This window comes from Dipodomys merriami, unplaced genomic scaffold, assembly GCF_024711535.1.
Source record: "Dipodomys merriami isolate MVZ:Mamm:240054 unplaced genomic scaffold, mDipMer1.0.p SCAF_23, whole genome shotgun sequence".
Lineage (NCBI taxonomy): Eukaryota > Metazoa > Chordata > Mammalia > Rodentia > Heteromyidae > Dipodomys > Dipodomys merriami.
In genome coordinates this window covers 4641500-4785678 of record NW_027203715.1, presented here as the reverse complement: position 1 = coordinate 4785678, position 144179 = coordinate 4641500, and the positions used below count along the sequence as shown (strand labels likewise).

Genomic DNA, 144179 nt, shown 5'->3' with positions numbered 1-144179 from the left:
AGGCTTCTTGAATCCACTGCATCCACCAGCAGTCTCAGGACCCAGGCCATGTTCATTTCTTTCCTCCCCCAACTGGTGCTGCACCTGTTGCTGTGATGTGAATCCTAGGGTATCTTCAGCCTGACTGCATGCATCTCCATCCTCATAGTCGTGTGACTGCGGCATGTGTGTGATGCCCTCCTGGGCTCGGGCTAGTTCAATGTAAGTGGGCCACTTCACACACATGTGTACGCACACACGTGCGCACAGGCACAAAGACACACACACACACATACACACACACACACACACACACACACACACACACACACACACACACACACACACACTCATAGGACCGGAAGTGCAGGTCAAGGTACTGTAAGTGTGTGTCAAAGGACCTGAAGCTGGGTGAGGGGATTGGGAACGCACTTGCAGAGCTATATAGACATGGACTAAGGCGCCCTAGATCCCCAGGGAGAATGAAGGGTGGGGCTGTCTCAGAGACCTCCTTGCTACCCCCAGTATGGCCCCAGGGTTGGTCAGTTCTGCCAGGATCTCTGGTGGTCATGGAGCTGGAGCCATATTCATTGCCACCTTTCCCGAACTGGCACTGCATCTGCTACAGTGATGTCTCTTTGCCTGTGGACCTCCGTCTTCCTGGTCTATATGTGCCTTGTTGCAGTGCCATCAAGAGGACACCCTCATTGCCAGGAAGTGCCCCTCCTCTTGATCCCCCTCCCCACCAGGGACTGGAAGCCATGGTAAGAGGAGATCTGTTACTCCTGTTGATACAAGAAAAGATGGAGATTTGGAGAAAGGAGTTGACAGTGGGGATGAAGTCCTGCTTTGTATACAATAGATGTCCACTAAGAGATTCACAGTGTACAATGGCATACTGATAATTCAGAGAAGCCTAGGAGTAGAAAAAGGATGTCATTTTCGCTCACATGAGTCTTTAGCACTTCCTGTGAAACTTGCACCAACAACCTCATTTTCTCTATCTTTTCACAGGAGCATAGGACATCTGGTTTTGAGCAGAGTTGACACCAGAATGACAAGGGACCATTATCATTGCATGGCCACCACCACCTGGATTTTGTCCACAGGGGACCTGTCCCCTTTCCTACTGGTGCTTCAGTTGCATCATCTGCAGAATGCAAGGTCAGAAACATTGAATGTCCCTATGATTTTCTTTGACCAAACTGGTTTATGGGAGCATGTGTTTCTGTCCATCCTTGAGAGGTGGATGCTTTAGATGACATTGCCAACTTACTTTAAATGATAGCTTTATAATACAACCTACCTTTTATCTATCTTAGTCAATCATAGTTTGCTCTCTCATACCCTGTGAGCATTTTTAAAACATTTTTTGCACTTGCAAAGCAGGCAGTTAATAATTGGATCAGAAATGTAACTTTAAATCTTGTTTTTCACTTGTAAAAATGGTAATTAATTACTGTATTGTATACGTTACTGGGCAATTTTCCACTGTGGGTTGGAAGGAATATTGACACTTAGAAGATGCCATACATGGTCATTTGCTTCAAATCTCTAGGGTTTCATTTCTTTTTAGCAAAATGTTTTAAAAGGTTGAGAAAGCATTCTCTTACTTTTCAAAACAACTGTGGGACCCATGAAAACACAAGCCATGTTTCTGCATGCTAAGTACAATATTAATTGTATTGAAGAAACCAGGGTTCCAAAGGCCTTGGAATCAAGGCCTTCATTTGTTGAGGTGACAGAAGGGGGCTCTAGTGTCAGGATGATCCCCTGTCTCTATGATGTGTGAAATCTTCTGCATCCATTCGTGCTTCCTTTCTCTCATACATTTGCTAAAATGTGTTCAAATCCAGGGTGAACCTTCAGGAGAACAGAGAACAAAATCAGTCAGTCAATCTTGGGACCCCAACTCCTGTGACCAGAGAGATACATTTTTCTCATTTTTGTCCTGAGTTGTGGCTCCTGTGGTTGCTTGGGGAATGGAGCATAAGGAACAGAGAGACTGAGAGGATAACTGGGAGCTATGCCTTGCCCTTCCTGCTCTCTTCTCCCACTCCTTGAGATCTATCAAGAGGCCTACCTTGGAGTCTTTCTGCAACTCCCATGTTTTAGGTTGAGTTGAATTTAGGCATAAGGATATTGCAGAATATTCCACAAATATGCCAATTCCAACCACAGGTCAGATGGTCTTTTCCATTTTGAAGCAGACTTACTTGCTCAGCTTACCTGCTGTTGTTTGACAATCTTCCATAGTGCTGGGGTGACAGCTATATGTAGAGGGAGAGCCAGGGCCCAGAGTATGGCTACTGTGTGATTCAGACCCAGATCTCTCACTCACTCATGATGTTTTCTTTCTTGAGGTACATAAAATATGTTTTCAAACCTTATGAACACTGACATGTATGAGTCATCTCCATCACTGACTGTGTCAACATGATCACGGGATACAATCATTATCTGGTCTTCTGTGACCACTTAGGAGAATGCTCTGTGTATCAATCTTTGTTTCATTCAACAGCCCACTAAAATTCATGAACTTCAGCTCTGGATGAGCTCCATAAAATCAGTCTTGGGGGAAAACTGGATATCTTGAATGCTAAGACTAAGATAAAAATGAGCATCACTGGAAGTGATGCTGTGGCTCAAGTGGTAGAGTACTTCAGCTCACCTTCAGCTTAAGAGCTGAGAGATAGTTCCCAGGCCCAGAGTTCAAGCCCCACCACCGACAAAAATAAGACTATCCAACTACAAATGAGCATCATTCAATTGTCTTTTTCACTAGAAATGCAGGAAGCGATTCTTACCTTGGTCAGTTTCTAGTCCTGTGTGTGTGTGTGTGTGTGTGTGTGTGTGTGTGTGTGTGTATGTGTGTGTTGGGGAGGTGGGGAACTCCTGGTGAGCTGGCATTTAATGTCACCAAAAATGAGATTTAAGTTACATTCAAAACATTACATTCAAAAAATATTAAATGAAGTCAATGCCTGTTTCCCCTTCTACGTGGAAGCTAAATTTAGCTTATAAACTCATCAGTAAATATATTTGAGCCTGAATTCCAGGCCTGGGAGCTGTGTCTGAGCATGGCTTTTTTGACATTGTTGTTTTAATTGTTACTTTAAATGAGCACTGTACCACTTGCCACATCTGGCCTTTTGGTGATTAATTGGCCATACGAGGCTTAATGGTCTTTCCTGACTGTGTTCACTTCAAAGTGTGATCTTCAGATCTCAGCCTCTTGAGTAGCTAGGATTATAGGAGTGTGTTACTGGCACCCAGAACAAACTCTTTTTAAAGATGATTCTTATCATGTAATTGGTTGTCTAAAGAAAGATCTCAGGATATTTGCATACATGCATACACTGCATCTCAGTTAAACTCACTCCTCCATCACTTTCTTTTGTTCCATCCTTGAAACAAATGTAGGCAGGCATTGGTGGTTCATACCTGCAACCCTAGATACTCAGAAGGCTGAAATCCAAGGATCTTGATTCAAAGCCAACTGGGACAGAAAATTTTGTGAGACACTTATCTCCAATTAATTATCAAGAAGCCAGAAGTGGAGCTGTGGATCAAGGGATAGAACAATATCTTTGAGCAGAATAGCAAAGGAACAGTGCCTGCTGGATCCTGAGTTTCCATATCCCTCTACCACCTCATTCAGTAGCTTTAAATGTGTCTCCTTATACCATTTTCTTACCTAGTCACAATGTATTTTAATCTTATTTATACCCTATCATTCTCCCTCCCTTTTATCCCTATAGTTCCACCTTTAAATCATGTTCTCTAGTCATGTCTGTAAAAATGTTCATATCTAGATATGCATATTTTTCTAAGTCTAAATGGGTGAAAAAAGTGATACTTGGCTCTTGGAGCTTGGCTAACAAATCAGATGCATCCTCCCTCCCCCGCCCCCATCCTCTTTTATAGCTATAAATTTATTTGGGTTTTCAGGGAAAGCAAAGCACCTAAAGCAGAGCTTCTCAGGAGGCTGAGATCTGAAGATCACAGTTGGAAGTGAACCCAGGTAGGAAAGATCTTTAAGACTATTATTGACAATTGATCACCAAAAGGCCAGAAGTGGAGCTGTTATTCAAGTGGTACAGCAAAATTAAACAAAAACATCATCAAGTAATTGCTTGCTTGCGTTTCTCTTCATCGAGTTGTGGACATGAGTGTGGTTGGAGCTGGGTTCCAATTCTAGATTCCACACTTAAATGCCTGACTTGTAATTTTAAGCTGCAGTCTTGTGTGTGTGTGTGGGGGGGTTTGAATAATAATAAATAAAACACAATTCTTAGGATGATTCTTAAGAATAAAATGAACTGGTGAAGATAGATTTGGATGATCCTTACATAATAGAAAATCAAGATTTGGAGATTTCAAACATGTGTAATTATTCTCTGCAACAACAGGTATCATTTTTTGCATTCAAAAAACATTACTGATGTGTTCTTACAGATTTTCTTTTCTTTTCTTTTCTTTTTTCTGGTGGTCATGGGGCTTGAACTCTGGGCCTGAGCACTCTCCCTCAGCTCTTCAGCTCAAGGCTAGCATTCTACCACTTGAGTTACAGGTCCACTTCTGGTTTTCTGGTGGTTTATTGGAGATGACTTTCATGAACTTTCCTTCCCGGGCTGGCTTTGAAACTCGATCCTCAGATCTCAGCCTCCTGAGTAGCTAGGATAGGTGTGAGCCACCACCGGCTACTTACAGATTTTCTATATGGGAAAAACAACATGTAAGAATTGATTCATAGGCACTTCTTTTTTTTTCTCAGTCATAGTACTTGAACTCTGGGCCTGGGAGCTGTCCCTCAGCTCTTCAGCTCAAGGCAAGCACTCTACCATTTGAGCAGCCATGACACTTCTAGCTTTCTGAGTGATTTTTGGAGAAAAGTCTGTCACAGCCTTTCCTATCCAGACTGACTTTAAACCACCATCCTCAGCCTACTGAGTAGCTAGGATTACAGACATGAGCTACCAGCACCTGGCACATAGGCACTTTTATATAAACACTGAAATACTTGAAGTGTTGAATCAGGTCAATTGACTTGGAATGGACAAGCTTGACCTATAACCTGCTCTGTGGGAGTTTTTGTTTGTGTGTATCATTTATTTCTATGGTTTAGAAAGCCTGTGCTTATACATCTTCAGACACACTTAGCAGAGATGGTTAATCAAGCCAGAAGCCAGGGGCCATCCCAAGATGCTAGTCAGCACTACTTTGAAACTCACTCATTCTCTCTGAGCTGACTTCCATCCATCACTCTTCTTTGGGGACAGGTTTCTGCAGAGATATAGTACCTGTGACTCTTGGCCTCATCTGGTATCAAACTGCTCTGTCATGAGAAACCTAGCCAAGGACCTTCCTTTTCTTTGCCCATCTTTCTAGATGGAAGTCAAGATTTCTGTCTCACAAAGCCAAAGGGCATGCTATTTGGAACCACAGTATCTGGTCCTACGTGCAGTAAAGAGACTTCAGAATGTAACATCCTTGTTACAGCTGGATGCATTTTACCAAGGTGGTCTCATCCTCTTTCTGGCCATTGTTTAAATCACTGCAGGGCACTCATCTACAGTGGAAAGATGCAGCAGCCTGGTTCTGTTGCATGATAGGAATGAGAGACTTCGCTGGAGGAGACTGTCTGCCAAGGCATGAAAGACTTGGAAAAAAGTCTACTTTTTGCCATTCCGGACATGGTTTCTGCATAGTCTGTAGGAATGGCCACCTGCCACCTTTGGGTATTATTTTCTCATTGGGGAAGTTGTGCCCAGCTGATTATTATTCAGAAACCAAAAGAGATAGATTCAAAACCTGGACTTAAGTCAGAGTCACTTCCAGGCTTGACTGCTTCCCACTCATGTCTTCCAGCTGTCATCTTGAGCTGCAGCTCCTTGTCATGGAGCCTTCTCCGTAGACTGCTCACACATGCATTTGTTTCACCCAGGGCAAAGAGTATAGGAGAAGGAGAGAGAGAAGGAGAGAGCAAGAGAGAGCAAGAGAAAGAGATCCTACTGTGAGAACAACGGCTATTTATATTGCAATCTGAACAATGATATCTCTCATTTCTGCCATGTTCTATTCACTAGAAATAACTAAACATGGCAATATCAGAAAAATGTGAGATTGCAAGGGATTGTCGAGATTGGTATGGTTTTGATCTGGAACTTCCTTTCAGAGTGTGTTCCCTTAAGGGGATCTGCTCAGCTAATAGGCTCATGGGTCCTGAAAGGAAGGGACTATGTACACTTCACCTATGCTCTGTCATATTTAGTGCCTGAATGAGCCTGTGCCCAAGATACTTGGTCCCAGGGAGGGTTGGGTATGCCTGGCATTGGTTGGAACCACCCCAAGGCTAAGGGCCACTGAATGGGACAGGAAACAAAAAAGGAAATTCAGAAAAGAGCCTAAGAGACATATAAGACATGAAACAGCCTCATGTCTGTGAAGAGTCTAGGGAATCTAGGGAGAACTTTATGGAAAAAAGATAATGGTCCAGTATTCTCTACCATTTGGAATTTTCTGGTCATGCCAGTGTACTCCTGTATTTCTGTCAGTCAGAACACTGAGGCAGCGAGAACATAAATTCCAGAATAGTTTGCGCTATATCACCCAATTCTATCTCAGGAAGGAAGGAAGGGACAGACACAAGGGAGGAATTATTACAACAAGCACATGAAGAGAAAAGGAGGAACTAGTAAAGAAAAGGAAGGGTAAACAGAGGAAAGGAAGGGGGGAGAGAATTCAAAGAATCAAGAATAGGGAAAAAGTATATGTTGGGATGTCTAAATAACCCTCATGTATGACCCAACAATGATAACTGTCAGCAACTACTTATGGAGACTTTTTGAAAAAGAAAGAATGAAGTAGTAGGTGACAATATTTGACAAAATGAAATAGGGTTATGGAGGAACAGCTCTCTGAGATTCATCTGTAAGTGAACTTCCTGCATGTTTTAGGGGGAAGAGGGTTTTTTGTAGAACTAAATCTTGCTATGTAGTCCAGGTTGAAGTGTAACTCACTATAAAGGCCAAGATGGCCTCAATCTCTGAACCTCCTGCCTCTACCTTCTGCATTCTGTGTTTGTGAATAAGGCTTTATTACACCCAGCTCCTTTTTAATGCTGCTGTTGTTGCCAGTCCTGGGACTGGAACATAGGCGCTGGGTGCTGTCCCTGAGATTTTTTTTTGCTTAAGGCTAGCTCTCATCCACTTTGAGGCATAGGGACACTTGAGGTTATCTTGTCATTTTCAAGAAGAGTCTCATGGACTTTTCTGCCCAGGCTGGATTCAAACCGAGATCCTCAGGTCTCAGCCTCCTGAGTAGCTAGAATTACAGGTGGGAGCCACCAATGCCTGACAAATCATTAATTATTTTCCCTTAAAAAGAACTCTCAAGTTGCTGGGTAGTGGTGGTTCATGCGTAAAATCCTAGCTAAAGAGGCTTCGATGTGTGGATAGCAGTTGAAAGCCTGCCCAGCCAGGAAAGACCATGATACTGTTATCTCCAATAAACCACCATAAAACCAGAAGTGGCACTGTGGCTCAAGTGGTAGAGTGTTAGGCTTTAGCTGAAGAATTGAGGGACAGCACCCAGGTCTATCCAGAGTTCAAGCTCCATGGCCAAAAATAAATGAATAAATAAATGAAATAAAGAATAAAAGACCTCTCAAATGAAATAAACTTCAGGTCCATGGTCCATAAAATAGGAGTCTGCCTCTGAGATAAGACATATTTTGTGTATGGTTTTTATTAGAACAATTATAGATATATTAAAATCTGAGACAATGGTACTAAAAAATATAAAAGCAAGATACTTTATTTCTAACCTGTGAGGGATAAATAAAGATTGAAAAAATTGATTAAGCGAATCAAAAACAGTAAAAAAGAGGTACAAAGCAGCACAGGAACCAATTCAAACTGGAATCAGAAATGAGAATGGCAGATGTGGACAAAACTATGACTTCATCTTGGATGTCTGGTCTCTCTTCTCAAGTGGAAAGACATTTTTGAGTTGAATCGTTACAAAATCTCCATATCTCAGGCTCCCTTGCAATTAGATGTAGACCATGCTATGTGAAAAGGACAGTGTTATAATTTCTGTACAAGGATAGTCTCTGTAATAACCCGTGGTGCCCTGAAAATCAGCGGGGCCCAATAGTGTTGTCCCATGGTCCAGCCTGCTGGAAGGGGAGCGGCATCAAGATTCAAGCCTCACAACTCCACAGACCCAGCCCCTGGATAGAGCAGGGTATTGAGAGACTGATGTCACCACCCCAAGGGGCACTGGAGGGGCGTGCCATGGCTGGGACATGCCACTGAAAGGGGCGGAGCATGCCACCAAAAGGGGGAGGGGCATGCTCCTGGAGACATGCACATAGTGAGCTGCCTATTGGAATTGGACTTGGGCAGCTTGGGGGATGAGCATAATGTCAGTTTGAAACCTGACAGTGGGACAGGGCTGCAGCCTATCTGGGTGTATATAGGCTGCATGCGCCAAGGCCAGGGAGGACGTTAGGGGGAAAACACATTGGGAGGGAGAAGGGAAGAGTCCGGAGGACAACTGGACTCCTGTGTAGAGGGGAGTCCAGAGGAGACCAGGTGTCCTGAAGAGAGGAGAGAAGGGAAAGACCAGGAGTCCTGAGGCAGGAACTGAGTGTGGAGGAAGGAGAGGAGTGGGAGTGGAGGGAGAGAGATGGCAGGAGGGGAAAGCCTGCTGCAGTAGGGCAGGGCAGGCTTGTGGAGGACAGGGCAAGCCTTGAGAGGCCATTTGGGGCTTCTCGAGGGGCCACTTGGGACCTCCTTGAGAGGTCCTTTGGGGATTCTCAAGGAGCTATTCAGGGACTGTTTTTTTTGTAGTCCTGTTGTGGGCCTGAACTCTGGGCCTGGGCACTGTCCCTCAGCTCTTCAGCTCAAGGCTAGTGCTCTACCACTTGAGCCACAGTGCCACTTCCGGCTTTTTTCTTTTTGTGTATGTGGTGCTGAGGAATCGAACCCAGGGCCTCATGCATGGAAGGCAAGCACTCTACCACTGAGCGACCTTCCCAGCCCCCCAGCTTTTCTTCTTTTTGCTTATATGGAGCTACAGAATCGAACCCGGGTCTCAAGTATGCAAGGCAAGCGCTCTACCACTGAGCCACCTTCCCAGCCCTTCAGGGATTTCTTGAGGGGACATTTGGAACATCCTCCGGAGGTCACTCAGGGCCTCCTGGAGGGACCTGTTGGGACCTCCTATGGAGGTCATTCGGGGCCTCCTCTGGAGGCCATTTGGGACCATCCTCTAGAGAGGCCTGTGGACAGTGGAGAGGTCTGCATGTGGGGGAAGAAGGGAAGAAAGGGAAAAGCCTTCCCCTTTGGAGGTTTGGAGCTGTGGAGCTTTGGAGATCTGAGGTTTGTAGGTTTGTGGACCGACTAATTGGTGGTTTGCAGACCAACCAGTAAAGGTTGGAGTGTCTGGACTGCCTATTGGAGGTTTGGTGGTTGAGGCTGCTCTTGGTTCTGGGTTTCTAACCCAGGACAAGGTAGTCTCAAGACACCTTTCTGGTGTAAATAGTGTAAATAAACTTCTTTTGTTCACTTCTCACTGTGCCTCCATGGATTGTCTCACTCTCTGGGGTTCATCAATACCCCACTGGGTGATGTCCTCACAGGGGTCTTCCTAGGATGCCCAACCCCGAAGATGAGGGCCACTGGCCAATGTCCTCATGGTTCCCACATGGCTGTCATGGTAGCAGTAAGAGCATCCTCCCATGTGCCCAGTGTTGTTGGCAACAGACTTCCTGGCCCAAGTACCTAACTGCCAGAGGGTGTGCACTGGGCTCTGATTGGTTCACTTCCTCACTGATGTCAATGGCCTGACTTGTGATTGGTCCATTTCCCCCTGACATCACAGGGCATTGTGAGGCGTGCCCAGCAGGGTACATATGAGGCAGCTTCTCTCCAGCTTTTTCAGTTACAGCACTGGGAGCTTTTACTTGGTGACCCGCTGGACTAACTCAGAGCTACTTGGTTACTTTCATTGGGTGTGGGGGGGTGGTGGTTGTGTTGTTTGGGTTTGGGGAATTTATTTACTCATCTGGGGGTTGTGTTTACTTTGTTAGTAGTTTACCTTCCGTTTCTTAAGAATTATTAGTTGTCAACTTCATTGAGATCATCTTAGGTAATTCTTAAGCTTGATCACTTGCCATCCCAGGGGCAAGATGTTAATGTACAACTTTAGTTCCTCCCCAAAGGAGGAGGAGATCACTGTCATTGGACAGTACAATTTGACAGAGATAATCGGTTATTGCAGCTGTGGCTATGTGAAGCTGGCCCATCACTGCATCACAGACACCACAGTGGCAGTCAAAGTTCTCCCAAAGAACGATCTAAAAAGCCATGAGATAGAAAATGAAGTAGCCATTGTGAAGAGTGTATATCACCCACACATCATACTATTGTTCCAGGTGATAGAGGATGAAGACTGTGTGTACCTTGTCACTGAGCTGGATACTTGGGGCTATCTCTTGGGGTGGGGCAATAAATCCCCTTGCAGTCACCTATTAGAGTATGAAGCCAAGAGATTGTTCAAGCAGATCACAAGTGATGTTCACTACATTCATGAGAACAGAATTGCACACTAGACCTGAAGGCCGACAACGTCCTGTTGGATACCAATTGCAATGTCAAGGTCAGTGATTTTGGCATTAGCATCAGGGTGACAGGGAAGTTGCTAAAGGGGGGTTTGTGGAGCCTTGCTATTCCACCCCCTGAAATGTTCCTACAGAACATGTTCAATGGGTACAAGGTGGACATTTGGGAACTTAGGCGTGCTTTTGTATATGATGACAATGGGAAAGTTCCCATTTGAGGGGAATAAAATGATTCAGATACGGAAACAAATCCTAGAGCCCAGGTACACCGGTCCCCTTTACCAACTGCAATGGGACATGATCTCCTTCCTAAACTGCTGACTGTGGGCTTCAATCTGAGGCCTGCTATTGAGGAGATAATGGAGCACTGATGGCTGACTCTAGGTGTGGGATTTGGCCTGCTTCCTGATGAGCCACTTTCCAGCAAGCTGGACCCCATTATTGTCACAGTCATGGGCAACATGGGGTACACCCTAGCTGGTATTGAAAGGACATTCCAGGACAGAGCATTCAATGAAGCCATGGGCACCTACCTGCTCATCCAAGAAAACTTGAAGGAGAATACCAGAAGTGTGGAATAAAAAACGATGCCTTTGGCTAGTCCACCATGCACACCTCCTGATGACAATCCCACCAGCCCTCTCCACGAAAAAGAGCCACCTTTTCTTCAGGATATAACACCTTCAGCTTGTCCTCAAAATTTCAGTTACCTCTTGAGAGCCCGAAGTGCCAGTCTGCCTGTCCTTCCACTCTACACCCTGCAGAGCTCCAGTTCCAGCTTCATTTGGGGCCTAGATTCTTTTAGCTGGTCGGGCACACTAGACATTTTCCACCCAGTGAAGACAGTGGTTGGGAAAGAATTAACTGTTGATTTGTAAGATTTCTCAATTGCTATTCTTTTATTTTTTTTCCTTTTGTTTCTTGTGTGTATGTGTTTGTGAGTGTGTGCTGCTACACCTCAGTGCTTTTTTTCTTATGCTCTATTTCCTTTGCCTTCTCTGTTCTCTCTCCACTTTTCTCACCTTCTCCCTGCCCCTGCCCACCATTTTTCTTCCTTTGTTTTCATTCCTCCCATAACTACTCCTATTCTACTTCTCCTGTTCCTCTTCTTGATGTTCTACTACTACCCTCTACCATTCCCTCTCACTCTCTTCCTGCCCTTGAATCTGTCTCTCTCTCCATCCACCTCCCTCACTCCTCTTCTCTCTGTGCACTTCTCCCTTTTTTCCCTCTTTCCCTTTCTCCCTCTCTGTCTTCCTCTTTTCTTCTTTCTCAGTTTTCATGGCTATGTCTGGTTCTCTCCTGCTTGAGTTACAGTTCAGGCTTGCATTTCTCTATTTCCTTGAAGATGGAGATTTCCCAGACTTGCTGTAAATGCAGTCTTCAAGGTGTCACCTTGGGAGATAGGTAGGATTACAGACAAGAGCCTACAGCATCAGGGAATGCAATTGGCTTTGTTAATCTGGTGTGGCAAAGGTTAGTTTCTCTATTTTGAAAGGGGATTTGTGTATTTATGTGAGGGACAGCTGTGTAAGAGTCACCTTACAATTGTTTGTGGAACCTGTTGCAACAATGAGAAGTACAAGTTGTCATGTCCAAAACGAGCTTTACAACGTCGGTGTGGGGGGGGGAGGGGGAAGGAGAAGGATTGGGATTGGGGGAGGCTGGGAAGGGATGTGAAGGGTAAACAAAGGAGGAGGCTGCAATGCTTGGTAAGAAATGTACGCATTATCCTGCCCATGTAATTGTAACTCCTCTGTACAGTATGTTCACAAATAAAATTAAATTAAATTAAAAAAAATTGTTTGTGGAAGGAAGGGGTGATGGGTTGGTGTAAATGGACAGGGAAGGATGACATGTGCACTGTACAAGTACACTGAGAGGTGTCAGATTCTTAGTGGAGACTCTATGAGTCCCCAGAGAGGCCCCCTTTCCCAGAGCAGCCAGCTTGTACATGGTGCTTCTGTTTCCCAGTAAAGACTTTAGGCCTCATGGAAGAATAGCAGAGCCCAATTTTTCTCCTTGGGGAATAAAGAATGCTATCAGAGCCAAGTTTAAATATTTGAACATTCTGAACATCAAGAGGCCATTTTTGGAATCACAAAGGGTATGAATTAAAATACATTCCCTTCTTTTCAGCTAGAGGTGATCAAGGAACAGGAGACCTGAGGAATCATGGAGATAAACTGGGATCTGTTTAAGGACATAGCCTGGATGGACTTCGGTTGTATATGGACCACACCCGTGGTTGGGTGGCCTGGGATGACTGCTTTCCCACAAGAACAAAATTCGGTAAGATGTGAGCCTTCACACTAGAATATTTGTATTGGTTCACCCAGGGCATTAGAATTGCACACAGAGGCAGTGCTGAGGATTGATATTGCCTTTGGGTGCCAAGTGTGTGATGGGGAGGAGTTGGGCAAACCTGGCCTTTTCTATGTGTACACTGGGTCAGGCGGCTGAACCCGCAGAGTAGACTAATGAGATTAGCAGTAAGAAGAGGGCTGGGGCTCCTGGTAGATCAGGGGTATTTGGGAAGCAATGCTATTCTCAAAGAATGAGATTGATTTCCGGTGAGAGAAGCAATAAGGGTCCAAATAGGCAAAGGATGCATAACTGGTTTAAGACAGGGTTGATACTGATGCTGAAAGAGACCTGAGGAGGAATGTAAGGAATGCTGAACTCATGGAACAGTGTTCAGTGAATAGGGTGGGTGGGGAAGGAAGTACTATTAATTTCCATGATTTCTCAATGCTTTTTCTTGTCTTTTTGTTTGTTGTGTGTATGCATTTGGGAGTGTGCTGGCTTGAACTTTGTTCTTTTTCTCTTTCTCAGTCTCCTTTTCCCTCTGTGGCCTTTCCTTGGGCCCTCCTCCCCTCTAATGTCTTTAATCTCTCCTTTTTTACACCCTCTCCTTTTCTCCTCCCTCTAATCTTTCTCTTCTCCCTATCCCATTTCTTCTCACTCAATCCTTTCTCCTGAATTTGTCTCTTTGTCACTCTGTCTTTAGGTATGTATGCATGTCCCTCTGTTTTTCTCCCTGTCCATTTTCCTTCTCCCCCTCTTTCCCTTTCTCTCTCTTGAGTGTGAATGTGTTTCTGGCTGATGTTCTACCAGTGGAGTCACTCTTCTAGTCCTGATTTTCTACTGAGTTGGACATGGAGTCTGCTCAAGCTGGCTTTATCTACAGTCTTCTCAGTGTCAGCGTGTGCAGTAGTTAGGATTATACAGGTGAGCCTCCAGCACCTAGAATTTGTGAATCTGGTACAGCACAGGTTGGTTTCTCTGTAATTACAAAAGGAATTTGTATACTTGTATGAGGGACAACTTAGAAATGTTTGGGGGAAGGAAAGGGTGTTGGGTTGGGCTGCTGTGGAAAATGGACAGAGAATTACATTTCCATAATACAAGGGTTTCAGCACTGAGACATGTCAGATTCTTAGGAGAGACCCTTTGAGTCCCCAAAGATGCTTCCAGTTGACACCCCCCTTCCCCAGAGCACCAGGCTTTGTGCATGGTGTTTCCTTTTCCCTGGCAGTTCTCAGGGGAAGCCTCTAGGTCTTATGGAAGAAGAGTAGGGCCTGATTATTGTCCTAGGGCACATAGTGTGGAGGAAGCTGTTTCAAATATTGCCACACTATAAACCTCCAGAGCCCATTTTTGAACCAAAAAATGTAGGAAATATAATACTTTTCCTTCCTATCAACTAGAGGTGGAGAAACCTTTGAATGAGCAAGAGACCTAAGAAAGAATGAAAATATAGGAGCATGTGGATGGAGATGAGTACATGCAGACATGAGGAGAACTTCAGTAAGATTAGATATGAACCTCCACCACTGGGATATTTGTTCAGCAGGGCATTAGATTTCTACACAGAGGAAGTACTGAGGGTGATTCTGCCTTTGGGTGACAGGTGTGTGATGAGGAGGAATTGGACACATTGGACCTCTGCTGTATGTTCACTGGAGTCAAGAGGCTGAGCATGTAGGGCAGACTGATGAGATTTGCAGCAGGAGAAGACTGAGGCTCCCAGTGAAACAGGGTATACCTCTGGGTTATTTAGGGAACAGAGCTCTTCCCAGAGAATAAGATAGGATTTTTGTGACAAAAGCACTGAGAGCCAAAAGTATACAAGAAATGGGCACCTTGCTGATAGTCAGGGCTGACCCTAATGCTGAAGGAGAGCTGAGAGGAGGAAACTAGGGACACCTGAATTCCACATGGATCATTGTTCAGTGAAGTGGGTGGGTCGGGAGGGAAGAACTGTGAATTTCCATGGTTTCTAAGTTCTTTTTCTTTGTCTCAGGTGTCCTGAAATGAGGGAGTAGACTTCAGTTCATGTCAGTGGGTTTGTCTTGAGGCTAGTTTATAGTAGTCCCAGAGCAGTAGAGAGGGTGCCTAATCACTGCTGCACTGGGTAGGATTTCAGTATTGGGTTGCATTAAGGAGATGTGGAAGAGGGGCATTGTGGACCCTTGAGGCTGTGGCCAGGGCCTTGTGCCAAGCAGGAGGCAAGTCATTTTATGATTTCATGCCAGTCTTGTCTTAAGGGGCCAGATGAGCTCACTCTCTAAAACTCAGGTCTCACTTTGACTTTTCAATTGACATTATAATGCATGTGCATGCTAGAACACTCCTAAACCTTTGTGGAACAGATGGAGTGCATTTGGCTCAGCACTTGGAGAGAAGACGAAAAGTTGGCCTAAGGATGAGGATTCCACAGGTTAGCTACAATGTCACACAGACCATTACCTAGGACGGGTTCATGGCTTGCAGAGAGACTTGGAAGAACTCGAGTGAGGAGTTGAGGTGGTATGGAAAGGCTTCCCAGAGGAGGAACAGGTTATTTGGTGTGTGTACACCATCTCCATATGTAAGATTGAGGGGCAGAAACTTCAGGCAAAGGGCTTGGAAACACAGGTGGGGAGACCACGAGGCAAGGGTGACAGGGGCTGTGGAGAGGAGTCATGGGAAAACAGTGGGAAAGAGCTTTGACCATGTATGGCAGTATACTTGTTGAATAAGTGTGTGAGGGAATAGGTAGGCTTTCATTCAATGGACATTTACTGAGTGCCCACAGGATCAGTCACATCATGCTGAAGACTGACAGAATGCTGGGAACAGCATAAAAATACCTCTCTTTGTGAGTTTACACTCAAGCATGGAGAATGAGAATACCCAAACTTTACAAAAGTACCACATAGTATATATGAAAAGGAAGATTAAGGCAGAAAAATTCAGGATGAGTGTTGGAAATACTCTATGTTTTTGTGTGTTTGCAGATGTGTGTTGTGTACACATGTGCACAAGGTTTTATTTTTAAGTATCAGAGGAGACCTGTTTGGCAAGGGGGTTTTGGGGAAGGATAGGGGATTGAGCAGCTGGGTGTTGGGAAAAGCATTCCAGGCAGTTGGAATAGCAGTGGCCCCCAGCTGGTACAGTGCAAATGCCAGTGTGGCTGCAGCAAGGAAGCCTGGGCTCAGTGGAGAGAGACAGGATCAGAGAAGCTTCCTTCACCAAAGGAGGCTGTGGGCAGAGGGGTGACCCATCATGCTTCAACAATGTCCTGTAGTTCTCCTGTCTATTCTAAAGCCACATTTCTTCCAATATGAAAGGGTATGTTTGATATTGGTGTTCCTCTGCCTGTATTACTTCATGAAACTGAGTGTCCTCCAGTTCCATCCATAGTGTCTGAGTGTTGGTTTCTTTTTTCTGGTTCCTTTTTGGTGCTTGAATTAGGGCCAGTAAGTGGTCCCTGAGCATTTAGCTCAAGGCTAACACTTTACCTCTTTGAGGCACAGCTCCATTCCTGGTTTTCTGATGGATATTTGAAGTAAGAGTCTCATGGACTTTCCTGCCTGGGCTGGCTTTGACTTCAATCCTCCTATCTCATGTATAGTTAGGATGACAAGCAGCAGCCACCAGAGCCAGGAAAATTTATTGTTTATTTTTTTAGGCTGAATAATGTACTACAATATGTATGTACTGTCTTTTTATTGGTCCAGTGATTGACACTTGAATGATTCCCTATATTATTGTGAATGGTGCTATAGTAAAAACAACATGCATGCAGATAAAAAAAGTATTCTATGGCTGGCTGCTGCCAGGTCATTATTAAAATCTTTCCTGTGTAGGAAAGTGCATGACCCCAGAAAACTTGGAAGTGGAGCTGTGGCTTAAGGAGTAGAGCACTCACCTTGAACATGGATTTCAAGCCCACGTATTGGCCTGTGCTTGCACCCACCCACACTCATAAACAGACAGAGAATAGTATGCTGTGGGTTGTGTTTACAAGGATGATTTTGGGAGGGACAGGGAAGGGGGAATGGGAAGACCAGCTAGGGACAGGGGCAGGGGCCTAGGCTGCAGTGGTGTCATCTAGGCAGAGAGAAATGGTTCTCTTCTGGAAATGGAAGATGACTATCTTAATATTGATGCTTTTTATAAGCAAGTAGTAATCGTACACAGGACATGACACACACTGATCAAACAAACCTCACCTTCCCCCTTTTCATCCCTCCTTCCCAATCTCTGGCCAGCACTAGTCCATGGTCAACATTATTCTCTACATATCTGAGCGATCCTGGGCCATTTGTCTCGATAACCTTACTTAATCTTTGCTTCCATTTGTCACGAAATGATAGCTTTCCAATCACTGTTATGCTTGGAAAATTCTCCTTTGTGTGTGTTTGTGTGTGTGTGTGTATGTGTGTGTGTATGTGTGTGTGAGTATGTATGTGTGTGTGCATGTGTATATGTGTGTGAAAGAGAGAGACCATTACCAATTTCTCCATTGATAGACATTTAGACTGAATCTATACCTGAGCTGCTATAAATAATCTAGAAATAGACATATTATAATTGTACTTGAGTTCATGTATTTATTTAGAGACCTTCAAACTGTTTGCCATAATGCTTGTATCAATTTACAATCTGTCTGACAGGAGTTCTCTCTTCATCCTGGCCAGCATGTGTTATCTTTCTATCATTTTGATTTTTTAAAAGTTTTCCAGCATGGCTATAGACACTGGACATTTTTTCATATATTTTTGCCTATTTGCATTTCTTCTTTTTGGAAATTTCTATTCAGATCATTTACCCCTGTCTCTTTTTTTTTTTTTGCCAGTCCTGGGTCTTGAACTTGGCCTTGGCACTGTCTCTGAGCTTCTTTTGCTTGAGGCACTCTCCCACTTGAGCCACAGCTCCATTTCTGGCTTTTCTATGTATGTGGAACTGAGGAAGCAAAAGCAGAGCTTTGTGCATGCTAGGTGAGCACTCTACCACTAACGCACATTCTGAGTCCTGTACAATTACTTATAGAATATAAAAACCTAATTAGGAAAGATTCTATCTTCCTTCAAGAGCCATTAAGAGTTCCATCCTGCATCATAATAGTTAGTAATGACTTATTAAAAATAACACCTTGGGAACTTTTCCACTTCCGGCAATTGACAATGGTGGCTGTTCCATAAACATATTTGGAAAATAATGTCAATGAAACCTTTTAAAAATGAAATAAAATACAAAATAAAAACATTGCTATGGGCAAACTCAGATAAACAGAGAGTCCTTTACAGAGCAATGGCAGACAAGAACTTGAACTACTCAGCAACAGTTATGGTAAGGTCTCAGCCCTTCGGACCTCATGGTCTTATCCTAAGGTTAAACTTGGCATCTTTTTAAAATCCTATTTGTGTCAGGTACTGGTGGCTCACACCTGTAATCCTAGTTCCTTGGGGGACTGAGATCTGAGGTTCTAGGTTCAAAGCCACCCTGAGTAGAAAGCCCATGAGACACTTATCTTCAGTTAACCACCAGGAAACTGTAAGTGGCATTGTGGCTCAAAGTGGTTGAGCATTAGAGCTCAGGAATAGTGCCCAGGCCCTGAGTTCAAGCCCGCACATGACCAAAAAACATACGAACATCAATTTGTTTGGTTTTGAAACAATGTAAATAATTTCAAATTGATGACATTTTAATTTCAAAGCAAATGAATAACCCTTCAAGAGACAAGAGGCAGGAACTCCACCCAACCTGACTCAAAAGGCCTTGAAAGTGAGTTGTGACAAAATGTAGTAACAACAGCCAGTACAGGATAGGGTTGACTGGCAAATCCTCCTGCCACCACCTAGTCAATTATGAAGCCAGGAGGCTGTTCAAGCAGATGGTGAGTGCTATGCAATACCTTCACAAGAACGAAATCACACACAGATACCTGAAGCCCAGGAACATCATGTTGGATGGCAAATGCAATGCCAAAGTCAGTGATTTTGGGCTGAGCATCACGGTGTTGCTGGGGCAGTTGCTAAAGGAGTTTTGTGGAGCCTTGAAATTCAGACCTCGTGAAATGTTCCTTTACAAAATGTATGATGTCTATAAACAGGACATTTAGATCCCAGGTATGCTTCTGTATGTGAGGACAACAGGAAAGTTCCCATTTGAAGGGAGGAAGATGGCAGACATGGCTACACATCCTTGAGGCCATGTACAAAGCTCCCTTTTATCTATCTGCGAAGAGACACAATCTACTTTCCAAACTGCTGACTGTGGATGTCACTGAGAAACCCATGGCTGGCTGTAGATGTGGGGTTTGGCCTGCTTCCTGATGAGCCACTGCCCAGCAAGCTGGACTCCATTAGTGTCACAGTTCTGTGTGACATGGGGTACAATATAGCTGACATTGAAAAGGCAATCCAGGACAGGGCATTCAATGAAGCCATGAGTACCTATCTGGTCATCCAAGAAAACTAAAAAGAGAGTGCCAGAAGTGTGGAGTGGAAAATGATGACTTTAGCTATTCCACTGTGTACAACTCCTCAGGAACTTTGCACTAGCCCTCTCTCAATGAAGGGGAGTCAGCTTCGCTGCACAACTTAACACCTTCAGTTTGCCCTCAGAATTTCAATTGCCAGATGATAACAAACAGTTGCCTCTGAAGAGAGGCCAAGGTCCTAGTCTGCCTGTCCTTCCACTCTGCTCCCCACAAAGCTCCAGTACTAGCTTAATCTGGGGCCAGGATTCTTTTAGCTGGCTGAGCAGACTAGAGAGTTGACACTTGGTTGAGAATGCCCTTCCGTCTTGGCAGCCACACGGGGAATCCATAGCCTCCAGATGGAATAAGTGATGGGGCTGGAAGAGTGTGGCTCACAGGATAGTCACCATTTTTCACAAACTCTGGTACTGTGTGAAGCCCCCAAACTAATGTCCACAGTTTAAGAACAAAGCTGTTCCAGAGAAAGATGTGCAGAACTCTGCCACAGCACTAGGGTGTGGAAAATCAGAGAGGTGTGGAATTGAAGAGCTGCAGGAGGGGAGGGAGTCATACAGGAAGTTCACACTGCTGTGTGCCCAGTATCCTCAGCAAAGGTCTCAATCCAGCATAGCCAGGCATAGTCCTAGCATAGCTAGGGGGTTCTCCAGCTAGCATTCTTTCTAGTGAAAGGACAGCTGACAAGGAGCTGACTTTTAAATTTTGAAAAGTAGGCTGAAATGTGGCCTCAAGCTGTCTGTACCTTCTGAGCTTGGTGAATACACCTCAATCCCTTACTTTCAAGTAATGTCACTTTATTAAACAACTTTTCCCATTTGTCTCCGAACACTAAGGTGTTTGTGTCCCAAATGCTGCAGTAGGTCATCATCTCACCTTCCAGATATGTTGCATATTTTGTTGCATATTTTCCTACTTACTTACCTAGTTTGTTTACTTAGGTTTAAAGTGAGGCCCTTGGGCTTCAGGGGGATCTTAGGGGAAGGTGGCATCCTGGACTCGTTTCTCCTTTGGCAGTCTCTAGGTGACTGTGTACAACTCCTGAGAACACTATTTTCTCTGGCTGGGTCGAAACTCAAGGGCACATCTTCATTGGGAAAATAGAGAGAACTGTCTCCATGGACCATGAGAGTAGTTTCTGCCCCAACTTTCCTCCATTTTAATGCAGTTTCTTGTGTGTTCTGTCTACACCTAATCACCATTCTAACATTATGCCATCATCCAAAAGTCCCTTATTTCAGACTTATTTACTCACAGTAAAAAAAAAATAGTAAATTTTAAAGACCCGATTTCCTACACAGGTTACTTACAATTGCAACTGCCCTGGGAGTCCAAATTTCTCTAATGGGAATCAGAGTGCTGAGGGAGCTGAGTTTCAAATTTGAGAACATTCTGAGCAAACAGAGTCCCTGGTTACACTGGAAAAGTGTATGAATTAAGCTAATTTTCTTTCCTTTCAGGTAGAGGTGTATAAACATGTTAAAAAACAAGAGACCTGAAAAAGCATGGATATATAGTGATATCTGTGGATGGACCAGGCCTGGGATGACTGTGTCTACACATGAGCAGATATTTGAATGAATCTGTCTCTCTGCCTCTGTCTCTGTCTCTATCTCTCCTCTCTTTCTCTTTCAGTTTGCATGTACATCACAGGTGCTCTACCACTTGATTCCAACCTCCAAGCCTGCATTTTTTTGTGTGAAAATACTGTACAGAGGGGTTAAAATTACGTGGGCAAGATAATGAGTACATTTCTTATCAAACATTGTAGTCTCCTCCTTTGTCTCCCCTTCACATCCCTTCCCATCCTTCCCCCGCCCCCCCCAGTCAATCCTCCCTCCTGCAATCCTCCTCTCCCCTCACCCCTACTCTGCCAAAGTTGTAAAGTTTGTTTTCAACATAACGACTTGTACATCTCATTGTTGCAATAAGTCCACCTGTATTCCCTATTTAAAAGATTTGTTTTTTCCCTTCCCCTCCACAAATTATACCAACATCAAATACAGTGAAAGCAGGGGTTATACTGTTGGGGAGGGACATACAAAGCAACAAAGAAATAATCTTATGTGTTAGAAACAATCCCATGAAAGAAAAAAAAAACATTTGAATACATATCTTAGGGTTCATTTCCCCATTACATCAACTTATCTGACTGTTTCTGCTTGACTCAGATATATACTAGTTATTGCAAATAAAGGAAACCATGGGACCTATGTTTCTTTGGACCTAGCTTACTTCACTTAATATAATCTTTTCCAAGTCTTTCCATATCCTAACAAATGGGGCAATGTCATTCTTTCTGATGGAGACATAGAATTCCATTGTGTATATATACCACATTTTCTTGATCCATTCATCTGCTGAGGGGCATCTGGGTTGGTTCCATATCTTAGCTATGGTAAATAATGCTACAGTAAACATAGTTTCGCTAGTAGCTTTAGTGTGGTATTGTTTGTGAGCATTTGGGTAAATGCCCAAAAGTGGGAATGCTGGGTTATAGGAGAGGTCTATGTGGAGTCTTTTGAGGAACCTCCATACTACTATCCAAAGTGGTTGGACAAGTTTACACTCCCAAAAACAATGCAGTAAAGTTCCACTCCAGCATCTGTTGTTATTAGAGTTCTTGATTTTAGCCATCCTAACTGGGGTGAGGTGGTATCTCAATGTTGTTTTGATTTGCATTTCATTTATGGCTAGGGAGGTGTGTCTATTGGTCATGTGTCTATTGGCCATGTGTCTATTGGCCATACTTCTTTCCTCTTCAGAGAAGTTTCTCTTTAAGTTATTAGCCGACTTAATTGTTGGGCAGTTGTTTCCTTGAAGATTTGTTGTTGGGGGATTTAATTTTTTGATTTCCAGGTATATTTTAGTTATGTGACCCTTGTCCGTTGTATGAAGACCTTCTCCCAATCCGTGGGCTTTCTATTGATCTTGCTAGCTATGTCCTTTGCCATGCAGAAGCTCTGCAATTTCATGCACTCCCATTTGTCCAACCTTTCTTTGATTTGTTGAGTTTCTGGGTCTCTATTAAAAAAATTTGGACCCGTGCCAAGGAGACCTAGGGTTTCTCCTATTCTATCCTGTAATGTTTTCAGAGTGTCTGCTTTGACTCTGAGGTCTTTGATGCATTTGGAGTTGATTCTGTGCAGCATGATATATAAGGATCTAGCTTTAGTTTTCTACAAGTAGTTAACCAATTTTGCCAGCACCATTTACTGAAGAGGCTGTCTTTCTTCGATTCTATCTTTTTAGCTCCATTATTGAAGATTAGATGCCAAGCCTACATTTCTATGCTGTGTTTTTGCTGGCTTTAAGTACTCTGTTCTGGGTGTGAAGTTCTGAAATAGTTAGGATTTCCGTCTAGAACCATACATACATGGCAGTACTTTTGACGTTGTTCATCTGGTGAGACACAGGTTGGCTTTTCTAATGTGGAAAAAGGGATTTGTGTACTTGTCTGGGGGACAGCTGTGTGAGGGACAAGTTACAAATGGATGTTGAAGGGGGTTGTGGGATAGTGTGTACAATCAATAGAGAGGCAAGGCATGTATACTGTTCAAGAGTGTCTGCACTGAGAATTGGGATATCTTGATAGAGATTCTGGGAGTCCCCTCAGAGGCCCCCAGGTGTCACCCCTTCTCCAGGGCACCATGCTTCAGCACAGTGCTTTCTTTCTCTTGGCTTTTCTCTGTTGAAGTCTCTAGGCCTCATGAGAAATAGCAAAGTACATTTTGTTCCCTTAGGGAAACAAGATTACTGGGAGACCTGAGTCTAAAGTATTAGAACCTTCTGAACATCCAGAGCCCAGTTTTAGCTCCACAAACTTTATGAATTAAAACATTACCCTTCCTTTCAGCACAAGGTGGAGAATCCTAGGAAGGAGCAGCAAGATACATGAGAGAGCATGGAGATATATTGGTGCCTGTGGATGGACGGGGCCTGGATGGACTTTGCCTATGGATAGGCCCTGCTTGATATGACTGTATTGGGACATGAGCAGAAATTCAGTATGTTTGGATATGATCCATCACTGGGTTATTTGTGTTCGCTTCTCCAGCGGCATTAGATTTCCACATAGCAAGTGCTTTTGTCTGATGCTGCCTCAGCTGACAAGCATGTAATAGGGAGGATTTCGGCACACCTGATTTTGCTATGTGTGCACAAGGGTCAGGAGGCTGAGCCTGCAAAGCAGCTGATGAGATTTGCAGCAGAAGGTGGGCTGTGACTTCTGTTGGATCAATGATCCAGCTCAGGATTATTTGGGGAATAGAGCACAGCTAACAGCTTGAGAATGTATTCCATTGAGAAGAAGCAATGCAGAACAAAAGAGGGCAAAGGATGGGCACCTTCCTGATAGGCAAGGTTGACACTGATGCTGAAAGACAGCTGAGAAGATGAAGCTAAGGACTCCTGAATTCCACATGGACCAGTCTCCAGTGAAGAGGGTGGATGGGAAGGGAAATAGTGTTAATTTCCTTATTTTCTCAGTCCTTTCCGTTCCTTTCTTTTTGTTGTGGGTATGTATTTGTGAGTGTGTGCTGGTACTGGCACTTGAACTGGGTGATTTTCTCTGTGTCTCCTTTTCTCTCTCTTCTTTCTCCCCATTTCCTCTCTCCCCTTTTCCAGGTAACTTCACTCCAGACTATTCATCTCTTCCTCTTCTTCCTCTTTTCCTATTCTCTTTCTTCTTCTCTTCATCTTCTCTTCCCTTCTCCCTTCCTCTGTCCTCATAAATCTGTCTTTTTCTTTCCTGCCTCTCTAGATCTTCTCTTTGAGTTTGAATGTTCATAACCGGTGCTGTACCACTTGAGTCACACCTCCAAGCCAGGATTTTTCTAGTTAATTGAAGATGAAGTCTGCCCAGGTTGGCTTTAACTGTGATCTTCGGGGTGTTAGCTTCTGGAAGAGTTAGGATTACAGGCATGATCCACCACCATCAGCAATGCTTTTGATCTTGTTAAACTGGTGTAGCACAGGATGGCTTCTCTGATGTGTAGTTATCTGAGGGACAGGTGTGTGAGGAACACCTTGAAAATGGTTGGGGGAAGGACAGGTGTGGTAGGCTGCTATGCCAAATGCACAGGTTGAGAAGTAGGTGCAAAATTGAAGGGTTTGAACACTGAGTGATGTCATATCTGGGTAGAGATTCTGTGAGTTCCCAGAGTCCCCCAGCTAACACCCAGAATTTGGGCATTGTTCTTCCTCTCCCCTTCAGTTCCCATGAGAAGGCTCTAAGCCTCATGGAAGAATAGCAGAGCCCTGTTTTTGTTCTTAGGGTATCAGAGTGCGGGTGAGCAGAATTCTGAACATCCAGAGCTCATTTTTTTGTTTTTATTTATTTATTTTTAAAATTTTTATTGGGAAAATACTGTACAGAGGGTTTACAATTACATGGGCAAGATGAGTACATTTCTTATCAAGCATTGTAGCCTCCTCCTTTGTTTCCCCTCCCCATCCCTTCCATCCTCCCCCCACCCTCATTCCCAATCCTCCCCCCCACCAAATTTGAATCATATAAATGTATGAATTAAAATACTTTTCCTTCCTCTCAGCTAGAGGTGGAGAAATCTGTGAAGGAGCAAGAAGCCTAAGAAAGCATGAAGATATTGGATGGACCCTGCCTGGGATGAGTGCATCTGTACATGAGCAGAAGTTGGGTAAGATTGGATGTGATCCTCCACCCCTGGGCTATTAGTGTTGATTCAGCCAGGGACATTAGATCTGCACACAGAGGCAGTTGCTGAGGCTGATGCTGCCTTTGGTGACAAGTGTGTAATGGAGGAGTTAGGCCTTTGCTATGTGTGCACTGGGATCCGGAGGCTGAGCCTGAAGAGAAGACTTGAGATTTGCAGCTAGAGCTGGGCTTGGGCCTCCTGGTGGATGAGGAGTCCAGGTCAGGGCTATTTGGGGTGCAGAATGAGATGGGATTCTGGTAAGAGAAGCACTGAGGGCCACAAGAGGACAAAGATGAGTACCTGGTAAATGACAGGATGCACACTAAACCTAAATGAGAAATGACAGGAGCTAGGTTATGAAAGGAGCTGAGGAATACTGAATTCCACATGGACCAGTGGTCAGTGAAGAGGGTAGGTGGAAGGAAGTAATTTTGATTTCCATGATTCCTCCATGCTTTTTTTCCCCTTTTTCTTTTTGTGTGTATGCTTATGCTGGTACTTGGACGCTTGACCTCAGTGCTGTTTTCTTATTCTGTTTCCTTTTTTTCTCCTTCCTATCTTCCCTTTTCCCACATTCCCTCCTCTACCATCTTCTTCCCTTTTCTTTCTCCCCATAACTTCTACTATTCTATTTCCCCTATCCCACTTCTTGTTCCTTTCATGCACACTTCCATTCTCTCTCCTTCACTTCCTGCTCATGAATTTGACTCTGACTCTCTCTGGTTTTTCCTCCCTCTTTCACGCTTTCTCCTTTTCAGCTGGCATGGTCATGTCTTGTTTACTATCACTTGAGTTACACCTCCAGACTTGCAAACCTCCAAATAGTCTGCAAACCTCCAAAGGGGAAGGCTTTTCCTTTTGCTTCCTTCCTCCTCTGCTTGCCTCTCCAGTGGCCTATCCTCAGGCCTCAGAGCTCTTCACAGGGTGTCCCTGCTCTGTTCTGCTCTGCTCTGCTCTGCTCTGCTCTGGATGGAGCCTCTTGCTGTCTGTCTCTCCCCAGCCCCTACTCCTCAGAACAGACAGCCTATATATAGGCTGGGCCCCTCCCCCACTCCAACAGCTATAAAAGTTTCAACCTCCACTAATTGCCCTGCCCCCACGAAGCCCACTGTTCCATCCCTTCTTGACCCCCCCCCATACAGCTAGGCCCAGGGGAACAATGAGCTCAGCATGTGGGGGGGGAGGAGGATGCCTTTGGCCATGCTGTTTATTACACTACCATTACATGATAGCTCCCGGGCTGCATTTTTCTAGTTAAGTGAAGATGGAGTGTTCCCAGACAGGCTGCTGGGATAGTTAGGATGACAGGCAGCTCCTCCAGCATCAGGCAGTGCATTTGACTTTGTTAGTCTGCTGTGGCATACCTTGTTTTCTGTGTTGTTATGAAAGGGATTTGTGTGCTTATATGAGGCACAGCTGTGTGAGTGAGACCTCAGAAATGGTTGTGGGAGAAAGGGCGTGGTGGGCTGGTAGACAAATTGACAGGGAGGGAGGGACATGTGCACTGTACAAGTGGATCAGCACTGAGTGTTAGCTTATCTTGGTAGAGACACAATGAGTCCCCAGAGTGGCCGCCAGCTGACACCCTTTCCCCAGAGCACCAGGCTTTGGGTATGGTGCTTTCCCTTGGCAGTTCCAAGGGAAAGACCATTGGCCTCATGGAAGAGTATACCCTAATTTTTATGCTGGGTGAACCACTGTGCTGGGGGAGCTGATGTTCAATAGTCAATCATTCTGAACACCAAGAGTGCATTTTGGGAATCACAAAGTGTATACGTTAAAATATAACCCCTTTGTTTCAGCTAAACATGGTGAAATATATGAAGGAAAAGGAGACCTGAGAAGGCATGGAGATATAGTGGTACTTGTGGATGGACGGGGCCTGGATGGACTCTGCCTGTAGACACATCCTGCCTGGGCTAACTGTATTCCCACATGAACAGAAATTCAGGAAGATTAGATATGAGCCTTCACCACTGCGATATTTGTGGTGCGATATTTGGTTTAGGCAGGACATTAGCTTTGCCCAGAGAGGCTATGTGGAGACTGATGCTGCCTTTAGGTGACAAGCATATGAGGGGGAGGAATTGGGCAGACCTGGCCTTTGCTATGTGTACACTGGGAATAGCAGGCTGAGACTGTAGAGCAGACTGATGCGATTTTCAGCATGAGGAAGGCTGGGCTGTCATTGATCCAGCTCAGGGAAATTTGAGTAGCAGTGATTCCCTCAAAGAATGGATGGGATTCTAGTGAATGAAGCAATGAGGGCCACAAGAGGGCAAAGATGGGTACATGGTGAATGATAGGGTAGACAGCAATAATAAAGGAGAAATGATGAGATCCAGGTTATGAAGAGAGCTGAAGAATCTTAAATTCCATGTGGACCAGTGTTCAGTGAAGAGGATGGGTGGAAGAGAAGTACTCTTGATTTCACTATTTTCCCTTTTTCTTTGTTTGTGTGTGTGTACGTGAGTACGTGCTAGAGCTGGGGCTTGACGTCTGTGTAATTTTTCTTATTCTCTTTCTGTTTCTTTCACTTCACTCTCTCCCCTTTTTCCTCCTTTCCCCCCATCATCTCTCTTCCCTCCTCTTCTAACCTATACCATCTCCTCCTCTACTTCCCCTTCTTCTCATCTTCCTCTCCTCTCTCCTTTCCATTACCTCTCTTTCTCTCTTCCTGTTCATGAATCTCTCTAAGACTGTTTGTTCACAAAAGGCTAGAACTCCACTACTTAGAGCCACAGTTCCACTTGGTTTTCTGATGGTTAATTAGAGATGTCTCACTTTCCTGCCAGGGCTGGCTTTGAACCAGGTCCTCAGAGCTCATCCTCCTGAGTCGCTAAGATTTCAGATGTGGGCCACCAGAACCCAGCCAGAGGTGAACTTTTGGTTTAATCCTGACCTCCTGCACATGAACTGCAACACAGGAGTGCTTTTCCGTCACACTTCCATTCAACATTCCACATTCCTCTTTCTCTCATGCAACATTCTCCTCTTCTTTTTTGTACCTTTCTTCAAAGTCACCTAAATCTAATTATTAGGTCCTCTCTCAATTTTCCAAAGCACTAGCTAGCATTCCCATTCATTAGCATCCCCTTTCTTGTAGCTATTTGCTAGAATGTAAAAGCTTTGACCCTAAGTGGCTTTGGTATTTCTTGAGAAAATTTCTAGCAATTTGTAGTTATCCTAAACACTGTATTGAATGAATGAAAACATTATTCTATTGGTGGTAGAAAGTTTGAGTTTTAAGCGCAATTTTTCTAGAATCTGATCACAGCCTAAACTGCCACTGGAAACATCCCTGAAAATTTCTTAGAGGTGGTATTTTCCTTTCCAGGCATTCCATCAGAAATCTCACTTTATTCTGAATATACAAGTCTGCCAATGCCATGAAAAACCTACTCAGTGAGAGGGGGCAGGGTGGGGGAACGAGTTTTATTACCACCCTCCTCCTCCTCATCCTCGTCCTCCTCGACCTCCTCGTCCTCCTCGTCCTCCTCCTCGTCCTCTTCCTCGTCCTCCTCCTCCTCCTCCTCCTTCTTCTTCTTCCTGGGGTTTGAACTCATGGCTTGAGCAATGTCACTGAGCTTCTTTGGCTTAAGGCTAGCACTCTACCTCTTGAGCCACAGTGCCACTTCCAGCTTTTACTGTTGATGTGGTACTGAAGAGTTGAATCCAGAGCTTCATGCAGGCTAGGCAAGCACTCTACCACTAAGCCACATTCCTAGCCCATCACTACTTCTATTCTACCATATCTATGCTGTTTTCCTGCACCAGGATTTTCTGTGTGTGTGTTTGTCAGTGTTGTGGTTTGAACTCAAAGTGTGAACTCTGTCCCTTCACTTATTTTTTTTAACTTTTATTGTAAAGAGGCTATACAGAGGAGTTAGAGTTACATGAGTAAGGTAATGAGTTCATTTCTTTTTTTTTTTAAATTTTTTAAATTACTTTTTGGTCCGTTCGTGGGGCCTGAACTCTGGGCCTCGACGCTGTCCCTCAGCTCTTCAGCTCAAGGCTAGTGCTCTACCACTTGAGCCACAGCGCCACTTCCAGCTTTTTTCTTTCTGCTTATGTGGTGCTGAGGAGTCGAACCCAGGGCCTTGAGCATGCAGGGCAAGCGCTCTACCACTGAGCCACTTTCCCAGCCCATAAGGTCATTATTTGTCAAACATTTTAACACCTTTTTTTCAAGTTTTTAATTTTTTAATTGAGATTAAGTGATTACATACATTTCATAAAATTCACAGTTTTGTGGGATAGAGATACTTAAAGTCACAAACACTTTTTAACCTTCATGAGGCACATTGTCATTATCATGGTCTATAAGGCTTATGGTCTCTACAAACTTGACTTAAATTTTATTGAGTAGCTTTGTATATGTGGTCATCAAAGAGATTAGTTTGTAGTTCTCTTTTTTTGTTGGATCGTTGCCTAGTTTGGAGATGAGTGTGATACTGGCTGTTTATTGAGTGGTAAGAACTTTCCTGTCCAGGCTGTCTTTGAACTATGATCCTCAGATCTCAGTCTCCTGAGTAGCCCAGCTCAAATTATGGGGTTTTGTTTGTTTGTTTGTTTACTTGTCAGTTGTATACCCTAGCCTCTGTCCCTGAACTCTTTTTCCTCAAGGCGAGGGCTCTCCACTTGAGCCATGGTACCACTTCTGGTTCTCTGGTAGTTTATTAAAGATAAGATTCTCATGGACATTCCTGCCTGTGCTGGCTTTGAACCATGATCCTCAGATCTCTGCTTTATGAGTAGCTAGGATTACCGGCGTGAACCACCAATGCCTGGCTCATGATATAGTTTTGATAGTGAAAAGATCCTGTCCAGAATTCAAGATGGCCTTCACTGGTCCTGGCTCTGCCGTCTTCTTCAATCTTGAAAATTTTTCAAGATTTTCTTGACTGTTTTCAAAATTATATGCCACTTCTATTTTATTGATTGTTTTTCTACTTAGTCTTGTCTGAAGTTTGATCATGAGTTGACTTGGGTCTTGCATGGTTGGAAGGCTGTCGTGAAGTGACACTGTGTGCCTCCCACTGCATCCCACCAGGTGGCTGGGGACATCAGTTTGTCCCAGCAGTGAAGTAGGTAATTTTTTTGGGGGGGGTCCAGTCATGGAGCCTGAACTCTGGGCCTGGGTGCTGTCACTCAGCTCTTCAGCTTAAGGCTAGCACTCTACCACTTGAGCCACAGTGCCACTTCCGGCTTTTTCTTATGTGGTGCTGAGGAATCGAACCCAGGGCCTTGAGCATGCAAGGCAAGCACTCTACCACTGAGCCACCTTCCCAGCCACTGAAGTCGGTAATTTTGATCACTTGAAGATAGCCAAATTTGCCTGTTTTTCTAATGTAAAAATTCTCCTCTCCCTTTGTGACTGAGTGATGTGTAAGAAAACACATAAGGCTGTGGAAATATACCATTCCTCACACCACTGACAGTTTACTTATGTATTTACATATTTATTCATATCTGAACTGGCTAAGGGATTCCTGTTGAATGCATTGGGTTGTAATTCCACTCCTGTCATGGTTTTGATGTGCAAATGGTTCCAGACTTGGCCAGTGGGAGCTCCTTCTAAAAGACTTTTATTAGTGCTTTAATTTAATTTAATTTAATTTTTTTTGCCAATCCTGGGGCTTGAACTCAGGGCCTGGGGGCACTATCCTTGAGCTTCTTTTGCTTAAGGCTAGCACTTTACCTCTTGAGCCACAGTGCCACTTCCAGCTTTTCCTCTTTATGTGGCATTGAAGAACCCAGGGCTTCATGGATGCTAGGCAAGCACTCTACCCCTAAGCCCTCATAAGTTCTTTTGTTCTTCACTAATACTCAAGATTGATGTTTATTTAGTACCTTCCATGCTCTGGCCTTTGAATAAACTATTATCCCAGGAGCTGTGGCTGGTTGGCATTTAGAAACCAACATCTTTTCTTTTGAGATATTATTGTTCCTAGGCCCTTTTGGAGAAGACAACTGGAAAATATATAAAATTAATATACAAAATACATGTATGCATGTATCTGGGTGTGCATTGATATATACAACTACATACATGTATATTTACACATACACACATTTAAATTTATATTAATTTCTTTTAGTAGTACAGAAATGTAAACTTAGAGCCTCTTGCTTGCTTCGCTTGTTTCCTAGTAATTGAGCCACCCTTTAAGCCCTGCTTTTTGCTGGTTGGTTTGGAGGTGAAGTCTAATAAACTTTCCTGCCTGGACTAGTCTCAAACTTCAGTGTTCAAGCTCTTAACCTCCTGAGTTTCTCAACTTCTTATTGGTACACCAATATATGTATATATATCCATCTATATATACTCAAAATCATGAGTTCACACTGACACCTCCAATTGCAATCTCACTCCAAATATTCTTCCAGGATGTTTTTTCTTTTCCATATTTGTAACTACCAAGAAACCCATTACCCTTGATAGGATGACTTACTGAGTCATTTATTCTGTTTGTAAACAATCTCCTGTGATTGCCTGTGATGTTGTAAAATAATGTATTTGGCATTTTTCCATGGTTCCTGACATAGAAATCCAAAAACACTCATGCTTTCCGGAGTAACAGGGGTGGTAGTACGATCTTTTGTTCTACTACTTGGTCATTGACCCTGGGTGCTCAATCAGAGCTCCTAAGACCTTAGTAATTTCCTGAGTTGTAGTAGCATCTGACCCAGAGCTATGAATCCTTTGGAATTTCCTGTCACAAAAGCATGTTCTAAGAGGTGCAACCCTTGATGTACACCTGGATAGGCTCAGGATGGGAGATGATCTTTTTATGATGGACTGTTAGTGTAAACCTTTAATCCCAGCATTTAGAAGGATAATGCAGAAGGGTCTTGAGTTCAAGGCAGGCTTGGGCTACAGTAAAACCATCTTTTAAAAAATCAGATTTAATAGGTACATTATTTGGGGATTAGCTCCAAATTTTGTTTTTTGGTTTCATGAAATTTTGTTATGTCTGTTAAATTTATACTTGCCAAGAGATTCAAACTTGCCTGATCAGCCCATTCTCTCTCTATTGCTCTGTCTATATCTGTCTGTCTCTCTGTCTGTGTCTTTCTGTCTCTCTGTCCCCCTGTCTCTGTGTCTGTCTGTCTGTCTCTCTCTCCCTGTCTCTGGTCGATGTCCTCATGGTTACCACATGGTTGCCAAGGTAGCAGTAGCAGCATCCTCCCATGTGCCCAGTGTCCTTGGCAATGGTCCGCTAGGCCTCATGGAAGAGTAGTAGTAGAGTCCCCCAAGCTCTCACAGAGACTTGATTGTTGTGACTATTTACCAGTCCCTTACACACTAGTTCATTCATTTCAGGAGGCATGACTAGTGCTGTGAGCCCAGCATACCTGGCACAGTCTCCGTGTAACACACTCAGGCCAAGTGCCTGGTGCTACAGGATTCTGCAGCCGAATTTCTGGTCAAAGTAAATCTGACACTGAGCTGGCCTTCCCAGGCTGAAAGACAAGTGGAAAAGTAGCCTGAAGGTATCTTTACCTTCAGAGGTGGTAGGGGTTGCAGCTTGATCACATGGTGACTTCATCCGACAACCTTTTACCTTTGTCCTTTGAGGTGTTTTTGTTCCAAATGCTATAGCAGGTAATCACCTTACCTTCCATGTATGTTTCTTGTCTGTTTATATACTTATTTGTTTTTTTTACATTTGAGCTGAAGCCCATAGATCTGAGGGTCAGGAGGCATCCTGGACTCTGCTCCTCCTACTGTGGCCTCTAGATGACTGGGTCCAACTTTTCTTGAGCACACTCGTTATACTGGTTAGGTTGGAGCATAAGTGCAAGTCTTCATTGGGAAAGAGGAGGGACCTGTCTCCATGTACCATGTCAGTGGTTTTCTGCCCCACTTTCCTCCATTTCAATGCAGTTTCTTCTGTGTTTGTTTTCGCTATAATCCTCCACTCATCAGTATCCCAACATTCATCATCCAGGAGGACCCGATTTCACACTTATTGGCTCACAGTGGTAAAAGATAAAACATATATTTGAAAGACCCTAATGCATACACCCTGAAGTCATTATTGCAACTTCCTCTGTTAGCCCAATTTTTCTCCTCAAGTAAACAGAGTGATGTGAGTGCTGATTTTCACATATGAGACCATTGTGAACATGTACAGCCTATTTTTGGAATCACAAAGTATATTAATTAAAATATTTCCTCTTCCTTTCAGTGAGAGCTGGAGAAACCTCTGAAAGAGCAGGAGACCTAAGAGAACATGGAGGTATAGTGGTGCCTGTGGATGGAACAGGCCTCTGTGGACTTGGTCTGAGGATGGACCCTGCCTGGGATTACTACTTCTGGACATGAGTGGCGATTCAGTAAGATAGGATGTGACCCTCCACCTCTGGCTTATTTGTGTTGGTTCATCCAGGGCCATTAGATTTTCACACAGAGGAAGTGCTGAGGGCTGATGCTGTCTTGGGTGACAAGTGTGTGATGGGAAGGACTTGGGCACAGCTGGATTTTGCTCTGTGGACACTGGGGTCAGGAGGCTGAGCCTGCAGAGCTGACTGATGAGATTTGTAGCAAGAGGAGGGCTGGGTCTCCTGGTGGACAAGTGCAGTTCAGGATTATTTGGGGAGCTCCTCAAAGAATGTGGTGGGATTCTGATGATAGAAGCAGTGATGCCTAAAGAGGGTAAAGGATAGGCACCTGGTGAATGACAGGGTTAACATTGATGCTGGAGGAGAACTGAGAGGCGGAAGGTCATGAAGGGAACTGAGGAATCCTGAACTACTCATGGTCCAGTGTTCAGTGAAGAGGGTACGTGGGGAGGGAAGTAATGTTAAATTCCATGATGTTTCCATGCCTTATATTTTTTTCCTTTTGTTTCTTGGTTGTGTGTATGTGTTTGTGAGTGTGTGCTGGTACCAAGGCTTTATCTCAGTGCTTTTATCCTTAATTCTCTTTCTGTTTCCTTTTCCCTCAATTTTCTCTTTCATCTTTCCCCACCTTTCCCCCTCTCTACCATCTCTCATTCCTCCTCTTCCTCTACCTCATACTGTCTCTTAGTCTACTTTTCCTTCCCCTCATCTTCCTCTTTTCTTACCTCTCTTTTTTCTTCCTGTTCTTAAATCTGTCTCTAACTCTGTCCATTTCTCTGTCTCAGGCTTTCTTTTTCTTTCTCTCTTTCAATTTGCATGTTCATGCCTGGTGATCTTCACTTGAGTCACACCTCCATGTCTGTATTTTTCTAGTTAATTGAAGATGGAGTCTTCTCAGACTGGCTGTAACTGCAATCCAGGTATCAGCTTCTAGGATAGTTAGGATTACAGAGCCTCCAGCATCAGGCAATGCACTTGACTTTGCTCATCTCTTGTGGCACAGGTTGGTGTCTCTGTTGTTATGAAAGGGATTTGTGTACTTATCTGTCACTGACACACAGCTTTGTCAGTGACACATTAAAAATGGGTGTGGAAGTTAGGTGGTGTTAGTCTGCTGTGCAGAATGGACAGGGAAAGGACATGTATAGTGTAAGTGTATCAACTATCAACACCCTTAGAATATCAGAACATGTGCACACTCAAGGACATGTGCACCCCCATTTCCTAGTGAAACAGCATGATTGAATAGCAGCTTCCTTCTATCTTTACCAAGATGTCTCAGAAGCACACAAGCAGATGGCTGCTCAGGAATTCCTCTGGAAATCAGCCTCCTTCAAACCCAACCTGATGTGCACGTCGAGAGGGAATTAGGAAGGAAAATGTGCTCTTTTCTTCCTTCAAGTTCAGCTCTCAATGCAGAGCTAGATGTGTCAGAAATGATCTCCTCTTAGTGATGTAGAGACTTCCAGGAGACAAGGCCTTGCTGCCCCAAGAAATGCAGCTGAGGCTCAGAGTGAGGGAGTGGACTTCAATTCACATCTGTGGGTTTGGCTTATGAGGCTAGTGTCTTGTATTCCTAGTGCAGTAGAGAGTGTGCCTCATTGCCGCTGTGATTTCAGTGTTGGGTTGCATTGTGGAGATTGGGGAGAGGGGCAGTATGCCAAGAAGGAGGCAAGTCATTTTATGATTCCATGCCAGCCTTGTCTTAAGGGGCAAGATGAGTTTTCTGTCCAAAACTCAGGTCTACCTTTGACTTTTCAATGGATGGTCTGATGCACAGGCATGCTAGAACACCTTTATGGAACAGCTGCAGTGCATTTGGCTCAGCAGGTGAAGGAGACAGGACCAAAAGTTGGCCCAGAGAATGAGGCTACCACCGCTTAGCCAGAATATCACACAGACCATTATGAAGGCTTCTAGCCAGCAGGACTGGATCAGGGCTGGAGGAAAGACTTGGAAGAACTGAAGAGGGAGGAGCCAATGTGGGATGGAAAGGCTTCCCAGAGGAGGAGCATTGGAGCTGGTGTGTGCATTCCATCTCCATGTGTGAGATTGAGGCACAAAAGGCTTCAGGCAAAGGGTATGGAAACACAGGTGAGGAGACCATGAGGCAAGGGTGAGAAGGGCTGTGGAGGGGAATCTTGAGAAAGTAGTGGGAAAGAGCTTTGACCATGTGCAGCAAGATACTTGTCAAATAAGTGTGTGAGGGAATCAGTAGGCCTTCATTCAATGGATATTTACTGAGTGACCACAGGGTGAGAGACATCATGCTGAAGACTTACACAATGCTGGGAATAGCACAAAAGTATCTCTCCTTGTGAGTTTTAACTCAAGCATGGAGAATGACATTACCCAGATTTACAAAAGTAATAAACAGAATACATCAGAAGGAAGATGTAAGGAAGAAAGAATGAGTAGGATGAGTAGTGGGAATGCTGTGTGTTTGTATGCTTGTGTGTGTGTGCATGCATGTGCATAAGGTTGTATTTTTGAGCAGGGTATCATAAAGTAGACCTTTTTGGTGGGGGGGTGGGGATGGGACAGGATGTGGGAGTGAGCAGCTGGGTGTCTGGGGAAGAGCATTCTAGGCAGTAGAAATAGCAGCTACTTGAGAGAATGAGTTAGGAATGTCATTTGTGTCCAGGATTTGGAGATTAGCCAAAGTAAAAAAATGAAAGAATGAAAAGAAAGGAATGAAGAAAAGAAGGGAGAAAGGAAGCCTGGCATAGGTGGCTCCAACCTTTAATTCTAACTAGTCAGGAAGCTATGTCCTGAACATCGTGGTTCTCAGCCAACTCAGGCAGGAAAGTTCATGAGACTCTTATCTCCAACAAGTTACTTAGAAAAAGCCAGAAATTGCCCTGTGGCTCAAATGGTATAGAGCATTAGTCTTGAGCACAAAGAGTCTCAGGGACAGTGCCCTGGTCCTGAATTCAAGCTCCAGGACTGGCAAAGAAAAAAGAAAGGGAAAAGAGAAGAGAGAAAGTAAAAAAGATTGGTGAAAAAAAAGTTTTAGAATCAAAGGAACTTTTCAGTCTGATCCAATCTGATCATACATTACTGTAGTTTTAAAGAGAAGTAGTGTTTGCCCAGAGTTTTGTAGTCAGTGACGATCAGCGTTCAGGATTATAGAGTACACTTTTAACTTTTAATCCACTATTTTCTCTGAGAATATTTCTCAGTTTAATGCTTCCATTGGTCCCAAAATAGATGACATTTATATTGCTCTGCTTATGCATTATAGTTTTGTGCTCAGCTTTATTTATTTATTTTTTGTAGATCATGAACTCTGGGCCTGAGCGCTGTCCCTCAGCTCTTCAGCTCAAGGCTCTACCACTTGAGCTAAGGGCACCACTTCTGGTTTTCTGGTGATTTGTTGGAGATAAGAGTTTGACGGACTTTCCTACCCAGGCTGGCTTTGAATCACAATCCTCAGATCACAGCCTCCTAAGTACTAGGATTACAGGCGTGAGCCACCGGCGCCCGGCCTCAGTTTTATCTTTGAAGTGAACATTTAAATAGAAAAAAAAATCCTTTTCAAGTTGTTCTACCTTACTAAAGAATAAGTTTACCTTATTAAAGGATAAATTTAGTTAATGGAAGCCAATTTGGAAATAAGGAAGAACCGGTTGTTGAACAGGATAATGAAGAAACTTAGCTCCCAATTTGACCTCTAGGTTTTGGATACTTTTTATTGTATGGCAAAATTTTGATCTTGACTATTTTATTACTGTCTCCTTTGTAACCCCATTTGAAACTTGAAAATGATCTTTTGCAATACCAATCTCTTTCTATGAGAATATCTAGAACATAAAAGTTGGTCATTTTTCAAATTATTTTTTTAAGCTGGTCATTTTAAAAGAACCATAGTTGGAAAGCCTCCTTGCTTCATGAAATACCTCAATTCTGAAGATTACATTTTGAAAAGGTTTGGAATATTTAGTTGGGTGCAAGTGGCTTATGTTTGTAATTCCAGCTACTATAATTATGGCTACAAAGCCAGAAGTGGAGATATGGCTCAAATGGTGGAGCGTTAGCCTTGAACAAAAAGGTTCGCAAGAATGGGGGTGGCTCTGAGTTCAAGTCCTAGAACTGGCAAACCAAAAAGTTTGTAAATTACACTACTGGCAGTTTAAAAAGCCTTACATATTGTGAAGTGGCCAGTTTATTAGATTTATCAGATCTAACAATACATTGTCTTTCTGTGTCCTGGGAGTCTCCAAGAATTGTATTAATAACTATTATGGAGTTAACAGAGCCTTTTGGAACCAGAAAAGCCTAGAGACAAGCTCTTCTTTTGGATACAGATTCCATGTTCTAATTAGAGCCAATGGGCTAGGATTTCTGTTCTCTTGGACAATGTTTAGGGTACTTCCAAGACAGATAGCTAAGCCTCACTCTACTTTATTCAGTGGCATTCATGCAATGTATTTCCTCATTACTGAATTTATGGAATGCATATATTATAATCTAATGTTTGTGTATACTATCATCTTTATAAATTACAACTGATATTTGTAGGTTGGACACTCGTGGCTCACACATGTAATTCTAGCTACTCAGGAGGCTGAGAGCTAAGGATAGGTGTTCAAAGCCAGCCCATTCAGGAAAGTTCAGAAGACTCTTATTGCCAATAAGCTACTCAGAAAAAGCTGGAAGTTGCACTGTGGCTCAAGTGGTAGAGTGCTAGGCTTGAGCACAAAGAGGCTCAGGGACAGCACCAAGCCCAGAGTTTAAGCCCAGGGTTGGGAAAAAAAAGCTAAAGGATAGTGTGTAGGCCATAAGTTCAAGCCCTGGTAACACACACACACACACACACACACACACACACACACACACACAAACACACATGAGGTTCCAGGTAGAGAAGGCTGTTTAAACTACACACACACACACAAACACACACACACACACACACACACACACACACACACACACACACACACACACAAGAGGTCCCAGGTAGAGAAGGCTGTTTAAACTACACACACACACACACACACACACACACACACACACACACACACACACAAGAGGTCCCAGGTAAAGAAGGCTGTTTAAACTAAGATTGACCACAGTATATGAAGAGCCATAAATGGAATACTTTGTTATTGCATATTTGTTTTTGTTTTCAAATAATTATTTAATTAGAAATATTCAGGCCAAGTGGGTAGCATGGAGAGCTGATACAGATATTTGGATATTACAAGATCCAATGCAGGTCTAAATTCGACCTGGATTTTTTAGGCCGATTAACTGTCTACATTAATTTAATTTATTAAATAGTGTCGTGTTCTGCTTTGAAGTGTATAAGCACAACTACAAGAGTGTTTCTGCTGTATTCTGAGTAGATATTTTCACAAAGTGTAGTTTTTAATTTCTTTAACATTTGACAGTGTTTGTGGCAACCACTTTTCCAATAATAACTACAGTGAACACATCTTTACTACTTTTCAGGCTGGGAACCACACAAACGAAAAGGTTATACTTTCAAAAAAAAATAATACATTTTGACCTGATGTAAAGTTTTCCCTAGTCCTGTCCTATTCTACATACACCAAGCAATTATTCTCTAGCTCCCATCATCTAGGAATCCCACATTCAATGCAATACTGATCATATGATTGCTCAGGAACAATTAGATTAAAGGGATAGGGAAGGGCATGGAATGGTGTTGTTTTCTACTCTCCATTTCCTGGAGGTTGGTGGGTAAAGGCTAAAGATTTCAATCCCCCAATGTTTTTTTAATCACATAGCTATCTAGGGTTTCTACTCTAAGCAATTGCACTAGCATAAATTCAGGTGTTGTTGAAATAAATTCATTATAAATAAATAGACATTCATATCACTCAGGAAATTCTGAGATTTTTAGGAACTCTGTTCCAGGAATCAAGGACTAAGATCAAATATATTTCTTCTCATACTAATACATATCGCTCTGAGCACTAATTTTACCTATGACTCCATAAAAAGCATACTGTTGCTATACACATTTGATATCAGAAGCAGTAAGTGATTTGCGCATAACCATAAAATTCATAGGTAGTAAGATTTTTAATTTAATTAATCTACCTTTGAAAAAAAGGGTAAAAATCTCTCTCTCTCTCTCTCTCACTCTTTCTCTCAAATCTTCCCCCCTCCATGAGTGGCATGGCCCCTCCTGTTCCTTCACAAGGTATTCTTTTCCTCATCCTCTAGCCCACAGAGCAAACAGGAATGTTGCTCTGGCTGACATGTCCAGCGGTGGTATAACATATTCATTCAAAATCACTTCCAGCAGACATTTCTGTTTTCTACAAACAAATGAGTGAGTATTTGCAAGTTTGATTTTTGTCCCTCTACTTTGTCACAGAATGACAACTTCTTCATATCTGGTATGTCTAGATGGACTAAATGTGGTCTTTGAAAAGGTTTGGAGAACTTGAGAGAAGGCTTTTCATATCAAATCCACAGTGAATCTTCAGGGGATTCTGGTGGGCATATGTGGCTGTCACTCTAGTATTCCTTGGATGGCACCAGCACTACTGTCTTGGCCATGAAATATTGCACAGGCTGTCATCCAGGACTTCTAGTTTCACCCCAGTTGTCTAGGGCCAGCAGTTCTCACTGCACCTCAGTCTTTCTCTCTTTTTCTCTACCTTCCTTCCTTCCTTCCTTCCTTTCTTCCATCCCTCCTTCTCTTCCTCTCTTCCTCCCTTCTACCCCCTCCTCCTCTTCCCCCTCCTCCTCCTTTCTTTTTTTTTTTTTGGTGCCAATCCTGGGTGCTCTCTCTGGGCTTCATTTTGCCCAAGGTTAGCACTCTACCACTTGAGCTACAGTTCCACTTCTGACTTTTTCCACATAGTTCATTAAAGTTAAGAATCTTAAGGACTCTCTTGCCCTGACTAGCGTGCAATTGTGATCCTCAAATCTTAGTCTCCCGAATAGCTAGGATCAAAGCCTGATTCACTAGTCCCAGCTCCATCCAGAGTTTAGTGTTGCACCCAGTGTAAGAAAAAGTCTTTTCTATACAAGTACAGTAGTTTGTTTCCTTTGTTAATCTTAGGAGAATTTTTTTGTTTTTGAAGGGTTCTGATTTTGCCTAGGTGGCTTGGGTCTTGTTAATCATATTTTAGTTTTCCTGAGCACTTTAAGACATCCTGTTTAAAGCTCCTTGAAGTGTAATTACATCCTGTTAATTAGGCCACATGCTTTTGCAGATTGTGAACCTGAACTCAGCCAATGTGAGCAGAGGGGCAGGGCTTGCTTGGTTAGCTCTGTGTGCTTGCTTGCCAGATGCCTGTCTATGACTTACCCTTTTGCAGAAGTAAACTTTGTTTTGCAGATTTCCTTTCTTTCCTATGCGACACTCTGACATCCAGAGCTATTTCTAACACTAGTTATCTGGGACTTCGAGTTGTTCTGCTGTCATCAAGGGCTTCTCATTGAACTCCAGTTATCTGGAGCTTTGTGGTATATTCCCTACCTCTTGCATCAGACAGGCATCATCCATCAACGGGGATCTCATGGTTGCACCTGCCAACATCGGGCTTGTTGTTGCAACTGCCATCCTCTAGGGCTTCTCACTGCACCCTAGTCATCCGGGTCTTTGTGATGCATCCACCATCATCCGGGGCTTCTCCTTGTACCCACCACCATCAGGGCCTTCTTATGATGCCCGGGTTTTGTGGTGTATCTGCCATCATCAGGGATTTCTTTTCTGCCACCATCAGGGCCTCATGTGGCACTTGACATCATCTGGGACTTGGCTGACCTTCCAGGACTGTTAAGACCTTCATCTGCCCTTGTTATGGGCTGAAATCTTCCTCTCTGGGAAAAGGAGAACCCAGGCAATGCATCAGCGAGCTCCCAAGCCAAGAATGCCGGTGAGTTTTCTAGGTCATCCGCCTTCTCTGTCCTCCATCTCCGGAAGGCCTCTGCTGTTCTTCTCTCCTTGCCAGCCCTCGGCAGCCCATGGACGCCATGTTGTCAGCAGTCTGGCGGGGCTCTCCCCTGGGCTAGGCAAGGAATAGAGGGCTCCAGGATAGAGGTTGAGGTCTGTCCCTGTGTCTCCAGTCACCCTACAAAGGCCTGTCCATGGGTTATCCTGTGGAGGGCCTGACCAAGGATCCCTGGGGAGCTCTGCTGAATGCTTGTCCTTAGTCACTCTGCTGTGGCCTTTCCCAGGGTCCATAGCTCACATCCCAGGATCGCTGGTTCACCGCTGCAAGCCTTTGTTCCTGTTCCTGTATTTATCCTGCATTCCCAGGCTTATCCAGAGGCCAGAGAAACCTGCTGCCAAGGGCCCCATGGGAGCAGGTCTGGCACAGTCCCTCTGTCCTGATCCAACTCACCCTGCTCTTCCTTGGTACATAAAGAAGCTATTGACTTTTTGAGTGCTGGTGTTATATCCTGCTATGGTTGCCAAAAATAGTTATAAGATGTAGGGGAATATTGGTGGAATATTTATGGCCTTTTAAATATAGGCTATTACTTGCTAATAGAGATAATTTGAGTTCTTCATTTCCTATTTGAGTTATTTTTTTTTTTAATTTCTCTTGTTTTATTGCTTCATCTAGGAATTCCAACACTGTATTGAATAAGAGTACTTAGAGAAGTTGCCTTTTCTCATCTGATTTTTAGGGGAAATGATTTGTTTTCCTCATTTAGTATGATCTTGGCTTCAGCTTTGTTGTATTTAGCTTTTGTTAAGGTAAATTCTTTTTGTGTTATTTCAGATGTGCTTTACACAGAATAAGCCTCAATTGCTTTCTATTCCCTGGCTTTCTCAATCTCCTAGTGATGAACAGCTTTCATTGAAGTTCTTTATGTCGTTATTATAAACAGTTGTACTTTTTCCATCTTTCCATTTTCTTATGAAAAATTATACTAAGCAAAGTAACAAACTAACCCAAAGTTAACAGGTTGCATGTGGTAATTAGAATGTGCCTATAAATCTACAAGTAATCCCAATGCATAGTAAAAGACTGGTAATTGCACTTGGACATTCACAAAGGAGGATATTATTAGGAGAGGATTGCAAAAGCTCAATGGCTATGTGTGATTATATAAAATGATACTTATAGAAATGAACTCCAAGAAATGGAAGCAAGAGATTTTTATTGTACTGTTTGGTGTTCTATTTTTTCTTTTTGTCCTTTTTTTCCCCTGTTGGTTTATTCCCTTCTGCTGCTGTTTTTGATTTCTGTACCCTTTTTCTTATGTAAAGTTTACCTGACTTGGTGAAGGGAAGGGGAAAGACAGAAATGATGGGACATAAGATGAACCAATTCAGCAGTGAAACCCAGTAGATGCTATATTGGAATGAACTATACAACTTGGAGAGGGGGAATAAACATAACCAAAAATTATTCGCCATCATTTTTTTTCTTTTACCTCCCTTTCCCCTTATCCTTCTACATAATTAGAATCATGTATGTGTATGTATATATATATATATATATATATATGTATATATATATACATATATATATATGGGAATATAGACATATGTATATAGACAAAAACACACAATGCTGTCTTTTTTCGCTTGACTTGCCTGGCTCAAAATGATGTTTTCAAATTCCATTCATTTTCCCTTCCAAAGGGCATTTCATATTTTTTATGGATGTATAATATTTGATGGTATATGTACAATATCTGTTGTATTAATTCAGAGGATTTAGTCATTTGGCTATTGCAAATAGGACTATAATAAACAGTATCTGGCATGCAGATGGTTTTCTTGATTCACACTAATTTGGATATATGCCTAGTAGTGGGTTGGCAGAGTTAGGAGATAGTTCTAGTTTTACTTTCTTGAGGAAGCTTCATAATAATTTTGGTTACACTAGTTTACATTCCCACCATCAATGTTTGAGGGTCTTTTCCCCCTGAATTCTTACCAGCATTTGTCGTTTGCTTTTTTGATGATTGTCATTGTGACTGTGGTGAGATGGAACCTTTGAGGTTTCCTTAGGACTTTTAACTCATGTTTCCTTTATAGCTAAGGATGTTAAAATACTTTTTAGATTTCTTAATCTGGAAACTGTTCAGTTTTCTTACCCATTAATTCGTTGAATTATTTATTCATTTTCTGTTTATTTTTTTCAGAGCTTTGTATATTCTGGACATTTACTCATTTACCTGAATAGCTAGTGAATATTTTCTCTCATTCAGTGGATTGTTTGTTTTCAGTGGATTGTTGCTTCTACTGTACTTAAACTTTTTAATTTGGTGCAGTCCCACTTGTTACTGTTATTGTTTTCTGGGTAAGTGGAATCTTACTCAGAAAATAATTAGATGTGCCGCTTATCTTCTGGGGAAATCTCTAGACTTTGCTGTAGTAGATTGAGAGTTTTAGATCATATTTTTGAGATTTTCAGACTATGTGGAATTAATTTTTGGAGAAAGTGAGAGATGTCAACTTTCAGTGTCCTTCAAGTGGATAACCAGTTTTCTTAGCACTATTTCTTGAGGATGCTATTGCTTTCTACTGCACGTTTTTAGTTTCCTTGTTGAAAATTAGGTGATTGTAGCTGTGTGGTTTTGTTCCTGGTCTTCTTATTAAGGTTTATTAGTATTTGGGTATATTTTTGTGCCAGTACCAATCTGGTTGTATACTGTGTTTCTGTAGCATAATTTGAAGTGTGTTTTCCTGATACCTGTAACATTCTTCTTAAAAATTTAGGCTTACTTTTGCTATTTTTTAAAAAATGTTTTCATTTTTTTAAACATTTATGATTTTGCAAGCTAGCAGTAAAATATTGCTTTCAGTATTTTACTAATTGGCACCATATGCCTTTTAAAGCTAACTGGAACATTGTTTCACTGTAAATGAGTGTAAAATAAAGATGATTATTTCTAATATCCAATCATGTGATCAGTTATGAATTAAATCACTATTTTTGGCTCTATGTAAGATGTGTAGGGCCGTGCAGGTGCTGTGGGCGGGAGTGCAGGGAAGGCGAAGAAGGGGCCAAGCAGGCCAAGGGATGGGCTCCCACTCCCAAGGCCACCAGCACTGCGCCTGCTGGGTTTGGCTGCCTCCTGCTGCAGTGCTCAATACCCAGGCTCAATTGCTCGCCCACTCCCTGGCTCTTAGGCTCCCTCAACCTGGACCTGGCTGCCTGTTGCAGAGCTGCGAGGCAGCCGGTGCCCTGGCTGGAGCTGCTACCTGCAAGAGAAGGCAGCAGAGGCCGGCTTGGCAGGCAGCTTGCTCTCCCACTAGCCCTCAGTTCTGCGCTCTGTGCTCAGCTTTCACGCTGCTGTTCTCTCTTCTGGCCTGGCATAGCCACTACAGCCCATGGCTGCCTCCCTCCTCTTCCCTTCCCTGCCTCTCTTCCCCCTCCTCTCCTCCATCTATCCTGCTCCACCCCCTGTCCCTCCCCTGCTTCCTGTCCTCATTTCATCCCCTTCCCCCTCTTCTCCTGAAAGGCTAATGAAGTCTTCTTATTCATAATAATGTCAGTTTCTGTCACCTATCTATCTTATGTCTGTCTGTCAATTTTCTTTGTGCCCGACTTCACTGGATTTGGACCCTTTGTTTTGGGAAGTCCCGTGCAAAACCTGCCTTCTATGGACAGAGCTGAAAGTTCCAGATGTTCTTCATCTTGCTTTATAGTCCTACCCAAAGTCCGGTGTGCATGGTTTACAGTGCTGGGGTGCCCACCTATTGCTCTATGACCTCATTTCTGTTTTGGCCTTAGAAGCTGCCTAGCTTCCTTTATAATGGGTATTTTGCTAGCAATTATCTTCATATTTATACTTCACAGTCAGTATCCTGTTATTTTGGAAGCTACCAAATAATCCTTCAAAATGTTCCTTTCTTTTTTAAACTGACTGGGATCATCCCCCTCCGCCCCCCCTCACACACACACTAAGAAACTACAAAGGCTAGGAAACTTCTCAGCTCATTTCTTTAGAAAATGGAATATCTAATTTCTCTCAGGACAGTGAGTATTTCCAAGGAGCCTAGGATTTTAGTCAAAAAAGAATTTTTTTGGGGGTGGTCCGGTCTTGGGGCCTGAACTCTGGGCCTGGGCGCTGTCCCTCACCTCTTCAGCTCAATGCTAGTGCTCTACCACTTGAGTCACAGTGCCACTTCCGGCTTTTTTTCTTTTTGCCTATGTGGTGCTGAGGAATCGAACCCAGGACCTTATGTATGCAAGGCAAGCACTCTACTACTGAGCCACCTTCCCAGCCCCGAAAGAATTTTGACGATAACCTTGTCAACTGCATATATTGATCTATTATGCTTATAGTAGCAATAGCCTTGGGATATATAGCTATGGAATATTGGGAAATTCAGTTAATTAGTTGGAGGGTGGTGTGTATATGTGTATATGTAGATATTTGTTTGCATAAATGTGTATATAGAAACATAGATGGCCTCTAATGTGAAAGAGTTGAATTTACTCATATCCAGAATTTTTGGACTTCAGTTCCTAATTATGAATTCTCAGTTTCAGTAGTTACAAAATGCTGAATAAATATAAATAATAATTAAACCTTCATAGAATCATAAAAGAAGTGAATTTATAGTTTTCTTCTGAGAGTTTAAGTTGATAGGATGTTTTGATAGATCAGTAGCAACAGATATCCAGTTGTAATTTTATATATGAAGGGACATTGGTTGCTCAGGTTCATACCTTATCACAAATTAGCTTTTACCAATATTATAACTTTCTAAGTCCCTTTGTTATAGTTTCTTAATTCAAGAAAGAAATAACTTAACCCCTATTAATAGAGAATGTATGTTTGTGATAACATTTTCTATAGCTTTTCAAAAACTTATATTAGGTAAAACTGTTTGTAAGGTCACTGTAAGTCATAAAGTCAGTAAACTTTAGATATTTATGTTTGAATACTTTTTTTGCACTTCACAGGAAGTTGCAGAAACATAACTGTACAGAGTATTTTAGTGTTATATAGGGCTGTATCCAATTTATATATTTTAGAGATGAGAAATTAGAGATAGATAAGAGGCCTAAGGCCCTGTGACTGGCCTTCAGTGTAGATCTGACACTAGAACCTTGTGCTTATCATGGTTAAGATGATGGTTCTGTTGATTATTGTGGTGATCCAGAATGTTCAATGATGCCATTTTGACTATCTCTTGTTCAGTGTAATTTTTGCTTTGGTAAGCGTATTTAGGATTCCAGAAAAAAAAAATTAGAGAGGGGTTTTGTTTTGTTTTTTATTTTTGTGAGTCATGAGGCATGAATTTAGGGCCTGGGCAATGTCTCTGACCTTCTTTGCTCCAGGCTAGCACTCTAAACTTTGAGCACAGCTCCACTTCCGTTTTTCTGGTGTTTAATTGGAGAAAAGAGTCTCATGGCTGCCCTGGCTGGCTTTGAACTGGGATCCTAGATCCTGAGTAGTTAGAATTTGTGAGCCACCCATGCCTGGCTCAAGAGAGGTTTGTTTTGTTTTGTTTTTCAATTTATTAGTATCCATTAGTTACACAAGAAGAATTTTGTTGTGTCATGTCTGTACATGTATACAATGTGTCCCAATCACAATCTCACCCTAAGAGAAATAGTTTTCAAAAAACAGAACTGAGTACTTTAATGCTGGAAGCTATGATTTATTCTGGTATATAGGTTTAGATTTAGGCTTTGAGTTTCTACATTTTGTGTCTATTAATATTATATGGAAATGTAGGACTGACTTAAGGTCTTCTCTTCTTAAAAAGTTGATCAAAACATTAATGTCATAGAGTGGGTGGTGAGACCATTTAACCGGTGTTCTGATTAAGAGTCTGTTATTACCCAGACACTAGGGTTTATGCTTTAATCCTAGCTACTCAGGTGGCTGAAATCTGAAGACCACAGTTCAAAGCTAGCATGGACAGGAAGATCCATGAAACTCTTATCTCCAATTAACTATGAAAAAGTTGAAAGTGGAGCTCTGGCTCAAGTGGGAGAGCATTAGGTTTGAGCAAAAAAGCTGAGAGGCAGTTCCCAGGCCCTGATTTTAAGCCTCATTAATGGCACATGCACACGTTTGTACATAAACACACACACACTAAACACACACACACACACACACACAGAGCCATTATTGATTTTGCAAATGCAGTGCAGTCCTCTCTTCTTGACTGGCAGATTTTTGACATAATATTTTATGGTATATTTAATAATCCTGACATTTATTTAAAGCAGAAAAGCAAATCTTCAACTTTATAATGGCTTACTAAGAGTTATGAGATCACAGTGATATGTTCTGAAAATAATACCAGATGGAGATCAAATCAAGGAAGCAGAGATAAGACTCCCACTGACAATGAGTACTGAAATGCTTGTGTGGATATACTTGTAACTAAGATTCAGCTGATCTGGTTTCTTAGATATTCTCTACCTCTTTCTGTATTTCACTATGATCTCTTCCCAATTTTTGTCTTCTTTTTCATTTTCTGCCTTGATATGTTAATACTTTGTTTTTCTTCAGTGAAAAGCTATTGGATCTCCTTTTAAACAAAAAAATACATGGTTTTATGTAGGTTTTACATTTGACATCTTAAAGTTTCTAGTTCTCTGGAGTTAGAATAATAATAATTCAAACGCTGAAATAGTTTTGAATAATAAAAAATACTGTTCATCCTTACAGATACTGAATTCCCAGTACTGTTTTGGGGTATATTTCACAGCAGAAGAATGGTTTTCAATATTCAACAGAATCAGCTTTGCTCTGAGAACTTTTTCTCTGTGTTATTAATTTCACGTAGTTTGGATATGTCAGAAGCACTGCCTAATTACAGACTGTGAACACGATTTATGTATTTGTGTTAATTAGAATACAGAATAACAAGAATATTAAAGAAGGTAAAATAAGTGGGCATTTTTGATTGTCAGAAAACTTTACATTATATAAAAATATTTTTAACAAATGTTTTTTTTTTTTTTTGGTCGGTTGTGGGGCCTGAAAGCTGGGCCTGGGCGCTGTCCCTTAGTTCTTCAGGTGAAGGTTAGCACTCTACTACTTGAGCATCAGCCCCACTTTCGGCTTTTTCTGCTTATGTGGTGTTGAGGAATTGAACCCAGGGCCTCATGCATGTAAGGCAAGCACTCCACCACTGAGCCACCTTCCCAGCCCCAAATGTTTTGTTCTTTAATATGCTAGTTACCCCATTGCTCTGTTATAGTTCTATACAGTTATGGGGAAGAAAAATTTATAATAATGATACTCTGAAATAAGGTTGCTAACTCCTTTTTTTTGGGGGGGGCTGGTCCTGTGGCTTAAGCTCAGGCCCAGAGGCACTGTCCCTTAGATTCTTTTGCTCAAGGCTATCATTCTACCACTTGAGAGTCACAGCTTCACTTTCAGCTTTTTTGGTAGTTTATTGGAGGTAAGAGGCTCATGGACTTTCCTCCCTGGACTGGCTTCAAACCAAGATTCTCAGATCTCAGCCTCCTGAGTAGCTATGATTATAGGTATGAGCCACCAGTACCCTGCTCAGGGTTTCTAACTTCTTTGAAAACAAATGGTTTTTTAAAAAATCTTTTTAAAATAAGGAAACTTTTAAAAATTGACACCATTATATGAAACTATGATAATAATATAGGTGGAAAAAGTAAAGTTGTTTGCTGTGGTATGTATCATGGTAGTGGAGAGGTCAGGCCTGACTTGCTTGGGCTGCCTATAATGACTCTCCCCCAATCCTGGATTCCCTGGCTTCATTTTAGTACAACATATTTAAAACACTGAAAAAATATATATGTAAAATGTATGTTGAGAGTCTCTACTAACTGCAGTAAAATTCTTCACTTTTAGACCTTGCTAAAAATAGATTACCTGAGTAATGCATATGTTATATGAGTTCATTCATTTATGATTACATTTGGTGGGAATCAAGGTCTCCGGTAGAATTATCACTGGGTAACAATATTTCCTATACAGGTTTAGAGCTCACATCTGAAAGAGAATTTCAAAAGGATTTTTCGTTGAAGCAGCTAATATATTAGCAGGTTTTTCAACATAATTCAACATAAATGTATTGTATGTCCATGGTATACAAGGCATTGAATTATCTCTCAAGAATACAGAAAAGGAAGAAAACAGATTTTGTACTCACAGAGTTTATGGTTTGATAGCAGAAGAGGAAATTTTATCCTTGTATGACTTTCCCAGATCACAAAGTCATAGAAGAAATTTAGTTCTTAGTTTCCTTTTTATTCTACATATGAAAAAAATTTGAAGTGATTTTTTTTCTCTCATTTATTGTCTTTGGCGGTGCTGGAGATTCAACATAGGGCCTTACCCATGCTAAGCAAGAGCTATGTCAGTGAATTGCAAGTTTTTATGAAAAAGTTAAACATTCATACAAAAGTAAACAGAATTCTTTAGTGACCTCTCTATATCTATCTTCAATCAAATGAGGGAAATTCTGTTCTGTCCTCTACCTTTCACACTAATTGATACTGAATCAAATCTCAGACATATGACTTTACCTGGAAACCTTCATGGTGCAACCAAAAATGACAGGACTCTACAAAAAACAGAATAGTTATTACTCTTAGCAGCTAACAGCAGCATCTTAATGCCATTTAACATGCTGACATTTTTCTTATAAATGACATAAATACACCCCAATAATTGTTTGACACCGTTTAATCTTTGTAGGTTCACCCCCTGCATCTTTTTTCTTCCTAGTTTTTGTTTGCCCTTTAGAATTTTCCATGCCCAGATTTTCTCTATGATTGTTCTCTTAGTGTTTCATGGTATAGTTTAATAAATTCTTCTGCCTTGTTTATTTTCTGGAAATTGATAATTAAGTTTTCAAGGTTTTATCCAATTATGGTTAGACTATTTTGGTTATATCTACCTCATAGGTTAGGAGGTGGCCCTCCATCCTCAGTATAAGAAAGATACAGACTTACAAGGTCTGGTTCTGCCTCTGCCTTTCTGACTCTCTCTCTCTGTGTCTTTCTAACATGAGAAAAATGGTGGTCAGTACATAGATACATTAAATCATTAAGGGCTGCCCAATGGTGATGTTATAATTCTATGATCTCTTTCATTTGCTGAGTGTCCAGAATACATTTATAAAGAGAAACATGCACTGTTTGCTTAAAAACACGGTTGTAATTTGTGTAGTTAAAGAAAGACCAAGCTAGGCACTGGTGCCTCAAGCCTGTAATGCTAGCTACTCAGGAGGCTGAGATCTGATGATCGCGGTTTAAAGCCAGCCTGGGAAGAAAAGTCTGTCAGACTCTAATCTCTAATAAACCACCAGAAAACTGAAGTGGAGCTGTGGCTTATGTGGGTAGAGCACTAGCCTTGAGCTGAAGAGCTCAGGGACAGTTTCCAGGCCCAACAGACCATGACCAACAGAAAAAAAAGGGAGGACAGATATTTTATTTTTGACTTTTATTGGCAAGTTTTCAAAATGATGTACTTCTCTATTATTCTTCAAAAGGAAAAAAAAGAAAAGGCTCACCACATCTCCTTAATTATGATGGCTAATTGTATGCATCAAGTTGAGTGGGCTAAAGATTTCCAGATAGCTGACAAAGCTATTTTTGGGTGAATATGAGGATGTTCACATGAGAGATTAGTATTTTGATATGTAGATTGAGTAAAGATCACCTTTTTTTTATTGTGAAAATACCGTACAGAGGGGTTACAATTACATGGGCAAGGTACATTTCTTTTCTTTTCTTTTCTTTTTCATGGGCAAAAATGAAAGACTTTATCTAGAAAAATAACTAAAGCAGAACAGGCTGTGGGTGCTGGTGGCTCATATATTGGAATACTTGTCTAGAAAACACAAACAGGATTTTGTTATCCTGTTTGTGTTCTCTAGACAAATAACAAAATGTTGAAACAAGGATACGGGTTGACCCATTGTAACAATGAGATGTACAAGATATTATGTTGAAAATGAACTTTACAACTAGAGGGGGAAAAAGGGGAATTTGGGGAGGTGAGGAAGGAAGGGATGGTAGGGCAAAAACAAAAGAGGAGGTAACAATGCTCAACAGGAAATGTACTCATTATATTACTCGTGTAACTGTGACCACTCTGTACACTATTTTTACAATAAAAAATTATAAAAAAGAAAACACAAACAGGGTCTTGCATTCAAACACCAATCTTATCATATCCCTCCTCTTTTTTTTTATTGGGTATAGAGCTTGAACTCAAGGCTTAAGCATTGTCTCTGAGATTTTTTGCTCAAGATTAGCACTCTACCAGTTGAACCACAGTGCCACTTCCAGATTGTTCTATGATTAATTGCAGTTAAGAGTCTCACGAAACATTAGCAAGAAAGAAAAATAAAAACATTTGTGTCCCTACCTTGGAGTTCATTTTGCTTAACATCATCTTATCTGGTCATATGTACATAGCTTTGGAACTTTTCTGCTTGTCCCAGACATATACTAGTTACTGCAAATAAGGGAAACCATAGGACCTATGTTTCTTTGGGCCTGGCTTACTTCACTTAATATAATTTTTTCAAAGTCTTTCCATTTCCTAACAAATGGGGTGATGTCATTCTTTCTGATGGAGGCACATTTTCTTGATCCATTCATCTAATGAGGGGCATCTGGGTTGGTTCCATATCTTAGCTATGGGAAATAATGCTGTAATAAACATAGTTGTGCTGGTAGCTTTAATATGGTCTTGTTTGTGATCATTTGGGTAAATGCCCAAAAGTGGGACTACTGGGTCATAGGGAAGCTTATGTGGAGTCTTTTGAGCAATCTCCATACTACTTCCAAAGTGGTTGAACAAGTTTACACTCCTACCAACAATGCAGTAGGATTCCCTTCTGGCCTCATCCCCTCTGTACATATGACCAGATAAGATGATGTTAAATGAAATGAACCCCAAGATTGGGACAAAAGTGGTTTTTTATTTCTTGCTATTGTTTCTAACATATTTATAATGTACCATATGATCTTTTTGTTTCTTTGTATGTTCCTCCCCCACAGTATTTGTTGTCCGTGCTCTGCATCTTGATTATACACTTCTCTAGCTTGGGCAGGGGAAGGGGAAAAACAAAATGCTTAAGTAGGGATACAGGTAGACCCATTGTAACAATGAGATGCACAAGACACTTTGTTGAATAGTGAACTTTACAATTTAGGTAGGGAGTGGGGGGAGGAGAGAAGGGGAGAGTGTAGTTGTAGAGGTGGGGAGGGAAGAGAGTATAGGGGAAAGACAAAGGAGGAGGTAACAATGCTTGATAGGAAATGTACTCATTACCTTTCTCATGTAACTGTAACCCTTCTGTGCAGTATTTTTAAAATAAAAAAGTATTTTTAAAAAAAGAGTCTCATGAGTTGAAGAGCTGAGGGACAGGGCCCAGGCCCAGAGTTTAGGGCCCCATGACTGACAAAAAATATATCAAAACAAAGAAAGACTAGGAAAAACAATATTTTTTGTTATTTGTTATTTTGCTGGTATTATGGTTTGAACTCAGGGCTTGCATGCTGGCTTGGCTCTTTCTCTCAAGGCTAGACATCTACCTGGAGCCACAGTTCTACTTCCTGCTTTCTTTTTTTTATTTTATTTTATTTTATTTGTGGCAAGGTACATTTCTTATCAAGCATTGTATCCTCCTCCTTTGTTTCCCCTTCCCATCCCTTCCCAGCCTCCCCCTGCCCTCCCCCACCCAATCCTTCCTCCCCACCAAAGTTGTAAAGTTCGTTTTCGACATGACAACTTGTACTTCTTATTGTGGCAACGGGTTCACCTGTATCCTTATTTAAACGACTTGTTTTTCCCCTTCCCCTCCACAAATTATATCGACATCAAATACAGTAAAAGCAGGGGTTATACTGTGGGGGAGGGACATAAAAACAACATAGAAATAATCTTATAAATGCGTTTGAAACAAAAGCATGAAAGAAAAAAACATTTAAATACATATCTTAGGTTTCATTTTCCTAAGATTCCATGATTATCTGAACTTTTATAGTAATTTTTAAATTCTATCTATCTATCTATCTGTCTGTCTGTCTGTCTGTCTATCTAATTATCTAGCTATCTATGTATCATCTATCACTTGTTTCTGCAGAGACCCTTAGCTATAATAACTTTGAATATCACAGGATCTCTTGAGATTTAAATGAATTTGATGTATCTTAATCCATTTATATTTATTGATGTGCTTATTTTGTAGCTTTGCACACTTCACGTCCTTTACTTGCTCCTGAATCTCCATGACACAATGTTAGTACTTTTTTACTTCTTGAGCTGGTCCGAGGGCGTGAACTCAGGGCCTGAGCATTGTCCTTGAGCATTTTTGCTCAAGGCTAGCACTCTACCACTTGAGCCACAGCACCATTTCTTGTTTTTTGGTGATGTTAATTCTAGGTAAGTGTGACATGGATTTTTCTGGTGTGTGTGTGTGTGTGAGTGTGTGTGTGTGTGTGTGTGTGTGTGTGTGTGTGTGTGTGTGTGTGTGTGTATGTAATGGATATTTTCTGTCTGGGTGGACTAGCTTATAACCATGATCCTTGGATCTCAACTTGATGAGTAGTAAGGGTTACAGACATGAGCTACTTCAGTCAGGTTTGATGTCAGTAATCTTTGATAACTTCTTTGCTATTTGGCAAGAAAATATCTTCCAGGTTTAGTTTTTATGTTTCCTTCTCGTCACCAGACTTAAGGGGAAAATAAAAATACTGATATTTTTTTTAGGTTAGAATGTGAACTTGAGTTTCTTCATTATTATTAACTACAGGACTTCAAAAAGCACTGGTTCTGGATCCCAGTCTGTACTACACAGGAACATATCTACCTTGGGCCATATCCACCTTCACTAGCAATATTTAAGGAGCTGGTTTAAGCCACTTGACCAACCTTAAGTGTTATAATTTTTATTGTAATACATTGTAGTGCAACTCTACTCTCTGCAAGAGATAAACTCAGTACATAGATTCTGTCCTATAAATGCCACTTTGACAAATGACATTACTTTTCTTTTTATGTTTATGTTTATTTTATATTTTATTTTTAGTGTATTTTTAGTATGTTAAAGTAGTTGTGTTAAGGAATTGCCGTTCAACAAAGCAATATATGAGTACAATGCATCTTGATTAATATCATCCATTTCATCATTTCCCCCATCCCTCCCAATTTCACCCCTTTCTCAGTTTTGTAAGATAAACATTGAATTTTATGACTGCATTCTTCCCTGTTCTTCATTTGTCTAGCTCCCTTTCTTTGATCCTTTTCACTTTTGAATACTCGTTTCCTGTTGTTTATTTTGTTGGACTGTGAGTCAGCCTTTCTTAGCAATTACACTCTGAGTTCATTCCTGATTCTACCAGATTTTGGCTGATACATTTGTGTATATTTGCATAACATTGAAGATGTTTACTTATATTTATAAATGAATTCTAGCTTTCATATATGAGAGAAAACATACATCTTTGACTCCCTGAGCCTGATTTCTTTTAGTATGATATTTTCTAGGTCTTTCCATTTTTTTGCAAATGATACAATATTATTCTTTCTAAAGGATGAGTAAAATTTAGTTATATAAATTTCTTTACCCATTCATCTATTGAGGGCCACCTGGGCTGATTCCATACCTTGGCTGTGGTGAACAGTGCTGCAATAAACATGGTTGTGCAAGTGACTTTACTGTATCCTAGTTTGTAATCTTTAAGAATAGAATTGCTGGATTTTAAGGTAGTTCTTTGAGGATCTTCCATATTGTTTTCCAGTGTAGTTGAACAAGATTACACTCTTACTAACATTGTACTAGAGTTACTTTTCACTCACATCCATACTAGAATCTGTTATTATCTGTATTATTGATGATGTCCAACTACTAATAACAGGCTGGTCTATGGGTCTTCATCTTCCTGCCTCTACCTCCAGAGTTGGGATTTCAGGTGAGTGCCATCATGCCCAAATTGTTTCCTATTTTAGAACTGTCAGGTTTCTTTTTTCTTCTTTTTTTTATTGTGAAAATATTGTACAGAAGGGTTACAATTAATGAGTACATTTCTTATCAAGCATTGTAGCCTCCTCCTTTGTTTCCCCTTCCCAGCCCTTCCCATCCTCCTCCCGCCCCCCCAATCCTCCCCACGCTGCCCCCCCACCAAAGTTGTATAGTTCGTTTTCGACATAACGACTTGTACATCTCATTGTTGCAATGGGTCCACCTGTATCCCTATTTAAATGATTTGTTTTTCCCCTTCCCCTCCACTAATTATACCAACAGCAAATACAGTGAAAGCAGGGGTTATACTGTGGGGGAGGGACATACAAAGCAACAAAGAAATAATCTTATGAATGTGTTAGTAACAATCACATGAAAGAAAAAAATTTGAATACATATCTTAGGGTTCATTTTCCTAACATCACCTTATCTGACCTTTTCTGCTTGACTCATACATATACTAGATATTGGAAATAAGGGAAACCATGGGACCTATGTTTCTTTGGGCTTGGCTTACTTCACTTAATATAATTTTTTCCAAGTCTTTCCATTTCCTAACAAATTGGGCAATGTCATTCATTCCATTGTGTATATATACACCGCATTTTCTTGATCTATTCATCTACTGAGAGGCATCTGGGTTTGTTCCATATGTCAGCTATGGTAAATAATGCTGCAATAAACATAGTCGTGCTGGTAGCTTTAGTGTGGTCTTGTTTGTAAACATTTGGGTAAATGCCCAAAAGTGGGATTGCTGGGTCATAGGGGAGCACTATGTGGAGTCTTTTGAGGAACCTCCATACTGCTTTCCAAAGTGGTTGAACAAGTTTACACCCCCACCAACAATGTAGTAAGGTTCCCTTCTGTCCACATCCCCTCCAGCCTCTGTTGTTATTAGAGTAGATCTGTCAGGTTTCTCTGCACATGTATTTTCCCATAATCAGTGATAGGTATCATCATTAGTTTTGCTGGTCTTGGGCTTTAACGTAGGACCTGGGTGCTTTCCCTGAGATTTTTTTACTTGAGGCTAGCACTACATCATTTGGACCCATAGCTGTTGGGAGCCGACAGTAAAACTCCAAGGTCATCTTGACCCTTGTGCTCACTTAAAGGCACATACAAGGACCTGGCTTTCATGAATAACACCAGGTGTCCGGGTTTGCCTTGCTAGTCTGTAGAATTTTCTTTACTTTCTATCAGTTGACCTTGTCTTGTTTCTTTCTGCACCCTTGTTTTTATTAAAGACTTTTCTTGCTTTTCTGCGCTATGGTGACCTTAGGTTACCTCTTGACTTCTAATAGTATAAATAAGGAGAGTTAAAAATAAACGGGGCTGCAGTCTTGAGCTGCAGACCTCCCAACCCCATCCTTTATCTTATGTCTTTATTTTTCTGTCCTTGCCCCCTAAATCAGGAGTTACTTTTGTTGCCGGCTAGTTCCGGCACATAGCACCAATTCCGGTAGTTAATTGGAAATTAAAATCTCACAGGCTTTCCTGCTCATGCTGGCTTTGAACCATGATCCTCAGATATCAGCCCCTTGAGTAGCCAGGATTACAGATGTGAGCCACCAGTGCCTGCCTGATATCATCATTTTTAAATGTATGCTTCTCAAAAGTATGATAAAGTGCTAACCTAGTATCTCAGACTATGTCCTTCTTTGGAAGTAGTATTACTTAAAATTAACATGAGAGTAGAGTGGTACATTTATCAGAAATGATCAGCATCCTTAAAAGGAAAGAGAAAAATAAAGTGATACATGCAGAGAGAAGATACTAGAAGAAGATATCAGAGTGGTAAAGTGCAAGACAAGGAATGTGAAAAGTTCATGGCCACCACAAAAGCTAGAAATAAGCAGGAGGAGCAAAGTTCTGCTGACACCTTTGACTTCAGCCTTCTAATCTCCAAAACTGTGAGAGTGTTCATTTTTCTGTGTGTGTGCTGCAAGCTGCTCACTTTGTTATCCTTTGTTACAGTGACATTCAAAACCAAATATAACCATCTTTACCAGTGATGTGTTCTATGAACCAGTTTAATTATATAATAATAGAGGATTTTTTTTTTTGGTCATGAGTCTTGAACTCTGGGCTTGGATGCTGTCCTTGAGCTTTTCAGCTCAAGGCTAGTGCTCTATCAGTTGAACCACAGCACCACTTTGCTTCTCTGGTGGTTAATTGGAGATAGGAGTATCACAGACTTTCCTGTCTGGACTGGTTTTGAACCATGAATCTCAGATCTCAGCCTCCTGAGTAGCTAGGATTACAGACGTAGCTAGGATTACAGACAAGAGCCACCAGCACCTGGCTAATAGAGGATTTTTAAAAGGTAAATTTAATGTAGATTTCTTTTTGATTTTGTTGTTGCTTTTCAAATTGGAAAATAGTTATTTGTTTTTGTTTTTTTTGGTCAGTCGTGGGGCTTAAAATCTGGGCCTGGGTGCTGTCCCTCAGCTCTTCAGCTCAAGGTGAGCGCTCTACCACTTGAGCTACAGCACCTTTTCCAGTTTTCTGGTGGTTATTGGAGATAGGAGTCTCACGGTCTTTCCTGCCTGGGCTGGCTTGAATCGGTACATACATTTCAATTGTTTGCAAAGTTGGGCATTTTCAGTTGTTGCAAAGTCTTTTTTGGTCTAGATTATTTCTCTTTGCCTCTGTCTTTTTGTCTTTGCAGTGAAATTTTAATAACTTGCAATGCTGTATATTTAATGGAGTATTACATATAGTTCAGTTTATTGTGCTTACTTGTGACAAAATATAAACCCATTTTACTCATGTTGATGTTGTTGAGATGCATTTTTATTTTACTCCAGCATATTTATAATCTTGTGTCTCTAGCGGTCAGTGTGGCTTAAAGAAATTTTGTTCTGCTTCATTTCAGACTACATTGAATTAACATTTAGTTCAAAGCACCTTAATCACTGTGATGATAAAAATAATGGCCAAGGGAACAGAAGTCAATTAAAATGACAACTTCTACAAACATTAACTTATACAATGATATTGATTTTGGTACATAGAAATTTTGACTGAGCCCATGGACTTTAATATTCTTGGAAATATTTGAAGTATTTTTCCCTTTATCATGGAAATTGTTACCACTTTTGTTTAAAAAATACATGAATTATTCTTCTAGTTTCCTTTTAGAAATAGATTTGTGCCTCTATTCAATGCTATTCAGATAGACACCTCTGACAAGCCATATTATTTCTTCATGAAGTTGATTTGATGCAATTATATGTATGTTTTCATATTTATGTTGTGTTTAAAGAAGAGGCATTATGAAATTCTTTGGATGTATAGACTTGTCATGGTTTAACTAGGATGCTATTGAAAAGTCTATCATAGCTCTGTCACAACTATCTGCTTTAATATCCACCACACTTTTAAGACTTCTTTAGCTCTCTAATTTCTTCTTCTTCATCTCTTTCTGTCTTGATTTATTGGGATAATATAAAGGTGAATTGCTGATAAAATTGTAGATTTGGTTAGAATTCTTAGATGACTTCATTTATTAAATACTCTTCAATGAACACATGGTAATGGTAGGAAGAGAGGAAAGAAGACAAGTTTATATTATTTTAGGGATGGGCATCTGCAAAGTGAACAAGTGCTCCCAGGGGCCACAGCATGAACAATTTCGCATTTATTTATTCTCTTGTAAACTATAATCAAATATATGTTAGTAATTACATTAATATATAACAATGTAATATATAATATGGAATAATTACATTCGTTAGAGATTGTATTTATTTGATTGTATATGTTGTAGAATCCATTGCTGCATATTGTAGAAACAGTAAAGAAGGGCTGGCTAGAGCATCAACATGCTGAAGGCAATAGAAAGCAATATCAACTACTTGCTACAGCAACATATACTGTATACTAAGATCAAAATGATGCAGAGATTAGCATGTCTCCTGTATAAGGATGACAAACAAATTGCTAAAGCATTTCATATTTTAAAATATTGCAAGTGTATATCTATATGGCAAGGAAAGGAATAATAAAATGTGTAGAGCCAAACTCTCTATTTCTAGAAGTCTGGGACCACTTAAAATATGAAGAAATGCCTATATATACTTTAATAGCTCCTAAGAGATTATTGTTTGTCTCCTTAGTCCATATGTAAGGAACTCATTTAGTGTGCAGAGCAGCTTTGTAGTTGTAGGAGATATTGTGAGATATTTAACAGAGTCCAGTTCAGAGTTTGATGCAGCATATCAGGAAGATTCTAGAAAATACTAGAAATATGCAGAGGAGGAAGGAGCTGGAGTGATAGGAAAACAGTTAAAGGAAAGCTATTTTTCAGATCCAGTATCCTTTGAGTTCACACCCTACTTTGATTTTTATGTGTAGCCATGTAAAAGAGTTCTAGCCATGTAATATTGTCAGTCCCATGATATGTGCTATTTTCAGGCCTCATCTACAAAACTCTCCTAATCATTATCCTTTCTCTTCTTGCACTAGTGACACTGGAAGCCAAATATCAAAGTTAAGCAGAATCCGTGGCAGAATCTGTATTCCTACATCAAGAGAAGAGCTGCTTGACTATCATGAATACCTAATTTGGACTTTAGGAGAGAAGAAACAAACTTCTGTCAAGCCACTGATTTTTTAGTTTTGTTCTTCAAATCACTGTTATTATCATTATTACCTTTTTATTAATTTTGGTTTATTAGTCAAAACAATATACCTTTCTAAAATAAAACTCAGTATATCATGTTAACTGTCATGAGAAGATGAAAAGAATAAACGTCCCCACCCTCATTTCCCCACCCTATCCAAGCTGATGTCATAGTTGAGAATAGAATTGTAGTTACTAGAAGTTGGGGAGAATAAGGAGAATGTGACCATAGAGGAAGGCTCAACAGTAAGTACCAACTTACAGTTAGGATCAAGAAATTCTGATGTGCCATTATGGAGATAGGTGATTTAGATGATGAGAATTTATTGGTTATTCCCTGAAACTAGAAGCAAATAGTCTGAAAATTTTCAGCAGAATAAAATGTTTGTTTTTCTGCCACAGAAGCATATGTTTAAGTAATAGAGAACAAGAGTCTGGAAAGTAGGGTGCAGCAAAATATAGACAGTAAAGACATCCTGGAGTTAGAATATAATACAACTGGTTAAACTATAATATTGAGCAAAAGGATCAAAAAGTTAGTTGTCTCAGTTTATAGAGCCTGAAGTAAACCTACTGAAGTGTAAAGGTAAGGAGAGTGGTAATATGTCTTAGGATAAGAAAGATTTGTTATTGTTTCTGCATTGGTGGAAGTGACAATGGATGGGGTGGGAAAATTGTGGTTGAGGTCAGAGTGGAGGCAGAGATTTCTTTCCAGGAGAGGCTAGTTGAACACGTGAGCTGGTGGTGCTGGTGATAAAGGAATAGGCTGAAAAAAATGAGCCACGGGAATGTTGATGACTGTGGGAGCACTGAGGAAAAGGAGAAGCTGGAGATAACTTTTAGGTCTATACTTTAGAGCAGTGAGTGTTCCTTTGCCACATGAGTTTGAGGCATACAGAAAAGGAAAGAAATTACCATAGTATCTAATATGTTCTACAAAGATAAAAAGAACAGTTAACATCAAACTACAGCAGCATTCCTCATGTTCACAAATCCATTTTTTCTTCCTAGGTACATAAAATATATTTTCAATCCTTTCTTGGAGCAAGGTAAAATAATATGGTTAAATTCTAGACAACAGCACATAGTTGTAAATGGTATATGCAATTTCCAGCTCAATCCATAAAATCCTGTATTTTATTCCCCAGCATCTGTTCTGTGGCAACCTTGGAAACTACATATTCCAAATGTTAAACTGCAATATGGAAGAATCCTGTCTCTGTAAGTCACCATTTAGATGAATGAGAGCTTTCCTGAATAGCTATGCAACCAACTGAACTATGACTTAAAGTACAAATTAATATTTATTGTTTTAACCATAATGAACATAGTGTGTATTTAACCAGAATAGCCAATGACACAAATACTTTGTTATTAAGCAACTTTACGTTTAATGTAGCATCTGTTTAATGGATGGGCTAGCCCTAAAATCAAACTTCATTCATACTCTGGTGGAATAACCCGTTATATCACAGGTTATTGTTCCAATAGGATTTTAGAACCTTTTCCTGTTTATTCTCCTATTTTTCAATCTTAGTTGGTAAATTCTGGTGGTTAGATTTTAAAATAGAAAACTTGATGGTGTATTTTGTCTATTACTTTCTTATTTGAAAAAAATCCTTTAACTGGTAAAAGAGGCTTAAAGTATAGATCTTATTTTACAATATCTTGTCTGATATACTGCTGGGTGTGTTAACAAATATAGTTTAGAGCCTCTCTTATTTTTTCTTTATTTGACAGCCAGTAAGATTTCTGGTACTGTTACATTTATGACTTCATAAATTGGAAATGTGGTCAGAAAGAGAAAACCATTATCACTGAGGAACTCATTCTGCAACAAGATTTTTACCCAAGATTTCATTGGAATTATGGTCTATATGTAGAATCTACCTTGATGGTTTAATGTTGAAATCTGAAGTGAAAGAATTAACTCTGAATGTACTTTTGAAACCTCATTATTTTCATCATAGATTGAGTAATAACAGGCAACATTCTAATTATAGAAACTAGGTAGAAATGATCTCTGTAAACTAAATTGCTAACCTTAGTTTATTTCACTTTGTGTATCCATTGAATGAAATTTTGGTGTGCTGGAAAGTGGCAGTTAAGATACAGCTTAAACATTTTCCCAATATGAATCTGTATTACATTTGTGATTTTTGTGCTAGTGGATATTGAACCTGGTATCTTAAGCATGCTAGATAAGCACTGTCATTAAGCTATATCTCTAATCCTATATATATATATATATATATATATATATATATATAATCATTTATATATATATATATATACACAAAGATATATGAACATTTAAAACAGAAGCAACACAGAAGTGTATAGAAGTGAAGTGCATCTCAAAACCTATCAATAATAAAGAACTGTTAAAATTCTGAAGCAGATTTTTATGCCTTCTTTATTTCCATACACAAAAGAGTCCTCAGACATATATACAAACACACACATAAATAGAATCAAAATACAGATGTTTGTAATTTACAATTTTACTCACAAGCCTGAAATGTGGTTGTCTCATGTCTGTAAAGAAGAATCACTTTAAAAACACTATGAAATAATCTTTTATAGAAAATACAATAATATAACTAGTGTGGAACACTGAGGTTTCTAGTTTTTCACCATTGTGAGAAATACTGCCATTAACTAATGTGTATATATTTGGGTTTTTGTGAGTAGTGTAAATTGCTATGGTGAATTTGCTTGGAGGGAGGAAAACACATTTAATATTTCTAAATTTAATAATATTGGAAAGAGTGTATCTATTATGACCAATGCATAGGAAAGGCAGTAGAGAGGATAATGCCTACTATTATAGATACTGAAATAAAGAAGTCCATGAATGAATTTGTGCTGTTTCTAAAAGCTATTCTGACTCCTGTATTCCAATGTTAGAGTCTGTATTCCAATGTTAGTCTCTGTATTCCAATGTTAGACAAGATTTCCTGATACACAGGAAATGAAACTAATATGTAAATGTAGTATAGGTAGAAAGACTAGAAAAGATTTTTGTTGGAGTAAGACAACTGCATAACTTGTTTGCATTCAGTCCTCTTCTCTTACTCTGAGATGATCTTGTGGAATCTGAGATTACACCTGAGGTACTATAGGATTTGTGAGGTTCTCCATGAGTTCCTCACATATTCTATCTGATTGCTTCACTGTTGTTTTATTTCCATGTGAAGAAGCTAGTAGCCTTTACTGTATTCATTTCCTTCTCTTCTTTCTTCTGCCTGTGTTAGCTGAAAAATACTCTGAAATGTTGAATGAGAAGTTGGAGCAGAGTTAGAGTTGAGAAACTAGGTTTGAGAGTCTCTATTATAGCAGCATTGACAACAAGAAAAACAAATTAGAGAACTAAGGGATCATCGCTGGTTTGTCTTTTGCTTTCTGAAGGTCTGATGTAAAACACATCTGCATTGTGTAATGTGTTTATTAGATCCAGGCTCTCTCTTTTGTGGTTTCCAGGGTTGTACTCTGAAATGCCTCAGCTCAGAAGAGAGACTCATTTTCTACTGATTATAATTTGTTCTGCTTTCAGTCCATGTTCACATGATATTAGCCTTATTACATGGAGACAAGAAAAGTGAGTCAGCACACAGTAAGTATAACTGTATGTAGAAATCAGGCCTGCAGTCACTTCACATCTCTACGGCTAACTGCTGTGTCAACTTGACAAGATTGTCAATAATTTAGTATCTTAGTTTTCTTGTTTATAAAATAAGGATAAGAATATGACTTTTCAGGCCTGGGAAGGTGGCTCAGTGGTAGAGCGCTTGCCTTGCATGCTTGAGGCCTTGGGCTCAATTCCTCAGCACCACATAAGCAAAAAGAAAAAGGCTGGAAGTGGAGCTGTGGCTCAAGTGGTAGAGCACTAGCCTTGACCTGAAGAGCTAAGGGACAGCATCCAGGCCCAGAGTTCAGTCCCATGACCGGACCCCCCCCCCAAAAAAAAATGAATATGTCTTTTCAGCAAAAGATTATTTCATAGTTTTTCAAAGTTATTCTTATTTACTGACATGAAACAACAACTGCATTTCAGGTTGCTGAATAAGTGACTATATGTAAAGGCACATAGCACATTCTTTTTTTAGGGGGGATGGGGGGTGTTCTGATTGTGGGGCCTGAACTTGGGGCCTGGATTGCTGTCCCTCAGCTCTTCAGCTCAAGTCTAGTGCTCTACCATTTGAGCCACAGCACCACTTCCAGCTTTTTTCTTTTTGCTTATGTGGTGCTTAGGAGTCGAATCCAGCGCCTCATGCATGGAAGGCAAGCGCTCTACCACTGAGCCACCGTCCCAGCCCCCATAGCATATTCTTAAGAAGTGAACCCAGGTTCTGGGGGCTCACATGTATAAGCTTAGCTGCTCAAGAGGCTCAGTTTAAGAATCATGGGGTTTGGAGTAGGAAAATCAGTGAGATTCTTACCTTCAACTAATCAGAAAAATGTTGGAAGTGAAGGTATTGTCAACTGAGAACTTGAGAATTCCAAGCCATGAGTTGAAACTCAGTTCTAGCACAGGAAAAAAAGAGATAGATTCTAGTATTAGTGGTAGTTGCACTGGGAATAGAATCATCAATCATGGCTATTGACATAAAAAATACAGAGAATACCTTTAATTGGTACAAAGAATGTGTATAGGAATTTGAGAGAATCAACTTACTTTCAGTAAAGTTGAAAAAGTAACAATTCATGAAGAAAAATGCATTTGAGTAGGGTCCTAAAAAATGTGCTCCTTTTCCACTAAATCTGTGAAGAAAAATGCAATTTGCAGAATAGGGTGCCAGAGGGAACAAGGATATTGCTGAAGAAATTTGGTGAAATTTGACCTGAAATGCAGTGCCAATTAAGACAAATAGCAAGCTGATAAAAGTTATAAATGAGGGCTAGGGACTTGGCTCAGTATTGAGTGCTTGTTTAGCGATTACAAGAGGTTAATCCCAGCATCATGCACAGAAAACTTAAAATTGAGTAGTCTATGATTTATAAACAAATGACTGTGGTTCTTGTTTTGCTGTATGGGGAATGTGCTGTTCAGATGGGAGAGAACCTTGCCCAGGCCAGTGAGGAGCTGTTCAAAATTTGACCTCCTCTATCCTGAACAGGGAAGTGAAGAAGCTTTGAAGGGGGAGTTTATAATTTTCTGACACTTTGAAGCACATGGATAGATTTATTTCTACTTCCTCTAAGGGAGAACTTCTCCTAACTCATTTTTCAGGACATAAGGAGTTAGAAATTACCCTGCTTATGGAACCAGACTTATTCTCACTTTTTATTTATTTCAGAGCCCAGTTTCTGACATTTGTATTTGCTTTTTATTTGAGGGCTTGTGAAATCTTATCTCTTTGGTTTGCTTGACTTAATCGCCCATTTTAGAACATGGATCTGCTTTTTTCCCCCTGATTTTGAGGCTTCCTATGGAAGTAGACTCCTGCCTCATGGAACCTCTAGTCAAACAAAGCCCTGGATTCTCTTTTTAGCTTGATCCCAGGAGAACCTCAAGCGATGGAACTGTGGGATAATCTTTAAATGGGACAGACCAACTGTATCCAAATTTGTGTTTGTCAGCGAATGCTTGAATGACCTCATCTAGAACACTCAGTGTCTGTATATCTCAGACTGTCTTATTTGAAAATTGGTGATAATAATCATAGTACCAGCCTCATGAGGTTATGGTTAGGATTTAATTGAGTAAAACTATGTCTAGAAAATCATTTCTTAATAATGTTAATGTGTTAGAATTTATTATCTATTGTAGGGGGTTCCTGTGGGTACAAGAAGATCAACATTAATTTGACCTAGGGGAGCAAAGAAGACCTCTAAAGAGATAATGATCTTTGAACATAAATTTGATCAACAGATCATTTCCTAAGGGATGCAATGAAGGGAAGGCAATCCAAGAAGAGAGAAAGCTGATGAAATGGTTCAGGTATGAAAAAATTAAGAAGTATATTATGTGTGGAGCTCTGGATAAATTGTGGAAATGGGGTGAGGATGGAGAAGTTAGGGCAAATGATGTAGCTGAAGAGGATGGGACAAAGGGAATCTGGGAAGGATTTTCAGGTTAAACCAGTGATTTGTAGTTTAGTTCTGGAGAACCAGGATGCTAGTGACATTATTTAGGTAGGGAAATAACCATGATGAGGTTTGTAAGGTTCCTCTGGTTACAGTGTGAAAGATCGATTGCATTGAGCTTGAATGTTGAGCAGGAGTCACATTTAAGAAGTTATTTCATTTACTCATGGAGATAAATTAATGTGAGTTCTATACAGTGGGTCATTAATATCACCTATGCTTTCTTTCCTTTGTTGTGGTGATAATTGCAATTCTCATACATTGCTTTTGTTCCACGTAGTCATTAGTCATTAGTTGACTTGAAAACCTTTATGCAAGCAAAGGATTTTAAAGTGTTGAAATGTATTTGACATGGTACTGAAGCTTTAATTGTGGCTATGATTCAAATCACCCCAGAATTAAGTCCATCCTTTGCTTTACTTGTCCCACCATTAGTAGTATCCCCAGGTGAGTGACCTCTTGGCATTTTTCTGCATGTGTTGGTTGGATTTAGACAGATTTCATTAAACATTTCGTTTTACTTGGCTTGCTTCAGGGTAAAGTCCAAAAGAACTCTCGATATTTGTTCCTTCCCTCCCTCTTCAGCTAACCTATGATTATTTTCTCAAATGGATCCTTTCACACATAGAGTCATTTAAAGAATTTTACCATCTTTTGATTCTATCAGTCTATCAAAAACTTTGTACAAGCTCTAAACAAGTCTGGAATTTGAAGTCACATGTCCTGTCAAAACATTTTTTTTTATTTATAAACTCATTCTTCTTTGCTGTGTACTTCTGAAAAAATAGCATTAGCTCTCTATGGTTTTAGAAATTCCTTTTCTTTCAGAACAGCTAGGAAAAAACTACAAATAATAAAACAAAATAATCTGTATCAGACTGTTTTTTTTTAATAAAAAGGGGGGGGGGAAACCCTCATTTCAGAGAGGTAAGGTTGGTCAAGCATTTTAGGTAATGAGAAAGGGAATTTTTCTTAGCCAAACAGAAATGAGGGTTTTAGTGCTTTTAAGGGACTTCCAGAAAGTATTGGTGACTCCTCTTTGTTTTGATGTCTTTTCTGAGTCTCTCTGAATATGTTAGAAAGATCCAAGTAATTAAAGATCTTCAGTGTCTCAGATGATAAGGATTATCACTAAACTTTCTTTTTCCCACCTATATTGCCAACTTCTTTTAGAAAAGAAATAGTATGTGCATCTAACCTTTAGAGGGTCTTAAAGGAAGAGGAGGGATTTCTTCACAAATCTGGACAAATTTAAAATACGAAATACAAAGCTCTATGGAATAGTACTGGGATAAATGTATAACTAAAGAAAAGAAGTAAAAATTTCCCCACGTGTTCTGTAGGTCAGTGAAATGTTAATAAATGTTGAGGGTAGCCTGTGGAAAGTTAATATGGTTAGGTGAGTTAAGGAATGTTCTACCCATCTTAAACAGAAAGCTAATGAGGATTATAGACAAAGAGGATTATAGATACCCAAAAGGAATAGATTTTCTGCTTATTTGACCACACAATGTTTTTCATGGGGTAGGTCAGAGGACCAGAACTCCTCATTTGGAGCACTAAGAAAATGTTTGGGTACATAAAACTAAAATGTTTTAACATTAGAAGTTAAGAGTTTTCAGGCATAAATTCTAGTTGAAATCAAATACAGTGGGATACTGCAAAGCCATTGAAATTCAGGTTATTTTTAAGACATAAAAAATGAATATTCTTGGGCTGGGAAGGTGGCTCAGTGGTAGAGCACTTGCCTTGCATGCATGAGGCCCTGGGTTCGATTCCTCAGCACTACATAAGCAAAAAGAAAAAAGCCAGAAGTGGCGCTGTGGCTCAAGTGGTAGAGTGCTAGCCTTGAGCTGAAGAGCTGAGGGACAGTGCCCAGGCCTAGAGTTCAGGCCCCATGACCGGATTCCCCCCACCAAAAAAAATGAATAATCTTGGGGGACTTACTGGCTCTGAATTGCTGTGGATGGCTTCAGGATATATTGTACTCTGACTCTTCCCATCACACTTTAACTAGACCTTACTTGCTTGGCACAGAGCATGAAGACTTTATGCTGGTTGTTGAGTATTTATCAACGACTTCTAGAATCTTACCAAAAATCATATGTGTCTTCTGAAATTGCACATGACATTGTAATCATTAGTATGATTTACATGATGAAGTTAATAATAGAACTAATTTTATTTCTATATATGTTGACATACTCTGCTAATTCATAGATTAATTCCAAAGAAGGTGTAAATAGTTTTGTTTGATTAACAATAAGTGACTAAATTTAGAATTTCAAAGGCTAATAGAGTCTTAATGTTAAGATCCATAGCAGTTGAAAGCTACTTATTATTGTATTTTTAAAAATAGTATTTTTAGACATATACAATGGACTTTTAGAAAAGGCAAAAACCACAGAAAACCAATGTTTTCTAAAACACACACACACACACACACACACACACACACACATGAAAGTTTTACCTATTTATGCAAATCTAACTCCGTAAGTTTAAATAGTGACTTACTTATATTTTTAATGCTGGATTACGGAATTTGAATTTCAAGAAATTTGAACAGGATGAAATGACTAAATTTTGTAGAGGTAAATGTTATATTCTCTATTTAGAACTGTTAACTATCTCACTCACTGTGGAGCAGAATAATTTTACTTAGCACCAAGTATTAAAAATATCCTGGGCTTACCCATACAGTAAATGTGCACTCAAGTTACAAAAATGAGTCTAATAGGTGAAAGGGATGGCATCAGGTTCAACCCAACAATAGCTTTTAGTGAAGAAGTATAAGGTTGTCTCAGAATATTCAGAGTAATTAAATCAAGATAGGAAGAAATTTCCTATTGTGCTATAGGAAACGAAGCTAAAATTTTATGTTTTCTGAAACTCTAGGAAAACAAAGTTATAGAACACGATATCTGCTTCAAATGGCAAGATTCAATCAGTAGGTAGAAGCTCTCAGGGAATGGATTATATAGCTCTTTCAAAATAGTCTGACACTAGAACATTGAGGAAGTAATTAGGTTGGCAAAAGATTGGAGATTTCCCTGATATTATTGCTTCCATAGTGTGTAGTTCAATTTTAGGAAAATGTATTGAACATCTATAACATCTCTTCTAAATTTATGATTATAGGCTCGTAAACGTAGAATTAGGTGCATTAACTAATAGTTTTAATTAGGTGACAATCAAAGGAAAAGGGAAAATTTTGGAAGGAACTTGGAAATAGTACTGAGGAGAAATGAAACAAAATATTATGAAAATGAGTTTTAAGAGTTTTCTTGAGCATAGTCTGACTTTGCTGTGGAATTTTCTTGAGAGCTATTTGCCTACTTTATGGATATCCACCAATGTGCAGCCATGGGTAAGGTTTTGAGGATAGATGTGTTTGAAATGGGATACATGAAGAAAAGTCTAACTACAGGACTATTAACACCATCTCTTATTTGTATACGCGTCCTATGTGCCTTCTATATGTAACACCTAGGATATTATAGTAGTGAAATAATTCAGTGAGACTGTAAGAATTTGTTGTATGCCAGAAAAGTTCTACACGGAAATTGGCTTTGTCTTCTAGAGTAGTGTAGACAATAGTTTTCACTCATAATTTCTTTTTGGGGGGAGGAGAGGGTCCGGTCATGGGACCTGAACTCTGGGCCTGGACGCTGTCCCTCAACTCTTCAGCTCAAGGCTACTGCTCTACCACTTGAGCCACAGTGCCACTTCCGGCTTTTTTTCTTTTTGCTTATGTGGTGCTGAGGAATCGAACACAGGGCCTCATGAATGCAAGGCAAGTGCTCTACCACTGAGCCACCTTCCCAGCCCCTTCACTCATAATTTCTTTGAGGTTGATTTTAATTCAAGTTTCATTAATCAGGCATTCTAAAAGGATGGATTTTCTTTCTTCAATTGAGATATGTCACAGTGCTCTAATTTACTTGGTTTTTTATTAACTTGTGAAGAAAGAGGGCAAACAAATGTTTCAATATTAGTTTCAATAGTTAAACATTATTAAACTGGTTGCATTAATTTACATTCATTAATAGCAAATGCTTTTATTGCAAGCCATGCATTTTCTAATTAGGAATCTGAGGTTAATATGTTACTTAGGACTTAGGTAGGGATTTTAAATTTTATTAACTGCTTAATTCATCCTATTCTCTGGCTACAGTTGCCTTTCAAAGGTTTAGAACCAGAAGCTGTGACTGTTTTCTATGGAGGGACACTAGTCACTCACCTACTTAGAACGTCGAATAGAACTGTTTTCTATTGTGGTTGGAACAGTGTTGGCCTTTGATGCTGACATTACTGTGACCTTTGGAAATCATGTTAAGTGAGGTAAGGCAAGAACAAAAAAGCAAATGCTGCATAATCTCACTCGTGGTAGGACTTAAATGTTCAGAAATTGAGAATAGAACAGTGATTTTATAAGAAATAGAAGTTAGGAATGGGAATGGAGAGATGGAAAAATATTGCTCCGTATGTAGAGACTTATAATTCAGTAGAAGTAACTTGTAGTGTTCATGGTAGACTGACTACGGAAATATATACTACATGTTTCCAAAAGAGCAATGAGAGGAGTTTGATTGCTTTATCAGAAAGAAAGTATAACTATTTGAGGATATAGGGTTACTCTCATTGTTGGCATACAGAAAAGCCACGGAATTTTGAGGTTTAATTTATATACCTTTCCATTTTGCCAAAGTTTCAGATCAGCTCGAATAACTTGAGGGTGGAGTCTAGGGGATTCTTTAAATACAAGATCATGTCATCTATTAAGAGGAAGAGTTTTTCTATTTAGATCCCCTTAAAGTTTGCATCTTGTTTTATTGTTCTAGCTAGGTATTCTAATATTATACTGAAGAGGAATGGAGAGAGTGGACAATCTGTCTCCTTCCTGAAATTTGAGGAAATGGCTTTACTTTTGCCATTAAGTATAATACTAGTTATAGTATAAGTTATAATGTAAGTTTGTCATACACAGCTTTTCTTATATTGAGGAATGTTCATTCCATGGATTCCTAGTTTCTGCAGAGCTTTCTTTTTTTTTTTTTTTTTTTTTTTGTCGGTCGTGGGCTTGAACTCTGGGCCTGAGTGCTGTCCCTCAGCTCTTTAGCTCAAGGCTAGCGCTCTACCACTTGAGCTACAGTGCCACTTCCGGTTTTCTGGTGGTTTATTGGAGATAGGAGTTTCACGGTCTCTCCTGCCCGGGCTGGCTTTGAACCGCGATCCTCAGATCTCAGCCTCCTGAGTAGCTTGGATTACAGGCGTGAGCCACCAGCGCCCGGCTTGCAGAGCTTTCTTAATAAAGTGGTGGTGGATCTTGTCAAATCTTTTTTCTGCATCTATTGAGATTACTATGTAATTCTTATCCTTGCTCCTGTTGATGTGATGTATTACATTTATTGTTTTGTGTATATTGAACCAACTTTGCATCCATGGAATGAATCCTGTTTGATCATAGTGTATGATTTTTTTGATGAATTGTTGAAGTTGATTGGCCAGGATTTTGTAGTTTTGCATTAATGGTCATCTGAGAAATGGGTCTATAGTTCTGTTTCTTTGATGATTCCCTGTCTGTTTTGAGGATGAGGGTTGTGCCGGCTTCCTAGAATGAGTTTAGTAGTGAACTTTCATTTGCAATGAAGAGTTGGAGTAGTATCAATTGAGTTCTGCTTCAAAGGCCTTGTAGAATTCAGCTGTGAATGCATCTGGTCCTGGACTTTTCTCTTACTCTCCAGTTTTGAATTTATTTATTTTTAACATCCTGCAGCATGGAGAGCTGCTGCTGCCATGCCTCAGAGGGTGGGGCCAACTCTGGCTCTGTTTACTCTGTCAAGAAAGTTGCCCTGCCTTGGATGGTCCTTCCTCCATCTGGAAAGGTCAACTTTCCCCAGTATGGAGCTGAGTGCCAGTGGTTGGGTTGCTTTGCACTGTTGAATGGCTCATCAGTGTCTAATTCTAAGGCCTGAGGTATCTACTGGCTGCCCTGGCTCCGTCTTTGCCAATATGAAAGATGACATTCTTCTGGGATGATAGGGGAAGAGCTACCTTCCAAACTCTGTTTTGTGAGAAGGAATGGGAATGCCTTTTTGGGTACTTACCTTCCCTTGGTTTTTCAGGCTATCTGTGATCTGCGTCCATCTGTGGTCAGCAGGATGAAGATTTTTGCTCCTGGTAAATTCACACTGGTAGTGAATAGAAGCTGCTTGCACTCTGTTTCTGTCACCTTTTTCTCAGGCTTGGTCTACTGTTATGTCGGCAGCCACAGCCACTGCCACCTCGATCACTGGTGTATGCTCAAATCTGCCTCCTTAAAGAGGCTGCCTGAAATTTTCCTCTCTGGCCAAACTCTCTGTACTATGATGGCTCACTTGGGTGACTCTCCAGCCTTGGATTTTTCACTGGAACACTAAAACTGGTTTCTTCATGATATCTCAGTTAGCTCCTAGGTGCGCCTCTGCAATCTTTGAAGTCCAATTTTTTTTTAATTTTTTTATTGTGAAAATACTGTACAGAGGGGTTACAATTACATGGGTAAGATAGTGAGTACATTTCTTATCAATCATTGTAGCCTCCTCCTTTGTTTACCTTTCCCATCCATACCCATCCTCTCTCTACCCCCAATTCTCCCCCCCCCAAGCTGTAAAGTTCGTTTTCTACATGACAACTTGTACTTCTCATTGTTGCAACAGGTCCACCTGTATCCTTATTTAAACAACTTGTTTTTCCCCTTCCCCTCCACAAACTATACCGACATCAAATACAGTGAAAGCAGGGTTTATACTGTGGGGGAGGGACATACAAAGCAACAGACAAATAATCTTATATATGCATTAGAAACAAATGGATGAAAGAAAAAAACATATCTAAGGGTTTATTTTCCTCACATCATATTATCTGACCTTTTCTGCTTCACTCATACATATACTAGATATTACAAATAAGGGAAACCATGGGACCTATGTTTTTTTGGGCTTGGCTTACTTCACTTAATATAAGTTTTTTCCAAGTCTTTCCATTTCCTAACAAATGGGGCAATGCCATTCTTTCTGATGGAGGCATAGAATTCCATTGTGTATATATACCACATTTTCTTGATCCATTCCTCTGCTGAGGGGCATCTGGGTTGGTTCCATATCTTAGCTATGGTAAATAATGTTGCAATAAACATAGTTGTGCTGGTAGCTTTAGTGAGGTCTTGTTTGTGAGCATTTGGGTAAATGCCCAAATGTGGGATTGCTGGGTCATAGGGGAGCTCTATGTGAAGTCTTTTGAGGAACCTCCATACTGCTTTTCAAAGTGGTTGAATAAGCTTACACTCCCACCAACAATGCAGTATGGTTCGCTTCTGTCCACATCCCCTCCAGCATCTGTTGTTGTTAGAGTTCTTGATTTTTGCCATTTTAACTGGAGTGAGGAGAAAACCAGCAAGACCACAAAAAAGGCCAAGACACTGCACCCAAACTGAGAATCCAAGAACCATAGGAAGAACCCAGTTTTTGCAGCCCCCAAGAAGGTGGATAACATGGCAGGAACTCCCAAATACCTCTCAGTCCTATCTATCAACATTAACGGACTTAACGATCCAATTAAGCGACATAGACTGTCTAGTTGGATTAAAAAACAAGATCCTTCTATCTGCTGCCTTCAGGAGTCACATCCTGCCCATAAAAACAAACACATTTTCAATGTTAAAGGCTGGAGAAAAATGTACCAAGCAAACGGCCCCCATAAACAGGCGGGAGTTGCAATCCTAATATCAGATAAAATAGACTTTAAATTAAAATTTGTGAGAAGAGATAAAGAAGGTTGCCACATACTAATTAAGGGATCTCTCCTTCAGGAGGATATTACAATTTTAAATATCTATATGCCAAACAACGGAGCACCCAAATTTATCCAAGAAACACTACTTTCCCTCAAATCCCACATAGGTCCAAAGACATTAATTGTTGGGGATTTTAACACACCACTCTCCTCACTAGATAGATCAACTTGGCAAACACTCAGCAGAGAAACCACAGATCTAAACAACTGCATAGATCAACTAGATTTAACAGACATCTACCAAATATTTCACCAAACCCCATCAGAATACACGTTTTTCTTAGCAGCACATGGAACGTTTTCTAAAATAGACCACATTTTAGGCTACAAAGCAAACTTGTCTAAATTCAGAAACATTGAAGTTATACCTTGCATTCTCTCAGACCACAAGGGAATAAAATTAGAAGTCAACACCAAAAGCCACCAAAGAAAGTCCGGTAACACATGGATGCTGAACAACACACTGCTGAATCACGAGTGGGTCATGGAAGAGATTAGAAAGGAAATTCACAGGTTAATGCTATTCAACAAAAATGAGCACACAAATTGCCAGCTCTTCTGGGACACAGGAAAGGCAGTACTCAGAGGCAAGTTTATAGCTCTGAGTTCCTACATCAACAAATTGGAGAGATCTGAAACCAACAATTTAATGAGACATCTGAACCTCCTTGAAAAAGAGCAGCAAGATAATCCCCAATCCAGTAGACAGAAAGAAATAATTAAAATTAAATTAGAATTAAATGAATTAGAATCCAAAAAAACTATAGAAAGAATCAACAAAACAAAGAGTTGGTTCTTCAAAAAAATTAACAAAATTGAAGTCTAAACATTTTTGTTGATTAAAAAGCAACTTCAGGAGAAGATATAGATGTATGTATATATGTATATGTATATATGTGTGTATACATGTATATATGTATATATACACACGTGCTTATGTATATATGCACATACACACACGTTTATGCATACATGTATATATGTATATAACATATATACATGTATGTATAACATATATACATGTATATAACACATGCAACATATATAAAACATAACATATATGTAGATATACATACATAATATATAACATGTATATACATGCATATGTTATATATGTATACATGTATATATATATGGAAGTGGTGCTGTAGCTCAAGTGGTAGAGTGCTAGCCTTGAGCTGAAGAGCTGAGGGTCAATGCCCAGGCCCAGAGTTCAAGCCCCACGACCGACCAAAAAAAAAAGAAAGAAAGTAAAAATGACTTGTACATTTACAGGACACTCACAGTCTGCAGTTTATGTTTATATATATCCAAATCCCCTTCTGAGAATATAGTGAAAGAACCAAGATATGGGAATTTAGTTTTCTTCTTTCTTCTGTTAGATAATATAGTAGCTTTCAAGTCTCTTACAGTTCAGAATACTCTGAATAAGTGAGAGAACATCTAAACATAAAAATTACTAGAATGAAAGCAACTGGTTTTTCAATGTGTGTGCGTGTAAGTGTGTGTACTTGTGCACATAGTGGTGTTTATCATGCATTAAGCATGTTAGAAAGTACAGACATAGCTGGTGCTTGGACAGCAAGTCTTCTGACCTCTGAAATAACAGTGTTGCTGTGTTCGTTCACCTGTCAAACTTCCTTCTGTTTGGTTTAAGAATAAGCACCTTGCTAGATTCGTTTAGGTCTTTCCATGTCACCTAGCTGTTTCATTTGTATCACTGGCTAAATGTCACGCTGAGCTGCTGAAACCTGCCTGTGTTGCATTATATTCTGTACCCTTTCATTCCATATACCTAGTTTTTAAGTGGTTAGTAAATTTCAGGTACTACTGATTCATTCTGTGCAGCCAGAGGTGAAAAGTTTAAACTCTGGAATCTTTGTGAAATAGATGGTCATTCAAAAGGCAGTTTTAAATCTTTTATGCAAAGCTAAAAGATTAAGCCATTACTAAAATAGAATAAAATTGATAAAGGACCTCCCCAAACTGTAGTAAATAGCTTTTTCACTGTTTTATGATATAGGCTACTCTGAGTTCCTGTGTGTAGCCTGTGCTGACCTGGTAGATAGGTAAACATTTATTACTGGGTTTTTTTCAGTTCCAATTAGGATGAAGAGACATTGATCTGTTAAGTTTATCTTAACCTGTCAAGTCTCCAGCTGACAAAGATATATCTTGATGGAAACTCTTTCCTCTGTTTATGTGAAGTTCTCACTTTGCATATTCTATAAACCAATACAGTCAACCCTATGTCACTTAGTTCCTGTTTCTTCTCTTAATCTTCCTTCCCATCATCATTTAGTTACATGCTTTTTAATTCCTAGTTTACAGATTAACATTTTGCAGAATATTATTTCTTTCTGGGAATCTTTGGATCCTTGAAAGTGAACAAATCTCTGTTACACATTTCGCAAAAATTCTTGTATTTTTTAGAGCATATATCACAATGGGAAATTGTCTACTATTTTTCTTTTTATAGTTTAAAATGTTTTGTTTTTAGTATCTTAACTCATTTATGAATAATGTAAATGTAATGAAATGAACATGTAATCCAAAGTGGTGTAAAGCTTTCACCTGGTTTCATCAAGTTTCAACCAGTTATGAAATACACACACACACACACACACACACACACACACACACACACACACACACACACACACACACACACAAACACACACACACATACTGTGGTACTGCAGAATCTTGTGTGTTAGGCAATGACTACCACTGAGCTATGGCACCACCTTAACATCAACTCTTTATTTATTTATATTATTATTATTATCTAACTTTATTCTTCAAGATAAACTATCCCAGGTCCACAAGTACATATGAATCTTAACCCAGATTCCTCATAACAATCCTCCCCTTTTTATTTTATTGTGAAAATACTGTACAGAGGGGTTACAATTACGTGGGCAAGATAATAAGTATATTTCTTATCAAGCATTGTAGCCTTCTCATCCTCATCCTGACTGCCACCCAATCCTCCTCCCCCCCACCAAAGTTGTAAAGTTTGTTTTCGACATAATGACTTGTACATCTCATTGTTGCAATGGGTCCACCTGTATCCCTATTTAAATGATTTGTTTTTATCCCTTCCCCTCCACAAATTATACCGACATCAAATACAGTGAAAGTAGGGGTTATAAAATGGGGGAGGGACATAAAGAACAACAAAGACATAATCTTATAAATTTGTTAGAAACAATCGCATGAAAGAAAAAAAAATTTGAATACATATCTTAGGGTTCATTTCCCTAACATCACCTAGTCTGACCTTTTCTGCTTGAATCAAGACATACACTGGTTATTGTAATAAGGGAAACCTTGGGACCTATGTTTCTTTGGGCCTGGCTTACTTCACTTAATATAATTTTTTCCAAGTCTTTCCATTTCCCAACAAATGGAACAATGTCATTCCTTCTAATGGATGCACAAAATTCCATTGTGTTTATATACTACATTTTCTTGATCCATTCATCTACTGAGGGGCATCTGGGTTCGTTCCATATCTTAGCTATGGTAAATAATGCGTAATAAACATAGTCATGCTGGTAGCTTTAGTGTTTGTGAACAATTGGGTAAATGCCCAAAAGTGGCATTGCTGGGTAATAGGGGAGCTCTATGTGCAGTCTATTGAGGAACCTCCATACTACTTTCCAAAGTGGTTGAACAAGTTTACACTCCCACCAACATTGTAGTAAGGTGCCCTTTTGTCCACATCCCCTCCAGCATCTGTTGTTATTAGAATTCTTGATTATAGTCATTCTAACTGGGGTGAGGTGGTATCTCAATGTTGTTTTGATTTGCATTTCTTTTATGGCTAGGGAGGTTGAGCATTTCTTCATGTGTCTTTCCACTTCAGAGAAGTTTCTCTTTAAATCTTTAGCCCACTTATTTATTGGACAGTTGTTTCTTTGAAGATTTTTTGTTGGGGGACAATCCCCCTTTTAAAAATCTTTTACTTGAAAAAATCTGTGAAATGTTGGTAGAATTTGCAACTTTCTAATATAGGCTGATAATGGTTTTGATCATAAACAAAATGGGGTGATTATAATTTTGTACTATATTGTAATATGCTGTATATAATATGGTTATGTCAGTGTGTTTTACAAAGCCAAAATTAAGGTATTAACAGAAGTAGTGAAGTAGTATAATGAACCACATCTCTCAGCTAACATGAAGACTTAACTCTTTATCTATTAGGACTTAACTCTTGGCTAACCTTCCTCTCTACCCTATCACTTCCCTTCACCTGGCTTCTGCCATGTAACAAATTACCCAAATCCGAGCAGTTTAAAACAACTATTTGCTCATAATTTTATGAATCAGAAATTCAAGACAGGTATTATTTAATACTTTAGTGAGTTTCTAGACAATGGCTATCAGATATTTTCTGGGCTACATCATCTGAAAGCTTTGTCAGCATAGATGTACATAATGGAGCGTTTGAGGTTCTGGGTCACTAATGCTGGCTGATACACACTGTGATGACTGAAAGCCCTATGTGTAATCATCTAAAGACTTATTTACTCACAGTGTAGTATCTGTGCTGAACTAGACAGAGATCATTCTTTTATCTAAACTATTACCATAGGGGCCCTCCAGCTGAGGTGGGGAACAACTATTGCCTTTTGTTTGCTGTTCAGTTTAGTACACGTTCTCAATTATTTCTAGTTTCTCAGCTTTTTGTGCACCTGGGACTATAGGAACACCCCTACCATGTTAGGCTCAATCCAGTTTTTTGGTGTGTGTGTGTGTTTATGTGTTTGTGTGTGTGTGTGCGTGTGTGGGGGGGGTATGTTGGTCTTAGAGATTAATCTCAAACCTTGGGCACTGTCCCTCAACTATTTTGGTCAAGACTAGTGCTCTACCACTTGAATCACAGCTCTACATCCAGCCATTTGGTGGTTAATTGGAGATCAGGTTCTTACAGACTGGGCTGGTTTAGAATCTTGATCCTTAGATTTCAGTCTCCTAAGTAGCTAAGATTACAAGTTTGAGCTACTGGTGCCTGGTTCCCTTTGGCATGTTTGTGTGGGGCATTAGTGGAAGGGGGTGTAGAGTGGGATGAGGCAGGGGAGTAGGAGGGCAAGGATGGTAAGGGGAAACAAAGGAGGAGGCAACAATGCTTGATAAGAAACGTACTCATTACCTTTACCTTGCTCATGTAATTGTAACCCCTCTGTACAGTATTTTCAGAAAAAAAAACTTATTAATAGCCGGGTGCTGGTGGCTCACAACTGTAATCCTAGCTACTCAGGAGGCTGAGATCTGAGGATCGCGGTTCAAAGCCAGCCCTGGCAAGAGGGACCGTGAGACTCCTATCTCCAATAAACCACCAGAAAACCAGAAGTGGCTCTGTAGCTCAAGTGGTAGAGTGCTCGCCTTGAGCTGAAGAGCTGAGGGACAGCGCCCAGGCCCAGAGTTCAAGCCCCACGACTGACAAAAAAAAATTAATAAAAGAATTCTTTTTAATCATTCTATAATATGATCTTATGTTCATTGTAGCCAATCCCCATTTGCACATAGGCAAATAGACAGCTGTCTATTGGTTCCTCCATAGTACAGCATTTATACAGGGTTGTTCTTCATGGCTGTAAGCACATTCCACTGATGAGAAACCAGTCATCACCTTATTTCTTTTTTTTTTAATTTAATTTAATTTAATTTGTAAACATACTATACAGAGGGGTTACAATTACATGGGCAGGATAATGCGCACATTTCTTACCAAGCATTGCAGCCTCCTCCTTTGTTTACCCTTCACATCCCTTCCCAGCCTCCCCCTCCCCCCATTCCCAATTCTTCTCCTCCCCTCCCCCCGCCCCTGCACCGACATTGTAAAGCTCATTTTCAACATGACAACTTGTACTTCTCATTGTTGCAACAGGTCCACCTGTATCCTTAAACGACTTGTTTTTCCCCATCTCCTTCACAAGTTATACTGACATCAAATATAGTGAAAGCAGGGTTTATACTGTGGGGGAGGGACATACAAAGCAACAAAGAAATAATATTATAAATGCGTTAGAAACACATGCATGAAAGAAAAAAAACATTAAAATACATATCTAAGGGTTCATTTTCCTAACATCAGTTTATCTGATCTTTTCTGCTTGACTCATACATATATTATATATTGCAAATAAGGGAAACCATGGGACTTCACATTATTTCTTAACACACTTTTCCTCTGACCTATTTTGTCCTCTCTCCTTAAAGGAAACTGGCAGTCCTTTTTCTGGCAAAAGTCGTGCCCTTGCTCCTGACTCATGGCTTCTCTATCGACTGGGGAATAGGCAAAACTGAGTTCACCTTAGAGAAGCCTGGATAGTGAAGCACAACAAGGAAAGGATTTCTTACTTATGTTTTGTGTTGGATTTTGTGTAGCTGTCCTCCAGCTATGCAAGTATCATGAGAAAAGGTATTTCTTTTTTTGTTACTGATGTTTTATCATGTTTTGAATATAATTGCTGTAAAAGATGCAGGAGGCATGGTCCTTCCTACTTCAAATACTGCCTGCTCAACCTCCACACATTCCCTGGCTGTAGAGTTGTTCAGTGTTGGGGATAACTGAAAAAGATATTTCTGATCTGAAGGTATTACATTGGACTACTGACGTTTCTTTTTTATTTGTTGTTGGTTGTGGGGCCTGAACTCTGGGCCTGGGTGTTGTCCCTCAGCTCTTCAGCTTGAGTGGCTTGAGCCACAGCACCACTTCCAGCTTTTTTCTGCTTATGTGGTGCTGATGAGATGAAACCAGGGACTCATGCATGCAAGGCAAACACTCTACCACTGAGTCAACTTCCCAGACCTATTCAAGGTACTTGATAACACTACTGGAAAACTATAGAAGGTATCTGTGAACATTCTATTCCTTTGTGAATCACCTAACCCATTAGGTTTTCTGTAATTGGTCATAGCATTCTTCAGAGCAAGAAGGAAGATGTGATACTTAACTGTGCCTACCCATAAGAGGTTGCTATTGGGAAGTTTCTTGGGTCTCCTGTTTGGTCTTCTGGGAACACTTTTTCACCAACTTATTCTTAGACTGTGGATCTGAATAGGTGAGTACCTTCTTTTCCTTCCTTGCTGTGTAACAATGTCAGTCATGTGGGTTGTGTGATATTTTTCTTGTGTCTCTTATTTCTTTCTTTCTTTAGTACCATTATTGGGGCTTGAACTAAGGATTGGAAAAGTGTCCCTGAGGTTGTTTGTGTGTACGTGTGTGTGTGTGTGTGTGTGTGTGTGTGTGTGTGTGTGTGTGATGTCTAGTTCTCTACCACATGAGGCTTTGAGTAGCTAGGACCATAGGCATGAGCTACCAGCATAGTGTCTCTTTTCCATACAAAACTTTACAGCTCACAAGACTAGAAATAACCTTTGTCTTGGTCATCATTGTTTCTTTAGCCCTTAGCAGAGGCTATGTATATAAAACTGCCTAAAATAATTTGTTAATTGAATTGTGAATGAATAGCTCTCATTTAGTGGTAGCTTATTTGTTTTATTATTTTAACACTGGAATATTTTTCACTATATCAATACTCAGTATAGAATAGTTAAAGAGTGTGTCAGGATATGAGTATAGCAAAGGAACTTCCAAGTTGAATAATTCTAAAGTAATCTGGATTTGAGGTGATTACACAAAGAATAATACAGTATCCCTAATGGTATAGAAGGGCCAGAAAACAGCAAAACAAAAATTTCATGCCTTCTACAATATGCACCAGTCATGATTTAAGAACTTCTGATGAAGAATAACCAATGTTTGATTTAAAGGCAATTGATTGATTTTTTATTAATAAGTTTTGTTTTTACTGTGAAAATACCATACCAGAGGGGTTACAATTACATGAGCAAGGTAATGAGTACATTTCTTATCAAGCATTTACCTCAAGATAAGGACTTAAATTGTTTTTCTTTCTTGCTATTGTTTCTAACATATTTATAAGATGATTGATTTCTAGTTTAGTCTGCCAGTTATAATTTTTAAAAAGCTCCAGAAGCCATTTCAGTTATATATTAATTTCCTTCAAGAATTTTCTACTTTACCTCATTGTTTTTTATATCCAGCTTGGCTTTATAATTAAACTTTATTTTGGGGCCTATTGGCTTTATGCCTAATAAACTTGAAGCACTTTTTATATATCTATGTGAACTTCAACATAGATTTCATTTTTTCCCCCTCACAGAACTCTGGTGCCTAGACAAATCATGCTAAACAACTTGAAATACATGTTTATCATCTAATCTTTTCTTTTTACTTTGAAAATACTGTACAGAGGGGTTACAATTACATGGGCAAGACAATGAGTACATTTCTTATCAAGTATTGTAGCCTCCTCCTTTGTTTCCCCTGCCCATTCCTTCCCATCCTCCCCCCATCCCCCACCCAACGCTCCCTGCTACCCCCCTGCACCAAAGTTGTAAAGTTCATTTTCGACATAATTACTTGTACATCTCACTGTTGCAATGGGTCCACCTGTATCCCTATTTAAATGATTTGTTTTTATCCTTTCCCTCCACAAATTATACCGACATCAAATACAGTGAAAGCAGGGGTTATACTATGGGGGAGGGACATACAAAGCAACAAAGAAATAATCTTATAAATGTGTTAGAAACAATCGCATGAAAGAAAAAAAACATTTGAATACATATCTTAGGGTTCATTACCCTAACATCACCTTAATTGACCTTTTCTGCGTGACTCAGACATATACTAGGTATTGCAAATAAGGGATACCATGGGACCTATGTTTCTTTGGGCCTGGCTTACTTCACATAATATAATTTTTTCCAAGTTTTTCCATTTCCTAACAAATGGGGCAATGTCGTTCTTTCTGCTGGAGGCATAGAATTCCATTGTGTATATATACCACATTTTCTTGATCCATTCATCTACTGTGGGGCATCTGGGTTGGTTCCATATCTTAGCTATAGTAAATAATGCTGCAATAAACATAGTTGTGCTGGTAGCTTCAGTGTGGTCTTGTTTGTAAACATTTGGTTAAATGCCCAAAAGTGAGATTGCTGGGTCATAGGGGAGCTCTATGTGGAGTCTTTTGAGGAACCTCCATACTACTTGCCAAAGTGGTTGAACAAGTTTACAATCCCACCATCAATGCAGTAACGTAATCTTTTCAACATCATAACAATCCTGGTGATTTTTCCAAGTTCTTAGACAGTAACCTACAATTTGACTCTTATTGGCTTTCAATCTATTAGTTTGATTTGTGGATTATAGAGTCATACTTGATATATGTTAAAATGTCAGTTTGTAGAGCTTTCTGTCCAACTAAAATGACTAGAGTTATTTAAGAATCATTCTAGAAAACCAAGTACAAGGATTATGTAATGGAACAACATCCTAAAACATTTTTAACAATGGAAATATGATTTAACTGCATCAAAAATTATTTAACATTATAGAAAAAAACAGAAGTAAGCAAAAGAGTAACTCCTAAATCAGTTATTCTTATTTTAAAGGGGATTAAGTTGAGGTTGGAAGCTTGGATTAGTTGGTAGAGCCAATGAGCGAAAGCAGAATATACTGATTTAGAGTTCCAGTCTTGGACATAAAATTAAAAGAAATCAAAGGGATTTGACAACTTAGACAAATTCACCATATAAACAATGAAAAATCACTAGATTTTTTTTAGTGTATCAATTTAGAACCAATTTATAAAGACTGGGTATTGTGTGGCAAATTTGTTTGATTTGCTTAACATAGAACAACAATGGATTTTTAACTTTCAATAGATATGTTTTTCTATGCCTTCAACATGATGTATATATTTAGAAGGGCTGTTTACCAGGTCTTTTTACAAAGACTGTCAGGATGAAGTGAGTGTAGTCATTCAAGAAACAAAAGCAAACATGGCCCATTTTCCAATGGTTTTAGAAAAAAAATACAAAGCTCATAACAAAGTTATGCACAACTCCTACATTGGAGAAGAATCAAGATAATTCATAAATATTTATGCTCTACATAATTCAGACTGAAATATTTAATACTACCCAGAAAGATTTGTAGTTTAAATTAAAAGTCTGATTTCCCTTTTTCTTTTACTTTGCCCTAATAATGAACTGAGTAATAAATACATGGAAGTTTTTGGAAAAAAAATAGATATAAGTATGTATTTTTATGGGTCTGACTTTTCCATATGCAGTGCAAGAGTCCTAAGACCCACCAGCTTAGGAAAAATGTGATCTGTAAGGATCCCATCCAGACAAGTCAGTTGATCTTTCTCCTCTATAGAAGGTTCTGTATACGAACTTCTGAGAGAGTACATAGACTGAGAAGATCTTTCGTTACAAAATATAAGGCAATGTAGTCAGAAAAAACAACTTTTTCCTTCTATTTCATTCCTTTATCATTTCTACCCCAGATGGCTCCCTCATCTATTTATGAACTTGCTACTTGGATAATAAATAAGAATACAAAAGTGGAGCATGTGTTTATTTGAATTTCTTTTCTGTATTTTTAAAAATATTTTTGCTCTCTGAAAGCTTATCTGGATTAGATGTATACAATGGTGCAGTTTTATTACTGGTCATGCATTTTAGGTGCTACATGCTGTGATAATTCAGGCCAAATCTTCACAGATCGAAAGGCTTCATTACTCTCATGTGTGGTCCCTGGACTGGAACAATTAAAGACAAGGACTGGTACCTGTACTGCCTCCATGAAGCCTCTTTACCCTGCCAGTTGGGGAGCTACTAATGCTTTTTTGTTTGCTGTTTGTCTGGCTTATGTTATATTTGGCTAGGCTTATGTTCCTGGGCTCAAGTAATTCTTTCTGCCTCTAATTTTTTAAAAGCCTAGATTACAGACATACCCTACCATGCCATACCCCATGCAATTATGATGCATCCCATCTTGGGGTCAATGTGGCAAACCCCATTCTGATACTTGGCCCCAAGAGAGACTACTTACTGGTTCTATATATGCATATAGCTTTTCTGTACACATTACATAAAAGATATGATGTATGATAGCATTTGTAACATTTCTTGTCATGTTTTGGAGTTCCTGCAGTGCAGCATGTATCAGTGGCTTGTCCCATGATGCTGCTGAGCTTGTGCCACTGATGAGAAGCCACACTCTTCTAAGTCTTACTAAAATACATTTTTCACCCTAAAGTGAATGGGCAATTTCTTTTTGGCAAAATTCCTGCTGATTCTCCGGTTTCATGGCTCTTCCACCCACTTGTCCAAAACTGAACCTACTCTAGAGAGGCTAGACCTTTGAAAACTATGGGGAGAAGCTTCCTTGCTAACAGCAAGTGCAGATAAATGTCTTCTAGCTTACTGAATATTGTCTTATCTCATTATGTCTATAGACCTCCAGCTGCTCCAGGACAGTATAAAAAAGACATCCCTCACCTGAGGTTATAACATGGGATACTCAGGGTTCTTGATCACTACTAGGAAACAAGGCTCTCTGTGACCAATCCATTCCTTTGTGACTCACCTAACTCCTCAGAGATAAAGGGTTTAGACCAAAAGCATCTTTAGAGGAAACAGGAAAGTGCTGATATTCAACTCTACCTATCTAAAGGAAGTTGTTATTCACAGGCTTCCTGGGTTCCTGTAAACTTTCCTTGTCTGTTGGGAAAACTTTTTGTATCAGCTTGCCCTTCAATTGTAGACTTGAATAGGTGAGTACAATTGCTTTGCACCTTGTGGAATTAATGCTATTCTTTACTTGTTTTGTGTGGTAATTGTCTAATGACCCTTTTCTGTAGAAGACTTACAGTTTATAAGACTAGATATAATGTTTTTGCTCAACACTATATCTCTAGCTCTCAGCTCGGCCCAATAGTTCATTCTTGCAATCCTAGCCACTCTGGAGTCTGAGATCCGAGAATTACAATTTAAAGCCAGACTGAGCAGGAAAGCCTGTGAGACCCTTATATCTAATTAACTTATGTAAAAGTCAGAAGTGGCTCAAGTAGTAGAGCTTTAGCTTTAAGCAAAATAGCTCAGGGACAGCACCCAGGCCTGGAATTCAAGCTCCAGTACAGCAGATATACCCGTGTCCCCCAACCCACAAAACTGTTCAAAATATATTTGTTAAATGATTAATGAATGAATAGCATTGTATGAGTGATAATTGTTTTATGTTCTTTATTTTGAAAGTGGCATATCATAACTTATATTGATATTCAGTAAAATAATTGAATAATCATTCAGAATAAGAGTAGCAAAATAACTTCCATGATTAGTGATTTCTGAATGTAGCTGTAGGTTGAGGTGATAACACATCTCAAAATGTCCAAAATGGAATTAGGTGAACCAGATGAAGGGAAAGCAAGGCAGCCATTTCTGTCTGTCCTGTCTACCAGTCATTAAAAAAAAAAAAAACAAAAAAAAACAAAAAAAAACTTCAAAACCAAGGCAGCCATTTCTGTCTGTCCTGTCTACCAGTCATTAAAAAAAATAACTTCATGAAAAATAATAACCAATTATCATATACCTTTGATGCCTTATTTTTTTATACAGATTGTTTTGAGGTTTGGAGAACTGGGAAGGCATATATGTGACTTAACAGAAAGAAGAAAAGGAAATCTAAGCTCACACATCTCTGATTATTCATCTGTAAGATGTACTATTGAATTACATTGTACTGAGAAATCATTCAGGTGAGCAAGAAAACTAGCTAAGTTAGTTCTTAATACTTATGTCTGGGAAGAAAGATGAGACAGATGAGGGAACCATATATGGCCTAAAATTGGGCTCACCTCAGGGGATACATGATACCCCACATAGAAGATTAGAAAAAAGATAAAAGCAATAGTACCAGAAGATTATGTTTAACAGATCCTACTAAGGTAAGTGAAGTAGTACATAAAGCACCAAGAGAATAGATTTCTAAGATATTGTTTAAAAGCCTGTCCAAATTCTTGAGGACAGAAGAATGGGCAAATTTATAAAGTATTTTGAAGGCATAGTGCTGTAAATTAATATAAAAGTAGGCAATATAAACAGAGTTCTGAATGATTTGCTTGAAATTTGGATCTCTGAAACCTTGGATCTCAAAATCCTTGGGGGTAGGATACACAATTATACCTAGAAAAAGACAATAGATTTCCAAGGAAAATCCTCAAGGAATGGCCAAGAAAAGCCTCAATACTAATAATGTTATTATAATATGATTATATTATATTGTAATATTAATATTAAGTTCTGATATTAATAAAAAATTCTTCTTAAGAGAAAAATGTAAATATAAGCCACGGATTACTGAGGATCTCAACTAACCACCCAATGAGTTTTCATCATTGTGGGAATTCATGGCAGTTAGACGGGAAATAAAACACCCTTGGCTCTGACAACCAAAAAATTTGGAGATACCATAAAATGACCATGTAATGAGGAACCCTAAGAAATTAGCCATACTTGCAATGATATATGGTCAGACAAATGCATATGTAGCTATACTTGAAGACAGTAAAAAAAAAACTTTACAAATAAGTACACAAGAGAGATTAAAAAACTTTACTAATAAGTACATCAGAAATCTCAGTCATTAATGTACACCAGAAGTATGTCATTAATACATTAGCTGCTTGCTATATGATGCATGATACATCACAGATCTTTAAATATTTATTGTAACTATTTTGACAGCACAAGATAACATTCTGGACGAAGTTAATTCCATTTCAGAGCCCCATACTCTTCACAGTTACCTCTTCAACTCAAGAGAGAAAACACATCAAACTAAAACCTAGGTAAGTTAAACCTATAGATACGTAGACATGAAGATAATTGCAGGAAAAATAGAGATAATTTTGAAAGAAATTATCCTCAGGGTAACCAACAAACAAACATTTAACATGATGGAAACAGGAACAATTGCTTTTTCCAATCCTGGGTATGGCTCAGCACTTTTGTTCCTTATGAGAAATCTATGAATCTTCATGCTTATAGTGTCAGCAGAAATAACAGAATAAGGTGATGCTTTTCTACCAGTTTCACAGTGAATAATATGATGCTTTACTTCTGCTTTCTCTTCCTTTTTATCCTTCTGCACACCCATCACACCCTTTCTGCCTACCTCTTCCTCCTCCACCTTCTCTTGGGCTACTGAGGATCAAACTCAGGACCTCTCACTTGTGCTAGGCAAATGTTCTACTATCCAGATGTTCTTTTGAAATCATGCATTTGACTTATTCTTATAACTGCTGATAACAAAAAAATCAACTCTAGAAGAAAGACAATAAACTTCAAATCTCATCATGAAGTAGCCAATTGAAGAAATTAGCATTTAAAGGAAAGCTTTACTTTTCAGATAAATATTCTATTTGTATAAGAACATAAGTTCTTTTAAGAGTCAGACTTCTTTTGATGATCATCAAAATTAGAGATGTAAGATAAACATTGCTAAAACTTACTAGTAATAAGTTTTTATTATTGTGAAAATACCATACAGAGGGGTTACAATTACATGAGCAAGGTAATGAGTACAATTCTTTTTTTTGGGTGGGGGGTCCGGTCATGGGGCCTGAACTCTGGGCCTGGCACTGTCCCTCAGCTCTTCAGCTCACGGCTAGTGCTCTACCACTTGAGCCACAGCACCACTTCCGGCTTTATTCTTTTTGTTTATGTGGTGCTGAGTAATCAAACCCAGGGCCTCATGCATGCAAGGCAAGCTCTCTACCACTAAGCCACCTTCTCAGCCCATGAGTACAATTCTTATTAAGCATTGTTGCCTCCTCCTTACCATCCATGCCCTCCCATCCCGTGCTCTCGCACCCCCGCCAAAGTTGTAAGATTCATTTTTCGACATAATGTCTTGTACATAATGTCATTGTAAGAAATTCTAAATCCATAACCACCTTAATCTTTTCCCCCAAACTGAGTCAAATTTTATTGGCTCTACCAGGTAATTATTTAACTGTATTTTCCCATTATGTATTTTAAATTTGAAGGATGTGAATAAGTTGCAAATGAAAAAAAATGTGCTACTTTCCTATTTTTTTATATTGTATCAATTTACTTCTTAATTCTAAACATTGTAGATCTGAGCTTTCAGAGACTGAGCAGCCATAATAACTAGGATAGAACTAAATGTAGAAGGGTTGACCAAGTCAATAGGATACTTCGATGTATTTTGATAGGCTTCAGTTTTTTAATGTGTTGATTCTTTTACTTATAATATTTTATTAGCCCTTCCCTTATTCGTTCTTGTTTACTTCCTTTGTTTCTTGTTCGCTCTTTAACTCTGCCAAGTTATACTGCTCTATTTTTGATTCTTGATTCCAAAGATCTGGTTTTACTCCATGCCTCAAAATTTTAAGTTGTACAGAATCAATTGCGCAATATTTACTAAAATCTGTTCCATGTATTAGAAGAAGACAGTGGCTGAAAAACACCATTCTCTCCTAATGAAACAATACTCTTGTTACAGTCTTTAGACCAATGAGGCTTCTCTTGTATTTCTGAAGACTTGCAGTAAAATACAAGGGAGATTTCAGTTTCACTGGTTTTCAGTGCCCTTGCCATGGTATTTTATTTTTTTATTTTTTTTAATTTTATTTTTGTGAACATACTGTGCAGAGGGGTTACAATTACAAGGGCAGGATAATGCGTCCATTTCTTATCAAGCATTGCAGCCTCCTCCTATGTTTACCCTTCATATCCCTTCCCAGCCTCCTCCCCACCCCCCCACCCAATCCTCCCACGTCCCACCCCCACACCAACGTTGTAAAGCTCATTTTCGACATGACAACATGTACTTCTCATTGTTGCAACAGGTCCACCTGTATCCTTAAACGACTTGTTTTTCTCCATCTCCTCCACAAGTTATACTGACATCAAATATAGTGAAAGCAGGGGTTATCCTGTGGGGAAGGGACATACAAAGCAACAAAGAAATAATCTTACAAATGCATTAGAAACAAATGCATGAAAGAAAAAAACATTAAAATACATATCTAAGGGTTCATTTTCCTAATATCACATTATCTGACCTTTTCCGCTTGACTCATATATATACTAGATATTGCAAATAAGGGAAACCATGGGACCTATGTTTCTTTGTGCCTGGCTTGCTTCACTTAATATAATTTTCCCAAGTTTTTCCATTTCCTAACAAATGGGGAAATGTCATTCTTTCTGATGGAGGCATAGAATTCCATTGTTTATATATACCACATTTTCTTGATCTTTTCATCTACTGAGAGACATCTGGGTTGGTTCCATATCTGAGCTATGGTAAATAATGCTGCAATAAACATAGTTGTGCTGGTAGCTTTAGTGTGGTCTTGTTTGTAAACATTTGGGTAAATGCCCAAAAGTGGGATTGCTGGGTCATAGGGGAGCTCTATGTGAAGTCTTTTGAGGAACCTCCATACTGCTTTCCAAAGTGGTTGAACAAGTTTACATTCCCACCAACAATGAAGTAAGGATCCCTTCTGTCCACATCCCTTCTAGCATCTGTTGTTGTTAGAGTTCTTGATTTTTGCCATTCTAACTGGAGTGAGGTGGTATCTCAATGCTGTTTGATGTGCATTTCTTTTATGGCTAGGGATGTTGAGCATTTCTTCATGTGTCTATTGGCCATCCTTCTTTCTTCTTCAGAGAAGTTTCTCTTTAAGTCTTTAGCCCACTTATTTATTGGACAGTTGTTTCTTTGAGGATTTGTTGTGGGGGGTTAATTTGTTGAGTTCCAAGTATATTTTAGATATGAGACCCTTGTCCGTTGTATGGCTAGTAAAGATCTTCTCCCAATCCGTGGGCTTTCTATTGATCTTGCTAGCTATGTCATTTGCCCTGCAGAAGCTCTGCAACTTCATGCAATCCCATTTGTCCAACCTTTCTTTGATTTGTTGTGTTTCCGGGTCTCTATTCTGAAAATTTTGGCCTGCTTTCTTCAAGGAAATAGAAGAGGCAATCCAAAAATTCATATGGAACAATAAAAGACCCCGAGTAGAAAAAACGCTCCTCAACGGAAAGAACACTGCTGGAGGAATATCAATACTAAATTTCAAACTCTACTATAAATACATAATAATCAAAACAGCTTGGTATTGGCATAAGAACAGACCTCAGGACCAATAAAATAGAATTGAAAACCCAGAAATGAACCTACAGACCTATAGCCATCTAATCTTTGAAAAGGGAGCTAAAAAAATAGAATGGAAGAAAGACAGCCTCTTCAGTAAATGGTGCTGGCAAAATTGGTTAACTACTTGTAGAAAACTAAAGCTAGATCCTTATATATTACCCTACACCAGAATGAATTCCAAATGGATCAAAGACCTCGAAGTCAAAGCAGACACTCTGAAAACATTACAGGATGGAATAGGAGAAACCCTAGGTCTCCTTGGCTCATGCCGAAATTTTCTGAATTGCCATGGTATTTTCATGCACTGAAAAACTGCAGAGAACCCATGTCCAGAATTCCTTCCCAGCCAACTCTTGGAAACTTTCACCTTAAAACCCGTGTTCAGATGCCTCAAATGTCTATCTTTAAGTCCCCTTTTTCAAAGGAATGTCCATTGAAAGTTGCTATATTATCATCATTTAAAGTATTTTTTCTCTGGAAATACTAGGATTTGAAATCAAGTCTTTGACATGGTAGTCAATTACTCTCTCTTTTTTTTTTGGTCCGGTTGTGCGGCCTGAACTCTGGGCCTGGGAGCTGTTCCTCAGCTCTTCAGCTCAAGGCTAGCGCTTTACCACTTGAGCCACAGTGCCACTTCCGGATTTTTTTCTTTTTGCTTATGTGGTGCTGAGGAATTGAACCCAGGGCCTCAGGCATGCAAGGCAAGCGCTTTACCACTGAGCCACCTTCCCAGCCCCCTCAATTACTCTCTTATGAGCACAGAAGTGCTTGTGAGTTTTGAGATAAAAATCTCTGCTTTTGGCATGAGCCAGCATAGGCTGTAATCCTCCTGTTCTTTGTGTGTGTGTGTGTGTGTGTGTGTGTGTGTGTGTGTGTGTGTGTGTGTGTGTGTGTGTGTGTGTGTGTGTGTGTGTGTGTGTGTGTGTGTATGTGCCCTAGCTGAGATGATAGGTGTGAACCTCTACACTCTTTCTGGTTGAGAATAGGGTCTTGTAAAGTTCTGTCTCATATTGACCTTGAACAATGATCTTCCTCAGTCTAATGAGTAGGGATTGCAGATGTCAATCACCATGCCTACCTTTTCTTTTCTTTTTAAAAATGTCTTGATGATTGTACTGTTTTATTATTCCCATTGGAAACATTATGTGACAAATTCTATTCAGTTACTGATTCATCTTATTCATTTAGGTTTTGAAATTTCAATATCATTTCCTATAACAATAGATGGCAACATTTTGCATTAAGATTACAGACATTCTGGTTTTTTTTCTTGTGTTTTGCAGCATGAACTGCCCTTACTCAACCCTATGCTAACAAAGTAGGCAGCAGAACTCAAAACGCAAGCAAGCAAAAGAATACTGAGTGAAATCCACTTTGAGTGAAATGCATCAATATAGCTTTTTTGAATGAGAAAATAGCAAGCAAGTTTAAATCAACTAATTTGTAGAGATTATCTTTGTCTCACTGCATTTGCATTCTTTTCATATTGTCATTCTGCACCATAGTTTGAGGAACTGTAACAATTTAGAAAATGAGTCAAGTTAGATTAAAAATGCACTAAATGATACCAGGAGGAAATCAACTGTTGTGTTGGGAATGTTTTGATATCTTCCTCTTACATTTCTATTTCCCTAAGAAAGGAAGACAAACTTCAGATCTATCATTGGATTCTTTCCAAACTATAACCATAACTTTTGCTTATATATCTTCAGAATTGTATTCTTGGAAGATGTATGGTGAATCTGAATTTGACAGTGTTAATCTCCACCTCTCAAGATACAGGCTTCAGTATAGTAGTACTTGTTTATTGTTTATGTCTAGGTTAATCAAAGCCTTTTTTCTCTATTTTACCTCTCTTATTCCCAAATATCTATTGATACTTGATATATTTATATAGACATATTGTTATCAAATATTTAAAACATGCATAAGACATTGTTGAGCTATTTTTGGGAATTTGAGATAATATACATAATATTGTGACGATAATAATATATCAATAACCTATTGATACTTCTACTCCACTTCCCAATTTTCCCAAGCACTAGTCATATTTATACATGAACATATTTCATGATCTTTGAGATCCAAACACAGTATTGTATTGTCCTGCTGTCATGCAGTAGGTACATAGAAAATGTTAATGGAATAAATTTATTTGGTACATGTTTTGTATAAGGCTCTGCTTTGAGAGCTGGAAGCTTTCTTTTGGAAATAAAGTGAGGCTGGGCACTGGTGGCTCACACCTGTAATCCTAGTTACTCAGGAGGCTGAGATCTGAGGATCCCGGTTCAAAGCCAACCCAGGCAGGAAAGGCCATAAGACTCTTATCTCCAAAAAACCACTCAGAAAACTGGAAGTGGCACTGTGCATCAAGTGTTAAGAGTGCTAACCTTGAACTGAAGAGCTGAGGGACAGCATCCAAGCCCAGAGTTCAAGCCCCATGACCAACAACAACAACAAAAAGAATGGAAATAAAGTAAGACTAAGAAGGTGATTGGGTCCTGGCTTCAATGAGCGTATTTAAAAAACATGATGACCATTTACACTTTTAGTTGTCACGAGAGAGGAGGGGGGAGAAGTGTAAGAATTCTAGCCTCAAATTTAAAAAGGAGATATGTAAATTTAAAAAGTAGAGGGCTTGACTGTGTGGTGAAAGATGGAGTGAGCTGTTTGAGAAGATTGTGCTCAGTTCCTGTAAAAGTAAAATGCTAGTTATGGATGTTTATTTTCCTTTTATGTTGAGGCAGGAGACAAGAACTTAGAATAGGAATATATAAATGCTTGTGGAGGCTTTTAATATTGAATAATTAGCAGCAAATATATTTCTGCTCATATATCTACCTATCTAGCTATTTATCATCTATCTACATAAATATATACGTAGACTATCATTGTATGTCTGAATGTCATGATAAAAAGTATTGTATTATTCAATCACCTACTAGCTAGTTTATATGTTTCTTCACTTTTTAAGTTATGAATTAGCATGGTAAACATCATCTTAGCTTATCAATTACCTCTCTTTTTTTGTTTTGTTACAGCCAGTGGGTTAAAGGGTACTAGTACTTTTAGTGCTTTTTGTATATATTTTCAAAAGGTCTTTTTGACAATTTATATTACTCTGAGTATAATATATGATGTTATTTGACTGAAACAAGTTTTGTTTTGTCTTTTGTGCCTGTATTGTGTATTGCCACAGCCCCTCTTCTGGTTTTTTATTATTTATTTACATATAGGGCTCAAGGATCTTCTTGCTTAGATTGTCTTTGAACTAAGTGCCTCAGATATCAAGCTGAGTAGCTCTGATTAGAGGTGTGAGTCACTACTACCAGCCTAGGAAGATTTCTTTTTAGTGAGTTTTGAGACATTTGTGTGTGTGTGTGTGTGTGTGTGTGTGTGTGTGTGTGTGTGTGTGTGTGTGTGTGTGTGTGTGTGTGTGTCTGTTGGTACAGGGCTTGAACAATGGGGTCTGGGCACTATTTTTGAACTCTTTTTGCTTGGGGCTAGTGTTATACCACTTGAGCCAGAACTTTTATTTCTGACATTTTGGTGATTAATTAGAGGTGAAAATCTCATGGATTTTCCTGCCCAGATTGGCTTCAATACTCAAATCCTCCTAAGAAGCTAGAGTTACAGTTGTAGCCACTGGCACCCAGCTAAATGTTTTTTTGTTTTTTATATTTTGATTATCTTCAAGTAGTTGTACAAAGGGTTTATCTGTCAATGTACCAGTTTATAAGTAAAAGGTATCTTACTCAATATCAATCCTATCATCATTCTACCACCTCCCTCTCACCAACCCAAGCCATTTCTTCAACTTTCCTCATTTCATAGGATATGCATTGAATATTATCACTGCATACTGCCATTACTACCCACTCTTCATTCATTTACACTCCTCCCCTTTACTTTCCCCTGTTATATTTCAATTTCCAGCTTCATTTTGTTAAGCTACAACTCTGCATCTGAAAGCTTAAAAATATTTTTACAACATATATTACCTATCAAATGTGTTGCAGATTATTTTTTTTACAAATATGTTATTCTAGTTTTTGTTAGTGATATATACCAACATACTATTTTATGCCAAAATTAGTCCATCTTTTTTTCTTGTTTCTGATATTTACATTTTGCTTTAAAGTTCCTCCCTGACTCCACAGTTAGAAAACATAATCTCTGTTTCCTCCATATACATTCATAATTTCATTTAAATAACATCAATTTATTTATATTTAAGCTCTAACATGCTGATGTAATGGCACTACCTTTCCTATTATTTTCATCGAGATATTAATAGTTTTATTTTATTTTTTGTGCTAGTACTGGGGTTTGAAGTCAGGAACTTGCTTTTCTTACTTGGCTTTTTGTTAAAGGCTTGAGGTCTACCTCTTGTATCACACCTTCACTTGTGGCTATTTTCTGCCTAATTGGCAATGAAAACAAGCAGATAGACAAGGTTGGCCCATATAATGCTGTACTATAAGTAAGCTTATAGGAGATACATAGTGTAAATGGGATCATTTTTCTTGGTCTTGTTTGAATATTTTCAGTTCTTTACATAATACGTTATGGCTTACATCTTTGCTGTTTTTGTATCATATTGCAGACTATTTATGTGCTGCTGCTATCTTTTGATGGCATTACTTGTACTTTATGAATAGAAAGGAAGTTTTAGAGGGTGCCTTCTTAGAATGAAAATGTAAATGTAAGCCATCTTTCTAGAGATGGTGTTTTGTGTCCTATTCTTAAATATCTGTAAAGCTTCCCCAATGCTTTGTCTTTAATCAACTTGTCATGAAAAAATATCCAGGCCTTTGTTACCTATAGAAATTTCGGGCTGTCGTTAATGATTTCTCAAAGACACAGTATTAGTATTGGCCAGCAAGAAAGTCCGTAAGACTCTTATCTTCAGAAGACCGGAATTGACCCTGTTTCCAGTGGTAGAATTTTGAAGAGACAACACCCAAGCCCAAAGTTCAAGCCCCACAACCGACAAAAAATAATAAAATCCGAAGTGTAGCCGGGTGCTAGTGGCACACTCATGAACAGTCCTCAAAACCTGGAATTAGAGATGTGGCTCAAAGTGGTAGACCACTATCCTCGAACTAAAGAGCTCAGTGACAGCACCCAGGCTGAGTCCAAGCTTCATGACATCAGTGACGAAGAACAACAATCCAAAGACAAAACTAAAACCACAAACAAAAAAACCCACTAAAGTGTACACAGAGGTCATTTTCAAAGCAACACAAATACATGAAGTTTCATGTGCTTTCATTTAAAGTGTTGTAGTTTGTGGGTTATGTTTAGATCTATGAGGTTTTTTTTTTTTTAACTTGGCATATTTAAAAATATTTTTATAATTATAAAGTTGATGTACAGAATGGTTACAATTTCATAAGGCAATTAATGAGTCCATTTCTTTTGGACAATATCACCCCTTCCTCTGCTCCCTCCCAATTTTCCCAAGCCACATTTTAAAACTACAAATGCCAACTCCTAGAACATCATTTATTGAAAAATTATTTACTGTGTCAAAATCACCTGACAGAATTCTTCAGTGAAAAAAAAATTTGGTCTAGAGGTTTTAGGAGGAATTAAAAACTTTTTTAAAAAATTAATTATATATTGAAGATTTTTATACATACTAATGTTTCTTGAAACCAGATTTTGCAGATGTGATGTTTCCTTTGTAGTTTTCCCCCCTGCCAGATTCTATTGTGCACCATTTTACTTGGTTTCTTTCTTGGTTTTTATTTATATAGGCCATTTCTTTTTTTTTTTTAATATTTTTTTGGCATTTTAATTAATTAATTTATTTTTGGGTCCAGTCGTGGGGCCTGAACTCTGGGCCTGGGCGCTGTCCCTCAGCTCTTCAGCTTAAGGCTAGCACTCTACCACTTGAGCCACAGCGCCACTTCCGGGTTTTTTTTCTTTTTGCTTATGTGGTGCTGAGGAATCGAACCCAGGGCCTCATGCATGCAAGGCAAGCACTCTACCACTGAGCCACCTTCCCAGCCCTATATAGGCCATTTCTTTCAGTAATTATCACTGTAAATTAATTATACAAAGACTAGTTCTTGTTGTTGTTGTTTTGTTTTGTTTTGTGCTAGAGATCTAACCCAGAACCTCACATGGTCTATCAAGACCTGTAACATCCATATCCTTTTTTTGTTTTTTTGAGACAAAAAATTTTACTGTAGAGATGGCTTTGAACTTGCAGTCCCCTTGCTTCTGCCTCCACAGTGCTGAGTATTACCATTCCCCATTATACATAGCTTTAAAAAATTACTTTATTGATGTTTTAGATGTGATATACAGTGAGGTTACATTTACATATGTCAGGTGATAAGTACATTTCTTTCCTTTTCCTTAGTATCATCTGTTCCCTCATTCTCTCTTTCCTTTCTTTCCATCTCCTCCACGAGTTGCTTGGTTCACTTACATCAATGTCCAATGCAGTTGATGAGCCCCACTGCTATCTATTTTTACTTGTCTTCCACTGATTCTGTGCTCTGTCCCCACCTTCTTTCACATATGCATGTGAATACACCATATATGAGGTAAAAAAATAGAGTCATCTAAAAATGATAAGACAAATTAAGAAAAGGTCCTTTGTTTTCTTTGGAGTTCTTTTCAATATGTGTATGATTTTATATATATATATATGTCTATGATTTATATATATATGAAGAGCTGCTTGTGTATTACATTTTGGTGCTTTTCTCCTAAGGCTATCCTCTTTTGGTCTCACTATATATCTGTGTCTAGAACCCTGTATACTTGATCATATCTTGTTGTGCTTTAAATCTAACATCTGCATATCAGAGAGAACACGCACCTTTTTTGTTGTTGTTGTTGGTCATGAGGCTTGAACTTTGGGCTTGGTCGCTGTCCCTCAGCTCTTCAGCTCAAGGCGAGTGCTCTACCACTTGAGCTACAGCTCCACTTCCATTTTTCTAGTGGTTTATTGGAGATAGGAGTCTCACAGTCTTTCCTGCCCGGGCTGGCTTTGAACTGTGATCCTCTTTGAGTAGCTAGGATTGCAGGCGTGAGCCACTGACGCCCAGCTCATGCACCTTTTGTCTCCATAATCTTGGCTTACCTTGCTCAACATGATTTGTTCTAGTTACATCCATTCCCCTACAAATGCCATTATTTTATCCTTTGTAATGGCTGTTTAAAATTCCATTGGCTATAGGTACCACATTTTTTGTATCCATTCATCTGTTGTGGGACATCTGAGTGCTTCTTGTGGGAGGTTGTGAATATTGTAGCAATGAACTTGGATGTGCAGGTATCCTGTTCATATTCTGGTTCATGATGCTCAGAGTAAATGCCTAGGAGTGGTATGGCTGGATTTTGGGAAGGTCTATGTTTAGTTTTTTGAGGAACCTCCAGACTGCTTTCCAGAGTGGTTGTATTAGTTTACACCCTCCAGTAGTGCAATAGGTTCCTTTTTCTCTACATCCCCGCCAGCATTTGTTTTTGTCTGAATTCAGAATATTGGCCAGTCTAACTGGGGTGAGATGGTATCTCAGGACTGTTTTGATTTAAATCTCCTTTATGGCCAGGGATGACAGTTTCTTTGCCATTTTTACCTTGTTTTCTAAGAAACCTCCTTTGAGGTCCATTGCCCATTTAGTGATTGGTTTATTAGACTTGGGAGGGGCTTAGTTTCTTGAGTTCCCTGTTTATATGGAATATTAGGCCTTGTCTGATGTATTGCTGGTAGTGATTTTTCCCAATTGATTGGCTGTCTTCCTTGTTTAGTACCTATGTCTTTTCATTTGTGGAGTCTTTCTCCAATCTGTAGTTCCCCTGGGATTTGATTTAGGAAATTCCTGCCTGAGCCTATAAGTTCTAAAGTCTCTCCTACACTGTCTTACAGTAGTTTCAGAGTTTTGAGTCTGAGGTTGAGGTCTTTAATCCATTTTGAATTGATGTTAGTGCATGTTGACAAACATGCATGTGGCTTCCTGGTTTTCCCATCACCAATAGTTGAAGAGGCTATGTTTTCCCTACTGTATGTATTTGGATCCATTGTTGAATATCAGATAACTGAAAGTATGTGGTGTTATTTCTAGGTCTTCTAATCTCATTGGTCTTTGGGTCTATTTTGGTACTAATACCAAGCTGTTTTTATTACCATGGCTCCTTGTAGAACTTGAATTTCTTTGCCTATTTTAGGTCTTTTGTTGTTCCACATGAATTTTTTTATTTGTTTTCTCTATTTCAGTAAAGAACACCATTGGGATTTTGGTGGGGATTTCATTGAATGTTTATATTATTGGGCCATTTTTTTTTCATTTTTTTTTGGTTGGTCATGGGGCTTGAACTCGGGGCCTTGGTCCTGCCTGAGCTGGCTTTGAACTGTGATCCTCAGATCTCAGCCTCCTGAGTAGCTAGGATTACAAGTGTGAGCTACTGGTGCTTGGCAGTATAGCCTTTTTCACAATATTGATTGTACCTCTCCAAGAACATGAGAGGTCTTTCACTTTCCTAGTGTCTGATTTCTTTTTTAGATGTATATAGTTTTTACTAAATAGATCTTTTACATCTTTGGTTAGGTTAATTCCTATATATATATTTGAGGCTATTGCAAATTGTGTTGTTTTCATGATTTCCCTTTCTGCTTGAACATTGTTGGCATACACAAAGGTTGCTCATTTCTGTGGATTAATTTTGTATCCTGCTACTTTGCTGAAGTGGTCTATTATGAGTTTGGGAGTGGAATATTTGGGGTCCTTCAGGTATAACAGCATGCCATCTGCAATTAAGGATAGTTTCATTTCTTCTGTCCTTATGTGGATCCCTTGAATGTGCTTTTCTTGCCTTACTTCTCTGGCTAAGGATCCTGTAACCATATTGAAGCAGAATGGAGAAAGTGGGCATCCATGCATTGTTTCTGATTTTAGGGAAAATGGTTTTAGTTTTTCCCCATGTAGTATTCTTTTGGCTGTTGGTCTATGATATATTACTTTTGTTGCTTTAAAGAATTTTCCTTATGTTCTTTGAATATAAGTTCCTTATATTCTTTGAATAGGAGTGGATGGATTTTGTCAAAGGCTGTTTGTACATCGGTTGAGATGATCATGTGGTTCTTGATCTTGGCTCTGTTGATGTGCTGAATTGCATTTATGGATTTGCATATGTGGCATGTAGGTATGTATGTATATATCTTGTGTATGTATCTTGCATCTGTGGGATGAAGCCTACTTTGTCATTTTTCATGTGGCATCCCAGATCTTGTTGTTTTGTCTCCCCTCCTCCTCCTCCTCCTCCTCCTCCTCCTCCTCCTCCTCCTCCTCCTCCTCCTCCTCCTCCTCCTCCTCCTCCTCCTCCTCCTCCTTCTCCTCCTCCTTCTTCTTCATTTTTGGTAACCTCACAAGTGTTCTGTCAATTTAATCACTTTTTAAAGAAGAAGCTTTTTGTTGTATTAATTTCAGGTATATTAAAAAAATTTCTATCTCGATTTCTGCCATAACCTTTTTTAACATCTCTGTCCATGTAGCTTTAAATTTAACTTTTTTCTTCCTTTTCTAGCAATTTTAATTATATCATGAGATTATTTACTTGAGCTGCTTCTGTTTTCTTTATGCTTAGGTCTTTCCCTTCAGCACTGTTATTGCCGTATCCCAGAGGTGCTGTTGTGATGTGTTTCCATTTTCATTGAATTGGAAGAACTTTCTAATTTCTTCTGTGACCCAGGTGTTACTCAGTAGTGTGCTGTTCAGCCTCCCTGTATTTGACTAATTTCTACAGTATGCTTTGTTCTTACAAACTAGTTTAATTCCACTATGGTCTAATAGGATGCAAGGGATTATGTCAATTCTCTTTATTTGTTTAGGTTCTTTATGTGAACTATAAAATTATCTATTTTGGAGAATGTTCCACAAGCTACTGAGAAGAGGTTATGGTGTCATTTAGTTCAGAAGCTTCTTGGCTTGTTTTGTTTGATTGACCTGTCCTTTGGTGAGAATGGAGTGTGAAACTCTCCCACTATTATTTTGTTTGGGTCTTTCTTGTTCTGTAAATCCAAGAGTTTTTGTTTAACACATTTAGATGCGCTATTGTTTGGTGCACAGACATTGACCATTATGATTTCCTCTTTATGGATCATTCCCTTTATTAATATGTAGGGACCTACATTGTCTTTTTGTACTGATTTTAATGAGAAGTCTGTTTTTATCAGATATCCATATGGTGACTACTGCCTTCTTACAGGGTACATTTGGGTGGAAGATCTTTTCCATAACATGACTTGGAGTGTGTTTTTACTTTGGCTGTGAGATGGGTCTCTTGGAGACAATAAATTAATAGATCTTGTTTTCTTTCTTTTTTTGCTATTTATTTATTTATATTGTGAAAATACTGTACAGAGGGGTTACAATTACATGGGCAAAGTAATGAGTACATTTATTATCAAGTATTGTTGCCTCCTCCTTTGTTTCCCCTTCCTATCCCTTCCCATTCCTTCCCATCTGCCCTCACCCCCTAACTCCCCCATGGATCTTCTTTTCTGAGCCAGTTTGTAGTTCTTTTTCTTTTGATTGGAGAATTTGAGTGTGTTAATGTTTAGGATTATTAGAGAGAGATGTGTTATGTTATCTGCCATTTTCTTGTTTTCTTGTTGCTTCTTACCTTTCCCTGCGCTTACTAAATTGATCTTCTAGTGATTTCTGTCTGATATGATTCCCTGATCTTAATTGATTTCTTCAGATTGTATTCTTCTTTTATTATTTTTTGCAGTGTGGGTTTAGTGTTCATGAATTTCTTTAATTTTTGTCATGAAAGGTTTTCATTTCGATAGCTTCTCTGGGTACACCAATTTGAGTAGGTAGTTGTTGGAAACTACATTATCAGGCTCTTTGCATTGAGAGTTTATGTGGAAAGGTCCTCAGCGATTTTGATTTTTCCATTGTAATGTAATTCCTTCTTTGATTTTGTGGCATTTAAAATCAGTTCCTTGCTACTCAGGTCTAATGGTTTTACTATGATATGTATAGAAGTGTTCTAGGATTGTGTCTACTAGGTGTTCTATATGCTTCTGTTATGCAGGTGAGATTTTCTCTCTTAAGGTTGGGGAAATTTTCTGTAATGATCTTATTGAATAGGTGTTCCATAACTCTTTTGAAATTTTTCCATCTCACCTATCCCAATTTATATGTTGATTTGAGTTCTTGGCTTTTTCTGCCAATTCTTGGATTTCCTTTTGGTAATTTTTGAGTTCTTTTTTCCATACCTATTAATTGCTGTTCCAGATTCTCTGTTTTATCCTCAACTCCTGATATTCTATTTTCCATCTCACTTATTATGTTACCTATAGCTTCCATTATGGTTTGCATTGTGGAAATTGAAAACTTATGGTTCCTATATCAGGTCTCATTGTTAATTCTATCTTTTAATGAGGTATATACTGTGTCTATTTTTGTCTGTATCTTTTTTGAAGTGTTGGAATTTCTTTGATATTTCTTTTTGTGTTCTTGAAATTGCTTTTCCATCTTCCCTTTTATTTCATTGGCCAATTTGGCCATCATTTCTTTACTGGTTCCTTTGTCCTCCATTTCTTCTTCCTTGTTACTGTAGTTCTTTCCTGGATTGCTGCTGGCTTTTGGATTTGGTTTGTTTTCTTGACTGTCCATGACTCTTGTAATCTTTCCTTTTGGTATATGCATTTGGGTTCAGGGATTTTCGGTGCTGTAGTCTAATCTTTGTCTGTTGGCCCAATTTTTGCCTGTCAGGTACCAACAGCCTTCACTTTGCCTGGGCTGGTTTACACTGGGTAGGGTAACTGAAGCAGGGTCCCCAAGCTGGCTAGCACCTGTGTGCATAATCAGCCCTGGGATAACTGAAAGGAGCTTGGTCTGGTCTGCAGCGGGGACTGAAGTTAGCTTCAGGGGTCTGGGTTAGGCATTGGCTTCAGAAGGATTGGGGTCCTCACTGTGCACAGGGCTTTTTTTGTGCCTTGGCCCTGGGTTGGTTCTCTTCCAACAAGTGACCAGCAGTTGGTCTGGTGCATCTTGTATGTGTTTACATGTGCTCTGCCTGTTGCTCATACATTTACTCTTTTTGCAGTTCCAGACAGGGACCAGTGGGTCCTGGCAGGGTTCAGTGCTGCAGCTACCAACAAGGGTGTGCTCTGTTGGTGGACAGCATGTACCTGTGATTTGACCTGCAAATGTTTAATGGGCCTGCAGTTCTTGTCAGCGTTTGGCACCTAGGCAGCTTGCACTCCTGTATAGGGCTGGTGCATGCATTCACTTGGCTGTTCCTGGTGGAAATGCTCTACAGGTGGCTGGTTAGCACACATGTTTGTGTTTTCTGACAGGACAGCCCTCTACCAGTGCCTGTCTTGTCTGTTAGGGAGGGCCGAGATTTGGACTACTCTGGGATGAGGGGGCATGTCCCTGTGGGTGAGTGAACGTTGGTTCTCACACTGACCTTTCTCTGGATAGCCAGTGCTATGGGGGATACAGGGTCCTAGCACCTGTCTAGTTGGAGTTCCTGTAGCCTTCCACTGGAAGCCAGCAGTTGGGGTGGTGGGAATATGGAAGGGCTCAGGCCTTTTTGTGTGCTTCAAGTGTGCTGTTCCTTCTTAGCAGGGAGAGAGGTCCAGATCAACCTCTGTGGGTCACTAACCAGTGCTGCAGTACTGGTCTCCTGTGTGGGGCGAGTGGCTCCAGCCTGATACTTACTGATCCTAGAACTGGTTTTGGCTGACTGTCAGTGCTGTGGCAGATTTCTGTATCTATTGTTGCAGATTTCAGGTTGGTAGGCCACTATGTTCCTTCATATCAATTGTGGGCTGAGCAGTGGGGCAGTGGGAGCTGTCTCTGACTGGGTGTTGCTGTGCCTGGTCTCTGGTCTTGGTCTCTGCCCGGTCTGTGTCCAGTGCTATGGGAGTTTTCTGTGTCTGCCTTTTGAGATCGGCTGGTGTTCCTGAAGACACAAGCAGTGGGCCCCTTTCAATGCTTAACAGCACTGCCATGAGGGGTCGGGGGGTGGACTTTGAGATTTTCCATCTTTGTGTGTGCAAATTCCTGTGATTCTCTGCATGTTTGTTTATTCGTTATTGTCTATCTCTTGGGGGAACTGCATATGGGACCCTAAGTCTATTTGGTTAGAGAGAACTAGGGCCATTCTCTATTGCTTCAGTGCCATCTTTATACATTCAAAACTTAATTTCAGTAGTAAATACATGATTATCTAGGTTATTCTTTAAGTAATATGAGTCTTTCAAAGGATTGTTTTAATTTCATTGTTGACCTTATAGTCATCTCTTTTTGTTGTATGAGAACCATTTTTTTAAATTTTGGGTCTGGTCGTTGGGCCTGAACTCTGGGCCGGGGCGCTGTCCCTCAGCTCTTCAGCTCAAGGATAGCGCTCTACCACTTGAGCCACAGCACCACTTCCAGATTTTTTTTCTTTTTGCTTATGTGGTGCTGAGGAATAGAACACAGGGCCTCATGCATGCAGGCAAGCACTCTACCACTGAGCCACCTTCCCAGCCCCATATGAGAACCATTTTAGACAACTATAACATCTTATACTTCTCCAAGGATTATTATTTCTTTTGCCTGTAGCAGTTTAGATATGATAAAGAACAGAAGAGGAGAAGTACAGTTTATCATATTTACTTAATGTTCCAGGGCAGGGGGTTGTGTTTTGTCAGTCAATCTGCATCAGAGGTTGGCCCGGTAAATTCCTTAGATTCTTTGAACTTCTGTCTCCTCTTCTACCAAGTGGGAGAAGTTAATGCCTACAATTCAAAAAAATCCATTGAGAGAAGGTGCTGAAATCATCCTAAATTCTACTAAATAATGGCTGTTATGATCAATAAAGTTAATGATACACATTCTTTCTGGGACAGGGGGTGAAATGTCAGACAGACAGGAAAATATCAATCTGCCTTTATTTCCCCTTTTTGCTGGAAGAATGGAGCAAGCCTTGCTGTAGTTAGAACCCTCAGAAGAATCTGGATCATGCTAAGCAGATGATCTGCTCAGGGATGCAGGCAGCAAACTCCACTGAGCCATATGGGTGAGTGGAGATGAAGTTCCAGGAAATGTAGCGCCCCCTTTCCCCTGCCCCCCCCCAAATCACCTTTCTGGCCTTTCAAATGGTGAGAAGTTGGAGGCATAGAAATGGAGGGACAAAGGGTGAACCAATGCTGTAACAGTACTCAATGGACACTTTTAAATGAACTATCCAACTTACTGGTGGAGATGGGAGTGGAGGAAACACTGCAAGAGAGCATGGGAAGGGGTGACCACTGGCTAAGAAGAATTGTCCTCATGACTTGACTTATGGAACTGTAACCCCTCTGTGCATCATTTATTTGATAATAACAAGGATGTTTTTTCTTTTTTTGTCAGTCATGGGGCTTGAACTCTGGGACTGGGCATTGTCCCTCAGCTCTTCAGCTCAAGGCTAGCGCTCTACCACTTGAGCTACAGCGCCACTTCCGGTTTTCGGGTGGTTTATTGGAGATAGGAGTCTCACAGACTTTCCTGCCCGGGCTTGCTTTGAACCGAGATCCTCAGATCTCAGCCCCCTGAGGAGCTAGGATTACAGATGTGAGCCACCAGCTCCCAGCTAGAATGACATTTTTTAATGGTAGCAATTTTCAACTCCAGCTATCTATTCCTCCAGATGCAGAATGAAACCATCTATTCTTTAAATGTTGACAACTAATTTGTGTGTGGTAGTGGGCACTGAAACTTGAACTCAGGGTTTCATGCTCTGATTTAGCTTTTTAAAAAATTCAAGATTGGTGTTCTACCAACTTGAACCACACCTCTTCCTCTGTCTTTTTTGCTGATTAATTGGAGATAAGAGCCTCTCCAGTTGGTCTGCTCAGGCTGGCTTTGAACCTTGATCCTCAGATCTCAGCCTCTTGAGTGTCTGGGATGACATGTGTGAGCCACAGGCACCAGACCTGACAAACTAATTTGAAAGTCTAAAATCTTCTGTGGGTCAAGCAAAACCATCTGTGGGTACCAATCTGGGGGATCTATAGCACAATATAATATCATCATAATATTGTCTCTTTTAAACACACACACACACACACACACACACACACACACACACACACACACACACACACACACAAGCGAAGGCAGAGAGACTCATGTACCCAAACTTCCACAACCAGTTGGTATTTCTGTGGATGAAATAATCATGGAGTTTTCTCCTTGATCTCTTTGCTACTCTACATTTGGCAATGGTCAAGGCTCTTAGTCTAGTTGCTTATGTTCTGCATTTGTGTATTTTCTGTCCCGCTAAACTCTTCAAGAATCTTTTCCAATGCAGTTTATGCCCAGTGTTTACTCGCAATAATCATAGTTCAAAGTGAGACATGCAGCTCAATTCTAACATGTTGAGGGAGCGACAGGCATGGGGTGACCAAACAACTCGAGCCCCCAAGCAGGACAGAGACCCAGTCTGAGCAACAACCTTTTGCTGATGACCTCCTTCTAAACAGCAACAGCATATGATCATGCTTCTCTGCTTATGAAAATAGTACTGTTTGGAACCAAAATACACTTTCAGATAGGAAAAAGAATATAGTGTATTGAGCACTGTTAGAGGCAGGGCCTAGACCAGAGACTTCCCATGAGTTATCTTTGCAATCACCCTGTGAGGTAAACGTTATCTTTGTTCCCATTGGGTAGACCAGAAAACTGAAGAACAGGCAAACATTATCTCAAGATTTGTGATGCTGGAAAGGAGTAGAGACAGAAGGAATGAGTCAGCCTGATGCAGAAACCAATGTGGTTCCCTATCCCACGTGTCTGCCATCTTTGGAGCAGCGAAAGAGACGTGTGGTCACACGGTCACATGATCTTCTGGTCATGTAATTATGTGGTCTCCTTCCTGAAGATGTGGAGGAGAGATCAACAGAAAGCATCAGCTGACTTGTGCCAACTTTGTCTGTGAAACAAGATTAGGCAGGTGACCTATTCCAGGATTCAGGCAGCATGGATTATGGAGCAAAATTCCATGGAAGGAATTTGGGGACTATATTTCTCAGTACTTGCCTCAGTCCTTGGTATTTTTTCATTTGACTCTCCTGGGAGTCTGGCCTCAAAGGGCATGCCCAAATCCCCCCTATGGCAAGAAAGCAGGGCCAGCATTGGACTTGTGCTTATGATATTACAGGATTATGAATGAATTAATGCATTAGGGAATGAATGAAATGATATAAACACATGGTAAATTGGTTCCAACTCTCCAGTGACATTTGACACATAAGCGAAGATTTCAAAGAGAAGCTTTTCCATTTTAAGCTTAAAATATAATCAGCAGAGCCAGGAGCCTGTGGCTCACCGCTGTCATCCTAACTACTCAGGAGGCAGAGATCTAAGGATCGCAGTTCAAAGCCAGGTTGGGTAGGAAAGCCTGTGAGACTCTTCTTTTTAATTAACTACCAAAAGAAACCACCAGGGCTGGGAAGGTGGTTCAGTGGTAGAGCGCTTGCCTTGCATGCCTGAGGCTCTGGGTTCAATTCCTAAGCACAACATAAGCAAAAAGAAAAAAAGCCAGAAAGTGGCACTGTGGCTCAAGTGGTAGAGCACTAGCCTTGAGCTGAAGAGCTGAGGGACAGCACCCAGGCCCAGAGTTCAGGCCCCATGACCGGACCCCCCCAAAAAATTTAACAAAAGAAACCACCAGAATTGGAGCTGTGACTCAAGTGGTAGAGTGCCAGCCTTGAGCAAAAAATAATTCAGAGACAGTGTCCAGGACTGGTAAAAAAAGGAAAAGCAAGAAAACAAAACAAAACAAAAAAAAACAACCAATAATAAGCAGAAAGCCCACAAGGGTGAAAACAAAGATTGGGTGAAAAAATCTTTTCACTGCTAACAAAGCAATTGTTCCAAGAGAAGGATAAATGAGTAGATAAATCTATTGGGAGCTTCTATTCTGGATGCTTGGGTCTCTGCAGAGAACAGAAACTTTAGAAGAAGAAAAAGTAAAGAAAGATGGAAAAGGAAGTAGGAGGCGGGCTTCACTCTAAAGCTTCGCCTCTTCCTCTTCCTCCCTGTCACTCTAATGCCTTCCTCCAAGTCCATTCATTCCCAGGACCTAGGTTTGCTCAGATAAGGGATTTGCAGAGAAAGAACTCTCCCTATCTCTCCCCTGAAGAAGAAAAGTTCTACCCACTTTCCTCTCTGCCAGTGTCCCAGATGTGATCTGCTTGACAAACAAAAATACACAGTGAATTTTTAAAAAGGGCAGTGGCAGCCCAAACAGCTATCTGTTCAACCCCAGAGAATTTTTCTCAGCCAGGGCTTGTTTTCTAAATTCCTCTTATCAATGATTGGCTCAGCAATTGGCCAGGTGATGCAGTTCTGGCCAATGAGGGAATGCATGCCAAGGGTGTAAGAGAGGAGGGGAGAAGTTTCCTGTCTCTGTGAAGCAACAGCAGACAATGTCTCCTAGAGCAAGGCCACCCATCTTATTCCCAAAGATGGACTTAATATGTTGAATAGATATGCCAAAATAAACCATGATGCATCCCCACCCAGCTACTCTCTGCGTCTTACCTTGACACATCCCTCCTTCTGTACCTGCACGTGGTATATATCTGATGTTTATTTAAATTCATTTGTGCCACAGGGTTCTGTTCATGGTAGCCAGAAGCCTCCAAAGTGATGAAACAACTCCTTTCCCCTCCTTTCCACATGGATCCACTCACTGGCCCTAAAAGTGTGGGTAGCAGGGCTATCACCAAAGACTGTGAACAACAGAAGTGGTACCAAAAAAAAAAAAAGGAGGAAAGTGATAAAGCAGCATTGGGGGAGGGGTGCAGCTATGCTCTGAGCCTCCCTCTCAAATTGAGAAAATGGTGAGTCTTTCCAATTTTGTATTCCAAGACAAGTTCCAGGTAAGCCTCTAGCAGGGGACAAATCTTCATCACAATGGACAGAGCTCTCTGAAGGAATGACTGAAGAGCTTCTAGCAGCTCTGCTGTACCCACTGAATAGCCCGGAGTCTGTGAATCACTGTCTCCACATGATTTCTTCTCTTACTCATAGATGCAAAGGTTGAGGCAAGACTGGTCACGATTTTGCTTGAAATGTGTCTCCAAAGTGTCTGGTAGATACATTTTGTTTTTTCTACCTTAGGCCTGAGTAAATGAGCTGTGATTAGAGACCAGAGGTAGTAGCCCCATCAGACTGTTGGTGTGAGCTAGTGATAATCCTTGCATTGTTAAAGCAGTGTTCAAAAGAAGAGGAAGGAAGAAGAGTAGGTCCAGAGATCCTAGGATCCACAAAGTCTAAGAAGTTTCTTGTCTGTGCTTCTTAGTGGATTAATTTTGTTGGTCCTGACTAATAGCCTACGTTCATCTGTCATAAGCAACCATCAAAGATAAATAAAGCCAGGTGCCAGTGCCTCACACCTGTAATCCTAGCTACTCAGGAAGCTGAGATCTGAGGGTCACAGTTCAGAGCCAGCCTAGGCTGGCATATCTTCCATAAACCACCAGAAAACCAGAAGTGGCACTGTGGCTCAAGTGGTAGAGCACTTGGCTTGAGCTGAAATGCTGAGGGACAGTGTTCAGGCCCAGAGTTCAAGCCCCACAACCGGCCAAAAAAAGAGATAAATGAAAGAGTCCTGTGTGCTGAAATGAAAGCAAAAATGTTAAGCAAAAATTGAAGAGGTCTGCACACACCATGAGTGGCCTAATTACTGTTGTGTTAAAATACTGGGGGAGAAAGAATTTATTAGATTCATCCAAATAAAATGTTGAAGTAAGCACTCAGGAATCTTAACAACGATCAACTCTGAGGTAAATGAGATGCCATAACATAGAGATGCAGAGAAAGCCTTGTCTTTTGTGTCAGTACTAGGATTTGAACTCAGGACCTTGCACTTGCTCTTGGCTTTTTTGTTTCTTTTGCTCAAAGTTGGCACTCTACCACTTGAGCCACAGGGCCACATCATATTATGTAAACAATGCCTACTCTGTCTGTGGTGGAGGCTGTGTGACTCTGATAAAGTCACACACTTTATCTGGGCCTCATGTACTTACTTCTAAGGTTAAATGATTGCCTGGATCAGGTGTCATAAATGATTGGGCCATCAAGTATTAAAATGGCTAGACAGGTCAAGAGGTCTGGAACTAGAGAGCTCTGGGAAAGTGCAAAGCAAGGTGTATACTCATTCATATGTACACACACATATGCACACACATGCATGCATGCACAAACACACACACACACAAACCAATTTCTCATAGTATACTACTGAAGACGTGCGACGGACCAGCTCGGCCGGAGCACTGGGACCGACGGGACAGGGATCTCGGGATAGGTGGGCAAAGGAGTCGGCGAAGTGACAAACGGACACAGACTCAAAAGAGTTGCATCTGAGTGTATCTTTATTGAGGAGAATTAACATTTTTATACAGTGTGTGATTGTGACATAGATTCTTTGTTTATTTAAGCACGTAATCAATTTTTTAAAGGCAAAGCATTGATGAATTACATGAAAATTAATGACTATCCCACCAACTGTTTAAGCTAAGTGGTGCGAAACAAGTCTAGCATATTGTTTAATAGAATACGTCATCTATTCAGCCTTTTTTATGTTTAATAATTAACAAACCTAAGACAGGGCTGTACTTACATTATACTCTTTTTAATTTTATCCAACTAATTTCATCTTTATAAGCTCCTGTATAAGGAAATGGTTCTTGGTTGGTTCAGGAAATATGTTACTAACTTTATATTTTGTGTGAAAACACCATCTATTCCCTATAATGTAAGTTGGACTAAACTTAATCATAACTGTTGGGAGAATCTTTCTTTTTCTTTTATAATCAGAGGTCCCTTCTTTTTAGAACTCTCTAAACTACTGGGATAACTCTTTCTAACTTAGTTTAGTTCATTGATTTTGTCTATTAAACATATCTAGAAATTTTAAGTCTTTATATTTACTATTCATGAGCTGCAAAACCGCTTGTGAAGTTGTAGGAGTTTCTGGAGGCAACATCACATCAGATGATAGATTGATTGGGGGATTGCCCACATTTAATCTTTGGCCTTAGTCTTTATTACTTTAGAGAAGCCATCTCTATTGGACTGGAAAAATACAACATGCTCTGTTCACAGATCAATGGAAAAATAGCCAAAATGAGAATAAAGACAACGAATGTACAGCCAAGAAGAATATAGTAAGAATAAAGGTAGAGGCTATAAAGGTGCAGCCAAGTGTATGGGAAGCCTTGAACCAACACCCCCTTCCTGGGGGCATGCTTCCTTGAAGCTCTTTGTCCAACACAATCTTTCACGCAGACTCCACAGAAGGTGGCGTGGCACCCACTGGTCACAGAAAGATGTCCACTCAGCTGGAAATACCAGGAACCACTGGAAATGAAGAAACTTAAGTGTTTGACATTGTTTCTCTGGCTAGAGACTATTCATTGAACTTGCAGTCCCTTATTTTGTTGTCGAGGTCAAATCAGTCCATCTGTCCACCACAGACAGCTTTATGGAAGTGCTCCGCCCACCTGCACTGGCTTCTCTTTGCTGAACCCAGCTAAAGACTCCTTGCAGACACATCTTCATGGCTGCTTTGCCTGTTGTGATCTCTGCTCCTTTCCAAACGCTTGCTTCGGCAGCTTCCTCTCCATTGTGCCTCTCGGACTGGGTTCCCATGGTGGTTGGATACTGAGCTGTTTGTTAGAGGAGGAAACAAGAGTTGTACACAATGGCAGGCCTGAATTGGCCTGGAGGCAGGACAGACGCTCTCCCAGGTGGGACTTGTCAGGGCACAGGGCAGGCACCCTGCCACTGGGCCCTGAGTCACTGTGGTGAGCAGCAGTCACACTGGAACTTCTCTTTCTCAGAGAACAACGGGTTAATTCTGACCAGATTGTCTTTTTTAGGGAATCCAGTTCTCCACCAACTCCTGGGGCATGCCTGGGGCTTGAGTCTATGCCAGGCTCCACTCCTGTCCAGAACCTTTCATTCCAAAAGTTTTAACCAAGTGTACGTGGCGTGGCAAAGACGTATAAGTATCAATATTGGCTTGAAATGTGACTTAATGATAGAGGTCTTGCCTATCATGCATGAAGTCCTGGGTTCAATTCCTCAGTACCACATAAATAGAAAAGCCGGAAGTGGTGCCATGGCTCAAGTGGTAGCATGCTAGCCTTGATCAAAAGAAGCTCAGGGACAGTGTCCTAATTTCAAGCCCCAGAACTGGCAAAAAAAGACCAATGTTATCAAAAAATCTGGTGTCCCAGAGGAGCCAGAAACACATGTGAATTGCATGTGAAAATATCTCATTTTTAAGTCAGGCACCAGTGGCTCATGCCTGTAATCCTAGCTACTCAGGAGGCTGAGATCTGAGGTCCATGATTCAAAGCCATCCTGAAAATTCATGAGACTGTCATCTCCAATTAACCAAAAGGCTGGAGGTAGACTTGAGGCTCAAGTGATAGAGCAGCAGCGCTGAGCACAAAAACTCAGGGACAGCACCCAAGCTCCAAGCTTAAGTTCCAGGAACAATTCGCTGGTACTAAACCAAACCCATCTAACAAGTCATCTACCTACAGGCTGCCTATAGCTACCTCTCACTAAACAGTCATTGTATGCTGGGCACTGGTGGCTCAGGCCTGTAATCCAAGCTACTCAGGAAACTGAGATCTGAGGCTCAAGGTTCAAAGCTAGCCTAGGCAGGAAAATTTATAAGACTCTTATCTCCAATTTACACCAAAATGATGGGAGTGGAGCTATGGCTCATGTAGTAGAGTGCTAGCCTAAAGATCAACATCCAGGCCCTGAGTTCAATCCCCACTTACAGCCCCCCCAAAAAGTGATTGTGGATACTGGAAGTCCAAAGCATTGAAGCCCTGATGGAGATACAGAACTCCATCTTCCAGAAAGTTCTAGCTTCACTAGCCCCCTCCACCAAAAGCTCACATTCCTTTTCCCACTGGTGTCTCCTCCTCCCCCAGACAAATGAGAGCTGGCAGAAGACCCTTGGGATAAAAATTCTGAGCAAAGCCAAGCATGGGTGGCTCACACTTTTAATCTGAGCTGAGATCTGATGATCGTAGTTCAAAGCCCAGGTTAGAAAAAAGCCTGTCATATGACCATATAACATGATGCGAAGTGAAATTAACTCCGCCTCCCCACCCCAAGATAGGGAAACAAGAGGTTTTATCTTTCTTGCTGTTATTTTAATGTATGTATAATGTACTATGTGATTTTTTTGTTTGTTTTGTCTGTTCTTTCCCCATTGGTATAACCCCTGGTTCACTGATTGTAGTGCCCTGCATCTTGTATATACAATTTTCTAATTTGGGGAAGGGAAGGGAAATAACAAAATGCTGACCCATTGTGACAATGAGATGTACAAGAAATTGTGTTGAAAATGAAGTTTACAACTTCTGGGGGGGGGTGGGAGGAGTGGGCAGGTAGGGAGGAAAGGGATGGTATGGGAAAAACAGAGGAGGAAGTAACAATGCTTCCATGGGAAATGTACCCATTACCTTACTCATGTAACTGTAACCCTCTGTACAGTATCTTTACAAAAATATATTAAAGAAATAAAGTTTTCATAATATATATTTGAATATATATCTGTATATATACATATACATGTATTTGTACATATGTATATACACATATATACAGATATAAATACATATGTGTATATATATATATATATATATATATATATATATATATATATATATATATATCTGAAAGCGGAGCTTTGGCTCAAATGGTAAGGCACCAGCTGCCTGCAGCACAGGAAAATCTAAAGGATAGCACCTAGGCCCTGAGTTCAAGCCCCAATACTGGGGCACCCACAAAAGGAGGAAGAGGGAAGTCAGCGGGAGCCTCTTTGTACCCTCAGGGAGCAGAAGGGACAGAAGCTTTCCTTGCCCGCAGACAATTCCCTGATGTGGACAGGTAGCTCTCTTTCCCCATCCCCCCTGTCCAGGCGATGGGTACCTCCTTTCAGTCCCCGTAACCAACATCTTGCCATTTTTTCCCCAAGTGATTTCCCCCACCCCAACCTTCCATTTAAAAGCCACACACCCCTCCTCCAGGCGACCCTGACAACCAGGCTCAATGTTCATTTTTTAGGGGGGGGAAGTCCTGTCGTGGGACCTGAACTCTGGGCCTGGGCACTGTCCCTTAGCTCCTCAGCTCAAGGCTAGCACTTTACCACTTGCCCCACAGCACCACTTCCAGCTTTTTTCTTTTTGCTTATGTGGTGCTGAGGAATCAAACCCAGGGCCTCAGGCAAGCACTCTATCACTGAGCCACCTTCCCAGCCCTCAATGTTCATTTTTGCCATGGCTGGGAGCCACACTGTGTTCCCTGGTGACAATACTAAGGTGAATGGAATACTGAAAATGCTGACGGTGGGCATGTCTGTGTGCACATGCATGCTAGGAACAGCTATCACTGGTGGGGCGGGCAGAATTGTCAGCCTTTGCATCCCAAGCTGGTTTGGAAACCATGATCCTCAGGTCTCAGATTCCTGAGTAGCTAGGATGACAGGTGTGAGCCCCAAGAAGATAAGGAAGGCTGGAAGATAATTTATTGAAAGAAGGAAGGAAGGTCTGTCTCACTTGTCTGGTGATGTTGAGTAAAAGATCCCTTAAAAGGACCAAGTGAGCCCTCAAAGAGATTCAGTCCTGATGCTAACAAAACAAATATGGAAGCAACATTTGAGATACTAGCCCAGTAGGTCTTTCTGCACAGCAGAACCGAGATCTGAGTGTTCAAAACCAATGTGGATGATGTGGGGACAATGTTATCATTTAATGGAAGACGTGTTGGAGAGTGCAAGTAGGAACAAGTCACTCATGATCCAGGAGCCTCTGGCTCACAGGGGAGAGGGATCAGCAAACATGGACAGGGCCCTGTGCTCTGCAGCTTGACATCCACCTGCTGCCATCTGCCAACACTACCCTCCACAGCTGACTCCTGTTTGCTGAGAGTTTCCAGAAGAGTCCTAATTCTCAGCAAAGGAACCGAATGGGACAGCTAGTCTGTATTCCTAGCAACTCAGGAGGCTGAGATGTGAGGATCTCAGTTTGAAGCCAATCCTGGGCAGGAAAGCCCATGAGATTCTTATCTCCAATAAACTACTCCAAAAAATGCTCAGATGTAGAGCTGTGGCTCAAGTGGTAGAGCACTAGCCTTGAGCACACACAGGTTCAAAGACAGCTCCCAGGCCCTAAGTTCAAGCCCCAAAACTGGCAAAAAAAAAGACAGCTAGTTTCATCTTCAAGAGGCTATTATTATCAACCCTATTTCCACCCCAGTTGCAGCAAAAATATAGAAGTATAAAAAAGCTGATTCCATTAAGATCAAGAAATCTACATTACAACACCAGATATGTCATAGAATTTCTGTATATTTGGGTGGGAGAGGCAATCACTACTTTTTAAGTCTCGATTTAATTCTCTATGAAACCATTGGAGTTTGGAGTGGGGGTGTGTAGTACACTGACATTTTTCTACCCTAGTATCATATTCTTTTATGGTTCTGTACAGTGAGATTCCTCTAAAATTCTAATGAGACCTGGAGGCGGTCTCATCAAAGCCATCAATTAGGAAGACAATGATCATCTAGGCAGGTGGTCACAGAAGAATTTCAACAGCCTAATAACTCATGGGTCAATTCCAGTAGTTGTATTTACCTTGGGTGATCAAAAGTACAATAAGACTTTTAATGCTAAGAAAACATGATATTGAGTACCTGGATCAAGCCATATTTGAAGCCAAAATAGTCTAGATTTTATCATTACATGTGTCAGTCAACTTCCCCTGCTTTTAACTTCTGTGGGTTTAAAAGTTCCCCATTCTTGATTAATCCTGCTGCTTTCCATTTATTTGTAATTACAAAAGACCTGGGACTGTGCCATCCATCCAGAAAGGAAAATTACTTCTGCAGCCATGATCTGGATTTAGATGTTTGTATCAGGTTTTCATTTCTATAGGTCAAGAGGCACAAAGTGGTCTATGTCAAGAACCTACAAGTCTGGATTGCAGAACTGAGATGACCTTTGGGAGAGTCACACTGAGCAGTTCTAATGAGCAAGTGTTCATTCCTCACAGGTTTAATGGCAGAAAGCTGTTTCTGCATCCCATAATATAGCATTGTGGAAGTTGGCAGAGAGGCCTCTCTGTCAGCTCATCAACAGACAGACATCTCAGAGAGGTTCTGGTGGAATGTTGTGGACAACAGATACTTGGAGAGGAGGGACAGCCATCAACTGAAATCCTACTGTGTGCTGCCCATCCACACAATGATCCTGATATGCACCAGGCTCATTCACACACTGTAAAGGTGACGTTCAAAGTCAGAGATATTAAGTAATTTCCCAAAGTCAGTGGTTAAGACTGCATCCGATGAGCATTCTGTCATTCAAGCCACTTTTCTCCATGAATGAAAATAACTCTTCTTATAGTTCTCTTCCTTCTTTCTTTCCTCCCTTCCTTTCTTCCTCCCTTCCTTCCTCTCTTCCTTCCTTCCTTCCTTTCTTCCTTCCTTTCTTCCTCCCTCCCTCCCTCCCTCCCTCCCTCCCTTTCTTCCTTCCTTCCTTCCTTCCTTCCTTCCTTCCTTCCTTCCTTCCTTCCTTCCTTCCTTCCTTCCTTCCTTTTTTCCTTTCTTTCTCCCTTCCCCCACTTTCTCTTTTCTTTTGTCAGTCTCAGGGCTTGAACTAAGGGCCTAGGTGCTGCCCTTGAGCTCTTTAGATCAAGGTAAGTACTCTACCACTTTAAGCCACAGATACACTTCCTTTTGCTGGTGGTTCATTGGAGATAAGAGTCTTACGGGCTATCTTGCCTGGGCTGTCTTTGAACCTCGATTCTCAGATCTCAGGCTTCTGAGTAGCTAGGATGATAAGCATGAGACACAAGCATCCAGCCAAACTGTTATTATTACACCTCTCAAACATAACTGTGTAAAAAGAGTGCCTTCCAAATTGTACCTCACCTCTGCAGCTCAGATGGTTTGGTTAAGCTTTAGATAAATACCCCTGGCACTATGGCTTTGGGCCAGCCAGAGTTGGAACTTCCATGTCTTTCCTCACTGCAAGAATTAACCCCAGCAATATTTACTGTTTATCTATCTTCAAATTTTAATGACAGAGAATGCCTGCCCCCATTGTGATTCAAGGCACAAACACTCCCCTTGACAAACACTCTGATCAACTTAATACTGCCCATAGCAATGCTTAGATGTTTTTTTTTTTGGCAGAACTGAGATTTGAACTCAGGGTCTTACATTTGACAGGCAGGTACTGTATCACTAGAGCCACACTTCCAGCTCTGGTACACAGATTCCTAACAGGTTCACCTCTTCATCCCTTTCAGGTTTTCGGTAGAAAGCAATCACTGCTTCTTAATATATTCTTTTTTTTTTCATTTGTGTGTGCAACTATTGGGGCTTGAACTTGAAACTTGAGCACTGTATCTGAGGAGTTTTTTGTTGTTGTTCAAAGTTGGCATGCTAACATTTGAGCTAAATCTCGCAACCAGTTTTCTTCTGATTCATTAGAGAAAAGAGTCTCATGGACTTTCCTGCCTGGGATGTTTTCAAACTATGATCATCAAATCTCAGTCTCCTGAACAGCTAGGATTACAGGTGTGAGCTACTGGTGCTTGACTCTGTTTTTCTTTTTTGTGTGTGGGGGGTCCGGTTGTGGGGCCTGAACTCTGGGCTGGACGCTGTCCCTCAGCTCAAGGCTAACACTAACACTTGAGCCACAGCGCCACTTCCATCTTTTTTCTCTTTGCTTATGTGGTGCTGAGCAATTGAACCCAGGGCTTCATGCATGCAAGGCAAGCGCTCTACCACTGAGCCACCTTCCCAGCCACTGACTCTGTTCTTATAGTAAGAAATTCTAAGCTGGACGCTGGCAGCTCACACCTGTAATCCTAGCTACTCAGGAGGCTGAGATATGAGAATTGTGGTTTAGAACCAGCCAGGGAAGGAAAGTCCTTGAGACTCTTATCTTCAATGAACCAGCAAAAAACCAGAGCGATGCTGTGGCTCTAAGAGGTAGAGTGCTAGCTAGCCTTGAACAAAAGAGTTTAGAGACAGAGCCTGGGCCTTGAGTTCAAGCCCCATCACTGGCCCAAAAAAAAAAGAAGAAAGAGAAAAAGAGAAAGAAAGAAAGAAAGAAAGAAAGAAAGAAAGAAAGAAAGAAAGAAAGAAAGAAAGAAAGAAAGAAAGAAAGAAAGAAAGAGAGAGAGAGAGAAAGAAAGAAAGAAAGATTGAAGGAAGGAAGGAAGGGAGTGAAAGGAACAGAAAGGAAGGGAAAGGTAGGGAACGGAAGGGAGGGAGGGAGGGAGGGTGGGAGGGAGGAAGGAAGGAAGGAAGGAAGGAAAGCAAGGAAGCAAGCAAGCAAGCAAGCGAGGAAGTTTCCACATAGGTTCTGAAGTCTCTCCTGTTCTTGTCTCTGCTCTGGGATTGCATTCTATTTCTCTGAAACAGAGGCATGTCTATTCTCTCCTCTCCTATTCTCTTCTCTGCCTCTGCTCTCCTTGGATTTAGGAGTATATCTGGAATGTTCTCTGCCCCTGGCTGAGCAGATCAACACAGCCCTCTGCTTTTTCAAGGTGATCTCAACCCCTCAGTGCCTCAGATTAAGAAAAGAGAAGATGAGAGAACAGAGGCACCTCTCAGGAGCTCAGTTTCCCCATCAGAAGGGGATGGGGGTTAGACTACACAAGGCCAAAGGCCCTCACTTGCTCTCCCAGGCTCTCCCATGACTATCACCATGCCTAGCTATTCACTCATAAAAGCTGCTGTCAGTCAAGAATGATGCATGGTGGGAGAAGTAGATGTTTACCTGGGCTTTGGGCCAGACAATCTTCTCCTCCCAGGAAGACACAGCCCAATGGAGGGCCACATCTCTCCCCTCACAGAAGAACATGATGGCGTCCTTCCTGGAGCAGCATTCCGAGCTCCTCTACTCTCATCTCTAGTGTGAGCAAGCCAGAAGAAGGGCTTTATTTAGAGGCTGGCTAGCAGAGGCCATGCTTCCATCATTTCCTAGATCTTGGCAAAGCCATTACTCTGAAGACAATGCTCTATGTCCCATCTTACAGTCAATAAATCTATTTATAGGTAAGAATGGAAATGAATACTATCTACTGGGAACCATGGCTTATGTCTGTCATCCTAGATACTCAGGAAGATGAGGTCTGAGGATCCTGGTTCAAAACCAGACCAGGCAGGAAAGTCTGTGAGATTCTTATCTCCATTGAACTACCAAAAGAGCCAGAAGTGGAACTGTGGTTCAAGTGGTAGAATGCAAGTCTTGAGTGAAAAAGCTCAGAGTCAGTATCTAGGGCGTGAGTTCAAGTCCTCATACCAGAACCAATATAGATAGATAGATTAGGTAGATAGATAGATAGATAGATAGATAGATAGATAGATAGATAGATAGATAGATAGATAGATAGATAGATAGATAGATAGAAAGATAGATAGATAGATAGATAGATGAAAAGTTGAAAATTAGAGATAGACATTGGAACCTGGCATGCACTTCCTTTGCAGTTCACTCTTCATTCTGGCAATAGGGAGTTATTGAATACTTTGGAGGAAGGATGGGAGGGAGCTGTAGAAACTGGAGTCTGGCAACCATGCTCGGCTTATGACTGGAAGGTGCATGGAGACCAGAGGCATAGAAGCAGGCAGGAGGTTGCCTCATCTTCTCTCCCAGGACTCTGTAACAAGGCATTGATTTAAGGCAGCACATAGCTGCCACTGTTGGGAGAAAACAGAGGAGGAAAATAGATGTGAGAGAATTCCAAATTCTTTATTCAGATTTTTTTAAGTGGGCTAAAAGTTAATGTGAGAATTAGGCACTGGTGGCTCACACCTGTAATCCTAGCTACTCAGGAGACTGAGACCTGAGGATCATGGTTCCAAGCTAGTTCTGGCAGGAAAGTTTGTGAGACTCACTTATCACAGATTAACAACCCAAAAGACAAGAAGGGGAGCTGTGGCAAGCACTAGCCTTGAGTTAAAAAAAATGAAGGGACAAGGCCCAGGTTTTGAGTTCAAGCCTTGAGACTGGCACACAGAAAGAAAGATGACGAGGAAGAACAAGAGAAGGAGAAGAAAATGAGGAGGAAGAGGAGGAGGAGAAGACAAAAGAGGGGAAGAAGGAGCAGGGAGTAAGAGAGAAGAGGAAGGAGAGATAGGTGGGAGGAGGAGAAAGAAGGAGGAGGAGAAGGAAGAAGGAGGAAGGAGAAAGAAGGGAAAAGAGAAAGGAAACAGGAAGAGGAAGGAGGAGGAGGAAGAGGAAAAACAAAGAAGGAAGGAAAGAATGAAGGAGGGATAGCAGAAGGGAGGGAAGGGAAGGGAGAAAAGCTAGGAAGGGAGGGAGGGAGGAAAGGAAGGAAGAAAGAGGAAGGGAGGGAGCAATGAAAGGGGAAGGGAGGAATGGAAGAAAGGAAGAAAGGGAGGAGAATGCTTTGTCTCCTTTTTTTTTTTTTACTAGACCCACTATAAACCATCAATCAGTGTTGTGGATCTGATCTGTGACCCTACAGGTGCCAGGTGCAACCCTGTCTGTCATGAGAAGACCCTGTAGGATGTCAAGTCTTTTGTTGATAGAGATAGAAATCCAGCTTGCAGGTTTCCACCCTAGAGGAGCTGTGCATGGTGCAAGCCATCTGTCTCACTGCTTCAGACTCAGCCTGAGTGTTAGTATGCCCATATATTTACCTTTCCATAGGGTCAATGTGCTGGTGGAGGTGGTTTTGCATGGCTGTGTAAACCCCATTTCTAATTCACATGATGATAGAGATGAGGAGACCTCCTAAGAGCATGCACACTACCATCATTACCTGAAGAACTCAATGAATGCTTTGCACCCCTGAGAGGGAAGGCAAGGACTATAAAACTCACCCCACAACTCAGCCATCAAGGTTATGGAACTGAGTGTTGGGTCACACAAAAACGTTGAGAATGGCCTGACTTCTGTACTCCTCACCTCCTCACAGTATCCCCTAGTAGCTCAATCCCTTCATAAAGAGAATTCAAACAAGTAAGAGCTAATTCAGATATTAGAACCATGATTGCATCTATTTTTATTATTATTTTGTGCTTGTCCTGGGGCTTGAACTCAGGGCCTGGCTAGTATCCTTGGTCTTGTTTTTTTTTTTCTTTTCTTTTTGGTCTATTGTGGAGCTTGAAATCAGGGACTAGATGCTGTCTCTGAGCTCTTTTTGCTCAAGGCTAGCGCTCTACCACTTTGTGCCACAGCACCACTTCCAGTTTTGTGGTGGTTCATGAGTCTCATCGACTTTCTTACCAGGGCTGGCTTTGAACTGCAATCCTCAGATCTCAGCCGCCTCAGTAGCTAGGATTACAAGCATAAGCCCCCAGGGCCTGGCTGACCAACAGAATTTTGAAGTCTCGAGTTCTGTCCATTTCATTTCCATATAGCTCACCTTAGTCGGGTGTCTAATTCTATGTGATTCCTGAGTGAAATACAAATTAGAATTCATAAACGAGCTTATGCTGTTTGAATGGACATCACCAAATATAGCTCCAAGGTATATATTTGGAAAGCTGGCTTCATGAATCTTTTTATCCCAGTTCTCAGAAATCACAATGGTGGCCTGGAAATAATACCAAGATACAGAGGACAAACTGACACTTTTGTTCACAGTGTGTTTAATTCTATTCAGGAGAAAGGGATAAAAATCCTAGAAAAGGCGGGCGCTGGTGGCTCACTTCTGTAACCCTAGATACTCAGGAGGCTGAGATCTGAGGATCACGATTCAAAACAAGCCCAGGCTGGAAAGTCTATGAGAGTCTTGTCTCCAAAAAACTACTAGAAAAACAGGAAGTGGTGCTGTGGCTCAAGTGGTAGAGCACTAGCCTTGAGTTGAAAAGTACAAGGACAGCGCCCAAGCCCAGAGTTCAGGCCCCATGACTGGCAAAAAAAAAAAAAAATCCTAACCATCATCCCTTCTCCCTCTATCTAAAGTTCCTGGCATGTTTCCTGGTGCTCATATGATTTCACATGGAAGTCCTGAATATACTTGTTTAGCACTCAGAATGTTTTATATCAGAGATGCAGAAAGTGAGATCACTGTGATCTGAGTGCAAACACATACACACACACACATACACACACACACACACACACACACACACACACACGAGTTCACACGCTGAACAATTAATCCCCATTCTCTCAGTGTTAGAAGGTGGTGACTTGGGAAGGTGTTTAGGCCAGGAAGGCTCTGACCTTGTGGAGAGATTAATGCTATCAGAAAGGAATCTAAGGGGAGTCTGACCGTTGGTGTACATGTTCAGCAAGTGTCTGTCCCCATCCAAAGATGCTGTGTTCCAACCACCATGTTGGAAGCCAAGTGTAGCATCATCTGACAATTGAGCCTCTGACAGCTGGGCCATGAACTTGTCTCCATTTTCAAGGCAATAAAACACAAGTTTCTCTTGTCAATAGCCTCTGGTATTTTGTTATAGTCATAACAATGGACTAAGACGACAAAAGATGGAGCCCAGAGCCATGGGGTACACTGTGGTGGCTCTCCTAAATATCTAACAATATGGAAGTGGGTTTGGAGCTGGATACAGGGCCCACGCTAGAAGGGTTTGGAGATGAATGCCATGAGGAGTCTTGCTTTTTTGCAAAGGAAGCATTAGGCAATGGGTTCTGTGAGAATAAAGTGGTAGGGAGGGAAAACAACTGTGTTCTCAGCAGTTGCAGTCAGGACTTAGAATCAGCTGAAATGGACCCTCAGTTAGACGTGCTGAGCAAAGTGTGAGAAAGAAACAAGAGGAAAGGCCAGCCTTGCTGTGACCTTGCAAAGATGCTGGGTGAATTCTGTCCCTCTCCTCAGAAGCTATAGAAGGCAGAATGTGTGGGGTGATGCTCTGGAATCAGGCAGGAGAAATCTCTCCAGGCAGCAAAGGTTCAGGAATCTATGTGGCTTCTCTGAATAGCTTCTTGTAAAATGCAAGAAGAGAGGAATTATCAAATGATCTGAAACCCAGTATTTACACTCAGGAGGGAATGAGCATGGAAAGATCTGGAAAGTTCTGAGACGGTCCATGTAAAGAGTCAAAAAAGAATGTTCAAGCTGAGCACTAGTGGCTCATACCTGTAATCCTAGCTACTCAGGGAGGCTGAGATCTGAGGATCAAGATTCAAAGCAAGGCTGGTTATATACAAATCTATGAGACTCTTATCTTCATCTAATGAGCCAAAAAGCAAAGCCAGAAGTGGAGATGTGGCCCAAGTGTTAGAGCACCAGCCCGGAGCATAAAAGCTAAACAAGAGTTCAAAGTCCTCAGTTCAAGTCCTAGTACCCATGCAAAGAGCCAAAAATGGAGGTGTGGCTCCAGTGCACCAGCCTTGAGCAAAATAGCTAAGGGAGAGCACAAAGTCTTGAGTTCAAACCCCAAGACCAGGATGCACACATGCATGCATACAAGTAAGTTTGCACGTACACACACACACATACACACACATACAAAAAGTGTGCTGAGGACAGAAAAGCAAAGTTGTGAACAAGTAATCATATGGAGATTAGCAAAGGCTAGAAAGAAGCTTCTAGAAGGCATGTCTGAGATTTCTAGGGATACCCATCCCCTCACAGGCCCAGAGTACCTGTGGGACCTACGGGGCTCCTTGCCCAGAGGTGTTCTAGTGTCTGATCCCTACATTCTACCACAGCACTCCTCTGCCACACCCCCAGCTGTGGCTCCAAGGGCCAAGATTTGCCTCAGGCCACCACAATGCAAGCCTTGTTTGTATAGTGTCCACATACAGTGAATTCCACAGGCAATTTGAAGGTGGGAGTTATGGAGGCATGGGTTCCTCCTGCCAGATTTCAAAGGATGCTTGCAAAAGCCTTGAAGACCAGGCAGGGTCCTACTTCAGGGACAGAGCTGCTATAGAGAGCAGGCTGTGACACTGGAGTCTTATCAAGATCTCTGCTAGGACAATATTGAAAGGACTGATGGAAGACCTGGCTACACACACACACACACACACACACACACACACACACACACACACAAGCACAGAGCTACAATGTACAGCCTCAGACTAAACAAGTCATAGGCATGAAATTTCAGCATGAGCGAATCCTTGAGCATCACCTAGGAAAGTCTTCCTGAGGCCTTGAGTGTCCACGAAATGGAATCTCATAAAGATGACCCATCTCCAGCCTTGAGATTTAATGTTGCTTACTCTGTTGGATTTTGGAGACTTAATGGCTATTCCTTTCTTCTGTTCTATGTAGCCCTCTAGAAATAAGGACGTGCATTCTTTTTTTTTTTGGGGGGGGTCCATTCATGGGGCCTGAACTCTGGGCCTGGGTGCTGTCCCTCAGCTCTTCAGCTCAAGGCTAGTGCTCTACCACTTGAGCCACAGTGCCACTTCTGGCTTTTTTCTTTTTGCTTTTGTAGTGCTAAGGAATCAAACCCAGGGCCTCAGGCATGCAAGGCAAGCTCTCTACCACTGAACCACCTTCCCAGCCTGAGGATGTGCATTCTATGCCAGTCTGCCATTGTATTTTATAACTATACATTGGGTTCTGCTGGCATACAGCCTCAAAAGGAAGCATGATTTAAAACTGGTCTGTATGTGACTTAGGTCACAATGGGGATTTTAGACAAAGTTGATGCTGGAATAAGTGGCAAAGTTGACTTTTTTGTGGGTGCAGGGATGGGGAATACTAGGATGAAGTTAATGTGTCTATTTTGTTTTCTTGGGGGTTTTTTGTGGTCATGGGGCTTGAACTCTAGGTCCAGACACTGTCCCTTAGCTCTTCAGCTGAAGGCAAGCACTTTATCATAGAGCTGCTATAGAGAGCAGGCTGTGACACTGGAGTCTTATCAAGATCTCTGCTACGACAATATTGAGAGGATTGATGGAAGACCAGGCTATACACACACACACACACACAAACACACACACACACACACACACACACACACACACACACACACAAGCACAAAGCCACAATGTACAGCCTCAACCTAAAGAAGTCATAGGCATGAAATTTCAGCATGAGCAGAAACTTGAGCATCACCTAGGAAAGTCTTCCTGAGGCCTTAAGTGTCCATGAAATGGAATTTCATTAAGATGACCCATCTCCATCCTTGAGATTTAATGTTGCTTACTCTGTTGGATTTGGGAGACTTAATGGCTATTCCTTTCTTCTGTTCTATGTAGCCCTCTAGAAATGGGGATGTCCATTCTATGCCAATTCGCCATTGTGTTTTAGAACTATACATTCGATTCCACTGGTGTACAAACTCAGAAGGAAGCATGATTTAAAGCTGTCTGTATGAATAAAGGCTGTATATGACAAACCTACAGCCAGCATTATACTCAATGGTGAAAAACTAAAGCCATTTCCTCTTAACTCAGGAACAAGACAAGGATGACCACTCTCTCCACTTCTCTTCAATCTAGTATTAGAATGCCTAGCTACAGCAATAAGACAAGATGCAGACATAAAGGGGATCCAAATAGGGAAAGAAGAAATAAAACTCTTCCTCTTTGCAGATGACATGATCTTGTATTTAAAGAATCCCATAGACTCCACTCCCAAAGTACTCAAGCTGATTCAAAACTTTGGCAAAGTAGCAGTTTATAAAATTAACCCCAAAAAATCAATGGCTTTTCTATATGCCAACAATGAGAAAAGTGTGGCTGAAATTAGGAAAGCAACTCCATTTGTAATAGCCCCACAAAAAATAAAATACCTAGGAATTAACTTAACCAAAGAAGTGAAGGACCTCTATGATGAAAACTTTAAAATCTTGAAAAAGGAAATCAACACAGAACATAAAAAATGGCAAAACCTCCCATGATCCTGGATTGGCAAGATTAACATCGTGAAAATGGCAATACTTCCCAAGGCTATCTACAAATTCAACGCGATACCTATCAAAATTCCACCCTCATTCTTCAAGGAAATAGAAGAGGCAATCCAAAAATTCATATGGAACAATAAAAGACACCGAATAGCAAAAACACTCCTCAACGGAAAGAACACTGCTGGAGGAATATCAATACCAAATTTCAAACTCTACTATAAAGCCATAGTAATCAAAACAGCTTGGTATTGGCATAAGAACAGACCTCAGGACCAATGGAATAGAATTGAATACCCAGAAATGAACCTGCAGACCTATAGCCATCTAATCTTCGATAAGGAAGCTAAAACAATAGAATGGAAGAAAGACAGCCTCTTCAGTAAATGGTGCTGGCAAAATTGGTTAACTACATGTAGAAAACTAAAGCTAGATCCTTATATATCACCCTGCACCAGAATCAACTCCAAATGGATCAAAGGCCTTGAACTCAAAGCAGACACTCTGAAAACATTACAGGATGTAATAGGAGAAACCCTAGGTCTCCTTGGCTCAGGTCGAAATTTTCTGAATAGAGACCCGGAAACACAACAAACCAAAGAAAGGTTGGACTAATGGGATTGCATAAGATTGCAGAGCTTCTGCAGGGCAAATGACATAGCTGGCAAGATCAATAGAAAGCCCACCGATTGGGACAAGATCTTTACTAGCCATACAACGGACAAGGGTCTCATATCTAAAATATACTTGGAACTCAAAAAATTAAACCACCCAACAACAAATCCTCAAAGAAACAACTGCCCAATAAATAAGTGGGCGAAAGACTTAAAGAGAAAATTCTCTGAAGAAGAAAGAAGGATGGCCAATAGACACATGAAGAAATGTTCAACATCCCTAGCCATAAAAGAAATGCAAATCAAAACAACATTGAGATATCACCTCACTCCAGTTAGAACAGCAAAAATCAAGAACTCTAACAACAACAGATGCTGGAGGGGATGTGGACAGAAAGGAACCTTACTTCATTGTTGGTGGGAATGTAAACTTGTTCAAACACTTTGGAAAGCAGTATGGAGGTTCCTCAAAAGACTTCACATAGACCTCCCCTATGATCCAGCAATCCCACTTTTGTGCATTTACCCAAATGTTTACAAACAAGACCACACTAAAGCTACCAGCACAACTATGTTTATTGCAGCATTATTTACCATAGCTAAGATATGGAACCAACCCAGATGCCCCTCAGTAGATGAATGGATCAAGAAAATGTGGTATATATACACAATGGAATTCTATGCCTCCATCAGAAAGAATGACATTTCCCCATTTGTTAGGAAATGGAAAGGTTTGGAAAAAATCATATTAAGTGAAGTAAGCCAGGCCCAAAGAAGCATAGGTCCCATGGTTTCCCTTATTTGCAATATCTAGTATAGGTATGAGTCAAGCAGAAAAGGTCAGATAATGTGATGTTAGGAAAATGAACCCTTAAATATGTTTTCGTTTCATTCATGCATGTGTTTCTAACGCATTTATAAGATTATTTCTTTGTTGCTTTGTATGTCCCTCCCCCACAGTGTAACCCCCGCTTTCACTATATTTGATGTCAGTATAACATGTGGAGGAGATGGGGACAAACAAGTCGTTTAAGGATTCAGGTGGACCTGTTGCAACAATGAGAAGTACAAAATGTCATGTCAAAACCAGCTTTACAATGTCGGTGTGGAGGGGGAGGGGGGTATAATTGGGTGGGGGGAGGGGGGTATAATTGGGTGGGGGGAGGGGGGAGGCGGGGAAAGGAGGTGAAGGGTAAACACAGGAGGAGGCTGCAATGCTTGGTAAGAAATGTATGCATTATCTTGCCCATGTAATTGTAGCCCCTCTGTACAGTATGTTCTCAAATAAAATAAAATAAAATTTAAAAAAAAAAGCTGTCTGTATGTGACTTTGGTCATACTGGGGATTTTAGACTTTAAAGTTGATGCTGGAATAAGTGACAAAGTTTACTTTTTTGTGGATGGAGGGATGGGGAATACTACGATGAAGTTAATGTGTCTTTTTTGTGTTCTTGGGGGTTTTTGGTGGTCATGGAACATGAACTCTAGGTCCAGGCACTGTCCCTCAGCTCTTCAGCTCAAGGCAAGCACTTTATCACTTGAGCCACAGCACCACTTTTGGTTTTCTGGTGGTTAATTGGAGATAAGAGTCTCATGAACTTTCCTGTCTGGGCTGGCTTTGAACCACGAACCTCAGATCTCATTCTGAACAGCTAAGATTACAAGTGTGAGCCACTGGTGCCAGGTGAGTTAATGTGTTTTGCAAGTAGAAAAGACATGAGTTTAAGGGGATGATTGAGTGCCATTGTCTGAATGTCTGTCTTACAAAATATGTGTCTCCCTCGAGTCCCTCCCTGGTGTGTGGGGAGGGGGCTGTCACCTCTTAGGAACCATTTGGCCATAAGGGCTGCCATTATTAAGAGACTTGACAGAGTAGAAAGTTATATGATTGACAAAGAGACAGTCTAAGATGGAGGATTCATTATAGCACTTTATTGTCCAACATTGAAATTAATATTTTATGTATGTTTCACTTCATTTAGAGATATAATTGATTGTTGGGCACTAATACCTCATATCTGTAATCCTAGCTACTCAAGAGGCTGAGACCTGAGGCTTGCTATCCAAAGCCAGTCTGGACAGAAAAGATTGTGCAATTCTTATCTCCAATTAATGACTAACAAAAGGCCAAAAGTGAGGCTGTGGCTCAAGTGGTAGAGCACCAGCCTTGTGAGTAAAAGATAAACGACAGTGCCCAGGTCCTGAGTTCAAGTCCCATAACTGGCACCAGGAATAAACAAATTTTAAAAATGTCTTAAATATATAATAGAGAAGAAGGATCCTGGGAAAAGCAAGAGGACAAGGCCAACGGGACTGGAGAAGAACATAGAGATTGCTAAGCAGGAACTCCATTGTTTGAATGGGCAAATGAACAGCCAGGACATAGAGACAAGGTCACAGAGCTGATGGAGATTCTAGTCTAGCCCATGCTGTCTCCTGTCTCAGTACAAGTGCATTATGGTCAATTATAGAGCAACCTTGGTGTGCTCAGGACAGGCAGCAAGCCCTACCTCTTCTGTATGCATGCAGACTTCCAGGTTGTGTAGGTTAAGGACTTGGACAGTAAACTCGATTTTCAGTTCCTGGGTATCTCAAACGGAACTCATCAAGACTAAGTTTATTTCTACAGAAGAATGCACCATCAGTCAAAAAGCTGGCAAGCAACTACACAGAGCAGGCAGGCTGGCTGTTCCCTTTCTATCCATGATCCAGCAGGCACCACCCCTCTGCTCCCATTGGCTGAGCTCAGGCTCACAATGTGGAAAGGGATGTAGATGTAATTAATATTCAAAGAGCTTCTCAGGTGCTCAAGAAAAGGAAGTTTGTAAGTAAAGTGTACTTAAAAAGGGCCAAGCGACCTGGCCAAAGCAGGAACCCTTCAGAAAAACAATTCTCACCAGGCACCAGTGGCTCACACCTGTAATCCTAGCTACTCAGGAGGCTGAGATCTGAGGATCACAGTTCAAAGCCAGCCTGGGCAGGAAAGTCCATGAGACTCTTTATCTCCAATAAACCACTAGAAAACCAGAAGTGGCGCTGTGGCCCAATTGGTAGAGCTCTCACCTTGAGCTGAAGAGCTCAGAGACAGTTCCCAGGCTCAGAGTTAAAGACCCATAGTGGACAAAATGGAAAAAGAAAAGAAAATCTCTCAATATTAACAAAAATGAAGAAAACTCCTTTGATAGAAAAGACTTTTTCTCACATTAGTGCTAATAGCTCATGTCTCTAATCCTAGCCACTCAAGAGGCTGAGATCTGAGGATCAAGGTTGAAAACCAGCCAGGGCAGACAAATCCATGGAAAATTTCTCTCCAATTAATCAGAAAAAGGTCAAAATTGGAGGGGTCAGTCGAATGGTGTGTAAAGCACTAGTCTGGAGCAAAACATGCTAAGCAAGAGCATGAGGTCCAGAGTTCAAGCCTCATTGCCAGCATAAGCATATTTCTGTGTCTGCACATTTAATAGATCTTTGGTGGAGAGAAGGGTGAAGGGCAAAGTCTGAGTTGCAAGTTGCCTGCTTCCTGCTTTAACAAAGCCTGATCCTTGGTCCTATGTGTGTGGATATCCTTGAGCTGCAGGATGAAGTGGGCCACAATGGTCACCGGTGTGTACAGACGTGTGGTGCACGCCATAGGAACTGCATTGCTTCTGCCCTTCTATGTGATGTCTCTGCAAAAGATCAGAAACAAAGGAAAGATGACAGGAGCAGGGGGAGAGAGAGAGAGAGAGAGAGAGAGAGAGAGAGAGAGAGAGAGAGAGAGAGAGAGAGAGAGAGAGAGAGAGAGAGAGAGAGAGCACTGCAAAAACAATGCCTGAGATGCAGAACATTAAAAGGCAAGTCATATAAACCGGCAAACCTGCACCAGCACAGCCATAAAACACCCACGACTGCCATCATACACAGCCATGCGCCCCGTCTGGCCACATTGCTCCAAATTCTGAACCAGACTGTTCTAGAGCCAATGTTATAGTTCCCTGGAGAGTGTGAACCCACCCTTAGCCAGAACCTGATTGCCTTTCTCCTCCTCCTCCTCCCACTCTTCCCCAGCCACCCAGGGTGGGCCCCACCTGCTGAGATAGGAAGGAAAGAGGAAAGCAGCCTTGGTTTGTCACCTTTATGGGTTTCCCAGACAACAGGACAACAGTACTTGGAATTCTCAACCATCCATCTATCCTCTCTACCAGCCCCCACCTCCCACCAGGGCCACATCCCTTCTCACATGGCCAGGGCCTCCTCTGCCCATGAGCTGCTCCTCCCAGGTGCACTGCTATTTCTTTGGTCCTGACCCTCTGCAGCTCCTTTCCCAGCAGCTACCAAAACCAAGCAGCACCCAGAAGACCTGGTTTTACTTAGCACTTAGGGACTCTTGTGAGCATCTTGCTGAGGGCTACATTTGCACTGCAATGCTGTAGCATTGACAATCAGGAAACCAAGACAGCTAGGAGATCGAGGCATGTAAGCAAGTGGTCAGACTCTGACCATTTTTTTGCAGGTTTGCATTTTAACCAGAATCACAATGATTGTCTTTGGGGAAAAATAAATAAATCAGTAAATAAATCTTATGGTGGAATTTTTAATTTATACTAGTGAACTGACAAGGATCTATTGCCCAAAGGGATCTCTCTGGGCTCCTTGATAGCAGTGCTAGAACCATCTGAGCCCCAGAAATTATCTACTTCTTGCTGAATGGAGCCCCTGAACATCATCCTACAAAACTAAATTGGCCAAGATCCACTTGCTCTTACAGAAACCGTTCTTGCTCCATTCATGGTGGTTGCAAGGTCAACCATCCATTGTGGATCTAGAAGGGTCTAGAAGGTCTCTATCACAGGAATGTTATGAAGTGAGGAGTGGACATGATGTGGTGGAATGGAGGGGTGTGGAACAGGTGACATGAAGGGCAGGCAGGCTCAGCCACTGGCTGGTTGTGTGTGTCACACTAAGCAAATGGCTTCACTTAGTGAAACCTCTTTGCTTTCTCTGAAAAGTTGCAATTCATAATGTTCTCCTCCCTCTGGAGGAGTCATGAGCATTGAACGAACTAGTGACTGACAGTATGAGAACACCCTTTTGAAATTGTAAGGTGATATGTATATGTGTGTGTTTCTGAAGAGTATAGAATTATTAATTTTTTTGTCAGTCATGGGGCTTGAACTCTGGGCCTGGGTGCTGTCCCTCAGCTCTTCAGTTCAAGGCTAGCACTCTACCACTTGAGCCACAGCACCACTCCGGGTTTTCTGGTGGTTAATTGGAGACAAGAGTCACGGACATTTTTGCTTTGGCTGGCTTCAAACTGTGATCCTCAGATCTCAGCCTCCTGAGTAGCTAGGATTATAGTGGTGCCTGGCAGAAAATAAGTTTGTTTGTTTGTTTAAGAAAAGCATTTGCTGGGGCTGGGAAGGTGGCGTGGTAGAGCGCTTGCCTTTCATGCATGAGGCCCTCGGTTCGATTCCTCAGCACCACATAAGCAAAAAGAAAAAAGCCGGAAGTGGCACTGTGGCTCAAATGGTAGAGTGCTAGCCTTGAGCTGAAGAGCTGAGGGACAGCGCCCAGGCCCAGAGTTCAGGCCCACGACTGGAACCCCCCCCAAAAAAAAAAAAAAAAAGAAAAGCATTTGCTCCTTTAGCCTAGAAATTCTACCACTAAGAAATCACCCTTTAGAAAGAATCACATGTGCTTTCATTACTGAGCTACAACTGTGCTATTTCAGATTCTTTTAAAAGGCAAAAAAATAAAATAACAAAAACCAACCTGGAAACATCATAAACTGTCCAAATAGATAAATATATCATGGAGCTAGCTGGGTGCCTGTGGCTCATGCCTGTTTTCTGAGCTACTCAGGAGGGTAAGAAGTAAGACTCGTAGTTCCAAGCTAGCCAGGGAAGAAAAGGCCTTGAGACTTTTATCTCCAATTAATCACCAAAAAGCCAGAAGTACAGCTCTGGCTTGAGTTGTGCTATGCCAGCCTTGAGCAGAAAAGTCAAGCAAAATCTCATTCTCTGAGTTCAAGTCCTATTACCAGCACACACACACATGCACACACATACACGAAAGAAAGACCCATGACCAGCAAAAGAAAGGAAGAAAGAAAGAAAGAAAGAAAGAAAGAAAGAAAGAAAGAAAGAAAGAAAGAAAGAAAGAAAGAAAGAAAGAAGAATCTCAGATTTGTCTGCCAGGGCTGGTTTTGAACCATGATCCTCAGACCTCAGCTTCCTAAGTAGCTAGGATTTACAGGTGTGAGCCAGCAGCACCTGGCCTAAACATCCATCTTTCTTTTTCTTTCTTTTTTGTCAGCCACAGCTCCACTTCCAGTTTTCTAGTGGTTAATTGGAGATAAGAGTCTCATAGATTTTCATGCCTGGGCTGGTTTCCAACCCCAATCCTCAGATCCTTAGTTTTCTGAGTAACTAGGATTATAGGTGGTGGGAGCCACCATTGCCTAGCTTAAATGTGGTTTTGTTGGTGGTGGTCATGGGGCTTGAACTCTGGGCCTGGACTCTGTCCCTGAGCTCTTCAGCTCAAGGCAAATTCTCTACCATTTGGGCCACAGTGCCACTTCTGGCTTTTTGCTGATTAATTGGAGATAAGAGTCTCTTGGACTTTCTTTGCCTGGGGTGGCTTTGAATCATGATCCTCAGATCTCACCCTCCTGAGTAGCTAAGATTACAGGTGTGTGCCTGGCCTAACCATTTCTTAATATGGGTCTTGGTTAAAAAATATTCAAAGCCAAGTATGGTGGTATGTGCTGGCAATCAGGAGAAACAGAAGTTCCAGGCCAGTCTGGGCTATATAGTGAGACACTGTTTCAAAATCAAAACAAACTAAGGAAAAGTATATAGGTGAAACTATTCTTTTAGCCATCTTTGGAAAATACAAACAGCCACTTAGCAATGTGGGTTTCAGAGAAAGCAATAGTGATGGCCGCTTCATTTTGCTGTCTGAATTGTCTGCCTGGCGAGGAGCTTGGATGGTAGTGGTCATAGTGGTGGTCATGGTGGTGATGGTGGTGGTGTGTGTGTGTGTATGCATGCATGTGTGCATGCATGCGCACACTCATGCCAGTCCTGGGGCTTGAACAGAGAGTGGGTGCTGTCCCTGAGTTTTTTCACTCAAGGCTGTTACTCTACCACTTGAGCTCCATTTTGGCTTTTTGGTTAATTGGAAATGAGTGTCACAGACTTTTGTTCCTTGGCTGGCTTTGAACTGTGATCCTCAGATCTCAGTCTCCTGAGTAGCAAGGATTATAGATGGGAGCCACCAGGACTTGGCTTCCTCTCCTGTTCTTTGAAACAAGGTTTTGCTATGGCATTCCAGGTGGCCTGGAACTTATAATTCTCTTGCCCCTGCCTTCTGATTGCTGGGATTACAGACACACACCACCTTGCCTGGCTCTCTGTTCAGGAAGACATTTGATAAGCCTGCCTTCCTTCATTCTTTCCTTCCTTCCTTCTTTTCTTCCTTCCTTCCTTCCTACCTTTCTTCCTTTCTTCTTTCCATCCATCTCCTTTAACTTGGGGCCTTTTGCTCTTACTGAGCCTTTTTGCTCAAGGCTGGTGCTCTACCACTTGATCCACAGCTCTGCTTCCAGTAGTTTGCTGATTAATTGTGGATAAGTGTCTTTCAGGGTTTTTCTGCCTAAGCTAGCTTTGACGTGTGATCCTCAGATCTGAACTTCCTGAGTAGTTAGGATTACAGGTGTGAGCCACCAGCATCTGGCCAAGTTTTTTCAATAATTCTCCATGGACTTGGTTTGGAGGGCATTTCTTGATAAATGTCCTATCTCTGTCCCATGACCACAATAGCAGCATGATTGAAATACGTGGATTTTAAAAATATTCTTTTTTACTCTTTTGCTTTTTTTTGTCTGCCCACAGGCTTGGAGACAAGCCCTGGGTGCTGTCGCCTCCAGGTGTCTTTTGTTCAAGGTGAGCATTCTACCACTTGAGCCACTGTGCCACTTCTGGCTTTTTTTTTTTTTTTGGTCAGTTTTAGGGCCTGAACTCTGGGTCTGGGCACTGTCCCTTGAGCTTTTCAGCTCAAGGGTGGCACTCTACCACTTGAGCCATAGAACCCTTTCAGCTTTTTCTGCTTATTTGGTGCTGAAGAATTGAACCCAGGGCCTCCAGCATGCAAGGCAAAACACTCTATCACTGAGCCACCGTCTCAGACCCATAAGGAGTCTACAATTGGATTTTTTGTTGCTGTTGTTATTGGTTGTGGGGCTTGAATTCTGGGCCTGGGCACTATTGCTCAGCTCGAGCTCAAGGCTAGACCTCTACCACTTGAGCCACAGTGCCACTTCCACTTCTAGCTTTTTTTGAGTAGTTTATCAGAGATAAGGGTCTCACAGACTTTCCTGCCCAGGCTAGCTTCGAACTGCAATCCTGAGATCTTAGCCTCCTGAATAGCTAGGATTACAGGTATGAGTCATGGTGCCTACAAATTGTTCTATTATTATAAAGGTGATGTACAGAGGGGTCACAGTTATGTAAGTCAGGTAATGACTATATTTCTTTTTGGACACTGGCACCCAAGGAATATTTGTTTAAAAAATTCAACAATTTTCTGTATCTAAATTCTCCTTCCTTTCTTCTTAGCAGGTAAATCTTTATCCTGCTGTTCATGCATTAGAAGTTAGTAAATTAGAAATAAATGCACAGCTGTGTGGCTGTAGGGACAGAGGAAATTCAGAAGAGAAGATAAACACTTCATCGAAACATCTGCTTAATCATCATCAACAACAACAGTAACCAAGCTTACACAATTGGACCAGTGATCTTAAAATGGATCACAGAATTAAAGGCAAACTAAAAATAAAATATAACCGGGTGCTGGTAGCTCACTCCCGTAATCCTAGCCACTCAGGAGGCTGAGAGCTGAGGATTGCAGTTCAAAGCCAAGCTGGACTTTGTAGATAAGACTCTTACCTCCAATTTATCACAGTAAATGCTGGAGATGGCACTGTGGCTCAAGTGTAGAGTGTTAGCCTTGCAGAAAAGGAGCTCAGGGACAGCACTCAGGCCCAGTTCAAGCCCTAGGATCAAATACATATATCCAGAGAGAAACATAAGAGAAAATCCTTGTAACTCTAGGAAAAACATTTTTTAATGATTCTTTTTCTTCATTAATCTTATGTCGTACCAAGGAATAGAACCTAGGGCCCCATGCATGCTAGGCAAGCACTTTACCACTGAGCCACATTCCCTGCCCCTAGGAAACCCTTTTTGTTTTGGGGGGGGATGGTCTTCGTGAGGTTTGAACTCTGGGCCTGGGTGCTGTCCCTCAGATCTTCAGCTCAAGGCAAGTGCTCTACCACTTGAGCCACAATGCCACTTTGGGTTTCTGGTGGTTAATTGGAGATAGGAGCCTCACAAACTTTCCTGCCCAGGCTGGCTTTGAACCATGATCATCAGATCTCAGCCTCCTGAGTAGCTAGGATTACAGGCATGAGGCACCAGTGCCCAGCTTGTGGTTATTTTTTTCAGTTATTAAGGTGTTATACAAAGAAGTTACTATTTCATAAGTCAGGCAATGAATACATTTCAATCCTTTCTTTGCTTTCCCTCAGTTTCTCCCTCCCAGCCTGCCTGCAAGTTGCACAGTTCAATTTCCACAATGTATACTGACTTTTGCTATAGTTATTTTTGAGATAGGATTGTGATTTTCGCTAGCCTAGACCACATTTATTTTTTTTGTATATACTGGTGCTTGAACTCAGGGCCTGTAACTCTGTTTTTTCTGCTTAAGGATGGAGCTCTATTGTTAAGATAATGGGACACAAGAAACTCTTACGTTTCCTGCCTCAGCTGGCTTCCAACATCTATCCTCAGATTTCAGTCTCTGGAGTAGCTGGAATTACAGATGAAACCCACAACCCTGGGGCCTGAGATTTCTTTAAGAAGGGCTCAGTGATGGGGGAGATGGATGGAGGGGGATATTCTTTCTTTCTTTCTTTCTTTCTTTCTTTCTTTCTTTCTTTCTTTCTTTCTTTCTTCCTTTCTTTCTTTCTTTCTTTCTTCCTTCCTTCCTTCCTCCCTCCCTCCCTTCCTTCCTCCCTCCCTCCCTCTCTCCCTCCTTCCTTCCTTCCTTCCTTCCTTCCTTCCTTCCTTCCTTCCTTCCTTCCTTCCTTCTTTCCTTTCTTATTTTCTTTCCGATAGTGTTTCACCCTTTTGCTTGATTGAGATCTTCTAAACCTACACTTCTCACACAGCTGTGATTACAGGTACTAGCCACCATGCCTGAACTGTGTCTCTTCTTCTAAGGCCACTGACTCCATCATTGCAGGCCCACCCTCTCCTTCCTCTTATCAGCTCCCTTCATGCCACTCAGTCCTTCTGTCCTACCTTCTTTTCTTCTCTCCCTTTTGCTCCCCCTTTACACTCTTCCCGACTTTTCCTCCCTTCTCCTCTCCTATAACCCTTCTTTCTCCCCTTCCCTTTTCTTCCTTCTTCCCCTTCTTTCCTCCCCCTCTCTCTTTTCCTTTCTTCTCCTCTCTCCTCCTCTCCCTTCTCTCCCCTCCTCTCCTTTCTCCCTCCCTTCCCCTCCCTCCCTTCCCCTCTCCTTCCCTCCTGGGACAGGCTTCACAGAGTTTTCTGGCTGCCTCTGGCCTCCAGGGCTTGCCCTTTGTGGTCAGCATGATGCATTTGCCCCTGTCCCGCAGAGCTGCAGCTTCCCTTCCCTTCCCTTCCCTTCTCTTCCCTCCCCCTCCTCACCTCCACCCCTCCCCTCCCCTCCACTCTCCTCTCCTTCCTTCTCCCTCTTACTTTTACCCCTTCTTGTCAGTCCTAGAGCTTGAACTAAGGGCCTGGGCACTGTCTTTTAGCTTTTACACTGGTATTCTACTGTTATTCTACCACTTGAGTCACATCCCTTACTTCCACTTTTTGTTGGTTCATTGGAGATAAGAGTCTCATGGACTTTCCTGCCTTGGCTGGCTTCAAACTTTGATCCTCAGATCTTAGCCTCCTGAGTTGCAGCTAGTATGAGAGCCATGCGCCACTAGTGCCTGGCTCTTCTTTTTATTCTCTTTGTGTTTAACTGGTTCTCTCTCTCTCTCTCTCTCTCTCTCTCTCTCTCTCTCTCTCTCTCTCTCTCTCTCTCTCTCTCTCTCTCTCTCTCTCTCTCTCTCTCTGTCACATGATCCCATTGATCCCATGATCCATTATGATATAAAAGGTTCTAGAATTTTCCAGAGGCAAACTCCTGCCTTGCTTGTGACCCTGAGAAGGTCAAGTTGAAATTTTGATTACTGAGGGAACTCAAAGAGAGCATCATTGCTCCCATAGAGCAGCCCCAAACTTGAGTGGTGTAACCCCAATTTACTTGTGTGGGCCAGGATCCCAGAGGTGCTTTTTCACGTAGTTCTGCCACCTGCTTCAGGCCCCAAGGGGCTGGAACTGGCTGGCGGTGGAGGTGGAGGCATGTGGAACCGCTGGAGCCATCTGCGATGCAGTGCTGGCTCAGGTCATACGCAGTGTGTGTGTGTGTGTGTGTGTGTGTGTGTGTGTGTGTGTGTGTGTGTGTGTGTGTGTGTGTGTGTGTGTGTTTCTTTCCAGCACGTGGTCTTCAGGGCAGCACAGGGCTGCAGTACGCATGTTCTGAGGAGACTTGGATTTAGCAGTGCATCGCAGCATGGCTTTGCCCTGCACAGACCTGGCGCTGCAGCTAGCCTAGGCTCAAAAGGATGGGATATAGCTGGGTATAGTTGGCTCACACCTGTAATCCTCAGAAGGCTGGGATCTGAAGATCACAGTTCAAAGCCAGACTGGACAGGAAAGTCCCTTTGTATCTTATCTCCAATAAACCACAAGAAAAGTGTAAGTGGAGCTCGTGGCTGAAAATGGCCGAGTGGTAGCCTTGAGCAAGAGGTCAGGGACAGTGCCCAGGCCCTGAGTTCAAGCCACATGACCAACGAGAGAGAGAGAAAGAGAGCGAGAGACCGAGAGGCAGAGAGAGAGAGAGAGAGAGAGAGAGAGAGACAGACAGACAGACAGACAGACAGAGAGACAAAGAGAGAGAGAGACAGAGAGAGACAGACAGAGAGAAAGAGACAGGAGAGAGAGAGAGAGAAGAGGAGGGGCCTTGTCTCACTACATGTTGATGGGAGAGGAACATCAAAGGATTTATAGCCCCCACAGGCAATTTTGTGTTCCTCAAGTCTTAGGTGACTGGTGCAAGAAACAGAGCAGACATTCCTTGTCTTAGGGTGAAGGAGTACACGGGCCTCTGCCTCTTGCGCAGGCCCATCTCTGCAGTGGAAAAGGATCCATCCATGTGTGGCCTGGTGGGTCGCCTGTGGGCCTGGTGTGTTCCAAGTGCTACAGTGCCAGCCTTGAGCAAGAAAGCCAAGCAGCTGAGTGGGGCCCTGAGTTCAAGCTTCTGGAACCAGTGTGTGTGCATGCACTAATCACGCACACACACACACACACACACACACACACACACACACACACACACACACACACACACACACACCAATAATAAAAGCACAGGTCTTCGGCTATAAGCTGTCCCTCAAATACAAACAGCAAGTAGCTCTAGGTCACCTCCATCCAGCCCTGCCTTCCTGGTGTCTGCAGATCCACATTGACCTCAGTGTTCAGAGCCACTGGCTAGTGTGACAGGCACAGGCAGGGGCTCCACATGCTCTTTCCCCCAATTTATCTGTTGACATTGAATCCAGAATGGTGATATTAGGGAGTGAGCCACTGAGAGGAGCCTTAAGTAATGGCATGGGCCTCTGTTCCAGGGGCCCGCAAGTTCTCATTTGCCTCTACCCCCATGAACTGGCTCCGCCACAGCCATCCTCCTGGGGAACAGAGCAGGCCCTCTCCCTGCTGGAGCAGTTGTGTTTGTTGTTTAGATGAGATCTATGGCATCTTCCTTGGTGATGCAAGGGATGGATCTGTAGGTGAGTGGACAGTCCTTGATTTATGATGGCTGAACTCTCAATGGCATATCCTACCATGGGACAAAGACAAGAACAGTTCACTTTCAGCAGGTCTTGCTTGGTCCCCTGGCTAGTGATATCCAGGACATTGCGTGGTGACAGTGAGCTTACACGTCCCCGGGACCCTCTGTGGTGTGCTGTTTTGCTAAGCAACAATGGCTGGGAGGGTAGGTGGATGAAGGGCATCTTTGACTTACAGTCTGTCAAAATGTTTGACAGGAGACTTAGGATGTAACCCTATGGGAAGTCGGGGCTTAGGCTGTGCATGGAGCATCTGTATATAGTAAGAGTTATCGTCAGCAATTTGCTTCTGAGTTATGGAAATCTAGTCTGCCATCTGTCAGTTGGAGACCTGGGAAAGGCAGAGTGTGAATTCCAGCCTGAGTTCAGATTCTCTGAGACTTGGAAGAGCCAGAGGTGACAGTCCCAGTCCAAGGGGAGAAGAGCAAGTTGTCAGCTCCAGCTGGCAGGCTGAGAGAATCAAGCTTCCTCCACCTTTGTGCTCTATTCTTGGGTTGGATGACGTCCACCTGCATAGCCCAACCTGGCTGGACTCTGCCCACCAAGTTAAATGCCAATGCCATCCAGAAACTCACAGGGAGGCCAGAAACCACGTATCTGGGCACCCTGTGGCCCAGTCAAGGTGACACAGAGAATCAACCAAGGCATGACACCCGAGAAGAGGGAGACAGTATGGGGATGGTACTACTTTTCTAGCCTGCCACAGCCAATTCTCATGGCCTTGGTGACTTTAAATAACAGAGATTTATTCTTTGTTCAAACCAGGTGTCAGCAGGCCTTGCTTGCTCTGAAGGTTTACCTCTTTCTAGAGGCAGGATCTTACTAGGTTACCCAATCCTTCCTTAGTCTCCTGAGTACTGGGATTACAGGTGTACAACAACAAACCAGCTCTGTGGCTTCATAATTTGATGCAATCCCAATAGTTAGTCCTTGATTTTTGGAGGGAAGGGGGGTCTGTAGGTGGTGGGGCTTGAACTCTGGGCCTGAGCACAGTCCCTGAGCTTTTCAGCTTAAGGCAAGCGTTCTACCACTTGAGCCACAGCACCACTTCTGGTTTTCTGGTGGTTAGTTGGAGATAAGAGTCCCAGGGACTTTCCTGCCTGGGCTGGCTTTGAACCGTGATCCTCAGATCTCAGCCTCCTGAGTAGCTAGGATTACAGGTGTGAGCCACCGGGTACCTAGCTAGTTCTTGCTAGATATTTCCTGAGCTATTAGAGTCCTTCTTAGGAAATTATTGCCTGTGCCTACATCTTCCCCCTCCTCCTCTGTTCTTGTGTTTGAGCTCAGGGTCCCATACTTACTAAGCTGGCATAATACTGCTGAGCTACACCTCCATCCTTATTCCTTGCTTATTGTTTTTAGGGCAGGCTTTCCATTCCCCATGTCCTGGCTGCTTTAGGTGCTCTGTTGTTGGAACCACAGGAACAGGTTGCCCCATTCCACTTCCCTCTGTACAGATGGAGTTTTGAGGATATTTATTTATTTATTTATTTATTTTTGCCTTGGCTGGCCTGGAACCATGATCCTCCCAATCTCAGCCTTTCATGTAGCTTGAGATGACAGGCATATGCCACTGTGCCCAGCTATGGGTTAAGGTAGGGTATCTTGAACTTTTCTGTCTAGTCCTCCTGTTCGTAGCCTCCAAGTATCTAGGATTCCAGGCAGGAGCCACCACACCTACCTGGTGGTCTTGAAGTGTTTCCTCTAATAGTTTCAAAGCTTCAGGTCAGACCAACTTTTGAGGAAGAGATGGGAAGAGACTAAATTCCCAGCCTGGGACTTGGGTCCTGGACAAGGTAAATAAAAAGCAGTGCCAGGTGCCAGCAAGTCCTGAAGGGAAAGCAGTGGTCTGTGTCTTAAGTGTGGCATGGGTCTGTTCAACTGCAGACAGTTCTGAGCAGACAGCAACCCCACAGCCACTTTCGGGGAGGAAGGATGGCTTGTGGTCATCTTTCCAAACTGTGGATTTAGATGAGCACCTGGCAGCTGGCCTTGAACACAGCCAGTGTCTTTGTGTCTGCTCTGGGTGCTGAAGCTGTGTTCTTGGACTGCAGGACTATATAGCTGCATCAGGGAAGGGTTGGCAGAGTAAGAAGTCAGTGGAGCCAGGAGAGCATGTTTGAAAGACTTTTATTTTTTGCTTTGCTGGTTTGAACTCAGGATGTCTTGCTTATTAGGCAGGTGCTCTGCCACTTGAGCCATGCTTCCAGCCCTTTTTTTATTTGAGATTCTTTCTCAGATAGGGTCTCATGCTTTTTCCTGGGGAGCCTTAGGACCCTTTTCCTCAATGGTAACTGGGATTAAATGCATGTGTTACCAAGCTCGGCCCGGGAATTCCATCCCCCCCCACACACTTCTAATAGCAGATAGCCATCTAGTTGTCTGGGACTGGGGGAAGTGTCTCATGCTGAGCTCCCACCCTTCCTTCCAACGTGCCCTTGGCTTGATGGGAAGAAGTGGTCAAGAGGGGCTTTGACATGGACCTTCCTTGTCCACTGCCCCTGTTCTGGTGGTCCTGGTTCTGCTTGTCACTGCCTCACAAGCTCCTCCCAGGTCGGGGGTGTGGTGGGAGTCCAGCCCTGGACTTCTCCCTCTGGAACCCCAGCAAATTTCCCTTCCCCTTCCTCCCCCCTCCCCCTCACCGGGCCTCCCTGGCCGAGCCTCCCTGCTGGGCCTCCCAAACTCAGCCTCACTCCAACCTGGGCCCCGCTAGATGGGAGGCGCCTCCCTCCCCCCACATCCGCAGCTGGGACTAGGTGCTGCACCCTTCAGAATTGGCAGGATTCATGGTGATTGCTTCCAGGACGCTGGGGCGGGGTTGGGCCTCCCAGCTTCGGTGTCAATCACCCTTACTAGCCCCGCCCTAGGGAAGGGGCGGGCAGTGGGCAGACAGACAGGGCTGGGGCCAATCAGAGACCGTTGCTAGGAAACCGGAGACCTATGCAATTTACAGCTAGAGGGGCAGGGTTCCCACCTGGCCTGCCTCAGAGCTCAGCTTTCCAGGGACTCATCTACCTCTCTCTTCCTCCCTCTCTCCTCCTCTCCCTCTCCTTCTCTCCCTCTGTCCCTCCCCCCTCCTCTCCCTCCCTCTCCTTTTCTCTCCCTCTCCCTCTCTCCCTACCTCTCTCTCCCTCCCTTTCTCTCCCTCCCTCCCTCTCTTCCTCCCTCCCTCTTTTCCTCTCTCCCTCTCTTCTCTCTTCCTCTCTCCCTCTCTTTTTCCCTTTCTCTCTTCTTTCTCCCTCCCTCTTTCCCTCTCTCTTCTCTCCCTCTCCTCTATCTCCCTCGCCCTCTCTCTGTTTCTTTTTTATCTCCCTCCCTCTTGTCTTTCTCACTCCTTTTTCCCTCTCCCTCCTCTGCCTCTCTCCCCTCTCTCCCTCTATTCCTTTTCCCTCTCCCTCCTCTGCCTCTCTCCCCTCTCCCTCTTTTCCTTTCTCCCTCTCCCTCTTTTCCTCTCTTCCTCTCCTCTCCCTCCCCTCCCTTCTCCTCTCTCCTCCTTCCTTCCACTTCTCCACCTTTCTCCCCCCTCCTCTCTCTCCCTCTCCCTCCCCTTCCTTGTAGATACATCTGACATGAAGTTGCATGTGCATGGGGGGAAGCCATGTGTGCCAGCACGAGTTTATGCCAGAAAGGCAACAAGGCAGACTTTTATGACTCAAACCCCACTCGGGGTGAACTTGCCTTCACCCATCATACATGGGGAGCTGGCTCAGTCCAGCTTGTCCAGAACCTTCCCCAGGGCTGCGTGCCAGCCTTCTGAAGGCCATATGCCAGCAGCCCATTAGCCACGAGCCTCCGGCCTGTGTGTACCCATTCAGCCTGGCCCCTGGGCTCGGTGGCCCTGCCTCCTGAACCAAGGAAGCTGGCTCTGTTCTTGCAATTGCAACATCTTCCCTTAATAAAACCAGGATGGAGGTTAATTGCCTGCATCGTTCTGCAATTGAACAGCTCCCTAAAATCTTTATGAGGCGCATACAGGGGGATGAATGGGGGTTGCTTGCTTGGTTTGGGGTACAGCTAATATCTGGTGAGGGAGTCCCCTAGGAGAGGAAGTGTCTCAGTCCGGAGCTGGTGGCTCATTCCTGGAATTCCAACAACTTTGGAGGCTGAGATCTGAGGATCATGGCCCGAAGCCAGCTGGGGCACCAAAGTGAGACTCTTCCCTTCAATCAACCACCAAAAAGCCAGAAGTGGTAGCGCCCCAGCAAAAAAAAAAAAAATGTTCAGAGACAGCACTCAGGCCCTGAGTTCAAGCCCCAGGATTGGCACAAAAAAGACTTTCTGATGTTGAGCATTTGGAACTCCTCTTTGGATGCTGTCCTGCATTCCAGGATGAAATGAAGGGGAAGGGGCACTGAGTCTAGAAGAGCAGGCACACACCATCCATGCAGCTAACCAGCCTGGCTCATTCCACACCCAGTGTCAGACATGGGTACACCCTGCACAAGCTCTTTCTTTTGAGAAGGGGTCTTCCTATGCTGTCTAGGCTAGGTCGTGGAATTCTTGAGCTTAAATATTACTATTCCTTGGTCTCCTGAGTTGCTGATACTACAGGCATGTACTACCACTCTCGATATTATGCAATCTCATTGAACAAAACAAAAAATCCTTGAATCCAGGTGCCAGTGGCTCAATCCTGTAATCCTAGCTACTCTAGGAGGCTGAGATCTGAGGATCATGTTTGGAAGCCAGCTTGTGCAGGAAAGTCCTTGACAGTCTTATCTCTAATAAACCACTCAGAAAAAGCCAGAAGTGGTGCTGTGGCTCAAGTGGTAGAGTGTTAGCCTTGAGCACAAAGAGGCTCATGGACAGAA

At 41.3% G+C, this 144179-nt stretch overlaps 2 long non-coding RNA genes and 1 pseudogene across 6 annotated transcripts; all 3 read left to right on the top strand.

Annotated features, from left to right (window-relative positions):
* The first annotated feature begins 13485 nt into the window (after nucleotides 1-13485).
* Nucleotides 13486-34359, top strand: LOC138835121 (uncharacterized). 2 transcript variants are annotated; one of them, XR_011374449.1, is made up of 4 exons: nucleotides 13486-13840; nucleotides 24929-25033; nucleotides 33244-33391; nucleotides 34271-34359. It is a non-coding gene; the product is annotated as an uncharacterized lncRNA (long non-coding RNA). The 2 variants fall into 2 exon arrangements; XR_011374450.1 differs by lacking the exon at nucleotides 13486-13840 and adding an exon at nucleotides 23308-23383.
* Nucleotides 34360-59144: 24785 nt separating this feature from the next.
* On the top strand, nucleotides 59145-59242 carry LOC138835192 (U6 spliceosomal RNA; annotated as a pseudogene).
* Nucleotides 59243-70160: 10918 nt separating this feature from the next.
* On the top strand, nucleotides 70161-113353 carry LOC138835157 (uncharacterized). Of its 4 annotated transcripts, none has more exons than XR_011374476.1 (9): nucleotides 70161-70338; nucleotides 80062-80263; nucleotides 80523-80662; nucleotides 80763-80906; nucleotides 85420-85502; nucleotides 86347-86486; nucleotides 87475-87578; nucleotides 108542-108770; nucleotides 111040-113353. It is a non-coding gene; the product is annotated as an uncharacterized lncRNA (long non-coding RNA). The 4 variants fall into 4 exon arrangements; XR_011374475.1 differs by adding an exon at nucleotides 99963-100081 and having other exon boundaries at nucleotides 108542-113353; XR_011374473.1 differs by having other exon boundaries at nucleotides 108542-113353.
* The last annotated feature ends 30826 nt before the right edge of the window (nucleotides 113354-144179 follow it).